General features: G+C 43.4%; 3 protein-coding genes and 1 pseudogene across 24 annotated transcripts; 2 read left to right on the forward strand and 2 right to left on the reverse strand.

The window, feature by feature from the left end:
- Window positions 1-2455: 2455 nt before the first annotated feature.
- On the reverse strand, window positions 2456-70800 carry PPCDC (phosphopantothenoylcysteine decarboxylase). 20 transcript variants are annotated; one of them, XM_084906480.1, is made up of 6 exons: window positions 70528-70790; window positions 49670-49890; window positions 42021-42236; window positions 40743-40871; window positions 37288-37456; window positions 36265-36864 (listed from the first exon to the last, which is right to left on the reverse strand). In XM_084906480.1, the coding sequence occupies exons 2-6, from the start codon at window positions 49688-49690 to the stop codon at window positions 36779-36781; spliced, it is 621 nt and encodes a 206-aa protein (XP_084762606.1). In that variant the 5' UTR covers window positions 49691-49890; window positions 70528-70790; the 3' UTR covers window positions 36265-36778. The 20 variants fall into 20 exon arrangements, with proteins under 20 accessions (XP_084762600.1, XP_084762601.1, XP_084762609.1 ...); XM_084906477.1 differs by lacking the exon at window positions 49670-49890 and adding an exon at window positions 65783-65989 and having other exon boundaries at window positions 70528-70787; XM_084906466.1 differs by lacking the exon at window positions 49670-49890 and adding an exon at window positions 65783-65989 and having other exon boundaries at window positions 70563-70786.
- On the forward strand, window positions 47182-49436 carry LOC311633354 (60 kDa heat shock protein, mitochondrial-like; annotated as a pseudogene). Its single transcript has one exon. The product of its transcript is annotated as a 60 kDa heat shock protein, mitochondrial-like (transcript).
- A 792-nt stretch (window positions 70801-71592) lies between the features above and the next one.
- Window positions 71593-97516, reverse strand: SCAMP5 (secretory carrier membrane protein 5). 2 transcript variants are annotated; one of them, XM_084906657.1, is made up of 8 exons: window positions 97378-97516; window positions 88196-88280; window positions 80017-80058; window positions 79089-79217; window positions 76083-76239; window positions 74852-74953; window positions 74273-74390; window positions 71593-74097 (listed from the first exon to the last, which is right to left on the reverse strand). In XM_084906657.1, exons 3-8 carry the CDS (start codon window positions 80021-80023, stop codon window positions 73903-73905), a joined length of 708 nt encoding a protein of 235 aa, XP_084762783.1. In that variant the 5' UTR covers window positions 80024-80058; window positions 88196-88280; window positions 97378-97516; the 3' UTR covers window positions 71593-73902. The 2 variants fall into 2 exon arrangements, with proteins under 2 accessions (XP_084762783.1, XP_084762782.1); XM_084906656.1 differs by lacking the exon at window positions 88196-88280 and having other exon boundaries at window positions 97378-97506.
- Window positions 91399-92809, forward strand: LOC311633420 (SERPINE1 mRNA-binding protein 1-like). Its single transcript, XM_084906090.1, is given in 2 exon segments — window positions 91399-91717; window positions 91720-92809. Coding segments are annotated over 2 exon segments (1272 nt in total). The 5' UTR covers window positions 91399-91413; the 3' UTR covers window positions 92688-92809.
- Window positions 97517-144179: the final 46663 nt, after the last annotated feature.

Here is a 144179-nt window from a genome sequence, read left to right on the forward strand (position 1 = left end):
CAAGCAAGCCACCCTCACTTTCCGACCCAATGGCAGTCTAGCTTCTCCCCAGAAACTGGACCTCAGAGAGATTGGGAGCTTGTCGCTCTTCAGGTTAAAGAAAGCAACACCCACCTCCAGCCGGGATCTGCAGCCAGCCTGTATCACGCCCCCGTACCTCGGTTTTTCAGTGCTTGTGTCCTGAATGCTCTTCTCTCTCTCAGTCTAGTTTTGAGCTTCCTCTCAGCCAGCTTTCCTTGGTTCTGAGTGATAGACATTTTGTCTTTTAGTTGTAGTTTTGTAATTGTTGTGCCTGGCAGCAGTTTAGATGCCCACCTACACCACCATCTTGGATCTCTCTAAATAATTCTTTATTGTTTAAAGTATTTCATATGTCCCCCATATTCCCCCATTAACCACCTACAGCCCACCTCTGCCCCATCCCTCAGACCCTCACTGCCCCATTGTGTCTATGGGCCATTCATATATGCATACAAGGTCCTTGGTTGATTACCTCCCACCCAACTACCCTCCCCCACCTTCCCTACAAGATTCCGCACTCTGTTCCATGCTTCCAGTTCTCTGTATCCACTCAGTTTATTAGTTTATTTTGTTACTTAGATTCCACATATGAGTGAGATCATGTGATACTTGTCTTTCTCTGACTTACTTATTTCACTTAGCATGATATTCTCCAGGTCACTTCATGCTACCTCAAAGGGTAAGAGATCCTTCTTTTTTATAGCTTCATAGTATTCCGTGGTATACGTAAATGTTCTACAAGTTTTTATACACTCATCTACTGATGGACACTTGGGTTTTTTCTGATCTTAGCTATTGTAAATTGTGATTCTATGAACATAGGGGTGCATATATTCTTTCTGATTGGTGTTTCAAGTTTCTTAGGAGATATTCCTAGAAGTGTGAACACTGGGTCAAATGGAAATTCCCTATTTGATTTTTGGAGGAAACTCCATACGTTTTGCATAATGGCTGCACTAGTCTGTATTCCCACCAGCAGTGTACTAGGGTTCCTTTTTCTCCACTTCCTCACCAGCACTTGTAATTTGTGGATTTAATGGTAGCCATTCTGATAGGTGTGAGGTGATACCTCATTGTTATTTTAATTTGCATCTCTGATAAACTGTGACTTTGAGAATTTTTTCATATGTCTCTTGGCCATCTGTATGTCCTCTTTGGAGAAGTGTCTATTTAGGTCCTTTGCCCATTTTTTAATTGGATTATTTGTATTCCTTTTGTTAAGTTGTATGAGTTCCTTATATGTTTTGGATATTAACTCTTTATTAGATGTATCATTGCCAATATGTTCTCCCATACAGTGGGCTCCCTTTTCGTTTTGTTGCTGGTTCCTTTTGCTGTGCAGAAGCTTTTTATTTTGATGTAGTCCCACTTGTTTATTTTCTCCTTAGTTTTCTGTGCCATAGGACAGTGGTCAGCAAACTCATTAGTCAATAGAGTCAAATATCAACGGTACACCAATTGAAATTTCTTTTGAGAGCCAAATTTTTTAAACTTAAACTTCTTCTAATGCCACTTCTTCAAAATAGAATCGCCCAGGCCATGGCATTTTGTGGAAGAGCCACACTCAAGGGGCCAAAGAGCTGCATGTGGCTCACGAGCCGTAGTTTGCTGGCCACGGCCCTAGGAGCTGTATCTGTACACATATTGCTAATGAGAGATTTTGCTGCCTATGGTTTCTTCTAGGATTTTTATGGCTTGCATTTAAGTCTTTTATCCATTTTTAGTTTATTCTCATTTTTGGCATAAGTTAGTGGTCTAGTTTCATTTTTTTGCATGTATCTGTCCAATTTCCCAACATCATTTATTAAAGAGACTCTCTTGACTCCATTGTATGCTCTTGCTTCCATGTCAAATATTAATTGGGTGTAATGGCTTGGGTTGACTTCCGGGGTCTCGGTTCTGTTCCATTGATCTATATGCCTGTTCTTGTGCCAGTATCATGCTGTTTTGATTATGGTGGCTTTGTAGTATAACTTGAAATCTGGTATTATGGTTCCTCCAAATTTGTTCTTCTTTCTCAAGATTGCTGCACCTATTCAGGCTCTATTTTTAGAGTATTTCTTCTAGATCTGTGAAATATGCTGTTGGTATTTTAATAGGGATTGCATTGAATCTGTAGATTGCCTTGGGTAGTATTGACATTTTAATGATGCTGATTCTACCAATCCATGAACATTGTATATTCTTCCACTTTGTTTATATCTTCCTCTATCTCTTTTTTTCAACATCCTGCAGTTTTTTCTTTATTGATTAAGGGATAACACATGTGTCCTTATCCAACCATTGCCCCCTACTCCACCCCCTACTCATGCCTCTCCCCCTCCCCCCCCCCCCCCGTATCTGTGTCCATTGGTTAGGCTTATATGCATGCATACAAGTCTTTTGGTTGATCTCTCCCCCTTAACCCCACCCTCTCTTACCTTCCCTCTGAGGTTTGATGATCTGATCAATGCTTCTCTGTCCCTGGATCTGTTTTTGTTATCAGTTTATGTTGTTCATTATATTCCACAAATGAGTGAGATCATGTGATATTTATTTTTCTCTGGCCTATTTTGCTTAGCATAATACTCTCCAGTTCCATCCATGCTGTTGCAAATGGTAAAAATTCCTTATTTTTTTAAAATTTCTTTATTGATTAAGGAATCACATATTTGTCCTCAACACCCCATTTCAACCCCCACCCCTCCCAACTCATGTCCCCACTCCCCTATTGTCCATGACCACTGGTTGGGCTCATATGTGTGCACATAAGTCCTTTGGTTGCTCTCTCCCTTTTATCCCCACCCTCCCTTTGAGGTCCAACAGTCTGACCCATTGCTCCTTATCTCTAGGTCTGTTCTTGTTCATCAGTCTATGATGTTCACCATTTCCCCTAGATGAGTGAGATCATGACCTACTGGAAATATAAGAATCAAAAATGAGACAAGCAATAATGATTATGCTGAAAGGCAAATGAACCAGTCTGCAGTGAGTTTCTTTCTGGGCCAACAGTTCTTTTGAGACCCAATTTCAATGTCAAACAGTTCCTTATGTGTATATGTCAGCAATGATATTTCAGTTCTGGATGGTGGACAACTGGTGGTAATGCAGGTCCGACCCTCTCTGGTTTGGTCCCGGGCAACCTGCAGTGAACACAGCTGCTGACTGCTATTATTGCTAGGCGACATCAGCGTCTTCCATCTCTGGACTGATTCTCTTCTGTCTTCATGGTTGGAGTAGTCCTGTCAATTCCTCTCTGTTGCGGAATCCACATGGTCTCGGATTTGTTTTCTGAAAATATACAAACATATACTTGACCAAAAGTTAATAAAGAAATATTTCCTATAAATTTGACTTGGGATCCTTTTTCAATTTTTGCCCAAATGATTTTCTTCTGGCTGTTTGCTTTTTAAAAATAAATCTTTATTGTTCATATTATTACAAATGTTCTTCATTCCCCGCCCCCTCCATTGCTCCCCTCCACCAGGTTCCCACCCCACCATCTGCCCTTTCCCCACCCCCATTTTCCTCATCCATAAGTGCACAGTTTATGTTCAGTCTCTTCCCGCACCCCCCCCCACTCCCCTTTTCCCTGAGAATCGTCAGTTCACTCCCCTTCCATACCTCCGATTCTATTATATTCACTAGTTAATATTGTTCATCAGTTTTTTAATTCCCTTATTGATAGTTAAGGTATAATATTTGTTGTTCATAATTTTTATCTTTTTTTTTCTTCCTCTTTATAAAGAACCCCTTCAACAATTCATATAATTCTGGTGTGGCAGTGATGAACTCCTTTAACTTTATTTATTTATTTATTTATTTTTTTATTAGTGAAGCTCTTAATCTGGCCTTCGATTCTGAGTGATAGCTTTGCTGGGTAGATTATTTTTGGCTGTAGGTTCTTGCTATTCATCACCTTGAATATTTCTTGCCATTCCCGTCTGGCCTGCATGGTTTCTGTTGAGAAATCAGCTGACAATCTTATGGGTGCTCCTTTATAGGTGTTTCCCTATACCTGTTTCTCTCTTGCTGCTTTTAATATTCTCTCTTTGTCTTTTGCTCTTGGAATTTTAATTATGATGTGTCTTGGTGTGGTCCTCTTTGGATTACTTTTGTTTGGGGTTCTGTGTGCCTCCTGGACTTGTAAGTCTAATTCTTTCACCAGGTGGGGGAAGTTTTCTGTCACTATTTCTTCCAGTATGTTTTCGGTATCTTGCTCTCTCTCTTCTTCTGATGTTGGTTCGCTTGAAGTTGTCCCATAGGTTCCTTACATTATCTTCAACTTTCTGGATTCTCTTGTCTTCTTGCTTCTGCGGAGGAGTGTCTTCTGGCTCTTTATTTTCCAAATCTTTGACTTGATTCTTGCGATCTTCCGTTCTGTTTTTAGGACTCTGTATAATATTTTTTTTTTAATTTCAGACAATGTATTCTTTATTTCTAGTTGATCCCTTTTTATTTCTAGTTGATCCATTTTCATATCCTCATAGGTCTTATTTATTTTATTGGCCTTTTCTAGGAAATTCTTGAAAAACCTTATAACTGTGGTTTTGAACTCTATATCCAGTCGCTTGTTGTGCTCCATTTCTTTTGTTTGTAATCTGTTTCCTTGTCTTGGCATTTTTGCTGCTTCCCTGAGTTAGTAGGGTGGCTTTGTGTGTTAAGGTGTCTTATGGTTCAGTGGGTCAGTCTCCTAGTTACCTGAGGTGGACACTCTTGGTGCCCCCTTTTGTGGACTGTGTGTACAGCCTTGTTGTAGTTAAGGCTTGATTGTTGTTGGTATCACTGGGAGGAACTGACCTCCTGGCCAACTGGCTGTGAGGACCAGTCGTGTCTATGCTAGGAGACAGCCTTATTTAACCAGACTTGGAAAATTGCAAAAGCCTCTGTGCTCAGCTTGGATGGGGTGGAGTTTCAGGGTGGAGCCTACAGCCTTTGCTTCCGTCAGTCCCACCCCATGAGGTTCCTGAGTCTCAGTGTTCCTCAGTGTCCTTTGGTACTCACTGCAAACACCTCTGAGAGAAAGGTGCCCTTGAGTTTTGCCTTCTACCAAACAGTCAAGGCTCTCCCCCAATGAGTCCGGAACTGGGGTTCAGAGCAGTTGGAAGTGGGGTTCAGAGCAGTCTGGAGCTTTTGTCTCCTTCCCACTAGGGCAATCCAGTGGCACAGTCAACAGTCCGTCCTTTGCATGCAACATGTGCGCCTCTGGGACTGTCTTTTGCCGCTCCCCTGAGCTTCCGCCTTACAGCCCAGACTCTCTCTGTATGAGCCTGGGTCCCCAGGGTCTCGCCCAGAACTGGGGTTCAGTGCAGTCAGAACTGGGTTCAGCACATTCTGGAGCTTTTATCTCCTTCGAGCTAGGGAATGCCAGCCAGGCACTCAGCCTCCCCCTCCTCTCCGACTCCATCCTCTCCCCATGCATGCACTATGTCTTTGTACCTTAGGCTTTTACAGCTCCTCTGATTTTCCTTCTGGTTTTCTCTTTCCTTCTAGTTTTAGAATTTCCAGTCAGTCAACTTTCCTGTAGTTCTGGATAATGTCCATTTTGTATTTTAGTTGTATTTTTTTGGAATTGTTTTATGAGGATGGAGTTAGGCGTTTACCTATGCCATCATCTTAGTTTCTCCTGTCCTCTGGCTTGTTTTGACACCATGTGTGTTTTTCATGGATGTCTTGCTGTTAGTATTACAATTAATTTTCTAAAGTACAAATTTTCTAGATGTAATTTACTTACAGGATATTTTTCCTTACATGATATTCTTCTACTTTCCCCCCTTCCTTGATTTAAATTTTAGGAGGCTTTTGAAAATTTTATAATGTAGTCTTGATAGCTTTTAAATTTAATTTTTTGCAGTATAATATGACTGCTTTAGGTTCATTTCCTGTTGTGTAATTTTATCATGAGATGAACTACTAATAAAAATTTTAGTTAACACCTTAGGAACAGCTTTTTGTCCAGTACAATTAATTTTTCTAGAATATTTGCTTATTTCAATTAGCCAATTTAAATTAGCCTGGAAACTTGTCTACTATTTTACTTTCAAATCTATTACTCTAAAACAATATATTTTACCCTGGAAATATTAGTGGAAAGGATTATTTGCCTTCTTGAATAGGTCCTGAGCATTCCTGGTGGTAGGCTGGATTTAGATATCAAAAACCCACTTCCCCACACCCTGGGTACAAGACAACTCAAACAAGTCTTGTAGTGAGAGGGCAGCTGCTGTCAGCCAAGTCTCTGTCTGTTACCCAGGTCCCAATTTGAGCTGGGCATGGGAAGTTAAGCAGCCATGGGGGCAGGAGGGTTCAGGAAGTTAAGTAGCAGGGGTGAGGGTTCAAGCCCCTGCAAAGTTGGGGGGTGAGGGTCTGTGCCCCACCTCAGTTGACCCCCAAGTTCTCTCCTGATAGCCCCTTTTTGATTGTGCCTATCTTAGGTTATTCCTTCCCTGAGGAATCTTACCTGTCTCTGGCTAACCAGCCATCCTCTGGGGCCAAGCAGAGTGATGTGAGATTCAGTTCTGTCTCCTTGGTACCCTATGCCCCTGTGGCCTCCACACAAGAATCCTTCTTTTTTACTGCAGTGTAGTATTTCATTATGTAGATATATCATCCTACAGTTTTTCTGAATATAGGTCTTTTAGCTCCTTGGTTAAGTTTATTCCTAAGTATTTTAACTTTTTTTTTTATTGCAATGGTAAATGAATTGCTTGTTTAGTTTTTCTTTATGAGAATTCATTATTGGTGTATAAAAAAGCCATTGACTTTTGGGTGCTGATTTGTATCCTGCTACATTGCCAAATTCATTTATTACATCTAGTAGTTTTTTGGTGGAAAATTTGGGGTTTTCTATGTACAATATCATGTCATCTCAAATAATGAGAGTTTTACTTTCTCCTTTCCAATTTGGGTGCCTTTTATGTTTTCTTCTTACCTGATCACTGTAGCTACAACTTTTAGTACTATGTTGAATCCAAGTGGTGAAAGTGGACATCCTTGTATTGTTTCTGTTCTTAAGGGAAATTGTTTTAGTTTTGCCCATTGAGTGTGATGCTGGCTGTAGGTTTGTCATATATGGCCTTATTTTTTTTGCATATATTTGATATGCCACATCTATTTCCACTTTGCTGAGAGTTTTTATAAAAAATGGGTGTTGAATTTGTTTAATGCTTTTTCTGCATCAATTGATATGGTCATGTGCTTTTTGTCTTTTATTTATGTGATATATCATGTTTATTGATTTGCCTATATTGTACCAGCCCTGCATCCCTAGAATAAATGCCACTTGGTTATGATGGATGATCTTTTTAATATATTGCTGGATCATATTTGCTAATATTTTGTTCATAATTTTAGCATCTATGTGATGATATTAGCATCTATGTTCATCAGGGATATTGGCCTGTAATTCTCTTTCTTTATAGTGTTGGAGTTAGCATAATGCTGGCTTCATAAGAAGTGCTTGGAAGGATTCTTTCCTCTTGGATTTTTGGAATAGTTTGAGGAGTATAGGTGTTAGTTCTTTTTTGAGTATTTGGTAAAACTTCCTGTGAAGCTGTTTGGACCCAGGCTTTTGTTTTCTTGCAGGTTTTTATTTTATTTTTATTTTTTTTATTTTTATTTTTATTACTGCTTCTATTTTATCAGTTGTTATTGGCCTATTCAGGTTTTCTGATTCTTCCTGATTCAGTTTTGGGAGATTATATTTTTGTTAGAATATGTCCATTTCCTCCACATTGTCCAGCTTGTTGGCATATAGTTGTTCATAGTATTTTCTTTTTTTTTTTGAAGGGAATTCTGGCCTTCACATTTATATATATATATATATATATATATATATATATATATTGATTTTGTACAGAGAGGGAGAGAGTTAGAAACATCGATGAGAGAGAGTCATCGATCAGCTGCCTCTTGCACACCTCCTACTGGGGATATGCCCGCAACCAAGGTACATGCCCTTGACCGGAATCGAACCCGGGACCTTTCAATCCCCAAGCCGACGCTCTATCCATTGAGCCAAACCGGTTTTGGCCATAGTATTTTCTTATAATCCTTTGTATTTCTGTGGTGTCAGTGATTATTTCTCTGCTTTTCTTTTTGATTTTGTTTATTTGGGTCCTCTCTTTTTGTTTCTTGATGAGTCTGACTAACAGTTCATCAATCTTGTTTATCTTTTTGAAGAATCAGCTCTTGTTTTCATTGATTTTTTTTGGCATTGATTTTTTAGCCTCTATGTCATTTATTTCTGCTCTAATCTTCATATTTCCTTCCTTCTGTGTACTCTGGGCTTTTCCTTTCTAGTTCTTTAAGTTGGAGGGTTAAATAATTTATTATTGATTTTTCTTGTTTTTGTTTTTTGTTTTGTTTTTAGGTAGGCCTCTAGTGCTATGAACTTCCCTCTCAGGACTGCTTTTGTTATGGCCCATTGATTTGGGATAGTTTTGTGTTCATTTTCATTTGTCTCCAGGAATTTTTAAAAATTTATTTCTTGACTTCATTGGTAACCCGTTCATTGTTTAATAACATGCTATTTAGCCTCCATGTGTTTGAATGTTTTTGAGTGTTTTTACTGTAGTTGACTTCCAATTTCATTCCATTGTGATCTGAGAAGATTCTCAATATGATTTCAATTTTCTTGAACTTGTAGAGACTTGTTTTGTGTCCTAGCATGTGGCCTCTCTGAGGATGACCCATGTGTAATTGAGAAGAATATATATTCTGTAACCTTGGGGTGAAATGTTTTATAAATGTCAATTAAATTCATCAGATTCAGTGTGTCATTTAGAGTCTCTATTTCCTTGTTAATTTTTGTGTGTGGAAGATCTATCCAGTGAAGTCAGCGGGGTATTAAAGTCCCCTACTATGATTGTATTGCTCTCAATCTCTTCAGGTTAGGCATGCTTCTGCCATTATTTCTTTAAACAAGTTCTCTATACCTTGTTCATACTTTCTTCTCCTTCTGACATACCAATTATGTGAATATTGTTATGTTTCATATTGTCCCACAGCTCCCTTACGCTGTCCTCCTGGGTTTTATTTTTCTTTTTGGTTCTCTGATTAAGTTATTTTTTTTCTACCATGTCTTCTAATTCACTGATATGATCCTAATCTGCTATGTATTCCTTCCATTTTCTTTATTAGTGTTATGTCATTTTTAATTTCTGGCTAGTCTTTTTTTACAGTTTCTTATATATTTTTTCTGATTCTGTTGAGCATCCTTTTAATCATTATTCTGAACTCTATATTTGAAAATGTTCTTATCTCTACTTTACTAGGTCTTCTGGAGAATTCTCTTGTTCATTTCGGGCTTGAGGTTTTGTCTCCCCATTTCAGCTGCCTGTTTGGGTTTGTGTCTGTGTATTAGGTAGATATGCTACAACTCCCAGTCTCTAGTACAGGGCAAAGTCAAATGCTGATTCTAACTAGCCCTGAATACCTATGAACTAGCCCTGGTACTCTTTTGGTGCTATCAGCAATCCACAGCTGTGGCTCCCTCTGCTGGCTCAAGATATGCACCAAGATATGCACCAAGGCCTGCTTTTCCTAGCATAGGGCAAAGGAGATCAGGCAAAGATCTTGCAGTACTGGTTTGGTGGTGAAAAGCTCCATTAGCCTTTTTTTCTTTTTTTTTTTTTTTTCTTCTTCAATCTGGGAAGCTCTTTATTCAGTACCTATTCCAGTTTGCCTCTGCCTGCAGTCTGATATTTATTCAGTTTTGATTAGTCTTAGGATAGCTACCACAGGGAGGCATAGACTCCATAGGGTGGTGTTAGAGGTTTTCCAACTGGGTGAGGCAATTCCTCCTCCTGCCTCTCCCAAGGCAAACCAGGCAAACAAGGCAAACGCTGCCCAGATGGTAATGATCTGCTGGAGAAAGAAGTCCTCTGCAGTATGAGGGAATGACCCAGCACTGGAGACTGGAGTGGCTGCTCTTCAGGCTCCAACCACAGAGCTCCCAATCCTGGACTCTTCTTCCACTGCTCTAATCCACTATCTCTTCCCTCTGCTGGAGCCCAAGGTGAGTAGCTGCATACAAAATTTTGTGTGTTGGCACTTTAAGAGTGTGCCTGCATTTCCAGCCATCTCTCCTTGGCAGACAGTAACCCTGCTGCTGTTCACAGTCATATGTTATGTGGACACCTTTTTCAGTTCTGGTTCTTGGCTAGGGAGTCCCGATTGGAGTTTAGACTCAGAATTCTCCCTGGCAACCCCGCACATATGAGATATCTCTCCAGTACTTCAGCTGCTATCTATGGGAACCCGGCCAACCCTCTTGTACCTCTACACTTCCTACCAGTCTCTATGCCATCTCCACTTTATATCCTTGGTTATCAGGGCTCTCTATAGCTAGTTAGTCTTCAATTGATAATTCAGGATTTATTTTTTATTTTTTATTTATTTATTTATTTATTTATTTTTGCATTTTAGTTGTAATTCCAGTTTGGTCCTGGGAGGAGTGTAGCTTCCACTTACACCACTGCCATTTTGGAACTCCTGGATGGGGAGTTTCTTAAATGTCTGTTCTATCCATTATCTAAAGTGGGATGTTAAAGTTCCTGATTATTAATTGTCTACTTATCCTGAGAAGGCTAAAAAGGGCTAATTCCAATATAACCCTGATATTTGGGGGCTAATGATCTGAACCCATGCCAGAAAGCTCAGTGTACATTCTTGATAATCTATAATTAAGCCACTACCTCCTTCCCAGATACTGGTCTTGCAGAACCTGTTACAGAGGCCATAAAACTGTGGCAGTGCACTGCCCAAAGGGAAGGTTATTAACGTTGAAGCCAGGCCAGACCATCAGATATGGCCTGGAGACCCCCAACACCTGGGGCCTTCTGGTAAGGTCTGTGAAAAGGACAGGAAGCATAATCCATATTTGCGGGACAAAGACCACAGAAAGATATAAAGAGAAGCCCCCTGCATGTTTCTTCACTCAGATTTGGAAAGTTATTCCCTGAGTCTGCCAGCATATTACACAGTGTCCCTCCTTTTCTTTAAAGCATCACTTGGTTTTCTTGGTCTTCTGCAACAATCCCTTCAATTCTATTAATTTTTGGCTTAATGTATGCTGGTGCTGCTCTGTTTTTAGGCATATATCTTACCTAATAATAGACAAACACATAAATTGACCTTAACTCTGCTATGCCTCGAGCCAATCAGGACTGATATGTAAATTAACCCAACAAGGATGGTGGTTAATTTGCATACTCAGGTGCCGAGTGACAGGGCGGGCGGGATGCTTGTGTCGTCATGGTGACAGAGGTATTCTTCCCCATCCCCATTCTCTCAGGGCCTCTAGGCAGTGTGGGAAGGTGGGGCTGAGCAAAAAGGGGCTGGGATGGAGTGGAAAGGCAATGTGGGCAGCCAGGGAATCTTCGTGCATTGGGCTTCTAGTGTGTTTATAATTGTTAAATATTCCTGATGAATTGGACCTTTAATCATTATATAATGGTCTTCTTTATCTCTAGTTACATGTTTTTTCTAAATTCTAGTTTGTCTGATATTAGTATACCCACTGAGCTTTCTTTGTTTTTTGTTTTTTTTCATAAAAGATCTTCATTCATATCTTTATTTTCAGTCTACTATTGTAGTATCTTTTTTTTCTTTAATTTATTCTAGAGAGAGAGAGGGAGGAAGAGAGAGAGGAGAGAGAAACATCGATGTGAGAGATAAATATCAATCAGCTGCCTTCTACATGCTCCCCAAACAAGTATTGAACTTGTAACCTATGTAAATGCACTGACTGTGAATTGAAGTCCCACCTTGTGGTATACAGGACATCATTCAAACCACTGAGCCACACCAGCAAGGGCCATCTTTTAGTATCTTTGAATACAAAGTATGTCTGGTAGTCAGCAGAGTTGGATCTTGTATGGCCATCTCTGTCTTTTGGTCAGATTGTGTAATCCACTCGCTTTAGTAATCCTATCTAATAAAAGTAATATACAAATTAACCACCACTCTGCTACACCCACAAGCCACACCCACAAGCCATGCCCACCAGCCAATCAGGAGTGATTAGGCAAATTAACCCAACCAATATGGCTACAGCTATGGAGACAGCAGGAGGGAGGCTTGAGTTTTTCTGGCGATGGAGAAATCCAAACTTTTTGCACACCCTGGCCGGCGGCCCAGGCCTCCATTCAAGGCTACTAAGTTTCAATTATAGAAGATAAATAAATCCCAACATAAATGGCTGCCACTACAGAGTGAACAGAAGGCGTGGCTCTGCTCCAGACTACAAAGTTTCAATTGTAGAAGATAAATAAATCCCAGATACCAGGGCCTCCACCTGGGTTTCCAGGGGGTGTGTAGCCAGCCTGAAAACCAACACAGGCCGCTCGCTCAGGCCACCCCACACCCCAAGGGAACCCGCACCCTAATCTGGGACACTCTTCAGAGCAAACCAGCTGGCTCCCACTCATGTATCAGGCCTCTATCCTATCTAATAAAAGAGTAATATGCAGATTGATCGTCACTCCCATACACAAGATGGCTGCCCCCATGTGGACACAAGATGGCCATTATAAGAAGGCCAACAGGGGAGAGCAGTTGTGAAGGACAGGCTTGCAAGGGAGGGCATTTGGGGGCGATCAAGCCTGCAGGGGAGGGCAGTTAGCGGTGACCAGGTTGGCAGAGGAGGGAAGTTGGGAGAAAACAGGCTGGCAGGGGAGCATTTAGGATCAATCAGGCTGGCATGGGAGTGGTTAGGGGGTGATCAGGCTGGCAGATAGAAATGGTTAGGGGCCATCAGGAAGGCAGGCAGGCAAGTCCTGGATTGTGAGAGGGATGTCCAATTGGGATCAGGCCTAAACAGGCAGTTGGACATCCCTCGAGGGGTCCCAGATTGGAGAGGGTGCAGGCTGGGCTGAGGGACAACATCCCTCCCATGCATGGATTTCGTGTACCAGGCCTCTAGTATAGTTGTATTCATGCATATTTTATTTTTTTGTTTTCTATCTTTTACTGCTTTACTGCTTTATTTTTCACTGAGTGAATACTTTCTAGTATAACATTTTAATTTCTTTAATAATCTTTTCAGCCCAGAGCAGCCAGGCCCGGAGCAGCCAGGCCCGGAGCAGCAGCAGCCAGGCCCAGAGCAGCCAGGCCCGGAGCAGCAGCAGCCAGGCCTGGAGCAGCAGCAGTCAGGCCCGGAGCAGCAAGGCCCAGAGCAGCATCCAGGCCCGGAGCAGCCAGGCTCAGAGTGTTGTGGGGTCGAACCCTGGGTTCAAAATGAAAGGAAAGAAGGAGCAGTGCAGCCAATTCGAGTATCAGAGTGTTATGTCCGTCATCACAATGGACTCAGAGAAGCTCCTGTGTCCCTTCACCCAAAAGGACTGAGAGTTGCCCAGACAACAGCTAAGTGGGAGAAGGAAACTGAAGGCTACGTAAGGGACTGAGGTCATGGAGTCATCTGAAGAAATTAAAGACTGAAATGGAAGCTACTTCTTTCTTTAATCATGTGCCTGCTCATGATTAAAGAGCAGGCACATGATTAAGCTGGTCTGTTAGCTTCCAGTCTTCTGCAAAGTCTCGTGAAGCAAATCCAAGGACTCTGAGTAAATCTACACCAGCAACAAAAGAGACTCATTTAGTAGCTAAAAATATTAATATGTCCATAATTCTGATTTCTCATTTTATTGTTTTGCATTGGCATGGTTGTTATTATTTAATAGCCAGAGTTTTGCTCTTGACATTCAAGTTTTGAAAATAACATGTATGTGGTTTAGTTTTTGCATTGGCATTGTTTGCAATTGTTTTTAATTTTAGAGCCCTATTATTGATGTTTAAATTTTATTTTAATTAGTAAAAAAGGGTGAGATGTAGAGAGCCTCCAGAAAAGGCACATGGACATTCTTTTAATTCTTATCAGCTGAGCCCAAGGGCACTGGCAGAATCCTCTTATCAGTACTGATTTATTAACCCATGTGCTTCAAATGAGGTACAAATAGGACCTTGACTCACCCAGGTCTCAATATGCTAAATCAGTGTTTCCCAAACTTCTCTCATGATGAGAATCACCTGGTGGAGTTGTTAAAACACAGATTCCTGAATCCCAACTAAGAAGTGCTAAACTAGAATTTTTGGGAACATATAGGTAAAATTGTATACTTAACTAGTGCTCTAAGACAGATGTTATATACAGAGCACTAAGTTAGGTATGCAATTTTACCTATATGTTCTCAAAAATTCTAGTTTAGCACTTCTTAGTTGGGATTCAGGAATCTGTGTTTTAACAACTCCACCAGGTGATTCTCATCATGAGAGAAGTTTGGGAAACACTGTGCTAAATCTTGTACCAAAAAATAAGGAGCTTACCCAGATTTTGATGAATAGGATCTGGGCACACCCAAAACTCCTTTTGACCTTAAACTCCCCTTTGGAAGCAAAAACAAAAACAAAAAACAAAACAACAACAACAAAAAAACACCCATGGAACTCCCATTTGACCCAGTAATCCCACTCCTAGGAATATATCCCAAGAAACTAGAAACACCAATCAGAAAGGATATATGCACCCCTATGTTCATAGCAGCACAATCTACAATAGCTAGAATCTGGAAACAGCCTAGGCGCCCATCAGCAGATGATTGGATCCAAAAACTATGGTACATATACACCAGTGTTTCCCAAACTTCTCTCATGATGAGAATCACCTGGTGGAGTTGTTAAAACACAGATTCCTGAATCCCAACTAAGAAGTGCTAAACTAGAATTTTTGAGAACATATAGGTAAAATTGCATACCTAACTTAGTGCTCTGTATATAACATCTGTCTTAGAGCACTACTTAAGTATACAATTTTACCTATATGTTCCCAAAAATTCTAGTTTAGCACTTCTTAGTTGGGATTCAGGAATCTGTGTTTTAACAACTCCACCAGGTGATTCTCATCATGAGAGAAGTTTTGGAAACACTGATCTACACAATGGAATACTATGCTGCCATAAAAAAGAAGGAATTCTCATCATTTGCAGCAACCTGGATAGAACTAGAGAACATCATGCTGAGTGAAATAAGCCAGTCAATGAAAGAGAAATACCACATGACCTTACTCATTTATGGATATTAAAGAACATTATAAACTGATGAACCAAAGACAGATATAAAGACAGTAAAGCAACAAGCAGACTGTCAAATTATAGCCAGGAGGGTAGGGAGATCTGGGGAGATAAGAGATCAACCGAAGGACTTATATACATGCATATAAGGACAACCAATGGAGAGGGAGGGTATGTGTGGAAGGGGGGGGGGGATGTTAAAATATGTACACAGATAATAATTTTTTAAAAAAAACACCCAAAAAACAAGGGAATTAAAAAAAACTGATGAACAATATTAACTGTTGAATATAATAGAATCAGAGGTATTAAAGGGGAGTGGACTGATGATTCTCAGAAAAAAGAGGAGTGGGGGGTATGGGAAGAGACTGAACATAAACTGTGCACCTATGGATGAGGACAATGGGGGGTGGGGAAAGGGCAGAGGGTGGGGTGGGAACCTGGTGGAGGGGGAAAAATGAGGAACTTTTGTAATAATATGAACAATAAAGGTTTATTTTAAAAAAAGAAGAAAAGAAACATAGGCAAAAAAAAAATTAATCTTTTCACTCTGTTCTTAGTTACTTTTTTAGGGGTTGCTCTAGGATGTACCATATGCATCTCAATATATCAATATATAGTCAAATTTATTCTAACCTAATTCCCAATATAAAAGTTACTCCTATACAGTTTTATTCACTATTGTGCTATTATTGTTATCTAATAAAGAGGGAATATGCTAATTGACCTTCGCTCCTTCACAAACATGGCGGCACCCACAGCCAATAGAGATGGAATATGCTAATTGACTGCCCCACCCTCAAAGATGGTGGCACCCAGGGCCAATAAGGAGGGAATACGCTAAATTATAGCCCTGCCCTCAAAGATGGGAGTGCCCACAGCCAATATGGAGGGAATATGCTAATTGACTGTGACACTCTCCAAGGTGGTGGCACACACAGCCACAAGATGGCGGCGCCCAATCCCTTCAGCCCCACAGGGCCGGCCGATGCACGTGGCTGAGTCCTCCCAGGGCCGGCCCGAAGTGCAGGCAAGCCTTAGGTGTCAGCTGCCCAGCTGCCCAGGGCTACCAGAGACTCAAGTAACCAGGGATGGATGAGACTTGCACTACTGGCAGTGGCAGCAGCAGAACTGTGATGGGGCATCGTCTTCCCCTGATCACCAGGTCACTTTCTGCTCCTGAGGGCTCCCGGACTGTGAGAGGAGGCAGGTTGGGCTGAAGGACCCCCCTCCAGTGCATGAATTTTCATGCACTGGGCCTCTAGTATTTTAATATATACCTAATAAAAGAGTGACATGCTGATGGAGAATCCAAGATGGTGGCATAGGTAACACCTAACTGCAGCCTCACACAACAATTTCAATAAAATAAACTAAAATACAAAATGGACATTACCCAAAACTACAGGAAAGTCAACTGACCAGAAATTCTACAATGAGAAGGAAAGAGAAAACCAGAAGGAAAATCAGAGGAGCTGTAAAAGCCTAAGGTATGGAGACACATTGAGTGCACAGAGAGGATGGAGCCGGAGAGGAGGGGGAGGCTGAGTGCCTAGCTGGCGTTCCCTAGCGGGAAGGAGATAAAAGCTCCAAATTGTGCTAAACCCCAGATTTGACAGCACTGAACCCCAGTTCTAGGCCAGACCCTGGGGACCCAGGCTCATACAGAGGGAACCTAGGCAGTAAGGCGGAAACCCAGGGGAGCGACAAAAGGAAGTCCCAGAGGTGCACACATTAAGCGCAGAGAATGGGCGGTTGACTGTGCCGCTGGATTGTGCTAGCGGGAAGGAGACAAAAGCTCCAGACTGCTCTGAACCCCACTTCCAACCCCACTTCCAACTGAACTGAACCCCAGTTCTGGGTTCATTGGAGGAGAGCCTCGACTGTTTGGTAGCAGGCAAAACTCTAGGGCACCTTTCTCTCAGAGGTGCTTGCAACAAGTACTGAAGGACCCTGAGGAACACTGAGGCTCAGGAGCCTCATAGGGAGTGGCTGACAGAAGCCAAGACTATAGTCTCCACCCTGAAACTCTGCCCCATCCAAGCTGAACACAGAGACTTTTAAGGCTACCAACTCAGGGAAGCTGCGAAAATGCCAAGACAAGGAAACAGATCACAAATGAAAGAAATGGAGGACAAAAAGCGACTGGATATAGAATTCAAAACCACACTTATAAGGTTTTCCAAGAATTTCCTAGAAAAGGCCGATAAAATAAATAAGACCTATGAGGATATGAAAATGGATCAACTAGAAATAAAAAGGGATCAACTAGAAATAAAGAATACATTGTCTGAAATTAAAAAAAAAATATTATACAGAGTCCTAAAAACAGAACGGAAGATCGCAAGAATCAAGTCAAAGATTTGGAAAATAAAGAGCCAGAAGACACTCCTCCGCAGAAGCAAGAAGACAAGAGAATCCAGAAAGTTGAAGATAATGTAAGGAACCTATGGGACAACTTCAAGCGAACCAACATCAGAAGAAGAGAGAGAGCAAGATACCGAAAACATACTGGAAGAAATAGTGACAGAAAACTTCCCCCATCTGGTGAAAGAATTAGACTTACAAGTCCAGGAGGCACACAGAACCCCAAACAAAAGTAATCCAAAGAGGACCACACCAAGACACATCATAATTAAAATTCCAAGAGCAAAAGACAAAGAGAGAATATTAAAAGCAGCAAGAGAGAAACAGGTAGTTACCTATAAAGGTAGTTACCTATAAACAGGTAGCACCCATAAGATTGTCAGCTGATTTCTCAACAGAAACCATGCAGGCCAGACGGGAATAGCAAGAACCTACAGCCAAAAATAATCTACCCAGCAAAGCTATCACTCAGAATCGAAGGCCAGATAAAGAGCTTCACTAATAGTAATTAAAAAAAAAAGCTAAAGGAGTTCATCACTGCCAAATCAGAATTATATGAATTGCTGAAGGGGGTTCTTTTGGAAGAGAAAGAAAATAAAGATAATAATTATGAACAACAAATACATAACTATCAACAAGTGAATCTAAAAACCAAGGGAATTAAAAAATCTGATGAACAATATTAACTGTTGAATATAATAGAATCAGAGGTATGGAAGGGGGTGGACTGATGATTCTTAGAGAAAAGAGGAGTGGGGGGTGTGGGAAGAGACTGAACATAAACTGTGTACCTATGGATGAGGACAATGGGGGGTGAGGAAAGGGTAGAGAGTGGGGTAGAAACCTGGTGGAACTTTTGTAATAATATGAACAATAAAGGTTTATTAAAAAAAAAAAAAAAGAGTGACATGCTAACTGACCATACCTTTGCAAAACCCACCAGCCAATCAGAAGTGAGTGTGCAAATTAACCCAACAAACATAGCAGGTTAATTTGCACACATGGGTGATGAGAGGCTGGGGGCAGGGTGGGACTTTTGCATTGTCACCATGGGGATGATGCAGGCATTGCACACCATCCCTGGCAGCTCCGGGCCTCTGAGCAGCATTGGAAGGCAGAAAGCCAGCTTTGGGCCAGAGCAGAAAGGCAGCTCGGGCTGGAGCGAAGGCAGTGCTGGCAGCTAGGAAAAGAAAGGTCCATTTTGGCACGAATCTTTGTGCATTGGGCTTCTAGTATTGCACATTGAAAGGAAATTAATTAGAAAGTGGCTGGCAGGGTGGGACTGAGCAAGACGGGCTGGCGACTCCCTGGAGCCAACCTCCCGTGGTCCCTCCCTGGCCAGCTGCACCTGGGGTGGTGTCATGGCTCAAAGGGCATCTGTGGAGTGAGCAGGGTTCCTCCAATAGGTGGGGTCCCTTGGCCTGGCCAAAACTGGCTCTCGAACATCCCCCAAGGGGTTCTGGATTGCCAAAGGGCAGTTCTTGGGTGATGCACTCCAGAATTGGGCTCCCTCCTCTTTGTTTCCAGGGTGCATCACCCAAGAATAGCTATTGCCACGTCACCACAGCTCAGCAGCTCCTGCATTGAGCATTTGCCCCCTGATGGTCAGTGCTCATCTTACCTACCAGCCAGTCAGACAGTTGCTTACTTTATATATATATATACATACACATACACACACACATATATATATGTATGTATATGTTTGTTTATATAGTCATATGTTTATATATTATATATAATGTTTATATGTGTCTATATAAGTCACAAATACATTGTTATAATTATTATTTATATATTTGTATTTTTTAAGAATCAAAGAGAAGAAAAATGGAAGTATATATTTATAGAGTTTGTTATTTACCAACTAGAGCCCAGTCCACAAATTCGTGCACCTTGAACTGTGGGCTACGAGGCTACAGTGGGCACAGGGGCAGGTCTCGGCCCATCCTCTGTGCTCCTGCTGGGGCCCCTGGTCCCTAGTAGGCCCACTCCTGCCACTGTTGCTCCCATTCACTGATGGCGCTGGCCCCAGTCGCACCTGCTGACCTTGTGGAGCGACAGGGGATGGCGCCATCAGGAGTGTGAGTGAGGTCAGTGCTGTCAGTTGGTTTGAGCAGTGGCTGCTGCTCCAATTGCCCCTCAGAAGTAGGGGGAGGTGGAGAAGCCCTTAGGGGTGATCAGGGCCAGCAGCTGCCACTCACACCTGCCAACAGTGCTGAGTGATCAGGGCCGGCACCAGGCACCAGCAGGGGGTGCGAGTGGCAGCTCTGGCACTGGCAGCAGGTGTGAGCAGAGCCAGCAGCAGCAGGTGTGAGTGCTGGGTGGGACCATGGTGCGCTGGAGCAAAGAATTTTCAGTAACCACCAGAGGCTCGCCCTGATGACAGTGACCAGAGCCCCTCCTTTGTCTGCTGTCCTTGCTTACTTGCTCCACCATCCTTGCTCCACCACGGACAATGCCCGCTATGTTCTGTGCTCTGCTTCCTGTTGCCAATGCCTGCCATGTTCCACACATGTCCCATGGTGGTCAGCGCACATCATAGCAACTGGTTGTTCAGTTGTTCTGCAGTTCAGTCTATTTGCATGTTAGGGTTTTATATGTATACTAGAGGCCAGGTGCACAAAATTCATGCACGGGGGGTGTGGAGGGGGGGGAGAGGGGGCGTCACTCAGCTCAGTCTGCACCCTCTCCAATCTGGGATCCCTTTCACAATCCAGGACTGCTGGCTCCTAACCGTTCACCTGCCTGCCTGCCTGGTTGCCCCTAACTGCTTCCACCTGCTAGTCTGATCACCACCTAATGGCTCCTCTACTGGCCTGATTAACACCTAACTGCTCCCCTGCCGGCCCAATCACCCCCAATTGCCCTCCCCTTCCAGCCTTATTGCCCCCAACAGCCCTCCTCTGCCAGCCTGATCTCACCCCCAACTGCCTTCCCCTTCCATCGCAATCTTGCCCCCAACTGCCCTCCCCTACTGGCCTGATGGCCTCCAACTGCCCTTGCCTGCCAGTATGATCGCCTTTAACTGCCTCTGCCTGCCTGATAATCCTTAACTACCCTCTCCTGCTGGCCTGATCTTGCCCCTAACTGCCCTCCTCTGCAGGTACTATCTCCCAGGGAGGGCCATGAACCAAGGGGAGGGAAGGGACAGGCTCTCCCATGCAGGAGCAGCTAGTGGGGATGTCCTAGCCTTCAATGAGAATGTGCATTCTAGCCTCCTTCAGAGCATTCTGCACCTGGCATCTGACTTCGAAGGCTCCCCTGAGCTGGGCCTGGCCCTGTTCCTTCAGCTCTCTAAACCTGTCATGATGGGTGCTCAATCCAGGAGTCTCAGGCCCAGCATGGTAACTTGGCCAATGCCATGCTGCAGCCAGTGCCTTCTGGGCAGGTTATTCAATACAAGGAATTCCACAAACCTGAGCCCTTTGCTGAGAATGTGTGCACCCATGCCCCATCTGTCACCTCCTGCATTTCTGAGAGGGCTTTGGGCACATATTCAAAGACCCCCTTGGCAATCTCTACACCCCTAATGGGCTTCAAGGGGCCTCCTGTGGGCATTGCACTCTCTTAGGTCAGGTGGAACAAGGCAAAAACAGCAAAAAGGCTGTGTCCCTGTCCTCCAGCTAGTTGGAATGAAAAACAACACTGGCCAAGGGTCCAGTAATAAAGCTGTGAGAGCCTCAGGATGGACCTGGAAACGTCTTTGAGCTTGGTCTTGGTGGTGATCACACAGGTGTGAACATGCACATGCAAACTCATCAAGCCGTCCACTTAACATATGTGTACTTTAATATGCATATATGTTACACTTTAAAAATTTTAATTAAAAATTTTTAAATATATATGTTAATGTAGCCTTGGCCTGGAATGTTCTGGCTCATCTTCCTCTGGCCTCCTGGTCATTCATCTTCCTTATACTCACTTCCTAATAGTCCCCTTTCCCCATCACTAAGTTAGGCCCCATGTTTACCCCCCTCAGAGTACTGATACTTCTTCTTCATGGCACTTATCAGTGTCTTCTTCCTTATCTGATAAAAGCCTCTCTTTCCCACTATATGGTGGGCCCCTGAGGGCAGGGAGCACATCTTCTGTTCCCCACTGTATCCCCAAACACTGAGCACAGTGCCTGGCACAGGCATGTGTCCAGTGAAGATGGATCGAATGAATAAATAAATAAAGCATCACATTATTTTACTTGATTAGGCAAAGCCCTTAAGTTGCCACACACTCTGTCCTATTCAGGTGGAGCAAGAGGATGCGGTGCAGAGTGGGCTGTAGAGATGGGTAAACCAGGGCCTGCCCTCCAGCACTGCTGTTTACCAGCTTGGGCCTCTATGAGTAACTTCACTGCTCTGAGCCTCAGTTCACACAGTAGTAAAATTGGAACAGTCCCCACCTCAGGATGACAGGGGAATTACAGTCATATACAAAGGGCTGGCACACAATGCTCAGTCTTCTTTCTAGGACGCTCACAAGAGGGGCGTGTCCACATCCCAGGGCCTCTCATCGCCTGGGCAGGGTCCTCTGCTGCAGCCCCAGAGCAATGGTGGAGACTGTTCTGGTAGGACTGCTCTGAATAAATAAAAGCATCACATTATTTAACTTGATTAGGCAAAGCCCTTAAGTTGCCACACACTCTGTCCTATTCAGGTGGAGCAAGAGGATGCAGTGCAGAGTGGGCTGTAGAAATGGGTAAACCAGGGCCTGACCTCCAGCACTGCTGTTTTTATTGCATTGCTTTTTTACAGAGAGGAAGGGAGAGAGATAGAGAGCTAGAAACGTCGATGAAAGAGAAACATCGACCAGCTGCCTCCTGCACACCCCCTACCAGGGATGTGCCTGCAACCAATGTACATGCCCTTGACCGGAATCGAACCTGGGACCCTTCAGTCCGCAGACTGACACTCTACCACTGAGCCAAACCGGCTTCGGCCTCCCTGCCCTTTTTACTAACACCCACAACACCTTTAGAATTCAGCCCAGGTAGAACCTCCCCAGTAACCCTTTCTCATTCCTCTGACCTCCTCTGCAGGCTGGTGGGTTGTCCTGCAGGGCTCTCTTGGCACTTTCAGCTACTAGGCCTCCCTAGGTTGGTCTATCTGCTTCACTGAACTGGAAGTGCTCTGGACAGTGCCTGGAACACAAAGTTTAGAAAGTGAATGAGTACAGAAAGGTTAAGCATATATGGCAATGGGAATACATGGGAACTGTTTTTACTTTCTGCTCAATTTTGCTGTGAACCTAAAACTGCTTTAAAAAAATAAAATAAATAAAGCTTATTTTTTCAATTAAAGTTTACATTTAATATTATTTTATACTAGTATCCTGGTGCACGGATTCATACACATTGAAAGGAAATTAATTAGAAGAGATATTTTAATATTGCTATTCGCATCTTGCAAATGAAAAAATAGGATTCTACCAAGTCTCCTATCTACCTACTCCAGGACTTCTGTGAAGATCGAATGAAATGAGGCATGGGAAAATGCTTCACAGACAGTTGGTTAAACTGTAAAATGTTTCCACTTGGCTATAAAGCAAGTCGGGTTCCTGGGCTGAAAAACCTCCAAGGAGGCTAGACACTAGGGAGAGGAAACTGGGCAATGCTATGTGACATCATTACCCAGTGCCCACAGTAACTGTTTCCGGGATGGGCTGGGCTGTGGGGTCTTGGCAGCATTGGCTGCGATTTGGTGGGCTGTTGCTCGGGGCAGTGGCAGACCTGTGCCCTTGGGGAAGCTGAATGTTGGTCTGTTGGTACCAGGTCTGAGGTGCCGTTTATTTTTAAACTAGAGACCCGGTGCATGAGATTTGTGCATTTGGGGTGTGGAGGTCCCTCAGCCTGGCCTGCGCCTTCCCCAGTACAGGGCTTTCACAGCCTGGACCCCTCGCCCCTTACCGCCCACCTGCAGCAGAGGTGGGATAGGCTCTTGCCACAGCTACTGCGGTCACCAGCCATGAGCAGGGCTTCTGGCTGAGGAGTGCTCCCCTGTGGGAACACACAGACCACCACGAGGAAGCTCCTGCATTAAGCGTGTGCCCCCTGGTGGTCAGTGGACGTCATAGCTACCTGTATGATGGATGGACACGTAGCCTTTTATATATAGACTAGAGGCCGGTGCACAAAATTCTTGCACAGGGGAAAGGAGAAGGTGTGGGGGGGGAGATGTGTCCCTCAGCCCAGCCTGCACCCTCTCCAATATGGGACCCCTTGAGGGATGTCCAACTATCCAATTAAGCCCAATCCTATTGGGATTGGGCCTAAATGGGAAGTTGGACATCCCTCTCACAATCCAGGACTGCTGGCTCCCAACTGCTTACTTGCCTGCCTTCCCAATTGCCCCAACCGCTTCTGACTGCCAGCCTGATCACCCCCTAACCACTACCCTGCCAGCCTGATTGATGCATAACTGCTCCCCTGCCAGCCTGTTTGTCCCTAACTGCCCTCCCCTGCTGGCCTGGTCACCCTTAACTGCCCTCCCCTGCAGGCCTGGGTCTTCCCCCTGCCCCCCCAAATGCCCTTCCCTGCAGGCCCAGTTGCCCCCAAGTTCCCTCCTCTGCCAGCCTGGTCACCGCTAACTACCCTCCCCTGCAGGCTTGATCACCCCCAACTGCCCTCCCTTGCAGGCCTGGTCCCTTTCAACTGCCCTCTCCTGCTGGCCATCTTGTGGTGGCCATCTTGTGTCTACATGGGGGCAGCCATCTTGTGTGTTGGAGTGATGGTCAACCTGCATATTACTCTTTTATTAGATAGGATAGAGGCCTGCTGCATGGGTGGGAGCAAGCTGGTTTGCCCTGAAGGGTGTCCTGGATCAAGGTGGGGGTTCCTTGGGGTGTAGGGCTGCCTGAGCGAGGGACTTGTGTTGGTTTGCAGGCTGGCCACGCCCCGGTGACCCAGGCAGAGGCCCTGGTATCTGGGATTTATTTATCTTCTAAAATTGAAACTTTTAGCCTTGAGTGGAGGCCTGGGCTGGCCAGGGTGTGCAGAAAGCTTGGCTTCCTCCATTGCTAGGGAAACCCAAGCCTCCTGCTTGCTCCAGAACTGTAGCCATCTTGGTTGGGTTAATTTGCATACTTGCTCCTTATTGGATGGTGGGTGTGGCTTGTGGGTATAGCAGAGTGATGGTTAATTTGCATATCACTCTTTTATTAGATAGTATTAGTTTCAGGTGTACCACATGGTAGTTAAAAAATCATGTACTTTACAAAGTGTTTCCCCTGATATTTCAAGTATCCACTTGGCACCATACATAGTTATAACATTATTATTGACTATATCCTTATGCTGTACTTCGTTGTTGTTTTTTAAAATATACTGTTATTGATTTCAGAGGGGAAGGGAGAGTGAGAGAGAGATAGAAACATCAATGATGAGAGGGAATCATTGTTTGGCTGCCTCCTACACAGCATGTGCCCTTGGCTGGAATCAAAGCTGGAACCCTTCAGTCTGCAGGCTGACACTCTATCCACTGAGCCAAACCAGCTAAGGCCCTATACTGTTCTTTACATCCCTGTGACTACCAATTTGTACTTCTAAATACCTTCACCTTTTTCACCAAGCCTCCCTCTCATCTAGCAACCATCAGTCTGTTTTCTATATCTATGAGTCTGTTTCTATTTTGTTCATCCATTTATTTTGCTCTTAAGATTCTACATATAGTGAATTCACATGGTATTTGTCTTCTCTGTCTTTAAAGTCTATTAATTTTTAATTTTAAAAAAATGAATGGAGGTCCAGGAATAAAGAAACATAGTCAGCCTTTGATGATGCAACATTGGCCTGCAGAGGCCTCAGCTGGGTGCCAATTCCCTGCTCATCCACCTGTGATGCAATAAGTCAGTGTTTCCCAACCTTCTCTCATGATGAGAATCACCTGGTGGAGTTGTTAAAACACAGATTCCTGAATCCCAACTAAGAAGTGCTAAACTAGAATTTTTGAGAACATATAGGTAAAATTGCATACCTAACTTAGTGCTCTGTATATAAAATCTGTCTTAGACCACTAGTTAAGAATACAATTTTACCTATATGTTCTCAAAAATTCTAGTTTAGCACTTCTTAGTTGGGATTCAGGAATCTGTGTTTTAACAACTCCACCAGGTGATTCTCATCATGAGAGAAGGTTGGGAAACACTGCAATAAGTCAAGGGCCCTACAAAGGCCATCTGAGCTTTGGACCAGGCCCTCCACTATCTGTGCAATGGCAGTTGACCCACCCCTGAATGCCAGATTAGCCTGAGACTCACACCCTTCATATGTATATGATCCTGCAGACTGTCTGCCCCGAACCCAGAGTATTCCAACTTCCAGACCACCACAGTCTCTCCAGAAGCTTCACAGAGACTGAGCTGGAGTCATGGCAAAATCTGTAGACCAGGGGGGACGCTCCTGGCACCAGGATATCTGCCATTCAATTTCTTGGCCTTCCTGTTCTTCAGTCATAGAAAGGGGACAACTCAATGGATGACCTGTTTTTACTAGAAATCCCCTGCTGTGGCCACTGCTCCCCTTGAGGTCCAGGAAGTTCAGGGAAGATTGCAAAAGAAGACTGGGGCATCCACCATGTCCCAGCTGCCCAACTTCCCTAGCCACTGCTCACTTGCCAGTCCTGAGAGAGGCCATACAGAGACTGCAGGGACAGCCTGGCAAATGGTCAGCCACATTCCAAGACCAAAGCCATCTATCTGTTTCTCCACTTGGTCTCTTATTTTGATCTTCCTCCAAAGCCCTGAGCCTGGGAGGCAGTGTGACCCACAGAAAGAACAAGAAGACAGCAGAGCTTCCCCATTTAAAAGCTGTGAGACCTCCAGGAAGTTAAGAAATCCCTTTGCCAAGGCCAGTTTGGCTCACTGGATAGAGCCTCAGCCTGTGAACTGAAGGGTCCCAGGTTCAATTCTGGTCAAGGGCACATGCCCTCTCTGGCTGCAAGCTCAATCCCCAGTAAGGGGCATGCAGGAGGCAGCCGATCAATGATTTTTTTCTCATCATTAATGTTTCTATTTCTCTCCTCCTTCCTCTCTGAAATCAATAAAAATCTTATATAATAAAAGGTTGATATGCAAAGTGTCCCCTGGACTGGGAATTCGACCAGGAGTTCAACCAGGGGGCGGGGCTGGTTGGCCAACCTCCCTCGTCCCCTCCCCTTGGCTGGCCCAGCCCGTTCGGAGTGGGCCAGCTGGACCCCACCCATGCACTGGGCCTCTAATATATTTCTACTCTCCCCTACAATATATATTTAAAGAATTCCCTTGGAGCCTCAGTATTCTCATCTGTCAAATGGGGCCAATAATGTCCTCCTTAGAAACTGCTATGAGGATTACATTATAAATGACTAGGAGCCCAGTGTATGAAAATTCGTGCCTTGGGGGGTGGGTCCCTCAGCCCGATCTGCACCCTTTTATCTGGGAGCCCCCAGGGGAGCCCTCACGAATCCGGGAGTTTCTGTCTGTCTCTGCAATCATATGAGCGAATTGTCTGAGACCCCAACCCACTTTGGTTTGGTGCTCATAGAATAATATAGATTTTTTTTTCTTTGCTACATTGGTGGAGATTTCCTAGAAGTTGCAAGATATATTCCCTTTAATTTTTCTTAGACACTATGACTTTAGTTATGTCTCTCACCTTTGCTTTTCCTCCAGCCCCACCCGCAACAGTAACTTGCTCCAGGCTCACTTTGCTCTATTGTCTAGGACACACATGTCAAACACAAGGCCCGCGGGCCAAATCCGGCCCGCCAGGCCTTGCAATGTGGCCCGCACCACGCTGTCATCACTGCACTCCGCTGCGTCCCATCACAATGACGCGCGGTGACATAGGAGGCTTGTGATCTCGCCGGCCGCCTCACCTGCGCCGTACTTGCTATCTATTACGCATGCGCATAGATAACAAGTCACGCGAGATTCAGGAGACGTGACCTATAGTCCAGCATCCGATGTGGTTGTGCGGGTGGCAGAGCAGAGGAGAGAGTGAGTGTGCGGGCATAAAAAATACACAGCAGAAGCTGCCAGTTCCTGGCATAAAGTGCAGGCATAAAAATCGCAACAGAATCTGCTATCTGTACCCAGCCAGGCATTTATTGACTGACTTTTTTTTTCTCCACTCCATCTGCCAAATCAAGCTATCCCTGTGCAGTTTTCAACTTTTTCCTTCTAACACAGATTTCCAATAAACTACATCTTTTACTGCCAATATTGATCCCAAAATGTCCAGGAAAAGAAAAGTTGACGGTGAAGGCAGACAATTTAATGACAAATGGGAAAATGAATACATGTTTGTGCTTAGAGAGGGCAAACCAGTGTGTATATTGTGTTATGAGACAGTGTCGGTGATGAAAGAGTACAATATACGTCGTCATTTTGACACCAAACATAATGTTAAGTATGGCAAATATACTTTGGAAGAAAAGCATAAAATTGTTAAAGAACTAAAAGGCAAACTACAATCACAGCAGCAAATGTTTACAAAGGCTACAGCGAAAAATGATGCTGCAGTGAAAGCAAGCTTTATAGTGGCTGAAGAAATTGCCCGTACTTCAAGGTGTTTTTCAGAGGGTGCCTTTTTGAAGCAATGCATGCTAAAAGTGTGTGAGCAAGTATGCCCAGACCAGATACAGAGTTTTCAAAATGTCAGTTTGTCAAGAAACACCATTGCAGATAGAGTTCAAGAACTCTCAGGAAATCTATCATCACAGCTGGCCGAACAGGCATGCAGTTATCTCGCTTTTTCACTTGCTATCGATGAAAGCACAGACAACACTGATACAGCGCAGCTGTCCATCTTTATATGTGCTACGAAGACCGACCTCTCTGTCACTGAGGAACTTTTGGATGTAGCTGCCATGCATGGGACGACGACTGGTAGAGATATATTTGAGGCTGTGGAGAAATCTATAAATGATTTTAAATTACCCTGGGAAAAGTTGGTGGGGCTAACTACCGATGGCGCACCTTCAATGTGCGGAGAACAGAAAGGCTTGGTTGGACTAATGAAGGAAAGAATGCAAAAAAGTCACTGCCACACACCCTTGATTACTTATCATTGCATTATCCACCAAGAGGCTATGTGTGGAAAAGTTCTGGACATGAATGACATAATGACCACAGTTATTAAAACTATTAACTTTATATGGGCACATGGCCTGAATCATCGCCAGTTCCAGCAGTTTTTACAGGAGGTGGGTGCAGAGCATGGAGACGTGCCATACCACACAGAAGTAAGATGGCTGAGCAAGAGCGCAGTCCTCAAAAGATTTTTTGAGCTCAGAGAACAAATTGCTCTTTTCATGGAAAGTAAAGGAAAGCCCTTGCCTGAACTGTCGGATCCCGCCTGGCTATGTGATTTTGCTATGATGTGTGACATATGCGAGCATCTCGCCCAACTGAATCTGAAGCTGCAGGGACGCAAACAAGTCATCACGAAGATGTCTGACATGATCACAGCATTCCAGCGTAAACTTCAACTATGGAAGTCCCAACTGGAACAGGAAAATCTTGCCCACTTTCCCGTTTGTTTGAGTATCTCAACCACTATTTCTGGTACTTTTCCTTGCAGTCGGCTAGCTACCAAAGTTAGCCGTTTACTAAGTGAATTTGAGCGGCGCTTCTCTGACTTTAGAACACAGCACTCAGGCTTTGACATCTTTGCCAATCCTTTTACAGTTGATGTCAACAATGTGCCCCATCACCTTCAGATGGAGATAATCGAGCTTCAGTCTGACAGTGGCCTGAAATCAAGGTTTCAGGATGTTGAAATTGAGGACTTCTACCCTCTACTGCCCCCTGACTCAATGCCAGAGCTCCGACTTCATGCTGCCCGTATTCTATCCATGTTCGGGAGCACCTATCTTTGTGAACAGATGTTTTCACTAATGAATCTGAACAAAAACAAGCACAGATCACGCATTACCGATTACAACCTCCATGCTGTTTTGCAGGTTGCTACAGCCCAAGAAATAAAACCGAACATTGACTCATTGATCCGGGGAAAACGGTGTCAGACATCTAGCCAGAAAACAAAACAATGAGCATTTTAGGTACATTCCAATATTACTGTTTTGCTTGATACCAATATTACTGTTTTGCTTGATAGCATGTGAGTTGGTTAACAGCACTGTTAAGGAAAAGATTGTTCCACTCATTTTAAATTCACATTTCTGGTTAACATTGTCAGTTTATGACTGTTCAGTAAACCATTCGGCCCGCGATTTAGGCTGGATTTTAGATTTTGGCCCCTTCTCTGATTGAGTTCGACACCCCTAGTCTAGGAGATTCCACAATGTGTCTGCCACCAGAACTACAATTCCCAGCATTCCTGGTGCTCCCAGCGCTCTGGGCTTCTGGTCAAGGAGCTGCATAAACCTAGAGGACTGTGAACTCCAGTTGCCCCAGGCTGGGCTGACAGGACTGGACACTCCAGTGGTGTTCCCGGGACCCCGGCTGCTTGGTGCCAGTGCACGTGTGCACTGGCCACAGGCTTAAAGCAGGTGGGAGTCCCTGCAGTGCGGAGGGTGAGTGGGCATCCAGTCCCACCTCCGACCGCTCTGCACCTGTTGCTTGTGCGCTGCCCACAGGCCCACCAACTTTGTTGGGTTAGTTTACATACTCACACCTTATTGGCTGTGGGTGTTGTGGAGGTACAGTCAACTTACATATTTGTCTATTATTAGTATAGATGGTTGTTACCTCATAGGGCATGGTTGTTGAACTGTACTTCCCTCTGGTGTTTTGTATGTAAGATGACCGCACATCAGATTTACCCAGGACAGACAGACCCAGTTGATGCCTATCATCCTGGCACAATTATTGTCCCCTTTGCTCTCAGCAGTGTCCACTTTGGACAATAAAATATATGGTCAGCCTACCCAGACCTTTTTTTAATTTCCAACTCAAGTCTGGCTTCTGTGAGCAGCACCCCCCATTTCTTTTCTTTCTTTTCTTTTTTCTTTTCTTTTCTTTTCTTTTCTTTTCTTTTCTTTTCTTTTCTTTTTTTTTTTTTTTAATATATTTTATTGATTTTTTTACAGAGAGGAAGGGAGAGAGATAGAGAGCTAGAAACGTCGATGAGAGAAACATCGACCAGCTGCCTCTTGCACACCCCCTACTGGGGATGTGCCCACAACCAATGTACATGCCCTTGACCGGAATCGAACCTGGGACCTTTCAGTCCGCAGACCAATGCTCTACCACTGAGCCAAACCGGCTTCGGCAGCACCACCCATTTCTACTCTCCCCTATGACAGGCCATGTCTTGGTTCACAGTTAGAAGAATTTTTATATTCTCTCTGAGCCTCGGGTTATTTTTTAAATGGGGATAGCAATGCCTACTTTGGAGGATTTTTAGGAGAATTAAATGAAATAAGGTATACAAAACTCATATCTGGCACAGGCCAGGTGCCAGATAAATATGAGTTCCCTAATATGGCCTTCTCTCCCAGGTTCCTATCATGCCAATTTCTCCCCTCGAGTGGAACTCCAGAACTCAACTTCCACCCTACCAAGAGTACAATTTTTAGAAGTTACAGGTGACATATCAAGCTCTTAAGCTATGATCTTTCCCAAGAACAAGTAATGATTTTCACTCATCCCCACATTCCATTACAGGCTTCACCTTCCTGCATGCATCTATTTGTTTTTGATCATGCTGGCTGCTTCCAAGCCCATCTCTCTACTCTGAACCCTGCAGCCTTCACCTATTTTTTCAGGCAAGAAAAGGTACCTTTGGACTCTCCCTACTCTTATAGGAATCCAGAGGCCTGAAAGAGGGTCTGCAGGGCCTCCAATATCCAGCAACTTGCTATGTGGGCCAGGAGGCAAAGGTAGCCATATACTCTCAGAATGGAAAGCCACCATCATTTAGGCCATTGCAGCAGGTGATGACATGCTCCCAGATTACACCTGGATTATCAGCACATCCTCCAAAGGCCCTGAAACTCAAATCTCCCATCTGCCTCTTGCCCTCATACCCACCAACTCTTAGCATTCCTTTGCTATCAAACAACAGGCAGTTCTGGCCAGATTCTGCCCATTGCCTTGCCACAGGAGGTACCCCAACTGCCTTGAACATTGTAGAATATTTGATTCCACTAGGAAGGTCTCAGTGTAAACATCCTGTCAGTCACTAGGATCTGACTCCAGGGTTCTTTATTCAAAGGCAGTTGTGTGACATTTTCGTACTGTCCTAGAAAATATGTATGAAGGAAGCTTTGAGAAGAAAAAAGTAATGAAGCTAATAAATTGGGGCTAAAAAATCAGGTATCTGGTGATGGTGGTATGTGTGGTGGTGGTGGTGGTGGTGGTGTGTGTGTGTGCTATATGTGTGTGATGGTAGTGTGTATGTGTGGCAATGTGTGTGTGGTGGTGTGAGTGTGGTGATGTGTGTGTGTGGTGGCTGTCTTTGTGGTGTGTGTGTGATAGTGTGGGTATTTCGTGGTGGTGGTGATGTGTGTGGAGATGGTGGTGATTGTGTGTGTGTTTGTGGTGGTGTGTGGAGATGGTGGTGATTGTGTGTTTGTGGTGGTGTGTGTGGTGCATGTGGTGTGTGAGTGGTGGTGGTGATAGAGTGTGTATGTGTTTGGTGGTGGTAGTGCTATATGTGTCTGGGGATGGAGGTGTGTGGTGGTAGTGGGATGTGTGTGGTGGTGGTGTGTATGGGATGTGGTGAAGGTGGTGTGTATGGGATGTGGTGGTAATGTATAGTGGTGGTGTGTGGTAGTGTGTGTAATAGTGGTGTGTGGTGGAGGGGTGTTTCAACACATCCCAAAGGGTAAATGCTAATGAGATGGGAGCTTGGTTCTAAGGCAGCAGCCACCTGTTTTGTAGTTGTAGGGCAGAAAGAGAAAGAGTGACCCTGACATTCCCGTGTATAAAATGGAATTAAATATCCTAGTTAAGTCTATCGTGGTTCTGTTGTGTTAGGAAAGTGAAATAAAATCAAGGAAACTTTTTGTAGTACAGGAAATACACAACATATACAGGGTTTACCCCCAAAATTATTCAAAGTTTGTGTATACATTTTTGGGACACCCTATATATAAAACCCAATATAATCTGGGGCTCCCTATGGCTCAGTACTGCACAGATCACACTCAAAGAAGCACACACTGGCAAAGGAACCTAAAGGACCCCAATCTTTACTTGGGTCTCTTGAAGAACATCAAAGTGTCTCCAACTCACAATCCTCAGCAACATTCATCAAAATGTCCCTTCATACCCCAGACCCATCTTCTTGTCTCTCTTAGCAGCTCTGACACTCTTCAAGCTCATCCCAACTGTGACCCACTCCTGGCTGCCGACATGGCTCTGCTGCCACTCCCTGAATGTAGGCTCCTCTCAGCATTTTGAGTTAATAGAGTCTCTTCTTGCTTTAATTTCTTACCCCCCTTTCCCATTATCTCAATCTGCCAAGAAAAGATGACTCTAGGACCACCCCCGTAGGGCTCCTTTCTTCTTTCTTCCCATCTTCTCAGTTCTGTACCCCAATTGGTTTTTTCTTATTTTATACTACAAAACTAGAGTCCCAGTGCACAAAATTCGTGCATGGGGCAATGGGTGGAGGGGGTGTCCCTCAGCCTAGCCTGCACTCTCTCCAATCTGGGACCCCTCGAGGGATGATCGACTGCCCGTTTAGGTGGGATCGTGCCTAAACGGGCAGTTGGACATCATCCCTCTCACAATCCAGGACTGCTGGCTTACAACTGCTCACCTTCCTGCCTTCCTGATTGCCCCTAACTGCTTCTGCCTGGCAGCCTGATAACCCCCTAACCAATCCAATGCCAGCCTGATTGATGTCTAACTGCTCCCCTGCCAGCCTGTTTGCCCCCAATTTCCCTCCTCTGCCAACCTGGTTACCCCTAACTGCCCTCCCTTGCAGGGTTGATCGCCTTTAACTGCCCTCTCCTGCTGGCCTGATCACCCACAGTTTTCCTCCCCTGCCAGCCATTTTGTGGTGGCCATCTTGTGTCTACATAGGGGTGGCCATCTTTGACTACATGGGATTGGCCATCTTGTATGTTGGAGTGATGGTCAATTTGCATATCACCTCTTTATTATATAGGATATAGGATGAGAAAGTGGCACAATGGGTACCAGCCTGAGTTGGCCAAGGAAGGCTTTCCAAAGTAGGTGGTACCCAGACACACAGAGGCATGAGTAAGAGTCAGCCAGGTGAAGCATGGCCTTCCAATTAAAGCATCAGCATGTGCAAAGGCAAGAAGCAACAGGACTCCATCAAGGTTGTCCTGTCTGGCAGGTTGTCCAGTCTGGGCTAAAGGACAGGGGACCCTGCAGGGCTGGTGTGTGATAAAGGGTAGGCAGGGACCAAGTATGCCTTACCCAGGAGTCAGGGCCTTACTCTAAGGCAGTGAGGAAGCGGCAGAGGGACACATGAGCTGTATGGAGGAAGAACTGACAGCCCAGTGTGGAGGCTGGGTCCTGGCTCAGAGGCTTCTGCTCCTTGACCAGCAGCAGCCCTGGCAGCCTACAGAGCCTCCATCCAGGCTGTCAAACAAGAGTGCAAACTTCAGCTGAAACCGGTTTGGCTCAGTCGGTCTGTGGACTGAGAAGTCCCGGGTTCGATTCCGGTCAAGGGCATGTACATTGGTTGCGGGCACATCCCCGGTAGGGAGTGTGCAAGAGGCAGCTGGTCGATGTTTCTCTCATCGACGTTTCTAGCTCTCTCTCTCCTTTCCTCTCTGTAAAATATCAATAAAATATATTAACAAAACAAAACAAAAAAAGAGTGCAAACTCCAGACCCAAATGTTCAATCCCGTCAAACTCCCAGAATTGTATAAAAATCATTAGGGAAGCTAGCATCTTCTCTAAGAAACATTTTTGCCCAATGATGACAACTTTAAGAGCTTTAACTCTTACTGGGGAAGCCGTGCTTATCACTCCCACCTCAGCACCCCTCTGGCAGATGGGGCCCAGGTAGTACAGCTCAGGCACTGCATCGCTGTGGGAACAACGAGGCTCTTCAACCCCAGCCCGTTCATTCAGACTTCCATGCTAAATGGGCCACAGGGGGCAGGGCTGCCACAACGAAGTGGCAGGCTCCAAGAGACTGTGTCTCCAGCTGGCCCACATCCAAAGGAACATTTCTTTCCTCCCAGCTAACAAGGCTCAGTCTGCTCTAAGTAGCCACAGCTGTTTTGAGAGCTATCAGACAAAGGCCTAAAACGTCTCTGCTCCTGTGACCTTTTATTAAAAATAAGTATTTTGTAGCAGGACTCCTAGGCAACAGCCTTCCCAAAGGGTCCAGCACAGAGCCTCTCAGGAAATGGTAGCAGTTCCTATTAAAATTGGAAAGCCTCACCATTCGTTAGCAGGGTACTGAAGGAAAGGAAGGGGCATGTGGATAGGAAGAGAGATGTTGGAAACCACGTAAGTGGAATTTTGGGACTGTCTCTGAATTTCAGTCACTCAGGCTCTCTCCACACCCACGACCTCCAAACCAGCCAAACAGGCTGGTTCTTGATGCTGCCATTTTAATTATATTTTCTTCAAGGTCCTAAGGCAGTTTATCCCACAGGGTCACTTGATTAAGTCAAGTGCTATAGAAATAGAGGCTCTTGGAGGCTTTGGGAGACCTTGGTTCCAGCCAGGTTCCTGGTGCCCCTTGAAGGCATGCATGGTCTGAGGGCATGCATGGGGTCCCATTCACCCCTGGCCTGGAAGACAAAAGAACAGGAAGCCAGCCCTAATCTCAGCTCCAAATAGGAAAACAAGCACCTCCCCAGTGCAGCCATCAAACAGCAATTAGGTCAAAGGCAGGAGAAGAGTTTCTAGGGCTGAGCATTGTGTCCAGAGCCTGCTTCCTCATCCCTGTGTGTTGTTGGGCAGTGGGCGGTCCTCTATCAGGCCACCATCTGAGGTGTAGCAATATTGAGGACACAGGCCTTGGCTGGTGTGGCTCAATTGGTTGGACTGTCATCCCATATATCAAAAGGTCATAGGTTCAATTCTCAGTCAGGTCTTATGCCTGGGTTGTGGGTTTAGTTCCCAGCTGGGTGAGTACGAGAGACAACCAATCGATGTTTCTCACACATTGATTCTCCTCTCTCTCTCCCTCTCTCTCTCTCCTCTCTCTCTCTCTCTCTCTCTCTCTCTCTGTCTCTGTCTCTCCCTCTTCTTCCTCCCTCCCTCTCTCTAAAATCAATAAACATGTCCTCAGTGAGGATTAAGGGGAAAAAAACCACACAAGAACAATTGAAGACACCAGGAAGCAAGGGGACTGAGTTCCAGGACAGACTCCAACCCTGCTGGCGTGTGCCTGTCACTTGCATAAAGGACTACATCTGCTAAGGGTTAGGATTTTATTTTCCCCAAAATGAGACAGTCTATTTCAGTAAATGCTAGGACCATTCCCTGACACACACACACACACACACACACACACACACACACACACACATATGCTAGGACCATTTGCTGATACACACACAGCTTTAACTTCCATTTATTTTACATTTATTATGTAGGAGGCACTCAGGGGGGTGGTTATTCTACACAAATTATCTCATTTGATTCTCTTAATAACTCTGGAAGGGTAGAGTAATACAGATGAGGAAAGTGAAGGTCAGAAAAGCTGAGTCCTGAGCCAAAGTCCCACTGCTAGCAGGTGGTAGAACTGGGATTTAAAGTAGGGGCTGTCAAAAAAAAAAAAAAAAAAAAAAAAAAAAAAAAAAAGGAGGGGCCGTCTTGCTTCAGAGCCCTTTGCCCTTAACCACCGTATGGCACGGGCCTAACAAGCACCAGAGCCTTCCTCACCCCACCAAGCAATACCCCTGATTTCTGAGACCACGTATGGGCCGTGAAAGAAGGACAGAGTCTCTCAAAAGGTCACTTTATTTCCCAGTATCCCCAATCTTACAGCACGGTCAGGGTCTTTCAAACTTACAGGCTTTCCTGACTCTGCAGGGCAGCTGACGTTCCAAAGGCGAGGCCAGGGGCTCACCACCCCGGGAATCTCCAGCTGAGACCATTTCTAAAAGTGGTTCCTGGGCACAGTGTAGATTCAGGTTGGCCAGTCACTCCTCAGTCTCCTCCCAGAGGCACAGGGACATACAGCAGCTTGCCCCTCTGGCTTGCTGGAACCATTCCAGGAAAAGGAGGGGGAGGAACTCCAGATAGCAGGGAGTCTCCTGGCTGAAAGAAGTTGAGAACTGGGCCTTTGGTCCAATTTACCTTGGGGCAGGTCGGGCCTCCGGAGACTGTGGAGCAGGCCCAGGCTAGACGCTTACTCCGCAAAGGTGAATTCTCACCATATTTTGCCAGTGTCCACCTTCACTGACATGGCCTGAAAACGCACTGGGTGCAGAAGGACACACATGAGATATCCTGGGTTCAACTCTGCTGAAAGCCAGCGTGCTGGGAAAGAACTTCCTTCACTTTGTCCACAATGGTGTCCACCTCAGCCATGGCCCCCAAACCTAGAGAATAATGTTCTGCTGTGACCCTGCAGACTGAGGCAGGGTACCACCCCCACTCCCATCCCACCCTGTACTCCCCTGAGGGCTCCACCCAGACTGCAGTGCCTGAGAAGGCCAGGACCTTCTGCCTGAGCCAGTCCCATCACATCCTTCTGAAACCCAACAGGACAGGACCCGGAAACAGTTATAGTATCTGTCATGAACTATGCATGGACTGCATGCTGGGATATCAGGCACCTTACTTGAACTATCACATTTAATCCTAACAACCCGAGGGGGAAGGAATTATGATATCCAGCTTCCAGATGAGAAAGCTGGGCTCAGAGGAGAATGATTTTGCCTGAGGTCACAACAGGCTGGGATCTTAATCCAGATCTGATCATGGGCCGTGAGGACAGGCTATAGGCCTGGCCAGATGCCCACCTTGGTCTCCACACACCAGCTTCTTGGCCACACAGGGGATCTCGATATAGCCAAAGGCCTGGAGCTGGCCCACCTGCTGCGAGGTAAGGGGATGCTCCCACATGGCAGTGTTCATTGCTGGGCAGAAGAGCAGGGGCTTTCTGCGATCCCAGGCCCGGATGACACAGGTCTGTGAAAAAGGGTGGGGGAGGGGTGCATGATGTTCCACCTCCCATCCCTCCCCACCCTTCCAAATCCTACAAACCATCCTCCGGTCACAAGCAGCCATGAGGTTAGGATGACTGAGGGTTGCTATCTGCAGTGAGCGGTCTCATGTCCCTCTAGGACAGTGGATCTCAACCTTCCTAATGCCGCGACCCTTTAATACAGTTCCTCATGTTGTGGTGACCCCCAACCAAAAATTATTCTCATTGCTGCTTCATAACTATAATTTTGCTACTGTTATGGATCGTAATGTAAATATCTGATATGCAGGATGTCTTAGGGCCTAAGACTTAGGCGATCCCTGTGAAAGGGCCGTTCGACTCCCAAAGGGGTCGTGACCTACAGGTTGAGAACGGCTGCTCTAGGAAAAGAGAGGGGAGTCCAGAGAACAATGAAATGAAGAGGCCAGGACCAAGGCCACCCTTCTCAGTGACCCTGCCCTCTCCTGGGGACAGGAAGGAAGTAGGACAACACACAGCCTCTAGATCTGGCTGTTTGCATCGTCCCAGACACTAGCATTTGTTTCCCACCAATGTCTCTCAGAGTTCATCAACCGGGCTATGAGTGGACAGTTTGGGTCGCACTTCCACTTGGCCCTATGACATCTGCTGCTTCTGCAGAAGCCATGAGTATACCTAGAAGAGCACCCTGACTGCATGTGGGGTGGGGTGGGGCTGGGCTGGGGTTTCTGTAGTCTCAAAATAAAACACACTGACCAGAGCAGAAACCAAACCCTTCCATGTCCCACACTCTCTTGTTCTTCTCTAAGCTCAGGGTTTCCTGGACTTTTTTCAGAGCTCCTCCAAACCTTCTGGCAGCAAGGGGCATGGAAGAAGGCATTAGTTCCCATCATCACTTCTGTTTGGCCAAAACTGTATTCAGCCAAAACCGGTTTGGCTCAGTGGTAGAGTGTTGGTCTGCGGACTGAAAGGTCCCAGGTTCGATTCCAGTCAGGGGCATGTACGTTGGTTACGGGCACATCCCTGGTAGGGGGTGTGCAAGAGGCAGCTGGTCGATGTTTCTCTCTCATCGACGTTTCTAGCTCTCTATCTCTCTCCCTTCCTCTCTGTAAAAAATCAATAAAATATATTTTTTTAAAAACCCAAAAAACTGTATTCAGCAACTCTGGTTCTGCCCCTGGGAATCTGCTTGGGCAAAGAGAAGGCCTGGATCCCGATCAGAAGACCAGCTCCCAGCTAGACTGGTGACCCAAGGAAATCTTTCTGGATCTGCTTGGCTGTTTAGCACAAAGAAGGGGCCAAGAACTGAGTAGGCCAGAGGGCAGGTCATATGACAAAAGGCCCAGAGGCCAATACACAGATTCACACTCAGCACACTGCTCTAATAGCACCACAAGTTCTGGGCACTAAAAAGGAAGGAAGGAGAAGTGAAGGAGAGAAGTAGCAGGGTGAGCTTCTTTTCCAGGATAAAGGATAAAGGATAAAGGATATAAGGATAAAACATCTTTTGAGAGAGGACAGAGCCACAGAGCAAAGATGGTGACAGTTTATACATTGTAAGATTTGCAATTTCTTAAAATATCTGCCTTTGCCCAGCCAGTGTGACTCAATGGTTGAGCACTGACCTATGAACCAGAAGTCAAGGTTTAATTCCAGTCAGGACACATGCCTGCATTTCGGGCTCGATCCCCAGTGTGGGGTATGAAGGAGGCAGCCGCTTGATGATTCTCTCTCATTGGTGTTTCTCTCTCTCCCTCTCCCTTCTCTGAAATCAACAAAAATATATATTTTGTTTAAATTTGCCTTCAAGTGAAACCTTTTGAGGAAAATTATCTGGGGGCTGGTTTTAGAAACTTATTCTACTGCTCAGCCAACTCAGGAGGAGGGCATCTTCAAGGAAAAAAGGAAAGCAGAACTTTCAGGAGGAAGGAGGAAGCCCTCGGAGAGCAGCCTAGGCCGGGGCTTAACTCCTAGAGCTTGGTGTGCTGACTAGCAGTGGGAACCCTAGAGGTTTGGTAACACAGTGCTGGGCACATACAACTCTGACCCACTTAAATGAAAGTGGCAGGAGGCTCACAGGCTCTAGCTGCCCTGTCAGCCTTGGCACCAGCCCCACTGGGAAGCCTTCTGCACTCCCTTACCATAGGCTCACCCATCTCTGCACCCCCTTACCCTGATCCTGGCCACACAATCTGTGTGCTGCCCTTCTTCTGGTCACCTTGTGTTCTTATTCAAGTGATGCTGAAATCACTAGTAGATTCTTCCAAAAGTGCCTTAAGTGCTCTCAACAAGATAGGAGGAGACTAACCTATCTGACCCCCAAAAATATTGACCCAGCTTCATTATTCACTTCTTTACCATATTAGACTCTGAAAAACTCCTGGCTGTTTGTCACAATAAAATTAGTAATTATCTCATACATATAGCAAGTATATGCCTAGCACTTTGCAAGGTGGTGACTCTATTGTCAAAGGACTGACTGGGAACATTTAAGACTAGACCACACACCAGAGCATGCTCCCTTCTCGCCTGAATGGGGGAAGAAAAATCCTCTCCTTCCAGACTGTGAGTTCCCTGTGTCCTGCGTGTTTCTCAGCATGGGTCCAGTTCATGGTAGGTCAAAGCTCAATAAATGAGGAAAGGGATGGTAATAAGGCAGAGGGAGGAGAGAGATCATGCCTAACTCTTCCCAGGATGATCAAGTACACAAAGGTTCTTTAAGGACAATAGCTCCCTGGAGGTCTATCAATCCCCACCTTGCACAGCTGAACTTGTGCTCTTTTCCTCCATCATCCATAAGCTCACACTCTTGCCCTGTCTATTTTCCTCTCTCAGCTTTCCATGACACATAGGAAAACTGCACCTCTACCTGTGACTAAAATACAGAAGAGATAAATGTGTGTGAAACATCCATGAAGAATTAACACTCTTATCAGTTGCCCATGTGGATATCCAGATCCCAGTGAGAAGGCAGGAAATGGGACTAGGCCAGGAAATCGACAGGATGGCAGCCCATGAATGAAGGACAAAGGGAGAAGAGCTGAACGTCAAAGAGCAGGTGAGAAATGGACAGCCTCAGAAAGCACCCACAGGTTGAGTCTATCCATCAGGACCACACCTTCTGCCCACTTGCCAGAGCACAGGTGAGATGGGTAGGGGCAGAGGGACAGTGTTCTGAGCAAACTGGACCACGATCAAAGGATTCCAAGGTGAGAACCTTGTACACGGGTAGTCTGTAACTCAGCAAACTGGGAGAGAGGTTCAGGGAGGGAGGAGACAGGATTCACTCACAAGCAGGTTGTCACAGATGCCACTGGCCACCTTCCCCAGAGTGTTGGCATCAAGAGGAGCCACCAACATAAGGTCTGCCCACCTCCGAAGGTCAATGTGGAGAACAGGGTCAGACCGGCACTTCCACATCTGGCAGAGAGAAAGAAATGGGGTCACTGGGCAGACAACTCTGTTCGTAGAGGGAAGGAGGTGTGTTGGGGGGGGGGGGGTGAGGGGGGCAACAGGGGCCAAGGACACTAAGTCAGGAACTGGAGGAGACTATCTGATGAGCAACCCTGCCCAAATCCACTGCTACCCCCTCCACAGCTAAGCTGGTGAGAGCACTGGCTGCAGTCAACAGCCTGAGAGAAACCAGGCCTGAGAAAACAAACGCCCCTTGTCTTTCAAGCTATTCACTTTATGGTTTGGTTTTCAAGAGAACTGACATCTGGCAGGGAATTCCTGCCCTGTCTGCTTGAGGCAGATGCTTGGGTTGTCTAAGCCAGTGGATAGTGAGAAATGTCTGGGGCAGTGAGAAATGGGGGAGGGAGAGAATTGGGGAAGATGAACCAATCAGAAATGTTCTAGGCTGAGAATGTTTATTTTTTTATTTTATTTTTTTTTTTTTATTTATTTATTTTTTTTCTTCGCGTGCGGCGCGACGGCGGGCCGGCCCCCTCCCCGCCGCGAGGAGGGGCTGCCCGCGAGACGCAAGCCGGGAAAGCCAGCGCGGAGAGTGTCCGCTGCGTCACAAAGACCAACGGGGGCGCGAACACCACCGAGGTCGGGCCGGGTTCCGCACCCCTTCCCCTTCCACACACAGCCATCGGGCAGGAGGGTAAGAGGCGAGGGGCCCGCGGGCAGAGCGAGAAGAGCGGTCCCATTCGCCAAGGAATGTCCGTCCCTCGTCTGGCGCGGCTTAGGCCCGGCCCGGGAGAGCGCGACGTCACCACATCGATCTAGGCTGAGAATGTTTAAAAATGCCTTTCAGGGCATTCCTGTGAGGCCCACACTCAATGTCTGCTGAATCAGCTGATGCCCACCTTTCTGAGGGAGAGCAGATGCAGGCTGTGGGAAGTGAGGCACTCTGGACAGTCCTGACATTGGGACCCATGGAGACAGGGTGAGGGGAACAGAGCTCTTCTGTGGTTATATCAGCCCAGATAAGCCCAAGGGCATTCAACTTCAGGTTCAGGGCCAAAGCTGAGCGCTGCCTGGGGTGGGAGGAGACTACAGGCCTCCCACAGGCCAGAAGCTAGACAATTGTTTTCTTCATCAACTCTGCCTTGAGGGCCCTACCTGCTGACTTGAGCCTGGTCTGTCTGCTCCAGCCACCAGGACTATGGACTGCAGGAGTACAGTCCTGTGCTGTTGGTAGACACATGATGGAACACAGCCCTGGGGACCGCCAGCACTGACCTCCCATTCATCCGCATCGCTGTAGAGGGTGACAGGAATGTCCTGGGGGCTGTAGAAATGTTTGGCTCGTTCAGTTGTGACCACTGCTACTTCCAGCTGTCACCAAGAAAAAATGGGGGTTGGGAGATGAGGGTGGTGAGACATGTTATAAGAGTCACTCCTGGAGGCCACGTGGGACCAGGCCAGGCAAGAGCTTTCTTCATAACCTGGCTACAGAGAGCACTTCTCCCTCCTTGGCAGTTTGCATAACTACTTCTACTGTCACCAAAAGTTCAGGCCCACCAGCTGTGGCTGTTTCACTTCCATATCAAGGAGCTACTGTGGAATCAGTCATCAACTGTGCAATGTATATAAAGCTGCAGGCTGCCATAGGCTCCTGCCGCTCCAGCAGAATGAGGCAAGAGGCAGAGCCAGATGGGAGAGAAACTCAGGGTAAGAGCATCCCAGGGGCCATGGCTGGCAGGAAGGGCCATCCTAAGGAGGCTAACAGGTAGCGAGCTCTCGACCACATTGGAGCCCTGCCCTCTGCAGGCCAAGGCACTGGGATCTGGGGCCCGGCACAGGGTGTTTGTATCCATGCCCCAGCGAGAGAGCAGGCAGTCTCTTCTCGTACTTCTAAGAACAAGGACTCATGGGCTCTGGCTGCAGACAGGCTCCAAGAAAATCAAACCTATGAAACATGTCGACACTCATGGGGCAAGAACAAAGTTTACCTTGATACTACTCATTTACTAGATAATGCAAACAAGGGGGATGGTCACGGTGCTTAACAGAATGATGGCCTTGAGAAAGAGTACATGGTAATGAGAATGGAACTCAAGGTAAAGGGGCCCAGAAGAGGTGGCTAAGAGAAAGATGTAGGAAATCACACCTTTGGGGGATATTTATCCAGAAGGGAGAAATGTCAAGAGTTACAAGGACAGAATCATTGACTAATCAGAGGAGGGGTCATAGTGGCAGTGTCTGGGCCAGATCTAGTCTGCAGATATGTTGTCTGGCCTGCATGGGGTTATAAACATTTTTCAGCCAGTATATACAAATCAAAATATTTCACATAGAAAACTTGTTTTCCTGGCTTCTCTTGAAAATCAGAAGCTCTGGCAATCCTGGATCCACATTCCTATTGATAACGACTTAGTGAGATTGAGTGATGGCTGCCTCTTTGAATGAAGTGTGCCTATGCCCATTCAACCTAGTCCACAGCTCTCCCTATCGTCTCCCGAAGGCCTTCTCTCACTTCTTTCCTGCCTGGCATGGGGCAGTATTCTACATGGCACTTAAGAGCAAAGTAGAGAACAGAAGTCTCAGAGAGGCAGCCTACAACAGAACTTCAGAAGCTCTGGTGTCCCCAGTTCTACTTGAGAGCTCTTGGACTTGTCCATTCTCTCTCACTCCCCTATAAGAATCTACCATACTCAGAACTTGCTCAAAACCTCAGGGACCTTTTAAAAAGTTATTTAAATCAAACCCCCACTGAGCACTGGAATCCTCTCTAGGATAGCCTTGAACAAGCCTTGTCCAGTTCTAAACAAAATGGCAATTGGATGGGGCTGCCATTTGATTACATCAAAACCTTACCTAAAATCCAAAAAAACTTTGTCTAATATTTAAAAAATAAACTAAAATGGGTATGCCTTATCCCCTGTGAGCCCAATCAAGCCCAGCGACAAACCATTTCCTAAGTGCTTTTTTAAGTGCTTACAAGCCTTGTCTATAGTAATTTGTGGAGCCCACCTCCTTTGTCTTTTTGCTAAATGGATATTAGTCATCTTTAGGCCTCAGGTCCTCTGCTGTCTCTAATGCATCCTGTAGGTCACCAACTATAACCTCAGCAATGCAGGAGAACTTGCCATGGTCAGAAGATGAATCACCCAACTTGGGGTTCATGTCCCTCCTATCACCACCTGTCCTACTTTTTTCAAGTTCAAAAGAAAAAATGGAAACAAAACAGGACTCAAGTCCCTCCTTTCTGTCCATCCCAATGATATGCCATTGGCCTCCAGCACAAGGCATTGTTTTGTTCTTTATCCAAATACACGGAACACAAAGAATCCAAGATGGCTGCACAGGTAAACACCTAACCGCAGCCACACACCACAATTTCAATAAAATACAACTAAAATATTAAATGGACATTACCCAGAACTACAGGAAAGTTGACTGACTAGAAATTCTACAACAAGAAGGAAAGAGAAAACCAGAAGGAAAATCAGAGGAGCTGTAAAAGCGTAAGGTACGGAGACACAGGGCGCGCGGAGAGGACGGAGCCGGAGAGGAGGGGCGGCTGAGTGCCTGGCTGGCTTTCCCTAGCGGGAAGGAGATATAAGCTCCGGACTGTGCTGAACCCCAGACCCAACTGCTCTGAACCCCAATTCTAGGCCAGACCCTGGGGACCCCGGCTCAAACAGAGGGAGCTGGGCTGTAAGCGGAAACCCGGGGGAGCGACGAAAGGCAGAGCCACCGGAGGCATGCACATTGCGTGCAGAGAAGGGACGGTTGGCTGTGCCGCGGGATTGCCCTGGTGGGAATGAGACAAAAGCTCCAGACTGCTCTGAACGCCACCTCCAACTCCACTTCCAAATGAACTGAACCCCAGTTCCGGGCTCATTGGGGGAGAGACTAGACTGTTTGGTAACAGGCGAAAATCGAGGGCACCTTTCTCTCAGAGGTGGTTACAATGAGTACTGAAGGACCTAAGGAATACTGAGACTCAGGAGCCGCATAGGGCGGGGCTGACGGAAGCCAAGGCTGTAGGCTCCACCCTGAAACTACATCCAAGCAGAACACAGAGACTTTTAAGGCTACCAACTCAGGAAAGCTGTGAAAATGCAGAGACAAGGAAAAAGATCACAAACGAAAGAAATGGAGGACAAAAAGCCATTGGATATAGAGTTCAAATCTACACTTATAAGGTTTTTCAAGAATTTCCTAGAAAAGGTTGATAAGACCTATTAGGATATGAAAAGGGATCAACTAGAATTAATAAGGAATCAACAAGAAATAATAAGGGATCAACAAGAAATAAAGAATACATTGTCTGAAATAAAAAAATATTATACAGAGTCCTAAAAACAGAATGGAAGATCCTAAGAATCAAGTCAAAGATTTGGAACATAAAGAGCCAGAAGACACTCCTCCGCAGAAGCAAGAAGGCAAGAGAATCCAGAAAGTTGAAGATAATGTAAGAAACCTCTGGGACAACTTCAAGCGAACCAACATCAGAATTATGGGGGTCCCAGAAGATGAGAGAGTAAGATATCGAAAACATACTGAAAGAAATAGTGACAGAAAACTTCCCCCACCTGGTGAAAGAATTAGACTTACAAGTCCAGGAAGCACGCAGAACCCCAAACAAAAGGAATCCAAAGAGGACCACACCAAGACACATCATAATTAAAATTCCAAGAGCAAAAGACAAAGAGAGAATATTAAAAGCAGCAAGAGCAAAGCAGGTAGTTACCTATAAAGGAGCACCTATACGATTGTCGGCTGATTTCTCAACAGAAACCATGCAGGCTAGACGGGAATGGCAAGAAATATTCAAGGTGATGAATAGTAAGAACCTACAGCCAAAGATAATCTATCCAGCAAAGCTATCACTCAGAATCGAAGAGCTTCTGAGTCAGATAAAGAGCTTCACCAATAAAAAAAAAAGCTAAAGGAGTTCTTCACTGCCAAACCAGAATTATATGAATTGCTGAAGGGGGTTCTTTCAGAAGAGAAAGTAAATAAAGATAAAAATTATGAACAACAAATTTGTAACTATCAATAAGTGAATCTAAAAACCAAGGAAATTAAAAAAAAAAATCTGATGAACAATATTAACTGTTGAATATAATAGAATCAGAGGTATGGAAGGGGAGTGAACTGATGATTCTTGGGGAGAAGGGAGGTGGGGGGTGTGGGAAGAGACTGAGCATAAACTGTGCACCTATGGATGAGGACAATGGGGGGTGGGGGGTGGGGGGGAGAGAAACATTTGTAATAATATGAACAATAAAGATTTATTAAAAAAAAATACATGGTGTTTCACTGCAAGCTTCAGCTCCCTCTGGACCATATACAACCTTCATGTTTACTTACATGTCCTCCTTTCCAACTGTTTTCTCCCCCCACCCCCCAACTGATTTATTTATTTATTTAATATTTATTGTTGAAAAGATGTCACCCTTTTCCCCCTCCATTGATCCCTTCTATCCCACTTCCACCCCTTCTCCAGGCTTTCACTGCACTGTTGTCTATATCCATGGGCTATGCATATACGCCTGTCAGTTCTTTGGTTAATCTCTTCCCCTCCATACTTCCCTCTAAAATATGTCAGTCTGTTGCATGCTTCATTGTCTCTGGTTTTATTTTGTTTGTCAGTTTATTTTATTCATTAGATTCCATATATGAGTGAGATAAAGTGATATTTGTCTTTCTCTGACTGGCTTATTTCACTTAGCATGATACTCTCCTGGTCCCTCCATGCTGTCTCAAAAGGTAAGAGATCCTTCTTTATTACAGCTGCATAGTATTCCACTGTGTATATGAACCACAGTTTGTTTTTATCCATTCACCTACTGATAGGTACCTGGGCTATTTTCAGATCTTAGCTATTATAAATAATGCTATGAACATTAAAAAATATGGAATGCCTCACGGATTTGCATGTCATCCTTGCGCAGGGCCATGGTAATCAATCTATTGTTCCAATTTTAGTATACCGTATTTTTCCATGTATTAGATGCCATCTAGACCAGTTTCCCAACCTTCTCTCATGATGAGAATCACCTGGTGGAGTTGTTAAAACACAGATTCCTGAATCCCAACTAAGAAGTGCTAAACTAGAATTTTTGAGAACATATAGGAAAATTGTATACTTAACTAGTGCTCTAAGACAGATTTTATATACAGAGCACTAAGTTAGGTATGAAATTTTACCTATATGTTCTCAAAAATTCTAGTTTAGCACTTCTTAGTTGGGATTCAGGAATCTGTGTTTTAACAACTCCACCAGGTGATTCTCATCATGAGAGAAGGTTGGGAAACACTGATCTAGACTCACTCGCCGCCGAAGGCCCGCCTCACCTCCCGCACGCCCTGCCACTGCCCTGCAGAAAATGCTTTGATTACACACAGTCCTTCGCCAGATGAGGCCCGTGTCCAGGGCACTGGCTCCTCACCTCACTCGGGCTTATGCTGAAGATGTAAAATTTGGTGCAGAGGCTCGAGCCTTAATGCTGCAAGGTGTAGACCTTTTAGCCGACGCCGTCGCCGTTACTATGGGGCCAAAGGGAAGAACAGTGATTATTGAACAGAGCTGGCTGGGGAAGTCCCAAAGTAACAAAAGATGGTGTAACCGTTGCAAAGTCCATTGACTTAAAAGAAAAATATAAAAACATTGGCGCCAGACTTGTTCAAGGTGTTGCCAATAATACAAACGAAGAGGCTGGGGATGGCACCACCACTGCTACTGTGCTGGCACACTCCATCGGCAAGGAAGACTTTGAGAAGATTAGTAAAGATGCTAACCCGGTGGAAATCAGGAGAGGTGTGATGTTAGCAGTTGATGCTGTAATTTCTGAACTTAAGAAGCAGTCTAAACCTGTGACAACCCCTGAAGAAATAACTCAGGTTGCTACAATTTCTGCAAATGGAGACCAAGAAATTGGCAACATAATTTCTGACGCAATGAAAAAGGTTGGAAGGAAAGGAGTCATCACTGTAAAGGATGGAAAAACACTGAATGATGAATTATAAATTATTGAAGGCATGAAGTTTGATCGAGGTTATATTTCTCCATACTTTATTAATACAGCAAAAGGTCAGAAATGTGAATTCCAAGATGCATACGTTCTCTTGAGTGAAAAGAAAATTTCTAGTGTTCAGTCCATGGTACCTGCTCTTGAAATTGCCAATGCTCACCGCAAGTCCCTGGTCATAATTGCTGAAGATGTTGATGGAGAAGCTCTCAGTACACTCGTTTTGAATAGGCTAAAAGTTGGTCTTCAGGTTGTAGCAGTCAAAGCTCCAGGTTTTGAGGACAATAGGAAGAACCAGCTTAAAGACATGGCTATTGCTACTGGTGGTGCCGTGTTTGGAGAAGAAGGATTGACACTCAACCTAGAAGATGTTCAGCCTCATGACCTAGGAAAAGTTGGAGAGGTCACTGTGACCAAAGATGATGCCATGCTCTTGAAAGGAAAAGGTGACAAGGCTCAGATTGAAAAACGTATTCAAGCAATCATCGAGCAGTTAGATAGCACAACTAGTGAATATGAAAAGGAAAAACTGAATGAACGCCTGGCCAAACTCTCAGATGGGGTAGCTGTGTTGAAGGTTGGTGGGACAAGTGATGTTGAATTGAATGAGAAGAAAGACAGAGTCACAGATGCCCTCAAATCACCCGGGCTGCTGTGGAGGAAGGCATTGTCCTGGGAGGGGGCTGTGCCCTGCTTTGGTGCATTCCAGCCTTGGACTCAATAACTCCAACTAATGAAGATAAAAAAATTGGTATAGAAACTATTAAGCACTAAAAATTCCTGCAATGACCATTGCTAAGAATGCAGGTGTTGAGGGATTGTTGATAGTTGAGAAAATTTTGCAAAGTTCCTCAGAACTTGGTTATGATGCCAGGCTTGGAGAATTTGTGAATATAGTGGAAAAAGGAATCATTGATCCAAATAAGGTTGTAAGAACTGCTTTACTGGATGCTGCTGGCATGGCCTCTCTGTTAACAACAGCAGAAGTTGTGGTCACAGAAATTCCCAAAGAGGAGAAGGACCCTGGGATGGGTGGGATGGGTGGAATGGGAGGAGGGATGGGAGGCGGCATGTTCTAGCCCTGGAATAGTGCCTTACCGTCTTACTGAGAACTGAGAGGAAGCTCAGGGCATCTCCTCACCTATAACTTCAGAGAAGTCAGTTGAAGGAAATGACTGAAGAAAAGGCTGGCTGATGTTCAAGAAAATCACTAACCATCAGTTACTGGTTTCAGTTGACAACACACAATGGTTTACTGCTGTCATTGTCCATGCCTACAGATAATTTATTTTGTATTTTTGAATAAAAATACATTTGTACATTCCTGATAAGTGCAAGAGCCATGTACAAATGTACTGCTTTCAGTGTAAATCACTGAGGCATGTTTACTACTATTCTGTTACAATCAGGATTTCAGTGCTTGCCATTACCTGATGAGAAGTGAAGAAGCAGCCTTTCTGTGGAGAGTAAGAATAATTGTGTACAAAGTAGAGAAATATCCAATTATGTGACCTTTGTGTAATAAAAATTTGTTTAAAGTTAAAAAAAAAAAGATGCCATCTATAAGATGCCCCTCACTTTTCCAATCCAAAATTTAAAATCAATATTTTAAACATATTTTTATTTAGTAATTTCTGCAGGTAATGTTTACATACCAGTACTATGATATTATGCAGAACACATTTTTATTTAGTAATTACTGCAGGTAATATTTACATACCAGTACTATGATATTATGCAGAACATATTTTTATTTAGTAATTACTGCAGGTAATGTTTACATACCAGTACTATATTATGCAGCATATTGCTTTATTCAGCCTCTGTTGCAACACTGCTCTCTTCTTCATTATTAGTTCCAGATATATCAAGTTCTTCAACTTCTATTGTATCACTGCTGTCTTCTGAGTCATTACTCATAAACTGGTGGCATTTTCTGAGCTTTGTTCGTGTTCTCAAGGCCAACCTTTCTCTCCTCATGAAATTGAAGCAACATTTTATCTTTCCTGTAAAATCAACAATGTTCATTTCACTTGCAAACACTCTTGCCTGACATTGAATAAGCTTGGTTGACACATATACTCAGTAAGCTACTTTGGCACTGCTCCATAATCCAAGTTTTAAGCCTCTGCTCTAAGTTTGCCCATTTTGCTGGTTTTCCTCTTAAGGCCTTCTTCCTTTTTTGCATCTTAAGGAGTTGTTCTTCCTGTTTCTCCAATGTCTGATCATACACTCAGTGGGAGGAGGTCCAAATTGCCTCTCTGCAACTCTATTTCCATGCTCTTTTGCATAGCTGATTACATTCAGTTTGAATTTTGCAGAGTAAGACAATCGCTTATCAGTATTTATCTTTTTATTTTTTGACATCTTTATCGGCTCAGAATGCTCAGATCCCTGTTGCATCTGTACACTCCAGCTCCAATTATGGAATCAGCTGATGTCAATAACAATAAGGCTCATGCTCGGAGGAAGCCTGTTTGACAAGCTATGGGCAGCCACGAACCCCTGTGGCAACCTCTTTGGCTGACTTCCATGTATAAGATGCCCCTCGATTTTCAGTAATGACTTTAGGAAAAGCACCTTATACACACACACACACAAATATGGTATGTGCTGCTGAAGTGAGCACCCATCTGTTTTCCAATCTCTGTCAATATGGGCTTTCCAGATACTTATGTCAGTTTCTAGTCACTGCCTTCTTTTCCTCATTGGTACCACTTTCTCATTTCTAAGAGCTTTCCAACCATCTTGAATAATTTGCCACTTAAGAATGTCCCAGTTTATCCTCTTTTATCCTAAAATTTTGAAAGCTTCATCCTGAACATCTAGTTTCCCTACTCTCCCCAACTCCCCAACTGCCTGCCAGGTCTTCAAGTGAAGACTGTGCGTGGGCCCAGCCCTCAGTAGCGTTCTGTTTGGTAATGGCTATGTTTAGGGGCTCCCTCCTCTCTCAGCTCTACACTTTCTTTCCTTCTACATCACCTTCAGGGCCTCAGGGCCTTCATTCAGCCTGTCCTTGGCCCCTGGAGGGTTCTAACCAGGGATCCAGATAGGGCTCCCACCCTACTTAACCCTTCTTGAGATCTTCCCTCTAAGCTCCTCCCCCAGTCTCTCAGTTGATCCCTCTCTGATTACCTTCCCAGGGCACACAGTTGTTAGGGAGTTTCCTGGGGTCACTATCTTTACTTAAAGAGTAATGTGGAAAGTATGTGATGGGTCCTACCTTGACCCTTCTGAAGTAGCCACCTCTCCTTGGAAGTGACCCTGACCCCAGTGCTATCCAGCAGGCCCAGGCCAGTTTTTCTGGTTTCAGAGAGATGTCACTTGATCTGATTCATCAGCCCTTGGACTTTGTTCTTTCATTTTCATTCTCTCTGTCAAAAGATCTGGGAGCCAAAGGCTGGGCCCCAAGTTTGCACACATTTGAAGAAAATAAAGAGCAAGTTGTGTTACCTTCTAGATATTAAATTACTCAGACTATTGACTCATTCAACCTGACTCCTAGCAAATGCCAAGGAGTCCTGGCAGGGCAAAAACAACTCCTGAGGGCAGGAACCCTCCTTGGCTTTCTCTAACATACTTCTAGGTCCTGGTAGAAGCAGGGCTAGATTAAAACAATCTCCACACACTACAGAACTCTTAAAAGGCAATTCTGTGCAGTCTCCTGGCAAGATCACTGCGAACAGTTTTTATACCTAATGTTTTTAACCTGAACTTTGTGTGATGCGACCAATGCCTGGCCACACCCTTATATGAGCTTCCTGTGTGTATTTTGCCCAGTATTCATAGTGATTTCCTTCTAAAACCAGTTGGCAAGTCTGGTTTCCTTTTCTCTGCTGAAGAGACATCAGCAATCAGAAATGAAAACAGATTTGGGGTGATACCTTCTTTTCTACTTTAGGCCCATTGTCTGACCCACATTACTTCTGGAGCAGATTGAGAGACCTGTGGAGAAGTACTTCCAAAGCCACAGGACGGGACAAACTCCATGGCTTGAATTTCTACTTCCAGTATTATCTCTGGCCTCTACCCACTATAACCATGAGCTAGTAGCATGCCCTCTCCAAGTTGTGACAACCAGAAATGTCTCCAGACATTGTCCACTGTCCCCTGGAAGGCAAAACCGCCTCCTCCATGCAATGATGGAAATGTGTCACATCAGTGTTGCCCAGGGCAGCCACAGCCACATTTGGCTATTGAACATCTGAGGTATGGCTGGTGTTACTACAAAACTGAATTTGTGGTTCATTTAATTTTAATAATTTAAATTTAAATTTGAATATGGCCAATAGCTGCCATATTAGATAGCACTGCTCTGGTATACACAAGCGAAGAAGAGCCACCCAGCTGAGTGGCTGGAAAAGACTAAGTGTTTCTTGTATGGTATGTGATAATAGCTCCAAAGACTGATGAGGATTCTAAAGTGGAAGCACCAGCCATGGCATAACCTGCCACAAGGCAAGGAGCCCTGAACTTTGGTGCATCAGACCTCTGGGTTGGCACACATAGCAAAGGCTGACCAGTATTGATAGTGCCCAGGGCCTTGGGGCCAGCCAAGAAGCTGACATAAACCTAAGCATGAGGGTGGAGTTATACTCCAGGAAAAAGGAGTTTTGGTGTCCAGGATAGACAATACACAGTGTGGGAAGCTGTGGAGGAGGTAGCATTGTTAACAAATTCTCAAAATGTTTCTAGTTGACTCATTGGGTGTTCCAATCACTCCATGTCTCAACTGGCAAACATTTACCAAGCCTACTATGTACACAGGAGTCAGAGCTAGTAAGATACAAGCTCTGTCCTCAGTAAGGGCTCAATTTAATAGGTAGGTGGGTATATATAATCCCTGACTATAAAGCAAGGCAGACCAGGCAGGAGTCCACAGTTCCTGGAGATTCTCATCCTCACAAATGGGGTTAGCTTGAGCAAAGGATGTCCCAGCTCCAGATCTGAGCTGCTCATGTTCACTCCTGCTGAAGGAGCAGATCTGAGCTGCTCCTTCCCTCCAGTACCTTCTCTCAAGCTGCCTTTGGACCACCAGTTCTGCTAACCTACTAGCTGGAGGATCTCAAGCAAATCCCCCTTCTCCTCTAAACCCAGTTTTCCTTTCTGAGCCAAGAGCCATTTGGACCACATGGCCTCCAGTAGCCAAACCAGCCCACTGTGCCATCCCAGCCCTCTTGTTACCCTTGCCATTTCCTACCAGGCTCTGCCTCCAAAGGGGCCTCCTGGGAGAGCTGGTGTTCTGGTTGCACCAGCCCTTTTAGTCACTCAAGCAGGACCAGCTGCCAATCCCTCTGTGCCCTTCCCCAGCAAGAGAAAACTCTCAAATATGAAACCAGAGAGACAGACTGCACAGGCTCTCCATGGGGATATTGTTCTGAGTATCAAGGAAGGCTGCTGCGGTCAGGACTCCGCAGACAGGGCTGACTGCTTTTTACCAGCAGTCTGCAGAGTTCACTTCCTAGGGGAGCAGGCCAGCGAGGAAGGGGCCAGCCTAGCCAGCAGAGGTCCAAACAACTTGGAGCACTAAAGATGAAGGGACTAGGACAGGACAGGCAGGTACCCTTGCCTGGAAAGATATACCTCAAACCAGGCCTTGTTTTTCCTGCTTGGGAACATAAAAAAAAAAAAAGGCATAAAGTTACAAAAAATGTTCCATAATATCCAAACTGTAATCCCCAACTGACTTTAAAAATAAAATAAATATGCACAGAGGATAGATGCTCAACCACTGAGCAACACTGGCCAGGCTAGGCCAGATACTACTTTAAACTTTGTCACAACTACTCAACTCTGTAGCAGCAAGATTGCAGCCATTGGCAAAACACAAATGAGTACATGCGGCTGTTTCTAAAAAACATGATGGACCCGTGAATATGAATTTCCTATACTTTTGTGTAACACAAAATAGTCTCCTTTTGATTTTTCTAACCATTTAAATATGTGAAAACCATTATTAGCTCACAGGCCATACAAAAATGACCCATGAACCAGGAGATCACGGTTCAATTCCCACTCAGGGCACATGCCTGGGGTGTGGGCTCAATCCCTAGTAGGTACAAGAGATAGCGATCAATGATTCTCTTTCATTATTGATGTTTCTGTCTTTCCCTCTCCCTTCCTCTCTGAAATCAATTTTTTTTTTTAATGTAAAGGAAAAAAACAAACAAACAAAAAAAAAACAGGTCACAAAACAGGATTTGTCCTGGGACCACTGTTTGCTAAGTCCTGTACCTTGCTCATTCATGTGTATCTTAAGGATTGTCCCACGTCAGCACACAGAGATTCATTCATTCATTCTTCTAAACCAGAGGTTCCCAAACTTGTTTGTGCCGTAGACCCCTTGCCATGTTTTTCGGTTTTGGGTAGACCCCCTACTTACCTGATATTGATTTTTTTGTAAATTTCTAACTGTAGTGAAGTTTAGTGTTAAAATTTAATAAAAAATAATGTACCTACTTTTCTCCGGCATTCTCAAACAAAATAACATTCACTATAATTTGTATGATAAACTACCAGTTTATATTTTTTTAAATATTTTCTCAGCACTTTCCTATTCAAGATTCAGGAAATGAATGAACGTATTTTTTTCACATTCATATTTATAGAGTGACGAATTGAACAAGTCGGTGCAAGTTCGCGAAGCTTTGAGACAAAAATTGGCAAGAATGTTTACTGCGCGTATGCTTGTAACAAGATGATACTGGTATATCATTATGTGCAGGTTTTTATCCTACAACTTACACAATTTTATAAACATATATAATAAATTTTTTACTTCATAGGTACTTTTATAAATAATTTATATGTTTTTATATTATAAGATAATATGATGTAAGTAAATAGGTACTATCAGTGTATGTTGAGATCCACTATCGTGGACCCCCATTTTCATTTCATGGACCCCCAAATTTTTTTTTCGCTGACGTAGACCCCTTGCAGGTTGTCATAGACCCCTGGGGGTCGATATAGACCACTTTAGGAATCACTGGTTTCCAATGGTTTAGAATGTTTAGAATCTAAACCATCACCACAGAGCCCATTGAGAGGCTGGACCATAATTGCACCACACCTCTCTATTGTTGGACAATTTGTTTCCAGTTTTATTGTTATTTTGAAATTGTAAAAAATACTATAATCAATTTCCTTATACATATGGATGTTTATAAATATACCCCACAGGGTTCAGTCCTATAGGTGAATCAAGGGCTGTCAACATTTGTGATTTCTCTACATATTGCCAAATAGTCCTCCAGAAAAGCAGAATTTATTTCATACTACATGAGCAGAGCCCTCTTTCCTTCCCCTTGATGACTCTGAATGTCCTGATGGGCATTCTAGAAATATTCTCTAAGCTCAAAGCCTGACAGCTCCCTGAGTGGGAGATTTTCTCTACCTTTAGAAATCTCCTTCCAGCCTGGCCGGCATGGCGCAGTGGCTGAGCATGGACCAATGAACCAGGAGGTCACATGCTCTGGTTTCAGAGTCTATCCCTAGTAGAGGGCATGCAAGAGGCAGCCGATCAATATTCTCTCATCATTGATAGTTCTATCTCTCTTTTTCTTCTCCCCTCCTCTCTGAAATCAATAAAAAATGTATTTTAATAATAATATTAAAATATTTTAATAATATTTAATAATATTAAATATTAAAATATTTCTTTAAAAAGAAATCCCCTCTGGCTCTCAATCCTGCTGATGCCTGCCCTAGCAAAGCTAGAGGTATCTGTTTTCTCCTCCCAAGTGAGAAAAAAGCCAACCAAAGGGCAGAAACTGACTGATAGCTCACACTAACTGCCACCCCAATACATGATAATTATGAACTGCAAAAAATCCTGAAGCTCCTTCCCTCCAGTACCTTCTCTCAAGCTGCCTTTGGGCCATAGTCCTTTGTGCTCTCACATCTAGAATCTTCTATCATTACTGCCAGAGAGTTCTTGAAGATAGGTCATTTGAGTAGCTTCTCTTCAGTGCACCAATAAGAAATCTGAGGCTAGCCAAAACCTGTTTGGCTCAGTGGATAGAGCGTTGACCTGCGGACTGAAGGGTCCCAGGTTCAATTCCAGTCAAGGGCATGTACCTTGGCTGCGGGCACATCCCCAGTGAGGGGTGTACAGGAGGCAGCTGATTTCTCTCTCATCAATGTTTCTAACTCTCTATCCCTCTCCCTTCTTCTCTGTAAAAAAATCAATAAAATATATTTAAAAAAAAAAAATCTGAGGCTAGCCCTAGCTAGTGTTGCTGAGTGGTTAAAGCATCGGCCTGTACACCAAAAGGTCGGGAGTTCAATTCCTGGCCAAGGGCTTGTATCTGGGTTGCAAGTTCACTCCACAACCCAGTCAGAGTGCATGTGGGAGATAATCAATCAATGTGTGTCTCTCACCTCTCCCCCCCCCCCCCCCCCCCCCCCGTCCCCGCTCCCACCCCTCCCTGTCTCCCTTCCATTCTCTCTCTGGAAAGAATATCCTCAGGTGAGAATTAACAAAAGGAAGGAAGGAAGGAAGGAAGGAAGGAAGGAAGGAAGGAAGGAAGGAAGGAAGGAAGGAAGGAAGGAAGGAAGGAAGGAAGGAAGGAAGGAAGGAAGGAAGGAAGGGGAATTATGCCCTCTAGTATGCGAGGAAGGGAGAGGGAGGGAGGGAGGGAGGGAAGAAAGGGAGAAAGGGAAGAAACAGAAAGACACGAAAAGACACGAAAAGGCATGAAAAGAAAAGAAAAGAAAAGAAAAGAAAAGAAAAGAAAAGAAAAGAAAAGAAAAGAAAAGAAAAGAAAAGAAAAGAAAAAGAAAAGGAAAGTTGAGGCAACAGAGAACTAACTTGCCCATGGTCCCAGAATGAGAAATCCTCTATGCTCAGTTGCCTCTATTTATGTTTTTTTAACATATATTTTTATTGATTTCAGAGAGGAAGGGAGAGGGAGAGAGATACAGAAACATCAATGATGTGAGAGAATCATCGATCAGCTGCTTCCTGAGAGATCAAGCCTGAAACCCGAGAATATGGCCTGACCAGGAATTGAACCCTCATAGGTCGACACTCAATCACTGAGCCATGCCGGCCGGGTTCAGCTACCTCTCTTGAGGTAAGGCTGGCCCCTGCTATCCAACCCCCCACCTCACATAAAGACTCTAAGGCTACTTTGTTGGTGGTCACTCTTCCCTGATAGTTGGTATGTGAGTCTTGAGGCCAAATCCACTCCTCTCCCTTATACCCTTACAATTTCCCTGTCTGGCTCTAGATCAGTGGCTCTGCTGGGATGACTGGACACAGGTGAATCAGGAGTAGTTATGAGCACATGTGCGGAATCACTCAACTCTCTGCAGCCACACCAGCTTCCTGTTTGCTAGTCAGAATCTAGGTATACCTAACGGCACCTTGGCAGGTAAACCCATGACTTAGATAAAGAGCAGAGAAGGACTGCTTCAAGGGACAAAGATTGCTCTGGGGTGTGTGTGTGTGTGTGTGTGTGTGTGCAGAAATGAGGAGATCAGTGCCATCAGAGAATGTGGAGAAGTGCTACCTCAGGGCCAACACAGGCAAGCCAGGAATCTCCCTTAGTTACCAACACCTCACAAGGGCCCCACCAAGCAAACCCAGGCTCTTTAAGGACCTGTCTACCTGCAGGATGAGAGAGCCAAAGGTGACATGAATGTGGACCCTCTGCTTGAACAGATGGATTGTGGTTCCCATGACTCTTCCCACTGGCTGACCCAAAGAGCATAACAGTTTAAGGGGAAAGAGAGTGAAGGACAGGAAACAAACACTGTTAAATGCTTTCATGTGCCAAGAGCTGTGTCTAGCTTTTGGCACAGATGACAAGCTGTTTCATCTGTGCCCCGCTTTCTCAGCCTTGACAAGAGCACAAAGGGATGGGTGAGAGTGGTCATCCTAATTTTAAACCAAAAAAAAAAGCAGGCTCCAAGAGGCTGAGCCAGGTCATCCTTCTTCCCAGGTCAATGCCTTTCTGGCTACCTGTCTTTTGGCTTCAACTCCAGCCAGAGAAGAAAAACTGAGTCCTGTTCCAGATATAGCCTGTCCCTCAGCAGACTAAGCTAAAAAGCCTGGAGTGGGCTGGAGAACCTTCGGGCTCCAGGCAACCCTTTCTTCATACCCCTATAAATGCTGGCTGTGTGGAATGGCAGGATGTGTGGAGTTCCCATTTCCCTTAGCTCTGAAACTGCCCATCTGTTTCCTGGGATAGGACTTCCTGCCACCAGCCAGTCTGGAAATGTACTTGCTCTGGGGCTATGAGAAAGGGGAACCACATGTCTTCCTCCCTAGGGGGGCAGTGGCAGAGGCTGCTCCTACTGTAACCCCTTCTAGCCTCCCACCCTCAGGGCTCTGCTGGCCAGCTTCTACCAACAGTTTAGGGCACATAAGGGGTACCAGTATCCAGCAGTACCAGTGTCCAGACTCAGAATAGCCCTGAGACTCTTCTCTCTTTCCCCATCTGGCCTAGCTGGCATCTATGGCTGCCTGCTTTACTGCTTCTCCTGGCCTGAAAGGGGTGAGGTGAGGGGCTAATTTTCTGGGTAAAGAAGTTCATGGAAAGTTAAAGTGAAAGATTTCTCAGCCCTGGAATCTCAACATAGTCATCTGCTGATGAGCACTGCTCCCTGCTGGACACACCGGTACACCCACCTGTTCCATCCTGCATCAGGAGCTATGCAGATAACAATCGAGGAAAAGCACTACCTGAGCCCCAGAGTCTTAACACCACTCCACAAAACTAGTCTCCAACAACACAAGCAGTGTCAGAGGCAGTTGATGGTTCCATATCTTAATCAAGATTCTCTCCTTGAAGACCCACCTCAGAACAAGGGACTCACACAGACTGAAAGTGAAAGGATGCAAAAATATCTATCAGGCAAATGGAAATGAAAAAAAAAAAAAAAAAAAAAAAGCTGGGGTACCAATACTTATATCTGACAAAATAGACCTCAAAGTAAAAACCATAACAAGAGATAAGAAAGGCCACTTCATAATTCTAAAGGGATCGATACAACAAGAGGATATAACTCTGGTAAACATATGTGCACCCAATATAGGAGCACCCAAATACATAAAACACCTTCTGGAAGATATCAGGGAAGAGATTGACAGCAACACAATCATAGTAGGAGACTTTAATACCCATTAACATCACTGGATAAGTCCTCTAGACAAAAAATTAGCAAAGAAACAGCAATCTTAAACGATCTTTGGATCAGATGGACTTGACATCTTTAGAACATTCCACCCCAAAACTACAGAATATACATTCTTCTCAAGCACACAAAATGAGACATTTTAAAAGATAGACCACATATTGGGACAAAGGCAAAGTCTCCAAATTCAAGAGGATTGAAATCATATCAAGCATCTTCTCAAATCACAATGGCATAAAATTAGAAATCAACTACAGTAAAAACAATCACAAAAATTCAAACAGTTAGAGGCTGAATAGCATACAATTAAACAATGAGTAGGTTACCAAAGAGATCAAAGAAAAAGAAAAAAAATCCTGGAAACAAATGACAACGAAAACACAACAATCCAAAATCTTTGGGACACAATGAAAGCAATCCTGAGAGGGAAGTTCATAGCCTTACAAGCCTACCACAAAACAAACAAACAAACAAACAAACAAACAAATAAAACAAGAAAAACTGGTAATAAACCATCTAACTCTGCAACTTGAAGAATTAGAAAGAGAGCAACAAGAAAAGCTCAGTATGAGCAAAAGGGAGGAAATAAAGATCAGAGCAGACAGAAATAAATGACATAGAGACAAAAAAAAAATACAAAAGATCAATGAAACCAGAATTGGCTCTTTGAAAGGATAAACAAGATTGATGAACCTCTAGCCAGGCTCACCAAGAAGCAAAGAGAGAGGACCCAAATAAACAAAATCAGAAACAAAAGAGATGAAATAACAACAGACCCCACAAAAATACAAAGACTTGTAAAAAAAAAAATACTCCAACAAACTTGTCAACCTAGAAGAAATGGACATAATCCTAGAAAAATATGCCTTCCACTCAACCAGGAGTATTAAAAAAATCTGAATAGGCCAATAACTATGGAGGAAGTTGAAGCAGTCATAAAAAAAACTTCCAACAACAACAACAACAAAAAGCCCTGGACCAGATGGCTTCACAGGGGTGTTTTACCAAACATTCAAAGAAGAAATAAAACCTACCTTCCTTAAACTATTCCAAAAAATTCAAGAGGAAGAAGCACTTCCAAGCTCTTTCTACGAAGCCAGCATTACCCTAATCCCAAAACCAGATGAAGATAATACAAAAAAAGAGAATTACAGGCCAATATCCCTCATGAACATAGAGGCCAAAATCCTCAACAAAATTCTAGCAAATCAAATTTAGCATTACATTAGAAAGATCATACACCATGACCAAATAGGATTTATTCTGGGGATGCAAGGATAGTACAATATCCACAAATCAATAAATGTGATGCACCATATAAACAAACTTAGAGACACAAACCATATAATCATATCCATTAATGCAGAAAAAGCATTTGACAAAATTCAACACCCTTTCTTGATAAAAACTCTCAGCAAGGTAGGAATAGAACATACCTCAACATAATAAAAGCCACATATGACAAACCTACAGCCAACATCATACTCAATGGACAAAAACTAAAACCATTTTACCTAAGAACAGGAACAAGACAGGATGTCCATTCTCACCATTCCTGTTTGACATAGTACTGGAGTACTAGCCATTGTGATCAGACAAGAAGGAATAAAAGGCATCCAAATTGGAAAAGAAGAAGTAATTAAAACTGTCCTTATTCGCGATGACATGATATACATAGAAAACCTCAAAGACTCCATAAAAAATTATTAGACTTAATAAATGAATTTGGCGCCGAAACCGGTTTGGCTCAGTGGTAGAGCGTCGGTCTGCGGACTGAAAGGTCCCGGGTTCGATTCCGGTCAAGGGCATGTACCTTGGTTGTGGGCACATCCCCGGTAGGGGGTGTGCAAGAGGCAACTGGTCGATGTTTCTCTCTCATCGACGTTTCTAGCTCTCTATCTCTCTCCCTTCCTCTCTGTAAGAAATCAATAAAATATATTTTAAAAATAAATAAGTAAATAAAATAAATGAATTTGGCAATGTAGCAGGTACAAAATTAATACCCAGAAGTCTATGGCTTTTCTATACACCAATAATGAACTCACAGAAATATAAATTTAAAAAGCAACCCCAGCCCTAACTGGTTTGGCTAAGTGGATAGAGTGTCGGCCTGCAGAATGAAGGGTCCCGGGTTCAATTCCAGTCAAGGGCATGTACCTTGGTTGTGGGCACATCCTCAGTAGGCAGTGTGCAGGAGGCAGTTGATCGATGTTTCTCTCTCATCTATGTTTCTAGCTCTCTATCCCTTTCCCTTCCTCATTTTTAAAAAAGGAATCCCATTTACCGTTACAATAAAAAAATTAAGATACCTAGGAATAAACTTAACCAAAAAGACAAAGGATCTGTACTCAGAAAATTTCAGGATACTAAAAAAAAGAGATAGAGGAAGACATGAACGAATGGAATAATATGCCATGTTCATGGATTGGTAGACTCAACATCATTAAAATGTCCATAATACCAAAAGCAATCTATAAATTTAATACAATCCCCATAAAAATACCAATGGCATACTTCAAAGACCTAGAATAAATTCTCCAAAAATTCATCTGGAATAAAAAAGACCTCGAGTAGCTGCAGCAATCTTGAGAAAGAAGAACAATGTTGGAGAGATCACAATACCAGATATCAAGGTATACTACAAAGCCACTGTTCTCAAAACTGCCTGATACTAGCACAAGAACAGACATATAGACCAATGGAACAGAACAGAGAACCCAGAAATCAACCCAAGCCAGTATGCTCAATTAATATTTGACAAAGGAGGCAAGAGCATACAATGGAGACAAGACAGTCTCTTCAATAAATGGTGTTGGGAAAACTGGACAGATACTTGCAAAAAGGAAAGGAAAGGAAGGAAGGAAAGAAGGAAGGAAGGAAAGAAGGAAGGAAGGAAGGAAGGAAGGAAGGAAGGAAGGAAGGAAGGAAGGAAGGAAGGAAGGAAAGAAAGGAAAGAAATTAGACCACCAACTTACACCATACTAAAAAATAAACTCAAAATGGATAAATGACTTAAACCTAAGATGGGAAACCATAAAAATATTAGAAGAATCCATAGGCAGCAAAATAGCAGACATTTGTTGTAGCAATGTCTTTACCGATACAGCTCCTAAGGCATTGGAAACTAAGGAGAAAATAAACAAATGGGACTATACCAAAATAAAAAGTTTTTTTCACAGCAAAAGAAAGCATCATCATCATCAACAACAACAAAAACACAAGAAAGCCCACTGCATGGGAGAATATATTTGCCAATGTTTTCTTCGATAAGGGTTTAATCTCCAACATTTACAAGGAACTCATACAACTTAATCAAAGGAAGGTAAACAATCCAATCAAAAAATGGTCAAAGGATCTAAATAGACACTTTTCAAAAGAGGACATTCATAAAACCAAGAGACATATAAAAACATGGTCAAAGTCACTAATCATCTGAGGGATGCAAATCAAAACAACAATGAGGTACTACCTCACACTTGTCAGAATGGCTACCATCAATAAATAACAAATGACAAGTGCTGGCGAGGATGTGGAGAAAAAGGAACCCTCCTTCACTGCTGGTTGGAATGCAGACTGGTGCAGTCACTATGGAAAACAGTATGGAATTTCCTTAAAAAATTAAAGATGGAACTGCCATTTGACCCAGTAATACCACTTCTAGGAATATATTAAAAAAAAAAAAAAACACAAAAAAAAACCAAAAAAAAAAACCCACAAAAAAACAGAAACACCAATCAGAAAGAATATATGCACCCCTATGTTCATAGCAGCACAATTTACAATAGCTAAGATTTGGAAACAACCTAAATGTCCATCAGCAGATGAGGGGATTAGAAAACTATGGTACATCTATACAATGGAATACTATACTGCTGTAAAAAAGAAGTAATTCTTACCATTTGCAACAACAGCATGAATGGAACTGGAGAGCATTATGCTAAGTGAAATAAGCCAGGCAGTGAAAGATAAATACCACATGGTCTCACTCATTTATGGAATATAAAAAACACGATAAACTGTAAAATAGAGGCAAAGAAGCATGGAACAGACTATCAAACTATAGGGGGAAGGTAGGGGAAGCTTGGGGGAGGTAAGAGATCAACCGAAGGACTTGTATACATGCATATAACACAACCAATACTGGGGTGCGGGGTGTGAGGGCAAATACCAGGGTGTAAGAAAGGCCAGGGGGAGGTCAATGGGAGAAAAAAAAGGAGACATATATACAATAGGTCCTTCGGTTACATGGGAGATCTATTCCTATGGTGTAACACAATTTTCACAGTAAGTCAGAACCCACCTACATAAGCACCCACCGGGTAGTCGGATATCCCTCTCACAATCCAGGACTGCTGGCTTCCAAATGCTCACCTGCCTGCCTTCCTGATTATCCCTAACTATTTCTGCTTGCCAGCCTGATCAACCTCTAACCACTCCCATGCCAGCTTGATTGATGTCTAACTGCTTCCCTGCCAGCCTGTTTGCCTCCAACTTCCCTCCTCTGATGGCCTGGTCATCCCCAACTGCCCTCCCTTGCAGGCCTGGTGCCTCCTATCTGCCCTCCCCTGCTGGCCATCTTGTGGTGGCCATCTTGTGTCCATATGGGGGCAGGATCTTTGACCACATGGGGGCAGCTATCTTGTGTGTTGGGGTGATGGTCAATCTGCATATTACTCTTTTATTAGATAGGATGGGAGATGGCGACCTAACTACAAAACAACGTATTGTACATCAAGTCCAACGTAACCCGAAGACTGCCTGTACTACTATTTGTAATACCTTAAACAGTAAAATAAATAAAAATATTCTCTCCTTGAGGAAACTGTAGTGAGCTACTTTTTTGACTTGGCCTGCCTTTGAGCCTTGTCCTCAAGAGCAACAATCCTGTTAGTAAGCTGTTCTCCAGAAGCTCCCACCCTCAGTATCTGACCATCCTGAATCTCATCAGGCTTCTCATCCCAGATGATGTCTGATCACCTTGCCTACCTTTAGCAAGAATCCTGTTGGGACAGTTTAGCCAGAATGTTTCCTCTGAGCAATTTTTCCATTCACTGACCCCCACACTGATACTTGGCTATAAATTCCTACTTTTCCTTGTTGTATTCAGAATTAAGCCCAGTTCTATACTGAGGCCTCTCTTTCCTTATTGCAATAACTTTTCTGAATAAAATGTTCTTACCATTTTAATACATTAAGTGAGTTTTAACAGGGAGAAAAATCACATGGGTTGAGACTGGCCATAAACTATAAAATAGATAGAGGCATTTTTTTGTGCAGAAATTGGGAAGACAGAGAGGGCAGTGCAGCCCAGCCGAGAATGGCCAAAGCAAAGGCCTTCAGAATGGAATGTGGGGCAGTGGGAGATCAATGAAGACACTTGGATACTGGATGAGGAAATGGGTTATTACCTGCTGGATTTCACACTGTTTAAAGCCTAGAATTTTTCCCACAGAAGAATCTACCCCAGAGCCCCAATATATTAAATTGACTAAAGTTGAGATGGTCTGGCCCTGTGGTCGGCAAACTGCTGAGCCACATGTGGCTCTTTGGTCCCCTGAGTGTGGCTCTTCCGCAAAATACCACAGCCTGGGCTAGTCTATTTTGAGTAGGTGGCATTAGAAGTTTAAGTTTAAAAAATTTGGCTCTCAAAAGAAATTTCAATCATTGTACTGTTGATATTTGGCTCTGTTGACTAATGAGCTTGCCGACCACTGGTCCGGCCAATGGCTGGGATTAAACCCCTCACACCAAACACAATGCGGTTGCCCTTGGGCATTGCTGAACACTTGAAGGAGCAACATTTAAACCAGAGCTGTGAACAATGCTCTTGGACCGATAGGACAACCATGGTATCTAAGGAGGGAGAACAGAACCACAGTGTACAAGACAGAGTGAAAGCAGAGACAGGGAGCCAAAGCAGAAGGGGACACAGGGAATTTGCTGCATTTCTCTAGCTACCCTCCTCCCACACCAAGACCTTAGTAGGGGTGTCGAACTCAATCAGAGAAGGGGCCAAAATCTAAAATCCAGCCTAAATCGCGGGCCGAATGGTTTACTGAACAGTCATAAACTGACAATGTCATAAACTGACAGCGGAGTGCAGTGATGACAGCGCGGTGCGGGCCACATTGCAAGGCCTGGCGGGCTGGATTTGGCCAGCAGGCCTTGGGTTTGACACATGTGCCTTAGGGCAGTGTTTTTCAACCTTTTTTGGGCAAAGGCACACTTGTTTCATGAAAAAAATCACGAGGCACACCACCATTAGAAAATGTTAAAAAATTTAACTCTGTGCCTATATTGACTATATATAAAGTAATTCTCTTGAATAGGAATCAAATAAACACAAAGAAAGTATTTTATAATTACTTTATTATGAAATATTAAGTAAACAAAATAGTGAAAAATTATAAAATTCTTGTCTTGTCTGCACCTACGGCACACCAGGCAACAGCGGTTGAAAAACGCTGCCTTAGGGAATCTGAGTCAACATGTGGAAACTCAATGCCTCTACTTATCAGTGTTCCTTTCCCAGTCTTCCCTTAAATTCTGTCCAAACTACCTAATCCAGATCCTGGTTATACTGGCAAATACGGTCTCTGTGTCCTGCGTTCCCCTCATACCAATGTACACAGACTGCCACAAACACCGTAATTAAGAAAAAGAAAACCTTGTGCACTGCACAAAAGTGGGCTGGCCACAGAACCAGCAATTCTCTAATGTCAGAGGTCACCATGCTTGTCTAGTAAGGATACTCACGCCAGGAATGTCCAAAAGCTTTGACACCAGAAGAGGTAACTTCAGGGCTGCAACACTCCCAGTAACACCCACAAGAACATGGAACTGTCTCTCTATCAAGGGTTCAGCAGCTGGACATGAGGCCCGTGGTTCCATGTGGGATCTGGTGGCTTCAAGTCCTGGGAGCCTGCCAGAACTGGGCTCCATAAAGCTGTCAGGATTTGGGATCTAAAAGCAGAACAAGGGGTGCCCACTTCATTTATACATTCAAGCAAAATGTATTGAGCACCCTGTTAGACCCCCCAGCTGCTGGGGTTCCTGAGGGATCACCAGTCCCAGCTTCTGGGAGCATACAGTTTGATAAGAAGGCCAGACACCCTCACCACACATAGGTCAATTACAATGTAATGTGGCCAGCACTGTGAGGAAGGTTGACATCAGGAACTATGGCTGCCAGTAGTAACTATCTGAGGAAAAATTAACATTCAAGTTGAGTCCTAAAAGACAAGTAAGTTTTCCAGAGAGAGAAGGAAATAACCTTGCAAGTTATTGGCAATGGAGCAATCTTACATAGATGAAAAGGCCTAAAGAAAGGTGGTAGGCTTGGTAAACAGGGAGTAGCTTAGTAGTAAAGCTAAAGTGTAATGAGGGGAGGTAAGGCTGTATAGTCAGGTCAAAGGCAGTATCAAGGGTGGTGAGGTCAAGGGTGAGTTTCCATCTTAGAAAGATGGTGTTGATGACAGTATGAAGGGGGTCCTGGTGGTGGTGAGATTGGAGGGGCAGGGTAAGGAGCTACTGTAGTGGGCCAGGCTGACTGACTGAAGGGAGTGACAGAATGCCTGTGAGGTGGAACCTTTAGCAACAAGAGGGCTAGAGGGCTTCAGGGAGCTAAGACATTTGCCTCTGTCCCTGTCGCTGTAGATCAGACTGGGCACCACTCTACAAATCCAAGCCCAGGAAGAGACAAGCATAAAGAGATGTAGGTCACCCTGTGAGACCAGCTGACTGGTTTATTCCTTATCCCTCAGATGTTGCTGGATGTGAATGCCCATGATAACATGGACATACTAAATCCTGTATTCTGAAGACTGCGACAGAAAGACATATTCCATCAGCAACAATCTCTAAGGACCAAATTACATCTAACACTGGGCAAAGGACTATAGAAGACAGATGCTGTCTTCAGGGGATCTGTAGATGAGTTTAGAAGAGAGGAATTACATCTGATATCATTTAAGATGGGTCCTTCTCTGGGATGCACTTATTTGATAATCATTGATTCAATTTGTTCATCAGTTTCCTTGCTTCTCCCTCCCCACTCCCCCACCACTACCACTGCCACCAGCAAGTACCCTCAATGTGTGCCTCGGTATAATCACTAACCACCAGCCTTCTGGTAGGTCCTAAACATCTGCCGAACAAATAATAAACTGCACCCTCTGAAACAGGGTGAGGCAAAGAACAGAAACCTGGCCAGTGAATCAGGAGCCCTGGGCCTTGTCCATGATTGTGTGTGCAATCTTGGCCAGGGTACTTCCTTCCCTGGACCTGTCTCTTCATCTGAAGATGCAGAAATAGGACCAGGTGATCTTTGAAACTTCTTCCAGCAGAAACATTTGAATCAATGCAGGAAAGACAGTGGTAATGGCTCTCTGTACTAGAGGGTCCTCAAATTGGGCAGAATCAGCAGGGGAAGAGACACTAAAGTAGACTCTGAAGAGGAAGTGCCTGTAAGTTGCCTGATGGCTACCTCTGTGACTGTGCGCCCATAGGGGCCTCCTCTTCACACCACAGGCCCCTTGGCTCCGTAGGGCCTCTTGCTCAGTATTTGCTTTCAAGAGTCTGGCACACAACCTCATGAGCTAAGGATCACATTTAGGTTCATTATCCCACTCCTACCTGTAAGGGTCTCCCAGTGGCCCAGACCCTCCTCAGCAGGGGTTAAACACAGGCCAGTTCCCTTCAGTAAGACTCCCCTTAAGTGCCATTTACCAATGATCTCAATCTTTGCTCTACACTAGGACCTCAGTAAAAGCCCTTCTTGCTCAGAGCAAAACGGAGTCTACTCCAGTGCCTGGAGAACCCTGTTAGCAACTGGCAAGTCTAGAGGGCCTACTATCCAGCTTTTTCCCAGAACTAATCAACAAGCTGATCAGCACCCATAGTAGGTGGGTGCTAACTCTCCAGGGAAATCTACCTACCAGATCTCAAATCTTAATCCTCTCCCACTCTAGCCAACTGATGCTAGGACAGAAAGATTCCTGCAAAACCAGGTGAATTTTACCTCTGCAGCCCCTGAACCTCCACCACATCAAATTGATATCATCCCTAAGGAACAGGTTTCTGAAAGCAATCCATGAAACTTAGGGCAATCACCATGTTGGTGATTCCTACTATTCCCTGGCAGTAGATGGGACAGCCCAAGATTTACTACTAGGCCTCCTGAGCTATCTTTGCTAAGGACTCAAACTTATCTACCTTTCTAGAAAAGGTGGGGGTCAGGGAAAATTATATTCGAGGACTAGAAAGTGGATAAATTAACCAACATTTATTTGAAAGCAAGGTCAAATCAATTCAATCTGATAATTCCATGGAGGATGACAACTTGCAGGAGTTTTTTGTTTATACTCACAAAAGATCAAATCACAAACTAGTAAGCCTGCTACTCTCTATCCAGTTCCTGTTAGAACCACCTATTTGCATAGCCAAGGTAGCTTGGCTGTCTACACCTCATTTCCATGGGCTCTGAGTACTCATAAGGAACTCTTGAGCAGCAGAAAGAGTTGGCAGGCAGAGGTTACAGGGCTGAAGGCTGTGATTACTGAACCTCAAGCTCCCAGGGCACAAGCCATGCAGGTAACCCACAGAAAGAAAAACGGCAACTCCTCTGTCCTTTAGAGTAAAGAGCCTCAGTTTGCTGCAGGGTCCTGGTGTATAAACCTCCTAAGATGAGTTTCACTATGGCAGAGTTAAGTAAAGGTTTCAGGGAGCTGCCAATCACAATAAGGGCAGGTGTAGAGCTAGAGAAAAACCAGGGCTAAGAAGGGGATGGGCAGGGTATGAGCCCAGCCCACGATAGGAATGATGAAGTGCTGGGGCCTAGGACCAAAGCAGAATGTAATTCAGGTGTATTATAGATGGGCAGAGAACTTGAATCCTTTAGCCTAATGTCCAAGCCCCTCACTATTGGCTCCAGACTTTTGCTCTAGCCCCATCTCCCACCAGTCAACATACTCTACTCTCCTCAGTAATAATGAACCACTTGTCGCTTCCTAAAGTGTCACCTTGTCCCCAAACCCAAATTCATTAAAAGGAGTCTCATGGCCTGGCTGGCATGGCTCAGTAATGGAGTATCCACCTATGAACCAGGAGGTCCATTTGATTCCCAGTCAGGGCACAAGTCTGGGTTTTGGGCTAGATCCCAAGTGTGAGGTGTGCAGGAGGCAGCCAATCAATGATTCGCTTTATCACTGATGTTTCTCTCTCTCTCTCTCCCTTTCCCTTTCTCTCTAAAATTAATAAAAATATATTTAAAAAAAAGGAAATCTCATGGCCACAGAGGTACTTTAAACCCATTCCCCCAAGGAAAGGCAAGGAACTCTTCAGGGAGCACTCAAGACCTTGGCATTCAAAGACTAGTCTCACAAACCAGAGGCCAGCATACTTGACTTTGCTGCATCTGCAATCTCATTAGGAGAAGCTCCTCAACATTGTATGTTGAGGAGATAGACAATATTCACATGCACAGGCTTCTAGCAAGAGACAGTACTGCCAACTCTCAGCCACAAGGAGAAATGTGGAAAACCCTTGTTTCCAAGACACCACCACTTCCCCAACATGGGAATCTCTCCTGCCCATTACCTGGCATGGGCCTCCAATTCTTCAAAAACAGCATGAAGTTTTTCTCTGACAAAATATGGCCTCACTCTAATTTTTAAATGCCAGACAGTACTTTTAGGTGGACCTCTGGGATAACTGAAATATCTTAGGGCTCTCTCCTTTTTCTATTTCACCAAAAGATGGCCTGGAGACTCAGTGGGTGAGCATGGATTATGAACCAAGAGGTCATGGTTGGATTCCCCGTTAGGCCATATACCCGGTATGGTTGGGGGCTGGATCCCCAGTGTGGGGCCTAGAGAAAATAGTGGAAAAGGAAATCTCATGGCCACAGAGGTACTTTAAACCCATGAGTCTCTTTCATTATTGATGTCTCTATCTCTCTCTACCTCCCCCTTCCTCTCTGAAATCAATAAAAATATATTTTAAAAAAAGACAGTAGTGTGTTCTTTCGGCAGTCCCTATTCCTTTTTGGAAGCAGGATCATGATTCCTTTTTTTTTTTTTTTTTTTTTTAAGGCAAATGGTAAGTGTGGGGAACTGACAGGGTCCCCATTTAAACTAGATTAAACAGCACTGGACTATCATCTAGCAGTGCAGAGGGGATGAGAACGCAAGATACAAATCCCCCACTTCAGGCTCTAGCCAGAAAGAGGTCCTTAATGCTCCGGCCCACGAGCACATATAGGAAAATTAAGTCCTCATAGGCTCCACAGTCCGTACATGCTGATCCACAGTGCAAGCTGAGCTTCACAGACAGATAGGAAAACGAGCTGGATGCGCGCGCACACACACACACACACACACACACACACACACACACACACACGAAAATGAGGACATAGGCCCAGCCACAGAACCACTGTCGCAAGCGAAGCTTTTCCGGCCTGACCTCCCTCTTGTTCGAAAATCCAGTCTCCGACCCCTTACCCGGTCCCGTTTCCCAGTTCCTTTTGACTCCTCACCCTCGCCAGGGGCGTCTAGGGTAAACCCCAAATATCGCACTATCTCCGTAGGTTTAGAGCTGATTCTAATTGGCACACAACTTCACGTAAGCATCATCTGACAGCCTACGTGATCGCACAGCCTTCTGGGAGTTGTAGTCCATTTTTCTGCTTTGTGGTAGTTGTAGTCCACTTAAGGGAATGCAGCGGCCAAACGTTGGCTAATGGTTCTTGATTTTTCTGGTGTTCTCACCTGGGCTTCGTCTAATTGCCCGGCCTCCTCCCTCTATACCACATGTGTCAAACACAAGGCCCGCGGGCCAAATCCAGCCCGCCAGGCCTTGCAATGTGGCCCGCACCTCGCTGTCATCACTGCACTCCGCTGTCAGTTTATGACATTGTCAGTTTATGACTGTTCAGTAAACCATTCGGCCCGCAATTTAGGCTGGATTTTAGATTTTGGCCCCTTCTCTGATTGAGTTCGACACCCCTACTCTATACTTCCATTCCACACATAGACACTGCTCATCGTGGGGCATTTAATTTTGAATACTTAGCGAGCCTCTTCTGTTTTAAGTACAAGGGTTACAGAGATAAATCAGACGCATCCCTGCTCTTGAGACAAGCAGGAACACAGGACATTATAGAATAAGGTCCCCCATGAAGAAACAGAGGGGCATAAACACAAAGGCAGGTAAGCCCTCTCAGAGGAGTCACTCGGGGTGAATCCTGAAGGATGAGCAGGTACATAGACTGCCAAAACAGTAGTCCATATGGTATGCATGACAACAGGAAGGCATCTGGAGCAAACAGGTGAAGGCAACTTTGCCCAGGAGGCTGCTCAGTCAGCTACCAGTCTCCATCCTGAGAGCTGTGTGGGGCCCTCTGTGCTCTTCCCCTGCCCTTACCTGCAGGAACTATCTGGACCAAACCACCTCTCCGCCGCTAATCCAGCCTTCTACTTCCTCCTGCGACCACCCTACCTCCACACCCCACAGCCCACAGGTGAGGCTCCACACAAGCCCAGATGAAAACACATGACACAGCAGGATACACAGGGCCAAATGTTCCCATTTATTATGGTTCATTCAGTTACCACAGACACTGGCTCAAGCAGGTCAACTGCCAGATGGAGAATGGTCTATGTCTCCCAGAAATAAGACTACAAAAACAGGTCACTGGCTGCAAACCTGAGGATTCAAAAAACTGATCTGGGCTTTCCTCCCCCCTGCTCCCCGCCCCCCCCCCCCCCCCCCCCCCGACAATCCTGCAGAGATGAATCTGTGCCCAGCCCCCACTTTGCATACTAGAACCTTCACCAGAAAGTGCATAGCTGCCTGGAGATGCAGCATCCGAGGGCCTGGACAAGCTCAGCCACACACAAGTAGCAGGCCTTCCCAAGGGCAGTCAGGCATGGTCACATAGGTCTTGGGCCAGGACATAGGAAAGGCAGGAAGAGAAGGACATTGACTAGAGGTGGTAACCAGCAGGTCCTGGATCCTTGGCTTGTAGCTGAACCACAGGCCTTCTGGAGCTACCACAGAGACTTAGAGAAAGGGAGCCAGAGGTCTGGGCTTGAACCTAGATGTAGTGTACTATGGGCTGTAACAAATGCTTTTTGGAGAGAAAGTGGTAGAGGAGAGAGCCAATCACACTCTGGCCCAAGCCTAAGGGACCATGAGAAAGAGAACTTCCCAGAGGCCCTGGCTCAGTTTTAGGAAAACGAAGTACCTGGAGCTCAAAGCTCAGGATTGTAACTGGAAGCCCAGGTGTTGGGTTCCAAGCTGGAGCCAGTCTGCAGTGGCCAAGCAGGGTTTGGTTCTTCAGGCCAAATACCCAGGTAGGAGAAGGGAGTGTGGGAAATGAGCAGCTACTCCTTGAGTGAGAATCCACTCCCCTCCAGGCCTCAGAGAGCTAGGGTCTTTACCAGCAACATTCCCATAATGCTTGGAGTAGAATAGCCCTATAACCCTGAAATCATTGTCCTGGAAGAGAAAGGAGTCTGAAGGGTGAAGAAGGGCCAAGAACCAAGGCCAGTAGGCAGAAGGTAGCAAGTTATCTTGATGTGAAAAAACAAACAAAAGCCAGAGAGGCTCCCTTCCCACCAATACTAACCTGAAAAGATTGGCCCTTTGCTTCTTCCTGGGCCCTAAGTTCAAGTGCCCAGAACTGCCATGACCAAGCTGGCAAAGGAGAGTCATGCAGCCCTCTCAATGGGCCATGCCTGCCCTCTCCTCTGAGCCTATCCCTTCTACCAGAACCTCACAGAATAGCTACTACTGCCAGGAATCCAATGGTCGGTCACTCAGAGACACCTAATACCTCCTGGCTTGAACCAGCCAGACCTCACCCAGGAAACAATAATTATTTACATGTCCTCTACTTCAGCTGTACCTTTGCCTGGATATCACCCAGTTCTTCAGAGAAGGCAGGATAGGATGGCGGCATCAGGCCACAGCAGCTTGGGATTTAGAGCCTTAGGCAGAGGAGCTGGAGGTGTCTCTTGGAAGAGAAGCAGGGGAAGCAGGATAGGAAAAAGAGGACCCTGCAATGCCATTCCCTGGGAGTCAGGTGTCCAAAGGGCTCTGCATCAGTGTGCCCTCCCACATCAGGCCTAAGGCTCAGCATTCCTATCTGCTTCTTTGATCTGGGAAGGGGTTCAGTCTCAGGATCAGATACTATTGCGACACTCAGCACTGGGGAAGCCAAAGAAAAGCCACATGGAGAAGAGAAAAATCCTGGGCAAGAGAATAGACCACAGGGAATGTGATAGCAGAAAGAGAGGAGCGGAAGGGAACTCAAATTAGGAGCAAGGAAAGATCCGCAACCTGCCCCACTCTCCCACTCACTACCACCACTACCGTGAATGCTAAATAGTATCACTTCCCAATAAAACCAAAAGTGGAAACATTTTCAACTCATAACCCTGGGGTGGTGTGGAGGGTTTGGGGGTGGACAGACTCTAGCTGCTATGCCTCCTGTCCCATGAGGGGTCCTTGGGCCAAAGTCAGAGGGAGTAGCCAGATGGAAGGTGGGGGGCTGATTTAGTTCTAAACATACATCTAACACCACAACAGAAACTTCCACTGCACACTACTTTACATGGGACATGGACACAACTACTACCGCAACATGGGCAGCTCCATGTGCAGCCTATAGCTCTCAGAATGCTCAGAGCAAAATCCAAAGGGACAGGGGATATATATATAATCTTTTTTTTTCTTTTCTTTGTACAAAGGAAAGGAGAAAAGGGGAAGGAGAAAAGGAAATGAAGAACCCTGCTTGGTCACCACAACAGATTATGTGACTTGAGTCCCATCCCATCATCCTCCAGCCCTGCCTCCCAGTAGGTTTGGCTGGCTCACATCTCATTAGAATATGTGTAGTTGGGGGTGGCAGAATATTGAGTCTGCGGTTGATTCATGGCACCCTGGGCCGCCCCCATGGCTGCATTCTGGGCTGCTTGTTGCACGTGTGGGTTCTTCCATGCCCCCGTGGTCCACTCCTCCTGAGCTTTGCTGAAACTTCCGCCACTGCCCCGGTAGAATTTATGAACCTGGAGGAGGAGGAGCACAAGGAAGAGTTAATCAAAGCTAGTCCCCCCTCCCACCTGTGCTCTGTGCATCAGAAGCAAAGTCCACCAATCCATTCCAGTTAGTCCCTGAGGAGACTTCTGGGTCATAGCCCCTTTCCAAAGCCACCCCCCTCTCACCCTTGAGGTAACCACGTACCATGCTGAGGGCAATGAAGGAAAAGACAGCCACAACTGTGAACATGATGGTGGGAATGAGCATCACGACCGCTGAGCCAATGTTTGTTCCAAAGAAGGAGATGGTGGCAATCCAGCCGCTGTAGGAAGAGGCCAGCTGTGAGGCTACCCAGCACGGTGAGGGGTACCCAAAGCCATCCCACTATGCACTAGAGCAAGGGACGGTCTCACTGTTACATGGAGGGACCATATTATTGGGTGCAAAGGAACCATCTTATTTATACCCAAAGGGCCTATGTCAGTGGTTCAGAAAGAGTCCTCCCCATGGCTCAGGAAATGAACTCCTCAGACATGATGCTTCCTTTCCTTGGGTTCCCCCATGATTTTAGACACTCCTCAGCCCCCAGAAACCACTGTAAGGTCTTCTTCTCCTCAAATACTATGGCACTGTCTACTCCACTAGCTTGAATCCTGTCATACTTTCTATAATTCATAGTGTCCTCCCAGGCCAGGCAGCTTAGCATATGGAGGTAAGCAAAAGACATAACAAGGTGCCACCTACACTAGCCATGGGTCAGTCCCAGATACCTCAATCTCTTACCAGATGCCCCAGCCTGGGATGCCCACAGCCTGGATGATGCTGAGGACCAGCTGGGCCATGAAGGTGAAGAAGAATGCCATGAAGCTAAAGGAGCTGTCAGTCCTGCAACAAAGGAGATAGCTCCCATCAGCTGGGCAGAGGGTCAGGGATTCCCTGCCTTCAAGGCCCCCAAGCCCTTCCAAGTTTAAGTGAGTACACGATTGTCAGAGGATAGTCAAAAGCCTTAAATGAGAGGCCAAAATGGGACAGTGTTTAACTATGGATCTTTGCAGGATTCCATGTTAGGTCTGTGTGTGCAGCATTAGATAGGGAGACATCTCTTCATGAATGGACTACCCACCGGTACATTGGTTTTTGGCCCAACTTGCACAAAAATAGATGGGCCCATTGTGGCTGGAAAAAATAACACATTGTCAAGAGGATGGACAATTCCATTGGCACCAATACTGCTAGCTCCACTGGCACATGGATGAATGATCCCATATGCTTAGAGATAGAAAGTCCCACTGCTACTAAAATCAATACCCTATTGGCACCAAGACAGTAATTTAATTGGCACATAGTTAGATAGTCTGGTTGGCAAAGACATTTGAGGCACCGGGGATACTACAATGGCACCAAGACAGATAGCCTTGTTGGTACAATAGTCCAATTGGCACAAAGATTGAAAATTCTATTTGACACAAAGTAGACATCCATGGGCACCAAGACAGCTAGCTCAACTGATACCTGGATGTGTTGTCTCTTAGGTACAGAGTTGGATGACCTCATTAACACATAAACAGTATCACTAGAATATGGATGGCTAGTTCTACTGGTACATGGATAGATGGTTCACTTGGCACTAAATCAGCTCGCCCTATGTGAACAGGATGAGCATCTTCACCAAGACAGGTAGCCCCATTGGCAACATTTAACATGCAGCTGCCTGGGGAAGGAAAAACTAAAATAGGCCTGGTCTCTACTCTATGTTGCCCACACCTAAGGGCAGAGTGATGAAGAAAGGAACTAAAAGGAAGGCTCTGACTCCCGGCCCTCTCATCCCAGCCTAGAGCTCCCAGGAAGCCCAAATCTTACCTGCCAGTCTGAGTTGAGGGTGAATAGGGAAAGTAAGTTTGGGAAGTGGCAAAACAAACAAACAAACAAAAAAGTGAGAAAATATGTAGAGAAGAGATGGGGAAGGTAAGCAAAGAGGCAGGGTTAGGAGCCGGGGTCAGCACCAACCACTTACTTGAAGGCCTTGTAAATGGGCCGAAACCAGCAGACGTAGGAGCAGGGTGTGAAGAGGATGAGCCAGAGAAAGGCGAGGCCAAAGTTGGTGGCTCCCCCACCTCCAATCAGCCATGCGAGACAGCCCACCAGGTTCACCGCCAGCGTGACGCTGTTCACTGCAGACCCAGGAGCACATGCACACACAGAGACATACACCAGACATGAACACAAACACCAGGCCCATGCAGAGATACATGAGCACCCAGACAGATACACACATCCATAACTCAAGACATAACAATCAAACCCATGCAAACAGAGAGATACAGACACACAAATACACATGCATACCACATTTATACATATTCACACCCATCACATACACACACACACACACACACACACACACACACACACACAGGTACAGACTGTAAGAAAGAAGTCTGAGAGCTCAGACCACCCCTCCCCATATCCAGTTCTAGGGAATCTGAGAAACCCAGAGAACAAAGAGTCTCCAGAGCAGGAATCCAGAGCTTCAGCCCAGCAAGCCTCACTGAAGGGCTCCAAAGCCTCAGGGTAGTAGAAATGCACTTTTCCTTTTATAAACGACCTCAGCCCTGACCCGGCCAGATCCAAGGCATAGGAAACCCACCTTACATCTTCTCTTGCAAGGTAGGGGCACAAAAAGGGGAAAGTAAAAGGCCTTGTGGAAACATCTATTCAAGCCACTGCATAATCTGCCCTGTACTTAATGGGGCAGGCAATAGTGACTGGAATCTCAGTCTTTAATCCATTTTTTAGACAACTATCATGCTACCCACTCAAAGAAGCCTTCCTTCACTACTGTAGCCTCATCTCCCATCCCTCTGATCTCTCACAGACCTGGGTTGCTCTATGGTTCCTCAAGTACAAATCCCAGCCCATCAACCAACCTAGAAGATCCCTAAGAGCAATACCCAGGCTCCCCCTCCTCAGTGCCCACATAATTTAGCTGAACCACAGAATCACAGTATCAATGAGTCACAGCCAGTCAGGATCTCAAAGACTCCTTCCTCATCTGATGCTGGCATTAACACACACCCAAGTCTCCTGACACAAGGTAATCCCTTCCTGGAACATTAGGCTGGATCCTTACGGCTCTACAAAGACCTGCTGAATAAACAATGGAAGAGGGGCTCACACGGAGCTTCAAATACCCATGCATCTACCATACTGGCTTCTGAATAGAGCCCTTAAGCATCTCAAGGGTTATATACATTCTTTGGGAGCAAAGCATCTGGCAAACGCCTAGAGAAGACTTAGGAAGATATTTATAGCCCTTAAATCCAGCTCCTAATTGAGATCTTCTCAGGGACAGAATTCTCAGAGCTCAGGGTCGAGTGAAATGCTCCCCAAGTCTGCTCTGACAACACCAACACTCTGCAGGTACACCCATCTTGGGTCCCTCATAATAAGAATGAATATTTCTTCCTATACATTCAGCTGCATTTTCTCCTTTCCTGTTTACTGCCCCCAAATTTCCTGGAACCTTGGTGTGTTTTTTTGCTCTTTACATAAACTAGACCTTAACCTGTTTTAATGGTGGTTTACACCTCTTTTCCCAGTCCCATCTCTCTCTAGCTCAGTTGGTCTAGTTGCATCTCCTGTTATTATTCTACCAGTTCTTTGGAATTCATATCCATTGACTTGGCTACTTTCTCTCTAGCCATCAACTTTTTTCTATCTCCACTCCTCTCTTTATCTGGCTTAGAGGCCATACTTCTCATTTTCTTATTCCCTCCCTGCCTTGTCATCTGATCACACTCACCCTGGATGAACACAACTCCCATCTGGACCTGAACTGACTGGTACTAGGAAAAAAAGGAGACCCCACCCCAAAGGCCTGATAGGACTATAAATTCATGGCAATCAATCTCAAATGGACCCATGCATGGCCAATAAATTTTGAATAGTGTCCCTATCCTGTGTCCACAAACATGCTGTCATTCTAATCCCAGTCTCCTCAAATTTCCTAATCCCACTTCTACATTCTATTTTAATGGGAAAATTCTCTTCAAAACATCTACAGACCTACCCACACCTGCCCCATCCCTTCTTTCTCTCATGTTACATGGGGGGAAATGACCCCAGAGCCACCCAAAGGTTAAGCCAGGACTTGAAACTGAGTTTGTCTGTCCTCATATTCTTTCTACCATTCCATGAAGGACCTGTTGCAAAGACAGTATTCTTTATCACTTCCCTGGCACAATTAATCATCTCCCCACAGTAAGTGGCTAAGTACAGGCCTGACTCAAGGCAACATCACTTGTTGCAGACCCAGGTTAAGGTCACCCTGCGATGTCTGGCATTCCCTGAGACTGGTACCCAGCATAGGACAGCCAGACTCCTCTCCTTGCACATGCCGAAAGGTACCTGTGACCCAGCCTGAGCACATCCAAGTCTCATCTCCCTAAGATGATACCTTTCCCACCAACCTGCCATAGATCAGAAACTAGGACCTTTAAATACTTGACCTCAAAGTCTTAGAACATTAGAAGTTCTAAGAGTCCATACAGAGCTCTATCTACGTGGAACTACAGCAATCACTAAGACAACACCCTCTTCTACAAATGAGAAACCTGTTGCCTGGAAAGTAGAGCAACCAGCCCAGCTTGATCTCCAAGGAAGCAAGAAAAATGAGGCTTAAGGGAGAACCCTTTCTAATCCAGAATCCTGAGGTTCCCTAGAAAACTACTCCAGTGGGAAAGGAAAGGGAGAGCAACAGACAAAGACCCTTGTCCAAATGGTCTGTGAATGGGAGATGGGGATTGGTGGGAGGAAAGGCCTAGATCTTGGGGTTGAGGAAAAATGAGGCCCATCTGGGGAGTGGGCCCTTGAAAGGAGCCTTTTGGGAGAGGGGGTGGGATGGGACGGGGGTGGAGAAATATTGGCCCATGCAGATGCTGCAAGTGGAGCTAAAAAGATAGCCAGCCTGCAGGTACCCCACCCTAGTGCCCCACCTGGATCCCCCATCCATAGCACTCACACATCCAGAGGTAGTAGAGGCGCTTGGTCATGCTGAGGTGCTGGGGAGGGATGTCTGCCTCAAAGTCTTGGTAGAAACATGGCTTCAGTGGGATGAATTTGGGCAGTGGTGGGAAGTTGTTCACTCTTTCTGTGGGTAAAGCACATCACATGACATCACCTTGAATGTTCTCCTCCCCGACAATTCAATATCATCACGCTTTCCTTGGCCTAGGCTGCCCTGAAGGCCTCTGTGACCCCAGGCCACTTTGCTAACCTTACCCAACAATCCATGCCTTCTCCAGGATGTGTGAGATTCCCAAAGTAACCAAAAGCCTCAATGTAGTATCACTGCCTCTCAGAAGAAAAACAGTAAATGCTGTCAATCAGGGGTTCAGCATTCTCAGCAGGGAGCCATTTCAGGCAGAAGTAGGAAGGGTTAGTCTGGAAATGGGGGTTCTAGCCTCAACTCTAATATTCTGCTCTTGGGCCAGTCAGCACCCCTCTTCAGATCTCAGTTTATCCAGTGGGTTGAGCTAAATAGTCCCTAAAATTCCCTGCAGCTCTTGCATTCTGTACCTGAATCTTGGAAAACCAAACAACTCAGAAACTAGAAGGACAAGGTCTCAGAGTAATGGAGAACAATGGCTACAGAGGGGACAAGGACAGTACCCCTCCATGCCACTCATCAGTCCAATGGCCAATAGGACCAGGGGATCTGATGCTTGATCCCTGTCCCCCAGGGTCTGAGATCTGATAGAGGGCTATACAGTGTCATGTTCAGGGTCACCGATAGACAGACCCAAGTGGGGAACCAGGGGAAACCTGTGGACAAAAGAACAGAAAGAATCTGACCTCCAAATACTAGGGAAGATAAGGGGACTAAGAAGAGGTCCAACCACCCTCTGCTTACTTGAATGTTTTATCCACATGGCCTGCCCTCTCCTTACCTGCCATGATGGCACCAGCTGGCCCAGGCTCTTTGTTCTGAACTAGAAGGAAAGAAAAGCCAGAGAAGAATGAGGATCATGGCCCATCCTAATGAGGTCCTTCTCTCAGCCCCAGCTAAGCTGGCCGCTCCCTGGGGCAAGGCCCTGTTCCCACTCTCACAGTGGGATGAACCCAATGGAGGCATCTCTCACCTCACAGAGCAATCATTCCACCAGCTACCTCCTTCCAGGTATTTCTGCCCTTTGCCACATGGCACGAAGTCTAACCACAGAAAACCCTATCTAAGGGTAGGAAAGAAACCTAGAAAGGGGCCTTGAAGGGAAAGGCAAGTGACAGAAAGGGCCTAAGGGTAAGAGACTTCTGAAAAAGGAAATTCTACTCCTTGACACTGAACACAGCAGAGCCCTTGGCCTCAGTCATAGGCTGAGCTCCTCTCCCTCCTGCTTTTGCCTTTGGTCATTTGTTCACTTATTGGGGATTATAATCTGTCAGGCTCTGGGGGGAAAGCATGAATAAGAAAGATGTAGTCCCTGCCCTTGAATGAAACAGTCAATAACCTCTGCAATAAATAATATAAAAGGGAAGGATGGCTGCTATGAAAACATACACTGCATATATCAAAGTGATCTAACCTGGTCTGGAGAGTCAGAGATTAAATATAATCAGTAAGAGGTGACCTGAAGACCACAGAGGAGTTGCTCAGGGCAGGGCAGCCTTCTGGACAGAGAGGAAAGCTCACAGAGATCCTGATGCAGGATCTCTCACTTTTAAACAAAGGAAAGAAGGCCAAGGTAGAGTGCAAATGAGGAACAGCAGGAGTGTGAGGCTGGAGAGATGAGCTGGGCAGGGGGTGATACTTGAGGCCCATAGGAGCAAGTGTGAAGGGGCCCTGAGATGGATTTGCGAATTGAGGGGAGAGAGGCCATCAAGATTTCCTGCCAGCCCTCGCCACTTAGGCTCAGCGGATAGAGTGTTGGCCTGAGGACTGAAGGGTCCTGGGTCTGATTTTGGTCAAGGATACATACCTTGGTTGCAGGCTCGAACCCTGGCCCTGGTCTGGGCATGTGTGGGAGGCAACCAATCGATGTGTATCTCTCACATCAATGTTTCTCTCTGTCTATCCCCCTTCCTTCCATTCTCTCTAAATACCAATGGGAAAATATCCTCGAGTGAGGATTAACAAAAAATAAAAAGAAGAAGATTTTCTACCAGCTTCAACACTGGGGGAAGGAGGCCTGTTAACAGAGAGCTGCATCATAGGAGGCAATCCTGGGGAAGATGCAGGATCCTGGGGAAGACAAATAGCTGCCACTGACTTGCCAAGTCCAAGGTGTTGTGAGACCCCAGACAGACTGCTTTGTAGGCAATGGGGATATTCCAGTTGGAAGTTTCAGCAGGAGGCCTGTACTGAGACATACATAAGGCTAAGGAAGTGAATGAGCACTAAAACAGTAATTGGTAGAGCTACATGCACCGTCAAAATCAGAAAATGGTCTATGACCAAGCGCTAAGGCAATGCAACATTTAAAAGTTGGATAGAACCTGACCAGTATGGCTCAGTGATTGAGCACTGACCTATGAACCAGGAGGTCACAGTTCAATTCCCACATGCCCAAATTGCAAGCTTAATCCCTGGTGTGGGGAGTGCTAAAGGCAATCTATCAATGATTCTCTCTTATCACTGATGTTTCTCTGTCTCTTCCTCTCCCTCCCTCTTTGAAATAAAATATATGTATGTGTGTGTGTGTGTATGTATGTGTATATATATATATATATATATTTTAAAAGTTGGATAGAGATTTCTATAACCTTTAAAAACAAACAAAACAAATCTATGGTTTTGGTGCTGCTTACAAAGAGGTGTTGGTTTTGTGAAAATTCATCAAATATACAATTACAATTTGTATACTTTCCTATTTGTTATATTTCAATTAAAAGTTTGCTTTAATTTTTTATTTGTGTGTGTTGTTGTTAATTCTCACCAAAGGATATTTTTTCCATTGATTTAGGAAGAGTGGAAGGAGAGGGAAAGACAGAGAAACATCAATGTGAAAGCAGCACATCGATTGGTTGCCTCCTGCAGGAGCCCTAACCCTGACCAGGGCCAGGCTGGGGAAGAGCCCGAAACCAAGGTATGTGCCCTTGACCAGAATCGAACCTGGGACTCTTTGGTCCACAGGCCGACGCTCTATCCACTGAGCCAAACCAGCTAGGGCTAAAAGTTTGTTTTAAAAAAAGAAAAACCCTCCTAGAGCTCCAGTCATATTTCTCTGGATCCAATGAAAAGTTTGGGCAATTATAATCTTTTGTGGCCCCTTTGTGATAAAATCAAATCCTATATAATAAAAGCCTGCCCTAGCCGGCTTGGCTCAGTGGATAAAGTGTCATCCTACAGACTGAAGGGTCCCAAGTTCAATTCTGCCAAGGGCACATGCCTGGGCTGTGGACTCAATCCCCAGTACAGGGTGTGCAGGAGGCAGCTGACCAATGATTCTCTCTCATCAATGATTCTCTCTCATCATTGATGTTTCTCTCTCTACTCCTTTCCTCTCTGAATTCAATAAAGAAATATAAATATATTTTTAATATATAGTTTATTGATTTTTTACAGAGAAGAAGGGAGAGGGATAGAGCTACAATAGAAACATAGATGAGAGAGAAATATTGACCAGCTGCCTCCTGCACACACACCCCCACCGGGAATGTGCCCACAACCAATGTACATGCCCTTGACCAGAATCGAACCTGGGACCTTTTAGTCCACAGACCGACGTTCTATCCACTGAGCCAAACTGGTTTCGGCAAGAAATATATTTTAAAAAAATAAAAAATAAAAGTCTAAGGTGGGGGCTTGCCTGGGTGGGAATGGATGTGGGGGGTGTTTAACTAGGGGAAAAGGAGACATATGTAAAACTTTAGAAAATAAAATAAAATAAATAAAATAAAACAAAATAAAAGCCTAATATGCTAAGTGTCCAATCATCCAGTTGGCTGTAATATGTTAATGATATGCTAAGGCTGCTCAACTGCTCACTGTGATATGCACTGACCACCAGTGGGCAGTCGACTGGTTGACCAGTTGCTATAACCTGCACCAGGGGGCAGATGCTCTGACCCATAGGTTAGCTTGTTGCTGGGGTCTAGCCGATTGGGACTGAGAGAGATGGGCTGAACATGCCCTGGGGCCCTCATACAGTCCCTCCCAGCTGGCCAACCTCCCACGTCCCTCCCCAGCCCTGATAGTGCACTGGTGGGGTCCCTCAGCCTGGTCTGCGCCCTCAAAATCTGGGACCCCTTGGGAGAGCTGGTTTCGGCCAGATGGCGGAATGACCAAGCACTATGACATGCACTGACAGTCAAGGGGCAGACACTTAACGCAGGAGCTGCCCCCTGGTGATCAGTGTGCTCCCACAGGAGAGCTCCACTCAGCCAGAAACCGGGCTCACGACTGGCAAGCACAATGGCAGTGGCGGGAGAGGGTGCAGCAGCACTAAGGATGCCCAACTGAAAGCTCTCAGACTGCAAGAGGGTGCAGGCTGAGCTGAGGAACATCCCCCAAGTGCACAAATTTTGTGCACTGGGCCTCTAATACAGATATAAAAACCCAAAACATCTACCACAAAAGGAAAAAAAGACAAGCATGACAGTGAAATGATGCCCTAACACAGCTGCATTAATTGTAGCATTGTTTGTAAAACCAAAAGATTAGAAACAATGTGCGTTCTTACAGGGGACTGATTAAATAATGGTACAGCCATACCATAGACTGCTCTGCAACTATTTAAAAAATACTGATATGGCCCTAGCCAGTTTGGTTCAGTGGATAAAGCATCAGCCTACAGACTGAAGGATCCCAGGTTTGATTCTGGTCAAGGGCATATGCCAGGGTTATGGGCTCGATGCCCAGTAAGGGACATGTAGGGGCAGCCAGTCAATGATTCCCTTTCATCATTGATGTTTCTATATCTCTCTCCCTCCCTCTCCCTTCCTTTCTAAAATCAATAAAAATATATTTTTTAAAAATTATTTTAAAATACTGATATGGAAAGATCTCCACAATTACACTCATTTAAAAAATGTAAGACGTTGAACAGTCTAAATAATATGCTACCATTCATTAAAAAAGGGGGGGGTGCTTGGTCAGGTGGCTCAGTTGGTTAGTGTCATCCTATACATTGAAAGGATGAGGGTTCAATTTTCAGTCAAGTCAAGGCACATATCTAGGTTGAGGGTTCGATCCCTGGGGTAAGTATGGGAGACAACCAATCAATGTTTCGTTTTCACATCAATGTTTTTCTCTCTCTCTAACCAATAAAAACATGTCCTCATGGGAGGGTAAATAAATAATTTTTTAAGAAATTAAAAAAACAGCCAAAACCGGTTTGGCTCAGTGGATAGAGTGTTGGCCTGCGGACTGAAAGGTCCCAGGTTCATTCCGGTCAAGGGCATGTACCTTGGTTGCAGGCACATTCCAGTGGGGGGTGTGGAGGAGGCAGCTAGTCGATGATTCTCTCTCATTGATGTTTCTAACTTTCTATCCCTCCCTCTTCCTCTCTGTAAAAAATCAATAAAATATATTAAATAAATAAATAAATAAATAAACAAAATATAGACAAGTATAAATAGTATGCCACCTTTTATGTAAGAAATAAAGAGAAAGAAGAAAATGCATATTAATTAGCTTATTTTTGCAAAAGAAATATGGGAAGAATAAATAAGAAACAAATGACACGGTAACCTATATGATGGAAGGGCTGGGAGGAGTCATGAAACTTCTCTAGGTAAAGATTTTTACATACTTCTGTACATATGTCTTACATATTCAAAATCTTACACCAGAGCCGAAACCGGTTTGGCTCAGTGGTAGAGCGTCAGTCTGCGGACTGAAAGGTCCCAGGTTTGATTCCGGTCAAGGGCATGTACCTTGGTAGCAGGCACATCCCTGGTAGGGGGTGTGCAAGAGGCAGCTGGTCAATGTTTTCTCTCTCATCGACGTTTCTAGCTCTCTATCCCTCTCTCCTCCTCTCTGTAAAAAATCAATAAAAAATATATTTAAAAAAAAAATCTTACACCAGAAATAAACCCTAAAGTTGAAATAAACAAAAACAAATGAAGTTGACACAACCATGGGAAAAAAAAAATTAGCCAAGTAACTTGTCACAGTACTCTGTGTTCTCTCAGAGAGATATATCTCAACGGCAAAAATCACTGGAAAAATATCTTATATATTAACAGTTTTCTGTTATTGTTGGTACTGATGTGGTGATTCTGAAACTCTGTCATGTGTACCATAGCAGAAAGCTGTGGTAAGTGTGTGTTAATGGGAAACTGGGTTTTCACTGTTAGAGTATGAAGACAGAATATAGAATGTGGGAAGATAAAGAAGATCCCTGTAATGTTGGATTTGAATTGGAGGTATCAGTATGACTTTAAAAATATCTATGGCTGGTCCCAAACCAAAACAAATACAAGGTTAGCCTAGAACATCTTGTAGTGCCAGAAATGAGTTATTCAATGAATGGAGGCATGTAAAAAGGACACCAGTCTGAAGGGGCTATCACCAGCTAAATTTGGGACCATTAAGAGTATCAAAAGTAATACTAACAATAATATAATGTACTGAATTTTAAAAAATAATTTATGAGTCCAAAGTGACACTCTTATTTTTAAAGGAGAGGGGAAAAGGGAAAAAGAAAGCTCTTCTTTGCAGAAGAATGCTAGCTATGAATGTAAAAGACTCTCCCAATTTTGTAATCACTAAGGAAACAGCTGATCAGGCAAGGATCATCAATAGATGCTAAACCTTTCACGGGGTTTAGGAAAGAGTCAGAGTCTCAAAGTACTAGGCCAGAGATCTTTGAATTACAAAAGGAAACAGGCACTTACCTGTGAAGAAAACTAGAGAAGCAGATGATCAAACCAAACCTCACCAATAATGAGACAAATGGACACTATGGCTCAATGTGATGCAGGGAGACTGCACAGCATCACCTGTGTAGTATTCAGGCCCCAAAATGTTTAATCTGAATCTAATCATGAGGAACAATCAGAAAAACCCAAATTGTGAAGCATTCTAAAACCTACACTGACCCGAACTATTAAAAAATTGCCAATATCTGAAAAGAAAAAAATAAATTTTAAGAGATAAGGGACTAATGGACACTAAAAGTATATGGCAATGGAAACCAATGTATAAACCTTGATTAAGGGAAATACTATAAAGAACATCACTGAGGGGGGAAAAAAATCACTGGAGTAACAAAGGAAACTTGAATATAGGCTCTAAACTAGATAATATTGTGCCTATGTTACATTTCTAGGGTGGATAATAGTATCAAGGTTGTAGGACATGCCCTGTTCTTAGGAAAGATGTGTTCAAGTGTTTAGGGGGAAAGTATCATGATGTTACTTCAAATAGTTCATAAAAGAAGAAATGATAAAGAGATAGATATAGACAGAATCAAAGCAAATGTAACATATGTTCACAACTGGTGAATCTGGGTGAAACTATATAAAATAAAGAGTGCCCCTTCTGCAGCCTTTCACTTGGGTATATGGTAACTGCACAATAAAGCAATTCACATTTAATATTATTATTTCAGTAGGACCAAAAGTTGGTCAATTAAACAAAAAGTCAGAAGTCTCATTTAAAATATGTATTTGGCCCTAGCTGGGTTGGTTCAGTGGATAGAGCATCGGCCTTTGGACCAAAGGATCCCAGGTTTGACTCTGGGCACACACCTTGGTTATAGAGTCCTACCCAGCCCGGGTCCTGGCTGGGCGCATGCAGGAGGCAACCAACCAATGTGTTTCTCTCATGTCAATGTTCCTCTCTGTCTTTCCCTTTCTCTTCAATTCTCTCTAAAAGATCAATGGAAAAATACCCCAGCATGAGGATTAACAAAAATAAGTAAGTAAGTAAATAAATAAATAAATAAATACCTACTCATTATTTAAGAAAAATAAATAAATAAATGGTATGTATTTGGTCTGACCAGTGTGGGTCAGTGGTTAAGCGTCGATTTATGAACCAGGAATTGACAGTTTAATTCCTGATCAGGGCACATGCCCGTGTTTTGGGCTCAATCTCCAGTAGGGGGTGCACAGGAGGCAGCCAATCAATGATTCTCTCTCATCACTGATGATTCTATCTCTCTCTACCACTCCCTTCCTCTCTCTGTAATCAATAAAAACATTTTTTAAAGTGTTCCTTTTTAATATTTCTTCATGAAAGTTGAAAAATATGAATAATGTTCAGTCATGGGTGAGTTATAACACATTGAATGAAAATAATGTACAAGTCTGGGGTGACATACAAAAGAAGGGAGAGAAGAAAGGGAAAGTTCTAATAATAGAAAGAATCAGAATTTTTTAAAAATCACCATTTGCAGCCCTTGTATAAGAACTGATACAAACAAGGATGATCAATAGCTTTTAATAAGAGAATCAGCCAAAACCAGTTTGGCTCAGTGGATAGAGCGTTGGCCTGCGGACTGAAGGGTCCCAGGTTTGACTCCGGTCAAAGGCATGTATGTATCTTGGTTTTGAGCACATCTCTGGTAGGGGGTGTGCAGGAGGCAGCTGGTCAATGTTTTTCTCTCATCGATGTTTCTAGCTCTCTATCCCTCTCCCTTCCTCTCTGTAAAAAATCAATAAAATGTATTTAAAAAAAAAAAAAAAAAAAAGAGAGAGAGAGAGAATCACACAGTTTGAGTACCACCCCATAGATTAGTTATAAATCACAACAGAGAAAAAGTAGTTTACTAATGAGAAGATCTGGTAGATCAAGTAACTAAATTTAGCATTTCTGGTAATAAGACCAAAGGGCATCATGCATTTACTGACACACAGAAAGACACAAGAATATCTATGTAGTGTTGTTGCCAAAATGTTTACTTGTAAAATAGTATGAAAAAATACCCTGAAAAATCCAGATTATGGAAAATTCTCTAAGACATATGTTAATGTCATGAAAGACAAAAAATTGGTAGGGGCCTCATCTAAATTAAAAAAAGACTTGAGACACATAGCCAAATGCAATGAATGATCTTTTAGTGAACCCTAGAATTTTAAACCACAGCTCTAAAGGACATGTTTAGGACAAGTAGAGAAATCTGAAAATAGATTGCATAGTAGATATCATTATTCAATGTTAAATTTCTTAGGTGTTGTGGTTACCTAGGAGAATATCTTTGTTCTTAGGAGACACATGCTGAAGTATTTACAGGTACAGTGTTTTGTCTGCAATTTACTTTCAAATGGTCTGCAAAAAAAAAAAAAAAAAAAAAGAATAAAAAAGATAAATAGATAAAGCAAATGTGACAAAATATTAATTGATGAATCTAGGTGACATACCTTAGTACAGGTGTTCACTGCACTGTTTTTTAAACATTTCTGTAGCTTTAAAATTTTTCAAAATAAAATATTGAGGGGGGAAAATACACACACACACATACACATACACATACATGGTGGGACAAAAGTAGGTTTAGAGTTGTGTGTATAAGAAACACTAAGTTTATTCTTACACTATTATTTATTAACTACTGGCCCTGCACACAAATCTGTGCTCGAGTAGCTCACTGTCGCTTGCCTCAGCTGGCTGCTCTGCCCACCGCAGCTCGCAGCTCTCCCCTGCATGTAGCTGCTGCCCCACCCTCCTACTGATCAGTCATCATAGCGCACTGCCATTGGCATATTACGTATATAGGACTAGAGGCCCAGCACACCAGGAGGCACCCCATGGGCTGCCAGCGCGGGCTGCTGGGATCCACGCCTGACTGGCATCGCGGGCGGTGGCTCCGCCAACCCCAGGTCCCCCGGCCCTCCTGCCTGTGTCCACTCCTGCTGGCTTGGGCAGGCCCGTCTGTCTCCGTCTCCGTCTCCACTCTGGGCCTCACCTGCGGATGCAACCTCCTCTGTCCAGACATCACATTACAGCGTCCCAATCTAATTTGCATATTTCCTCTTTATATATTAAGATCATTGTTATTTTCCATATGAATAACTGTAAACCTACTTTTGCCCCACCCTATATGTATTCGGTAATATATAACCAAAGAATTTCTAGTAGGATATCAAGGGGGGGAGAAATGTGGCTCCCGGTAGGACAGAGAAACTGAATAGATGTGGAGCAAGTGGGGAAAAGAATTGTTACTATGTATCTATAGACTATCTACCCCAAGACACCATGGATTTAAGAGTGTTAATTTTATTTATGCACAAAAAGAAATACTGCCAAATTATAATTTTAAAATGTCAAAATTTTTAAGACACAGACATTAAAATGTTTTCTGAAATATCAAAATGTTCATTTTAGTACTGATCAAATTTGAGACATCTTTTCAAATTATGAATCATGTGAATGTAATTATTACCTGTTTGAAAAAATAAATGAAAAAAAAAAAGTCAGACAAAAGAGAATGAGCTGGCAAAGAATGAAAGGAAGCAACTGATGAGGCAGAAGAGAGTGGAATCTCCAAAGTCAGTAGACAGTGAACAAATACAACAGTAGGAAAAGGGCTGGGCTGAAAATGTTCATTATACTCAGTAACATCAAATCATCTGTGATCCCAGAAAGAATTGTTTTGGAAGGATGGGAATGGGTGTGGCAGCCAAATTAGATCTATAGTCGAACAGGTAAGCAGGTGTAGACAGCTCTTTGAAAAAGGCCGCCTATGCCCAGGAAGGGAATAGAGAGAGATAAGGCACTAGCAAGGCGGGATATAGGGCCCAGGAAGAGATGTGGCTGATGGCTGTTTAAGATGGAAATAAATAAGCTAGAGATGTGAAGGATCCAGGGGGAAATTTGCAATTACAACAGACAGACGTTAACCCTTCAAAGAGGAGAAGCATGGGACCCAGTGCAAGGAGGTAAGACAAGCCTCAGTCCTAAAAGGAAGGAAGGAGAGCATGATGCAAGCTGATGCAGGCAGGCTTAAGGCCTCGGAAAGGAGAGTGAGAGTCCCAGGTATCTGCTTCACCTCTTCTGTAATATTGGAGACATATTGGAGTTGAGAGGAGGAAGTCAGAGTAGAGGTCCAGCTAAGTTCATGAGCAATTACAACATAGCCTGAGAAGTGCTCTGGGAGAGCAAGTACAAAAAGCTGTAGGAACACAGCCGAGCACCTCCCTGACTTATTCTGGAGGAGCCATGGAAGGCTTCATACAGGTGAATCCTAGAGCTGAGTAAGAGATGGCTAGGGAAAAAAAGAATCAGAAAAACAGGTGTGAAGATCTGGAGACCAAGAGCCTGGTATATTCAAGGAACAGAAAGAAGTAGAGCCAAGAAGTGGGAAGGACAGAAAGGCAAAAATAGGGTTGATAAGGGGGAGGGGGAGGGGTCATCAAGGCCTTAAAGGCCATGGGCAGGATTTGAGCTTTATTCTCAGAGTCCTTTCAGCCACTGAAGAATTCTATTCTTCTTTTAAAAAATATAGCCTTAGTCTGGCCTGTGTTGCTCAGTGGGTGAGCACTGACTCATGCACCAAGAGGTCGCTGGTTTGATTCTGGGTCAAGGCACATGCCACAGGCTTGAGCTCCAATAGGGGGCATGCAGGAGGCAGTCAATTGATGATTCTCTCTTATAATTGATGTTTCTATCTCTCTTCCTCTCCCTTCCTCTCTGAAATCACTTAAAAAGTACATTTTTAAAAAGATTATGTTTTCTTTATTTTTTATCTTTCTTTTCTAATATTTCTACAATGGTCATATATCATTTTTGTAATAAGACAAAGCCTCTGGTTTAAAACAGCAGCAACTAGTGGAGAACATGGGGTTAGAAAGGTTTTCCAGATAGGAGATGAGCTTATTTATAAGCTGGTACAGTTAGAAGGAAAAACAGCTGATGAACATTAGTTTCTCAGGAGACAGAGGGCCAGCTTCCATAGCACAGAATAGCCATATTAAGAGTAGGATCCTTCCTTCTGGTGAGATTTAAGAAGTGGAGAAACATGGGTATGGTTCCACTTCTCCCAAAACCCCCAGCCAGCCTTCCCATAAATAAAGGGTTTGGGAACAGTAGCCCAGTTTGGAATACTCCTCCCATGAAATGGAACTTAGGAGTTGTTGGGAAGAGGGAAAGGATTTCTTTCTTTTTTAAAATAATCAAAATTTTTATTTACTTTTTTGCAATAGTCATAAAATCATGCTGACTTAACATTTCGAGATCAGACAAGATCGGGCGCATTCAGGATGGTATGGCCGTAGACAGGGGAGCCTGACTTAACATTTCATCATTTATTTATTTATTTCTCATCTGATGTATTCTTATTAATCTGTTACATTTTGGTGTTCATCTTTTATTAATTAACTCCACTATGTCCTCCTCAGCCAAAGGTGCTATGTCTTTCATTTAGTTAATATGATATAGTTTCATAGGCCAAACAGTATGTGTAATGCGTGTGGTAAGAATAGAATTACTGTATCTTGTGGGAAGAGCTGAAGCAGGCGCTCTTGGCTCGGCGCGGCCCGCTGCAATCCGTGGAGGAACGCGCCGCCGAGCCACCATCATGCCTGGGCATTTACAGGAAGGCTTCGGTTGCGTGGTCACCAACCGATTCGACCAGTTATTTGACGACGAATCGGACCCTTTCGAGGTGTTGAAGGCAGCAGAGAACAAGAAAAAAGAAGCCGGCGGGGGCGGTGTTGGGGACGCCGGGGCTAAGAGCGCAGCTCAGGCGGCGGCCCAGATCAACTCCAATGCGGCAAACAGCTGCGCAAAGAGTCCCAGAAAGAACGCAAGAACCCGCTGCTGTCCAACGTCGGCCTGGCTGACAAGAAAGAGGAGACGCAGCCGCCCGTGGCGCTTAAGAAAGAAGGAATAAGACGTGTTGGAAAAAGACCTGATCAACAACTTCAGGGTGAAGGGAAAATAATTGATAGGAGACCAGAACCGCGCCCACCTCGTGAAAGACGATTTGAAAAGCCACTTGAAGAAAAGGGTGAAGGAGGAGAATTTTCAGTTGACAGACCGATTATTGACAGGCCTATCCGAGGCCGGGGTGGTCTTGGAAGAGGTCGAGGCAGACGTGGACGAGGAATGGGCCGAGGGGATGGATTTGACTCTCGTGGCAAACATGAATTTGATAGGCATAGTGGAAGTGATAGAACTGGCCTGAAGCACGAGGACAAACATAGAGGTAGCGGATTTCACAACTGGGGAACTGTCAAAGATGAATTAACTAACTTGGAGCAACCAAATGTGACTGAGGAAACACCTGAAGGTGAAGAACATCCAGTTGCAGACACTGAAAATAAGGAAAACGAAGTTGAAGTAAAGGAAGAGGGTCCAAAAGAAATGACTTTGGATGAGTGGAAAGCTATTCAAAATAAGGACCGGGCAAAAGTAGAATTTAATATACGGAAACCAAATGAAGGTGCTGATGGTCAGTGGAAGAAGGGATTTGTTCTTCATAAGTCAAAGAGTGAAGAGGCTCACACTGAAGATTCGGTTATGGATCATCATTTCCGGAAGCCAGCAAATGATATAACGTCTCAGCTGGAGATCAATTTTGGAGACCTTGGCCGCCCAGGACGTGGTGGCAGGGGAGGGCGAGGTGGCTGTGGGCGTGGTGGACGTCCAAACCGAGGCAGCAGGACTGACAAGTCAAGTGCGTCTGCTCCTGATGTAGATGACCCAGTTAAGCTCTGGCTTAACTGGATGCCATAAGATAACCCTGGTTCCTTTGTGGACCCTACTTCTCTGAGGTTTTGCATGCTTAAGGATCCCAACCGTCTAAGAAATTAAAAAAAAGAAAAAAAGAAAAAAAAAAAGACTGTCATTCATACCATTCACACCTACAGACTGAATTTTATCTGTTTTGAAAATGAACTTCTCTCGCTACACAGAAGTAACAAATATGGTAGTCAGTTTTGTATTTAGAAATGTATTGGTAGCAGGGATGTTTTCATAATTTTCAGAGATTATGCATTACTTCATGGATATTTTGTATTGCTGCTTGCAAATATGCATTTCCAAACTTGAAATATAGGTGTGAACATGTGTACTAAAAAAAAAAAAAAAAAAAAAAAAGAATAGAATTACTGTTCACTATTGTTAGGGAGCATGATCTTTGAGGATGTCTGGAAATCAGATCTTCCTTCAAAATTTGACAAATCATAAGTTAACTAATTGACAAATGATTTGAACCTAAAGTGAACTACTACCTAAATTTAAATAACATGGAAATCCTGTGTATTTGGCAAAGTTTCTCTACGCTATGACTTACATATATGTAGCTATTTAATTTGTTACTGTTTGGCCATACCATTGGTCAACATTTGGACTTAAATTTCAGGCCCCTGACACTCTAAACCAGTGGTTCTCAACCTTCCTAATGCCGCCACCCTTTAATACAGTTCCTCATGTTGTGGTGACCCCCAACCATAAAATTATTTTCATTGCTACTTCATAACTGTAATTTTGCTACTGTTAATGAATCATAATGTAAATATCTGTGTTTTCCGATGGTCTTAGGCTCAACAGATTGAGAACCACTAGCTGGGCTGCCTAAGACCATCGTAAAACACAGATATTTACATTACGATTCATTAATAGTAGCAAAATTACAGTTATGAAGTAGCAACGAAAATAATTTTATGGTTGGGGATCACCACAACATAAGGAACTGTGTTAAAGGGTTGAGGCATTAGAAAGGTTGAGAATCACTGCAAACACTCAGTAAGTGAGTATTCTCCATTTTGCCTCCCGACTCCTACTTAAATCACTAAAAAAATAGCTTTATCTTTCATCTAGTATTCTCTCTACCTTCCTCCTTTCTCTCAAGAGTCCCCAGTGATGAGGGAAATGATTTCTAAAAAATGGTGGAGAGACAGCTGAGGCTGGAGGTCCTCCACGGAAGTAGAACAAACTGCTCTGGTCTGTGAATTGGGACTTCTGCTGCCGGGTTGGGACACACAGGCAAAGTGGCAGGTTAGTTGAGGGCAGGGGCCACAGAATGGTTAAAATCCTGGACTCTGGAATCCAGATAAGACACAGAAGGTGCGATGCTCATCATATAGGAAAAATGGAGGTATCAGAGAGTGAGAGGTCTCTTTAGGGTCCCTTTAGGTAAAATAAAAGTTGGAATTTGGTCAGAGCATACTGGAATTTAAATTTCAGAGGCAGTCACATGACAATAATGAGCACACTCAGGAGTGCCTGGCAGAAAGGGTGGCAGGAAGAGGCATCACCTCCCATGGGACAATGGGATGTGGAGTGGGAGACTTGTCCAGCACTGAAGTCCTCAAAAAAATACAAAACACACACACACACAAAAAAAAAACCAACCACACACACACACACACACACACACACACACAAAACACACAACAAGGCAGAGAGACAAGGAGATAACTGGGTAATAACTGGATTCTAGAAGACTTAGAGGAGGAGAATCTAATCCTGGCTCCAACCATACCTCTGTCCCTTGTCCCAGGCTGTCTTCCAAAGGTGTGCCCATGGTTACAGAGAAGTCAGTGTAGCAAAGTATGGATCACACAGAGTGGGAAAAGCCAGAGCTCAGGGCAAATTTGCTTCATTTGTATATGAAGGTTAGCCCAGAAAGAACTTGGGCTTGGGAGAGCTACAGGAGGCTATGGTCACAAGAATGGAAGGCTCCAGGTTCCTCTGCTGTTATTTCAGAGTGTGAGTGTGTACGTGAGTGTGTGTGTGGGGGTGGGGGGAGGGGTAGGGAGGGAGAGAGAATGACAGAGAGACAGAAAGACAGGAACAGAGAGAGAAATGAGTGGCCTCAGCAAACCAAATTTCTTGACTACAAAATGAGAAAAGTAGCAATTCTGTTTCTAAAAATGTTTTGGGTGATGGTTGAGGGTGATATATATATATATATTTGTGTGTGTGTGTATATATATATATATATATATATATATCTCCCCAAAGTACAGACCTAAGGATAAACTACCTTAGTTATCAACAAGATAGCAAAAAAAAGAAAAAGAAAAAAACCTGAGAAAAAAAATAAGATCGCAAATACTACCTGGATTTTGTTTTAAAACCCAGATTATAATTATTCCATTTCTTACTGTGAAACTGGGAGGATAGATCTCACAGTGGAGATAGTGAGGACCATGGCCAAGAGAAGAGACTCAAGCCTGGACTCAGATTAGGCCAGACACCTGGGGCTGGTTCCAGGCTGCCTGCTGCCCAGCCCTCTCTCCTCCCCGCAAGAGCCCCTCATCCTTGGCAAAGAAATGGTAATTTTCTTCCTGCCTGCCTAGAGTCTAACATGGAAGTTTTCCCTTCTTACTCAATCTCTGGTCCCCTTATCCCACCACCAACTCTGAAGTTCAGAACTATGAATCATGCTGAGAAAGTAACACGCTCCTGGCATTGCTATCACTATCCTGTGATGACTCTTTAGTAGCCCCTACTGACCCTGTGCCTAGCATTCAAGGCCTGTGTCAATCAGCTACCAACCTGTCCCACTACCCTTTGCTTCTCTACCACAGGCTGACCTGCTTCCCACACAACCCAGCTTCATTCATGAGATCATGTCTATCTCTGCTTTCAGTGCCCCTAAATAAGAGTTCTGTTAGCTCCTCTACGTCCCATTATTTTCTCATCCTACCTCTCCTGGGAAACCTTTCAGATATCCCTGCTATACTTCCTACTGCTTTAATTCTGAACCAAGTGGTCACTCATTCTCATCCAATCTCTTCCTCAGTCTCTCATGGGTGGGGTTTCCAGGAGGGACCCAATACAGGGCAAGACACAGCACTGTCAATCTGTGTTCCTGCTTAAGACTTGGATACCCTCCCAAAGGGTGGGAGAGGAGCAACTGATGCCCTGCCGCAACCACGCTAAGCCCACAGCTTCTGTCAACCCTGCTGTCCCACACCTCCAGGAAACCTTCAGGCTCCAGGCCGTCAGCAGGGAAGAAGTTCAGCCCCTAAATGAAATGTTGTGAGGAGGAGCAGGGAGAGGGAGGTAGAGAGAGGAGAAAAAGGAAAGGGAGAAGAACTGGGAAGGAGGCTCTAACTTAGAGCAAGCAGCTTCCTCAAGAGAGGTCAGAAATAATAATCCTATTATTTCATCCCTAAAGAAAGGTGCTGGCAAAAAAAAAGATGCCCAGAGAGAGGAATGAACTTGTTCAGACATGGCTAGTCAGCCAGGGAAAGGACTCCATAGGCTTGTAGACCTAAGAAGACCCTCTTTCTGTGGCCCATTCACCTGTGAGACTCCTCTCTCAGCTTTGAAGACTTTGACTTCAGGTTCACCAAACCTAGATCAAATTTCAACTAGTAAGACTGGAGAGCCCCAGAAAATCATTTCTGCCAGTACAGCCCCTGAAAGAACCATCTCCCTCTTTAAAAGCTCTGACCATCAGAGGCAGAGCCAGTAACTGCAAAATTCTTTAGACTCCCCCACCCCAAGGGCTCACAGGCAGGCTCCCCAACAACTGTGCTTAATTGCCATCTCTATGCCTTTGCTCATACCATTCCCCAGGAATGCCTTCTCTTCCCATCCAAATCTCACCCCCTCCAGGAAGTCTCTTATTCGCTGGCTCTTTCTCCTTGTGTCCACAGTAAGGTCTGTCTGGCCCTTCCTAAACGCCCCATCTGGAAGCTGGGGCAATTCTCAGTCTCTACTTGGTTCCTCTAACCCCCAGACCAAGAGCTCTCGAAGGCAGGGGAAGGGATAGGTTGCCAAATACTTCACCCTTATCCTCGTGACAGACTCCAGCCAGCGTTGGAATTAGCTACATGCGGCACACCCAACACACCACCTCAGGGGACCCCAGGCTCAAGCCACTGCATTCACCACCCCCTTCCCTGCTTTCTCCCCGCCCCCGCCCACCCCCTTCCCGGCCGAAACCCTGAGGCGGCTAAGACCTGCAGTCCAAAGGTCGGTTGCACTGGGAGGCGGGGGTGGGGTGGAGGTGGGGGAGTAGCAACCTGGGTCCATCAGCAGGCGCGCCTCTAGTGAGGAAGGACGCAAAGGATGCCACAGTTACCCGCCTCCAGTCGCCCCCATCCCCTATGGCGTGCACCATCCCCAGGAAAGAGAACACCGATTTCTAGAAAACTGAGGGGTAGAATGGAGGGCCCAAGGCCCAGTCAGGCTCCAGAATCCAGAGGTCTGACGTCACCCAAGAATGCGGGTTTCCTCTAAGGGAGCTAGGGATAGAGATGGTGGGAGCTGGAAGGCCTGGGAGAATGCGGAGCTCCAAACAGGAAAGGTGACCTCGACTCTCCACCTCTCCAGCATCTCGGCCAGCCTCCTGCATCCAAAGGTGAAGCGTAGTGGGTACAAAGTGGAGAAGGGATGACCCCACCCCTCGCCCTGCGCCCAGCTTCCCAGCAAAAGCCCTTCTCCGAGCCGTCAGGCCCGGACTCACCCGCTGCTGTCTCTCGGAGGCCGAAAGGCCACGGCGCTGCCCAGGGCTTTCGCTGCTCCCGGCGATGCGGCGCCAAGCCCGCCTCCAGGCGCTCGGGTCTGGGAGCAGGGAGCGCGCACCGCCCCTGGTCTCAGCAGCTCTCGCGAGACTCCCGCTCTATTTCTAAGGCCTTTCTCCCTGCTCTCGCGAGAAAGAAGTCCAAGACACCTCCGCACTTTCCCGGAGCTATCCGAGGTCCTAAGTCCTGCCCGACCAGGAGCACGGCGGGGACGTGGAGGAAGAAACCCAGGGATGGGAGCCTGGTACCAACAGCCAGAGCTTCAGCTTCTAAGTCTGTGAACTGGAGAATAACCCCTCAGCCGGACCCAGAGGCCTCTGGGATTTACCAGGAAAGAGGAGTAAGAAAGTTATCTGAAAAGGAGAACACGGTGACTGATGAAGGTCCTTCAGATCCACATCCCAGGGGATGGAGGACAGAAGATCAGAGATGAGACATGAAGAGAGAGAGAAAAGCACACGAGACACCGAAAGGCAAGAGAGGAGAACCGTGAAGATAGAGATACAAAAACTTAGAGAGAAAAAAGACATGGAAAAAAGGGAAGAGAACATGATGAAATGAAAAAAGATAATAGAAACAGAGCTGTCCTGTGTCGCTCAGTGATTAGACTGTCAGCCCGCTCACCGAAGGGTCATAGGTTCGATTCCTGATGGAGGCAACCAGTGGATGTGTCTCTCTCACATCAATGTTTCTCTCTTTCCTTCTCTTCCTCTCTCCCTCCCTCCCTAGCATCCTCCTTTCCTCTTTCCTTTTTTTTTAAACTCTCAACATAGTGTTAATACCTTTTATTTTATTTATTTATTTATTTATTTATTTATTTATTTTTAAATATATTTTTTATTGATTTTTGTACAGAGAGGAAGGGAGAGAGATAGAGAGTTAGAAACATCGATGAGAGAGAGTCATGGATCAGCTGCCTCTTGCACACTCCCTACTGGGGATATGCCCGCAATCAAGGTACATGCCCTGGACTGGAATCGAACACGGGACCCTTCAGTTCCCAAGCCAACGCTCTATCCATTGAGCCAAACTGGTCTCGGCCTTTCCTCTCTTTCACTCTCTGAAAAGCAATGGGAAAAAATATCCTCAAGTGAGGATTAAGTTAACAAAACAAAACAATTTTTTTTTTTTTTTTAAGAAATAGGGACAGCCCTAACCGGTTTGGCTCAGTGGATAGAGCGTCGGCCTGCAGACGGAAGGGTCCCAGGTTCAATTCCTGTCAAGGGTCCCAGGTTCGATTCCTGCACATCTCCAATAGCGGGTGTGCAGGAGGCAGCTGGTTGATGTTTCTCTGTCATCAGTGTTTCTAACTCTCTATCCTCTCCTTTCCTCTCTGTAAAAAAATCAATAATATATATATTAATATATATATATATATATATATATATATATATATTATATATATATATATATATTTAAAGCATCTCTGTTTTTAAAAAGAAAGAAATAGGGACAGGAAAGCTACACAAAGGAATAAAAAAAGAGAAACTTAGAAAGAGAAAGAAAAAAGAATGAAAGAGACTATCATATGCAAAGATGAACACCTAAAAAGAATAAAGACCAGCCTTGGGAGTATGACCAGTGCACCAGAAGGTCATGGGTTTGATTCCCAGTCTGGGCACATACCCAGGTTGTGGGTTCAATACCTGGTTAGGGCATGTGCAAGAGGCAACTGATTGATGTTTCTCTCTCTCTTTCCCTTCCTTCTCCCATCTCTCTAAAATAAGCTTTTAAAAAAGAATATAGACCAAGAGGGTAAATCTTTAAAAACTCAGAAGTTACCCTGTCAGTGTGGTTCAGCTGTTGAGCATCAACCCAGGAACCAAGAAGTTACTGATTTGATTCCCAATCAGGGCACATGCTTGAGTTGCAGGCACCATCCCAATAGGGGTGTGCAGGAGGCAGCCAACTGATAATTCTTTCTCATCATTGATGTTTCTCTCTCTCTCTTTCCCTCCCCCTTTCTCTCTCTAAAAATTAATAAAAACATATTTTTAAAAGATAATTAAAGAAAAATAAAAACCCAAAACTAATGATGGCTGAGAGATACCCACTTGGAGCAATTGAACTGGGAATAAAAGACAGGCTTTTGTTGTGAGTGGTGCTTACAATGTAAACCTCCTGTGGGATTTCTTCAGTCAGCACCATCCTCTGTCCTGCCAGCCAATGGCTTTTGCCTCCACAGTGCTGTTTGCCCACATCACCCCAGGCCTGGAAGGGAGCCTCAGTGGGTGGGAGACACTGCAGGGATTCTTTGCCCAGAATAAGGGCCCATTGTCTGGCTCCAGCCTCTTGGGAGTGGGGCGGGACCTCACTCACACAGCTGGAGTAAAAAGGGGGCAGGAGTTAAAAAAGAAAAAAAAAGGCAGGCAAGAATTATCGAGGGAGAGGGAAGAGAAGGAAGGGAGCTACCTCAGAGGATGTAGCAGGTTGAGAGGCTAGCCAACAAGCCAATCATGGGGGAAGAGTCACGGGCTATGGGCAAGACCATGGGGTTCTGGTATTGATCCTGTTCCTGGTTCACCTCCATGGTCCCTGCTCTCTATCCTTGTTATAATACAAGCTTTAGCCTGTTTATAGAGCTAGAGGGATGACCCAATGAGATGATGATTGGGAACCTGAAGAGGTTATCAAAGCATGGTTTTTATAGGAGAGATGTTTGGAGTCCAAGTGGACCTCAAGAAAGAAAGTTCACATGAGCCTTCAGAAGAGGAGCCTGAGGACTATAGTGAAGCCTTTTCAACTGTGGTAAGTGTCACATAGACTCACATGCCATTTACCAAAGCATGTCTTATGACTAATGGATGGGTAATAGAAATGTTTGGGATCCACATAAAATTTACAGGAGATATCCTGTGGCTCACGCAGGTTCTACAGTAAATGTTTGTGTTCCCATCTGATGACCACAGATGACTTTTCTTCAAACAGGAGAATCATAAGGGCCACCTACTTGGTTAACAACAGAGGCAGGAAAAGTGTCCAAGTCTAAAGTCAGAAGTCCATCTTTGCCCCAGGGTACTGCACCTTCAGAATTTGGGTAAATGGAAGGGAACAATACTTTAATAATAACAATTATTTAAACAAATTTTTATTCAACAGGCATTTTCTGATCACCTACTATGAGAAACAAGATAGTGCAGTTGTTAAGAACATGGATCTATACATCTACACAATGGAATACTATGCAGCCATAAAAAAGAAGGAATTCTTATCATTTGCGGTGACCTGGATGGAATTGGAGAACATTATGCTGAGTGAAATAAATCAGTCAATGAAAGAAAAACACCACATAATCTCACTCATTTATGGATAATAAGGAACATTATAAACTGATGAACAAAAAGATAGATACAGAGACAGTAAAGAAACAAACAGACTGTCAAATTACAGCAGGGAGAGTAGGGAGATATGGAGGAGATAAGAGATCAACCAAAGGACTTGTATGCATGCATATAAGCATAACCAATGGACGAAAAACTCTGGGGAGGGAGGGCATGTATGGGAGTGGGGGGGTGAAGATTGGTAAGGTATGTACACATATAATACCTTAATAAAAAAAAATGAGGGGGGAAAAGAACATGGACCTAGAAGGCAGATTTTCCACATATGTTAGATAAGGATGATGACAGTAGTACCTCTGTCTTAGAGATCCTGTGAGAATGAAATGAATTAACACATGTAGAGATGTGCAACCCATAGGACAATGCCTGGGCCACAATAAATACTAGTTTAGGGATTCCAAGATGGCAGCAGATTAAGTGAAAGCTACATTGACTTTTTTCTAGGACCAAATTGGAATTACAACTAAATATAGAAAAAACACATCCTGAATAACCAACTGGAAAGAACCCTTATAATCCTTATAACCAAAGACATAAAGTGGAGACTTCATAGAGACTGATAGGAAGTGCAGTGGCATGAGAAGGCTGGCTGGGCTCACATAGGCAGCAGCAGAAGTTCTAGAGAGATATCTCAGCTGTGGGGGGAGGGGTCTCCCCAGAAGTCTTGGATCTAAACCCCAAGCTGGATTCCCTGGCCCAGAGCACCAGAACTGAGAATTGCCCACATAACATCTGCCTGTGAAAAGCAGCAGAGGCGAAACCAGTTTGGCTCAGTGGATAGAGCATCAGCCTGGACTGAAGGGTCCTAGGTTCAATTCAAGTCAGGGACATGTACCTTGGTTGCGGACACATCCCCAGTGGGGGGTGTGCAGGAGGCAGCTGATAGATGTTTCTCTCTCATTGATGTTTCTGACTCTATCCTTCTCCCTTCCTCTATGTAAAAAATCAACAAAATATATTTTTTTAAAAATAAAGATTTGGAAATAATTATAAAGGAAAAAAAAAAAAAAGAAGAAGCCCTAGCCGGTTTGGCTCAGTGGATAGAGCATTGGCCTGTGGACTCAGGGGTCCCAGGTTCGATTCCGGTCAAGGGCATGTGCCTTGGTTTCGGGCACATCCCTGGTGGGGAGTGTGCAGGAGGCAGCTGATCAATGTTTCTAACTCTCTATCTCTGTCCTTTACTCTCTGTAAAAAAAATCAATAAAATATATTTAAAAAAAAAAAAAGAAAGAAAGAAAAGAAAAGCAGCACGGTTGCTGTCTGCCAAGGAGAAACAGCTGGAAATGCAGGCATCCTCTTAAAGGGCCAATGCACAAAATATCATGTGCAGCCACTCAACTTGTCTCCAACAGAGGGAGGGCAGAGTGGACTAGAGCTATTTAAGGAGAATCTGGGGTTAGTGGCTCTAGGAGTAGAGTTCAAAGTACAGTTGCATGGACCCTGTGCTGAATTATTCTCCCATATTGCAGAGGACATCTTTCTCAGGCAGATCTTTACCATCTAGACAGCTTTGCCTGGCAGTAGGGGAAGCAATTGCCCCACCCACTGATAAACCTCTGGCCCCATCCTGTGGAGTTTATACCTTGCTGTGGTCTACAGTCTGAGGCTCCTTGAGTGACTGAAAATAACAATCAGCCTGCAGGAAGACATGAGTCCCCCACAAGGAGAGCCCAAATAAGGTCCACGCCCAGACACATTTTAATTAAAATGCCAAAAATTAAAGACAAAGAGAGAATCTTAAAGGCAGCAAGAGAAAAGCAATCTGTTATTAACAAAGGAGCTCCCACAAGGCTGTCAGCTGATTTCTCATCAGAAACTCTACAGGCCAGAAAGAAATGGCATGAAGTATTCAAGATAATTAAAGGCAAGGGTCTAAAACCAAGATTACTATATCCAGCAAGGCTATCACTTTGAACGGATGGTGAAATAAATACTTTGGCAGACAAAATAAAAGGCTCAAGGAGTTGATCACCACCAAAAGGAATGCTAAAAGAACTGCTATAATGAGAAGGAGAAGGAGGAGGAGGAGGAGGAGGAGGAGGAGGAGGAGGAGGAGGAGAAGAAGAAGAAGAAGAAGAAGAAGAAGAAGAAGAAGAAGAAGAAGAAGGAGAGAGAGAAACATAGGCATAAAGAATAAAAATACCAATAAATAAGAGCCTATCAATAATATCCTTAAATGTAAATGGATTAAAATGCTCCAATCAAAAGACATAAGGTACATGATCTCACTCATATGTGGAGTCTAATGAACAAAATAAACTGAGGGAAAAAAGATCCAGACACATATAAGCATATAATAGACTGTCAAATCTCCCAGGGAAGGTGGTGGTGGTGGTGGGGAATCAACCAAAAAACTTGTATACTTATATGCATAATCTATGAACACAGACAATAGGGTGTTGAAGGACTGAGTTGGGGAGTGGAGATGGGCTGGAATTGATCAATGGGGGGGGGGGAGAAGGGGAACATATATAATACTTTCAACAATAAGGATTTTTTAAAAAGACATAGGGGAGCTGAATGGATAAGAAAACATGACCCATAAATACAAGAGATCCACCTCAGAATAAAAGACTCACACAGGATGAAAGTGAAGGGATGAAAAATATTCTTCTATGCAAATATCAATAGAAACGGAAAAAAAGCTGGGATATCAGTACTCATATCTGAAAAAATAGATCTCAAAATGAGAGCCATACAAGTGATAATGGAGGTCATTACATAATACTAAAGAGATCCAAACAACAAGAGGATATAACCTTGGAGAACATATCACCTAATATAGGAGCACCCAAATATATAAACAAAACTTCTGAAGGACTTTAAGGAAGATATTGACAGTGACACAGTCATATTAGGGGAATTAACACCCTACTGACATCACTGGATAGATCTTCAAGACAAAAAAATCAACAGAAAATAGCAATCCTAAATGACACACTAGATCAGATGAAATTAATTTACGTTTGCAAAACATTTTGCCTCAAAGCTATAGAACATATTCTTCTCAAGGGCACACAGTTCATTCTCAAGATAGATCACACGTCAGAATACAAACTAAGTCTTTACAAGTTCAAAAAGATTGAAATCATATCAGGTATCTTGTCACAATGGTATGAAACTAGATATCAACTACAATAAAAACACTCAAAAACGTTCAAACATATGGAAGCTAAATAGCATGCTATTAAACAATAAATAGGTTACCAATGGGATCAAGGAAGAAATAAAAAAAAGTTCTGGAAACAAATGAAAATAAACACCTACCCCAAATCTATGGGACACAGCAAAAGAAGTCCTGAGAAGTAAGTTCAAAGTACTACAGACTTACCTCAGAAAGCAAGAACATTTTCTGATACCCTATCTAACCCTACAACTTAAAGAATTAGAAAGAGAACAACAAGAAAAGCCCAGAGCAAGTAGAAGGAAGGAAATAATAAAGATCAGAGCAGAAATAAATGACATAAAAATAAAAAAATACAAAAGAACAATGAAACCAAGAGCTATTTCTTTAAAAAGATAAATAAGATCAATGAACCTTTAGACAGACTTATCAAAAAACAAAGTGAGAGGACCAAATAAATAAAATTGTAAGTGAAAGAGGTGAATTAACTGACAACACATTGTAAGAAAATACTATGAACAACTCTATTACAACAAGCTAAACAACCTGGAAGAAATGGACAAATTCCTAGAAAAATAGAATCTTCAAAAACTGAATCATGAAGAAGCTGAAAACCTCAATAGGCTGATAGCAACTGGTAAAATTGAAACAGAAGGGAAAAAATAAAATAAAATAAAATAAAATAAATAAAATAAAATAAAATAAAATAAAATCTCAGAGAATCCAAGATGGCTGCTCGGGTAGGCAACTAGCCGCAGCCGCACACAACAATTTCAATAAAATACAACTAAAATATAAAATGGACATTACCCAGAACTACAGGAAAGTCGACTGACCGGAAATTCTACAACAAGAAGCAAGGAGAAAACCAGAAGGAAGAGCGGAGGAGCTGTAAAAGCCCAAGATACGGAGACACGCGGCGCGCGCGCGGTGAGGACGGAGCCGGAGAGGAGGGCGGCTGAGTGCCTGGCTGACGTTCCCTAACGGGAAGGAGATAAAACTCTGACTGTGCTGGGCCCCAGTTCTGACTGCTCTGAACGCCAGTTCTAGGCCAGACCCCGGGGACCCAGGCTCATCCATAGGGAGCTGGGCTGTAAGGCGGAACCCGGGGGAGCTGCAAAAGGAGGTCCCGGAGGCGCGCACATTGCACGCAGAGAAGGGCCGGCCGGCTGTACCACAGGATTGCCCCGGTGGGAAGGAGACAGGGGCTCCAGACTGCTCTGAACGCCACCTCCAATCCCACTACCAACTGAACTGAACCCCAATACCGGACTCATTGGGGGAGAGCATAGACAGTTTGGCAGCAGGCGAAAATCGAGGGCACCTTTCTCTCAGAGGCGCTTGCAACAAGTACTGAAGGACCCTGAGTCTCAGGAGTCGCATAGGGCGGGGCTGACGGAAGCCAAGGCTGTAGGCTCCACCCTAAAACCCCGCCCCATCAGGAAAGCTCCCTGTGAAAATGCCTAAACCAAATAGATCACAAACTAAAGAAATGGAGGAAAAAAGCGACTGGATATAGAGTTCAAAACCACACTTATAAGGTTTTTCAAGAGTCTTCTAGAAAAGGCCGATAAAATAAATGAGACCTATGAGGATATGAAAAGGGATCAACAAGAAATAAAAAATACATTGTCTGAAATAAAAAATATTATACAGAGTCCAAAAAACAGAATAGAAGATCACAAGAATCAAGTCAAAGATTTGGAACATAAACAGCAAGAAGACACTCCTCTGCAGAAGCTAGAAGGCAAGAGAATCCAGAAAATTGAAGATGATGTAAGAAACCTCTGGGACAACTACAAGCGATCCAACATCAGAATTATGGGGGTCCCAGAAGATGAAAGAATTGGACTTACAAGTCACCTGGTGAAAGAATTGGACTTACAAGTCCAGGAAGCACACAGTACTCCAAATAAAAGGAATCCAAAGAGGACCACACCAAGACAAATCATAATTAAGATTCCAAGAGCAAAAGACAAAGAGAGAATATTAAAAGCAGCAAGAGCAAAGCAGGTAGTTATCTATAAAGAAGCACCTATACGATTGTCAGCTGATTTCTCAACAGAAACCATGCAGGCCAGACGGGAATGGCAAGAAATATTCAAGATAATGAAGAGTAAGAACATACAACCAAAGATAATCTATCCAGCAAAGCTGTCACTCAGATTCGAAGGTCAGATAAAGAGCTTCACTAATAAAAAAAAAGCTAAAAGAGTTCATCACCACCAAACCAGAATTATATGAATTGCTGAAGGGGGTTCTTTCAGAAGAGAAAGTAAATAAAGATAAAAATTATGAACAACAAATACGAAACTATCAACAAGTGAATCTAAAAACCAAGGAAATTAAAAAAAAATCTGAGGAACAATATTAACTGTTGAATATAATAGAATCAGAGGTATGGAAGGGGAGTGAACTGATGATTCTTGGGGAAAAGGGGAGAGGGGGATGTGGGAAGAGACTGAACATAAACTGTGCACCTATGGATGAGGACAATGGGGTGTGGGGAAAGGGTAGAGGGTGGGGTGAGAAGGGGGGGGGGGAAGGAACATTTGTAATAATATGAACAATAAAAATTTATTTAAGGAAAAAAAATAAAATAAAATAAAATAAAATAAAATAAAATCTCCCAGCAAACAAAAGCCCTGGTCAGGATGGCTTCACAGGGAGTTGTACCAAACCTTCAAAGAGCAATTAAAACCTACATTTCTCAAACTATTCTAAAACATCCAAGAAGAAAGAACACTTCCAAGCTCTTTTTATGAGGCCAACATTATCCTAATTCCAAAACCAGATCAAGACACTACAAAGAAAGAGAATTACAGGCCAATATTGCTAATGAACATAGGCGCTAAAATCCTCAAAAAATATTAGCAAATCAGATCCAGCAATATATTAAGAAGATTCTACACCATGACCAAGTAGGATTTATTCCAGAGATGTGGGCTGGTACAATATTCACAAATCAATAAATGTGATACATCACATAAAAATATTGAAAGACAAAAATATCGCATGATCATATCAATAGACCCAGAAAAAGCATTTGATAAAATCCAACACCCATTTTTTATTAAAACAGCAAAGTAGGAATATAAGGAGCATATCTCAACATAATAAAGGCCATATATGACAAACCTACAGTCAATATCATACTCAATGGACAAAAACTAAAAGTATTTCCTCTAAGAATAGGAACAAGACAAGGTTGTCAGCTTTCACCACTCTTCTGTCTAACGCTCTCCCAACTGAGCTATTTCGGCCAGCTTAGCTTTCACCACTCTTATTCAGCATAGTAGTAGAAGTCCTAGCCACAATGATCAGACAAGAAGAAAACAATAAAAGGCATCCAAATAGGAAGTAAAACTCTCATTGTTTGCAGATGACATGATATTGTGCATGGAAAACCCTAAAGACTACACCAAAAAACTATTAGATTTAATAAATGAATTCAGCAATGTAGCAGGATACAAAATCAACACCCAGAAATGGATGGTATTTTTATATACCAGTGATGAACTCTCAAAAAGAAAAACTAAGAAAATAATTCCATTTACCATTGCAATAACAATAACAAAATAAGATATTTTAGGGATAAACTTAACCAAGGATGTAAAAGACCTGTACTGGAAAAACACAGGACATTGGGGGGAAAAAGAGATAGGAAGATATAAACTAGTAGAAAAAGATAGTGTTCACAATTTTACATTATTAAAATGTCCATACTACCCAAAGCAATCTATAGGTTCAATGTAATCCCTATCAAAATACCAATAGCATATTTTACAGATCTAGAATAAATACTCAAAAAATTTATAAGGAACCAATAAAGATCCCAAATAGCTACAGCAATTTTGAGAAAGAAGAACAAAGTTGGAGGGATCACAATTCCTGACATCAAGTTAAACTATAACGCCATTGTAACCAAAACAGTCTGCTACTTGCACAGGAACAGGTATACAGATAAATAGAACAGAACAGAGAACGAGAAACTAACTCAAGCCATTATGCTCAATTATATTTTACAAAGGATGCAAGAGCATACAATGGAGTAAATGGTATTGGGAAAATTGTATAGGTTCATGCAAACAAAAAGAAACTAGACTACCAACTTACACCATACATAAGAACACACTCAAAATGGATAAAAGACTTAAATGTAAGTCATAAAACCATAAAAATCCTAGGAGAAAACATAGGTAACAAAATATCAGACATCTCACATAGCAGAATTTTCATCAGCACATCACCTAGGGCAAGAGAAACAAAGGAAAAAATAAACAAATAGAACTACATCAAAATAAAAAGCATCTGCAAAGCAAAAGCAACCACCATCAAAATGAAAATGGAGCCCTAACTGGTTTTGCTCAGTGGATAGAGCATCGGCCTGCAGATTGAAGGGTCCCAAGTTCGATTCAGGTCAAGGGCATGTACCTTGGTTGTGGGCACATCCCCAGTGGAGGTGTGTGTGCAAGAGGCATCTGATCAATGTCTCTCTCATGATGTTTCTAACTCTCTATCCCTCCCCTTCCTCTCTGTAAAAAAAAATCAATAATATATATATATATATATATATATATATATATATATATATATATATGTATGTATGTGTGTTTTTTTTTATGAAAATGGCTGAAACCGGTTTGACACAGTGGATAGAGCGTCGGCCTGCGGACTGAAAGGTCCCGGGTTCAATTCCTGTCGAGGGCATGTACGTTGGTTGCGGGCACATCCCCAGCAGGTGTGCAAGAGGCAGCTGATCGATGATTCTCTCCCATCGATGTTTCTAACTCTCTATCCCTCTCTCTTCCCCTCTGTAAAAAAATTAATAAAATATATTTTTTTTTAAAAAAAGAAAGAAAAAGGAACCCACTATATGGGAGAACATATTTTTCAGTGACCTGATCAGGGATTAATTTCCAAAATATATAAAGTACTCACACATCTCAATAAGAAACAAGCAATTCAATTAAAAAATGGGCAGATTGCCGAAACCGGTTTGGCTCAGTGGATAGAGCGTTGGCCTGCAGACTAAAGGATCCCAGGTTCGATCCCGGTCAAGGGCATGTACATCGGTTCCGGGCACATCCCTGGTAGGGGGTGTGCAAGAGGCAGCTGGTCGACGTTTCTCTCTTATCGATGTTTCTAGCTTTCTATCCCTCTCCCTTCCTCTCTGTAAAAAAAAAAAAAAAAAAAAAAAAAAAAAAAAAAAATCAATAAAACATATTAAAAAAAAAAAAAAAGGCAGATGACCTAAATAGACACTCCTCCAAAGAGGACATACAAATGGCCAAGAGGCATATGAAAAAAAATGCTCATTGTCTCTAATCATCAGAGAGATTCAAATTAAAATGACAATGACCACCTTACACCTACCAGAATGCAGGGAAGAATGTGGAGAAAATAAATCGACAATCAGCAAGTCCAGGGGAAGATGTGGATAAAAGGACCCCTAGTACACTGCTGGTGGGAATGGAGACTCATGCAGCCACTATGGAAATCAGTATGGAGTTTCCTCCAAAAATTAAAATGGAACTGCCATTTGACTCAGTGGTCCACTTTTAGGAATATATTCTAAAAATCCAGATACACCAATCAGAAAGAATATATGCACCCCTTTGTTCATAGCAGCATTATTTATAACGTGAGGCTCAGTGCATGAAATTCATGCACTGGTGCGGGCGGGGGGGGGGGGGGTGGTGTCCTCAACCCAGCACCCTCTCCAATTTAGGACCCTTTGGGGGATATCCAACTGCTGGTTTAGGCCTGATCCCTGCAGCCATCTCACAATCCAGGACTGCTAGCTCCTATCCAGCTTCTGCTTGCCTGCCTGATTGCTCCTAACTGCTTCTGCCTGCCACCCCTTAACTGCTCCCTGCCAGCATGATTGACACATAACTGCTCCCCTGCTAACCCAGTCTCCCCCAACTGTCCTCCCCTGCAGGCCATCTTGTGACAATGTGGGGGTGGCCATCTTGTGATGACATGGGGGCAGCTTTCTTGTGATGCGAGGGCATGAAGGTCAATTTGCATACCACATATTTATTATATAGGATAGTTACGATCTGGAAACAGCCATAGTGCCCATCTTATCTAATAAAAGAGTAGTATGCAAATTGACCATACCTCAGCTACACCCACAAGCCATGCCCACAAGCCACCCCCACCAGCCAATCTGAGCGAGTGTGCAAATTAATCCCAACCAAGATGGCTGTGGCCACAGAGTGCAGGAGGGAGGGTTGGGTTTCCCAGGCAATGGAAGAAGCCAAGCTTTCCATCTGCCTTGGCCAGCCTAAGCCTCCACTCAAGGCTACAAAGTTTCAATTATAGAAGGTAAACAAATCCAAACAGAAATGGCTGCTGGCTATGGAGCAAGCAGGAGGCTTGGCTTCGCTCCAGGCTAGAAAGTTTCAATTGTAGAAGTTAAATAAATTCCAGATACCAAGGCCTCCACTTGGGTCGCCAGGGGTGTAGCTGGCCCGCAAACCACCACAGGCCCCTCACCCAGGCCACCTCACACCCCAAGGGAATCCCCACCCTAATCCGGGACACCCTTCAGGGCAAACCAGCTGGCCCCCACCCGTGCATCAAGCCTCTATCCTATGTAATAAAAGAATAATATGCGGAATGACCATCACTCTAATGCACAATATGGCTGCTCCCATGTTGTCAAAGATCCTGCCCCCTATGTGGACACAAAATGGCCACCACAAGATGGCTAGCAGGGGAAGGCAGTTGGGAGGGACCAAGCCTGCAAGGGAGGGCAGTTGTGGGTTATCAAGCAAACAAGGAAGGGCAGTTGGGAGGCAGCAGGCCTTCAAGGGAGGGCAAATGGGGGTAATCAACCCTGTAGGGGAGGGCAGTTAGGGGTGACCAGGCCAGCAGAGGAGGGAAGTTGGGGGCAAACAGGCTGGCAGGGGACTGGTTAGGGGGCAATCAGGAAGGCAGGCAGGTGAGCAGTTGGGAACGAGCAGTCCTAGATTGTGAGAGGGATGTCGGACTGTCTGGTGGGATCAGGCCTAAATGGGCAGTCAGACATTCCTCTAGGGGTCCCAGATTGGAGAGGATGAGGCTGTGTTGAGGGACACCACCACTCGCTCCCCCCTCCCTCCTCGAATTTTATGCACTGGGCCTCTAGTAGTAGATAATAGATGAAAAAAAAAACACAATGGTATCCAAGCCAGTGTTGCTCAGTGATTGAGCGTTGACCTATGAACCAGGAGGTCACAGTTTGATTTCCAGACAGGGCACATGTCTAGGTTGCGGGCTCAATCCCCAGTAGCAACCAATCAATGATTCTCTCTTCCTGATGTTTCTTTATCTCTCTCTCTCTTCCCCTCTGAAAGCTATTTATTTATTTATTTATCTTTTTTTAAAAAAATCTTTTATTGTTAAAAATATTACATATGCTGATTTTTCAAAAAAAAAATGATTTTAAGTATAATAATGTTACATGCAATGAACATTAACATTTCAATAAAATATTTTAAATATAATAATATTACCAAAATTGTACTAACATAATATAAAATCACAAAAGTTATAGGAAATATTAAAAATCTGCAAATAATAGAATTACTGCTATTACAGTGGTGCCTCACACAACGAACTTAATTCGTTCCAGGAGCAAGTTTGTTATGCAAAAAGTTCGTTATGTGAAACGCGTTTTCGCATAACAATACATGTTAAAAAAAATAATTCGTTCTGTAGCATAAAATATGCTAAGATGACATAAAAAAAGATAAATTTTTTGTTATTATTTTTATTTAGATACATCTAAAAACATAATTTTTTAAAAAAAAAAACACACATTTTTTTAATTTTAAGACAGACTAAGTAGAGTCTACCGAATCTTGCACATCTTCATCCATTTTCTGCTTTTTGGCCGATGGTTTCATGAAAAACCTGTCCAAAGTCGTTTGTTTTTCTCTTTTCTCCAACATCTGCCGGAAATAACGGACAAGAGTATCGGAGTAAAGATCGTTGATCCTGTTTGCTTCAGCTGAATCCGGATAGTGGGCATTGGTAAACTCCTGAACTGCTTTCCATTTGACCAGGATGTTCTTGATGTCAGCAGTTGGGATTGGTTGATTGTTTGATTGTTGCTCCTCGTTATCAGATGACGCTTCCCTTTGAGCATTGTCCTGTTGCTGGACCAGAAGTGCTTGGAGCTCTTCAGTTGTCAGCTCTTCTTCGTGTTCCTCAATAAGCTCCTCTACATCCTCTTCCTCTACCTCTAATTCCAACCTTTGGGCCGCTGTGATGATGTCCTTCACCACTTCTGTGTCATCAACTACTGCTTCTTCCTGGGTCCACGAAGGCACAAGCATCTTCCAAGCAGAAATGAGGGTCCTTTGTGACACTTCTTCCCAGGCCTTCTGCCTGCAGTGCCTGCGCGGAAGGATGCAATACATCGGCAGCGATCGTGGAAGCTCGGGCGAAGCAGTCGTGGAAGCTCGGGCAAAGCGGTCGTGGAAGCTCGGGCGACTTCGTTGTGTGAAACGAAGTTCGTTGTATGAATCATGAAATGAAGTTCGTTGTGTGCAGCGTTCGCTGTGCGAGGCGTTCTTTATGCGAGGCACCACTGTATATTCTAAAATATTTTCCCCCCTCTGGCTCTATTTTGGTTCATCAGTTTATGTTGCTTATTATATTCCATAAATGAGTGAGATTGTGTGATATTTATCTTTCTCTGACTGGCTTATTTCACTTAGCATAATGCTCTCCAGGTCCATCCATACTGTTGCAAATGATAAGAGTTCCTTCTTTTTTACCGTAGCATAGTATTTCATTGTATAGAAGTACCACAGTTTTTTAATCCACTCATCTGCTGATGGCTACTTAGGTTGTTTCCAAGTCTTAGCTATGGTAAATTGTGCTGCTATGAACATAGGGGTACATATATTCTTTCTGATTGGTGTTTCTAGGTTCTTGGGATATATTCCTAGAAGTAGGATTACTAGGTCATATGGGAGATCCATTTTTGATTTTTTGAGGAAAGTCTATACTGTTTTCCCAGTTGTTTCATTTCCTCCAGCAATGTAAGAGGGTTCCTTTTTCTCCGCATCCTCACCAGCAATTGTCATTTGTTGATTTGTTGATGATAGCCATTCTGACAGGTGTAAGGTGGTACCTCATTGTCATTTTGATTTCCATCTCTCTGATGATTAGTGACTTTGAACATATTTTCTTATGTCTCTTGGCCTTCTATATGTCCTTTTTCAAAAGGTGTCTATTTAGGTCCTTTACTCATTTTTTGATTGGATTGTTTATCTTCCTTTTATTAAGTTGTATGAGTTCTCTGTAAATGTTGGAGATTAGAAGAGAAACCAAGATGGCGGCATAGGGTAGACACCCGAATGCAGCCTACCACAACAAATTTGAATTTAGAACTGGAAAACAGGGGAGGCATTGCCCTGACGCACCGGATGGCTAGCTGAGAGGAGGCTCTGCCATCTGGGAAGGAGAGGGAAGGCACGCAGACCCTCGGAAACTGTGAAGGTACGGAGAACTGTGCTTGCGAAAAGGTGCTAGCTTACTCTCCGTGCGGAGAGGGAGGGCCAGGCCGAGATCGTTGCTGGCCGACTCCTGGTGCGCGAAGAGGGCAGGCCGGGCTGAGTTCGATTCTGGCTTACTCCCGGCGCGGAGAGGGCTGATAGCTAACGCGCGACTGGCTTTCTTGTTCTGGAGGAAAACAGAATCACCCTATTGCTCTTATAAACGGCCCCAGTCAGGGAGAGGCCAGACTGTCAGGCAGCAGGCAGAGATCTCTTGGAGGTGTGTGAAGCCAGCAGCCATTACTGTGGGACTTGGGGAGGAGCCAACGGGAAAACAAAGTTTGTCTGCACCACCCCGAGACTCTGCCCCATCCAAGCTGAGCACAGAAGCTCTCCCAGAGGCTGGCTTTCTCTAAGGAGGGACTGGCCAAAATCTAAAGCTTGTCAGCGCCTTTACCACAGAGGTGCATGTGCTTGCGAGACTCACTGCAAACAGGATTTTCTAAGGCGAGACCTACAGGGAAACAAAGATTGTCTGTGCCACCCTGAGACTCCTCCCCTACCAAGTGGAATACAGAAGCCCTCCTAGCTAAGACACTGCTGATCCTCACAGCCAGTTGGCTTGGAGATCAATGCTTCCCAGTGATACCAACAACAAGCAAGGCTTAACAACAAGACTGCACACACAGCCCACAAAGGGCTACACCAAGACTGTCCACCGCAGGTAACTGGGAAGGCTGTGCTATTGAGCTCTATCAGAACACCTAGCACACAAAACTATTCCACCAAATCAGGGAAACAACTAAAATACAGACAAGAGGCAGGACACAAAGAAAGGAGATGGAGGAAAAGAAAAGAATGGACATTGAGTTCAAAACTAAAGTTATAAGGCTTTTCAAGAATATCCTAAAAAAGGCTGATAAAATAAATGAGACATATGAGGATATGAAAAAGGGAACAACTAGAAATAATAAGGGATCAACTAGAAATAAAGGAAACATTGTCTAAAATAAAAAATATTACACAAAGTCCTAAAAACAGAATGGAAGATCGTAAGAATCAAAACAAAGATTTAGAACACAAAGAGCCAGAAGACATTCCTTTGTAGAAGCAAGAAGACAAGAGAATCCAGAAAGTTGAAGATAATGTAAGAAACCTCTGGGACAACTTCAAGCGAACCAACATCAGAATTATGGGGGTCCCAGAAGATGAGAGAGCGCAAGATCCCAAAAACATACTGAAAGAAATAGTGACAGAAAACTTCCCCCACCTGGTGAAAGAAATAGACTTACAAGTCCAGGAAGTGCACAGAACCCCAAACAAAAGGAATCCAAAGAGGACCACACCAAGACACATCATAATTAAAATTCCAAGAGCAAAAGACAAAGAGAGAATATTAAAAGCAGCAAGAGAAACACAGGTAGTTACCTATAAAGGAGCACCTATACGATTGTCAGCTGATTTCTCAACAGAAACCATGCAGGCCAAATGGGAATGGCAAAAAATATTCAAGGTGATGAACAGCAAGAACCTACAGCCAAAAATACTCTACCCAGTAAAGCTATCACTCAGAATCAAAGATCAGATAAAGAGCTTCACAAATTAAAAAAAAAGCTAAAGGAATTCAACATCGCCAAACCAGAATTATATGAATTGCTGAAGGGGGTTCTTTAGGAAGAGGAAGAAAATAAAGATAAAAATTATGAACAACAAATACATAACTATCAACAAGTGAATCTAAAAACCAAGGGAATTAAAAAATCTGATGAACAATAATAACTGTTGAATATAATAGAATCAGAGGTATGGAAGGGGAGTGAACTGACAATTCTCAGGAAAAGGCAGAGTGGGGGTGTGGGAAGAGACTGAACATAAACTGTGCACCTATGGATGAGGACAATGGGGGGTAGGGAAAGGGCAGAGGTTGGGGTGGGAACCTGGCGGAGAAGAGCAATGGAGGGGGGGAAAATGACGAACATTTGTAATAATATGAACAATTAAGATTTATTTAAAATATTAAAAATAAAATAAAAAATAAAAAAGTGTTGGAGATTAAACCCTTATTAAAGATAACATTGGCAAATATATTCTCCTATGAAGTGGGCTATCTTTTTTTGTTGTTGATGCTTTCTTTTGCAATGTAGAAGCTTTTTTTTTTTTTTCATGTCTTATTTTTATTTATTTATTTATTTTTAATTTTTTAAATTAAATTATTATCTGTGTACATATTTTACCATTGCCCCTCTCCCATACATAACCACCTTCCCCACAGTTTTGTGTCCATTGGTTGTACTTAAATGCATGTCTACAAGTCCTTCTGTTGATCAATTATCTCCCCCAGATTTCCCTTCCCTCCCCACTGTAATTTGACAGTCTGCTTGTTGCTTTACTGTCTCTATATCTATCTTTTGGTTCATCAATTTATAATGTTTTTTATTATCCATAAATGAGTGAGGTCATGTGGTGTTTCTCTTTCATTGACTGGCTTATTTCACTCAGCATAATGTTCTCCAATTCCATCCAGGTTGCTGCAAATGATGAGAATTCCTTCTTTTCTATGGCAGCATAGTATTCCATTGTGTAGAAATACCATTGTTTTTTGATCCAATCATCTGCTGATGGGCACCTAGGCTGTTTCCAAATCCTAGCTATTGTAGATTGTGCTGCTATGAACATAGGGGTGCATAGATCCTTTCTGATTGTTGTTTCTAGTTTCTTGGGATATAATCCTAGGAGTGGGATTACTGGGTCAAATGGGAGTTCCATTTTCAGTTTTTTGAGGAAACTCCACACTGTTCTCCACAGTGGTTGCACCAGTCTGCATTCCCACCAGCAGTGCACGAGGGTTCCTTTTTCTCCGCAACCTCGCCAACATTTGTCGTTTGTTGATTTGTTGATGTTGGCTATTCTGACAGGTGTGAGATGGTACCATATTGTTGTTTTGATTTGCATCTCTCGGATAAAACTTTGAGCATGTTTTAATCTGCCTCTTGGCCTTCCTTCTGTCTTCTTTTGAAAATATTCTATTTAGGTCCATTGCCCATTTTTTAATTGGATCATTCATTTTCCTTTTATTTAGTTGTATAAGCTGTCTATAGATGTTGGAGATTAAAGCTTTATCAGTGATAACATTTGCAAATATGTTCTCCCATACAGTGGGCTTTCTTGTTGTTTTGTTAATGGTTTCTTTTGCTGTAAAAAAGCTTTTTATTTTGATTTAGTCCCATTTGTTTATTTTCTCTTTAGCTTCCATTGCCCTAGGGGCAGTATCATTGAAGAAGTTCTTTTGGCATATGTCTGAGATTTTGCTTCCTGTGGATGCCTCTAGTATTTTTATGGTTTCCCATCTTATGTTTAAGTTCTGTATCCATTTTGAGTTTATTTTTGTGTATGGTGTAAGTTGGTGATCTAGTTTCATTCTTTTGCATGTATCTGTCCAATTTTCCCAACACCATTTATTGAAGAGGCTGTCTTGACTCCATTGTATGTTCATGCCTCCTTTGTCAAATATTAACTGAGCATAGTGATTTGGGTTGATATCTGGGTTCTCAATTCTATTCCATTGATCTATATGTCTGTTCTTGTGCCAATACCAGGCTGTTTTGAGAACAGTGGCCTTGTAATACAGTTTGAAATCTGGTATTGAGATCCCTCCTACTTTACTCTTCTTTCTCAGGATTGCTGTGGCTAGTCAGGGTCTTTTCTTGTTCCAAATGAACTTTTGGAGAATTCTTTCTAGGTCAGTGAAATATGCCGTTGGTATTTTAATGGGGAGTGCGTTGAACGTAAACATTGCTTTGGAAAGTATGGACATTTTGATGATGTTGATGCTACCAATCCATGAACATGGTATGTTCTTCCATTTGTTTACATCTTTCTCTATCTCTTTTTTCAGTGTCGTGTACAATAGTTTTCCGCATATATGTCCTTTACTTCATTAGTTAAGTTTATTCCTAGGTATCTTAATTTTTTTGGTACGATGGTAAATGGAATTGCTTTTTTAGGCTCTGTTTCTTTAAGTTCACTGTTGGTATATAGAAATGCCATAGATTTCTTGGCGTTAATTTTGTATCTTGCTACATTGCCAAATTCATTTATTAAGTCAATTAGTTGGTTTTTTTTTTGTTGTTTTTTTTGTTTGTTTTTTTAAATATATTTTATTGATTTTGTACAGAGAGGAAGAGAGAGAGATAGAGAGCTAGAAACATCGATGAGAGAGAGTCATCGATCAGCTGCCTCTTGCACACCCCCCACTGGGGATGTGCCCACAACCAAGGTACATGCCCTTGACCAGAATCGAACCTGGGACCCCTTAGTCCCCAAGTCGACGCTCTATCCACTGAGCCAAACCGGTTTCGGCAAAGTCAATTAGTTTTTTAATGGAGTCTTTTGGATTTTTTATGTACAATATCATGTCATCTGCAAATAAGGATAACTTTACTTCTTCTTTTCCAATTTGGATGCCTTTTATTTCCTCCTCTTGTCTAATTGCAATGGATAGTACTTCCAGTACTATGTCAAACAGGAGTGGCAAGAGTGGGCATCCCTGTCTTTTTCCTGTTCTTAGAGGGAATGGTTTTAGTTTTTGCCCATTGAGTATGATGTTGGCTGTGGGTTTATCATATATAGCTTTTATTACGTTGAGGTATGATCCTTGTACTCCCACCTTGTTAAGAGTTTTTATCAGGAAAGGGTGTTGGATTTTATCAAATGCTTTTTCTGCATCAATTGATATGACTATATGATTTTTATCTTTCAATTTGTTTATGTGATGTATCACGTTTATTGATTTGCGGATATTGTACCATCCTTGCATTCCTGGAATAAATCCTACTTGGTCATGGTGTGTGATCTTTGTAATGTTCTTCTGGAGTCGATTTACTAGAATTTTGTTGAGGATTTTGGCATCTATGTTCATGAGGGATATTGGCGTGTAATTCTCTTTCATTGAGTTGTCTTTATCTGGTTTTGATATTAGGGTGATGCTGGCTTCATAGAAGGAGTTTGGAAATGTTCCTTCCTCTTGAATTTTTTGGAATAGTCTGAGGTGGATAGGTTTTAGTTCTTCCTTGAATGTTTGGTAAAACTCTCCTGTGAAGCCATCTGGCCCTGGGCTTTTGTTTGCTGGAAGCTTTTTTTTTTTATTTTTTTTTTTAATAAATTTTTATTGTTCATGTTATTACAAATGTTCCTTTCCCTCCCCCTTCCATTGCTCTCCTCCACCAGGTTCCCACCCCACCCTTTGCCCTTTCCCCACCCTACATTGTCCTCATCTATAGGTGCACAGTTTATGTTCAGTCTCTTCCCACATCCCCTCTCCCCTTTTCCCCAAGAATCGTCAGTTCACTCCCCTTCCATACCTCTGATTCTATTATATTCACCAGTTACTATTGTTCATCAGATTTTTTTTTTAATTCCTTGGTTTTTAGATTCACTTGTTGATAGTTTCGTATTTGTTGTTCATCATTTTTATCTTTGTTTACTTTCTCTTCTGGAAGAACTCCCTTCAGCAATTCATATAATTCTGGTTTGGTGGTGATGAACTCCTTTAGCTTTTTTTTATTAATGAAGCTCTTTATCTGGCCTTCGATTCTGAGTGATAGCTTTGCTGGGTAGAGTATTTTTGGCTATAGGTTCTTGCTATTCATCACCTTGAATATTTCTTGCCATTCCTGTCTGGCCTGCATGGTTTCTGTTGAGAAATCAGCTGACAATCATATAGGTGCTCCTTTATAGGTAACTACCTGCTTTGCTCTTGCTGCTTTTAATATTCTCTCTTTGTCTTTTGCTCTTGGAATTTTAATTATGATGTGTCTTGGTGTGGTCCTCTTTGGATTTCTTTTGTTTGGAGTTCTGTGCACTTCCTGGACTTGTAAGTCTAATTCTTTCACCAGGTAGGGGAAGTTTTCTGTCACTATTTCTTTCAGTATGTTTTTGGGATCTTGCGCTCTCTCATCTTCTGGGACCTCCATAATTCTGATGTTGGTTCGCTTGAAGTTGTCCCAGAGGTTTCTTACATTATCTTCAATTATCTGGATTCTCTTGCCTTCTGGCTTCTGCGGAGGAGTGTCTTCTTCCTGTTTATGTTCCAAATCTTTGACTTGATTCTTGCGATCTTCCATTCTGTTTAGGACTCTGTATAATACTTTTTACTTCAGACAATGTGTTCTTTATTTCTTGTTGAACCCTTATCATTTCTTGTTGATTCCTTATTAATTATAGTTGATCCCTTTTCATATCCTCATAGGACTTATCGATCTTTTCTAGGAAATTCTTGAAAAACCTTATAATCGTAGATTTGAACTCTATATCCATTCGCTTTTTGTCCTCCATTTCTTTCGTTTGTGATCTATTTCATCTTGGCATTTTCGCAGCTTCCCTGATGGGGCAGGGTTTCAAGGTGGAGCCTACAGCTTTGGCTTCCGTCAGCCCCGCCCTATGCGGCTCCTGAGTCTCAGGGTCCTTCAGTATTCGTTGCAAGCGCCTCTGAGATAAAGGTGCCCTTGATTTTCGCCTGCTACCAAACAGTCTAGGCTCTCCCCCAATGAGCCTGGTATTGGGGTTCAGTTCAGTTGGAAGTGGAGTTGGAGGTGGCGTTCAGAGCAGTCTGGGGCCCCTGTCTCCTTCCCACCAGGGCAATCCTGCGGCACAGCCAACCGTCCCTTCTCTGAGCGCAATGTGCGAACCTCCGGGACCTCTTTTCACCGCTCCCCCGGGCTTCTGCCTTTCAGCCTAGCTCCCTCTGTTTGAGCCTGGGTCCCTGGGTCTGGCCTAGAATTGGGGTTCAGAGCAGTCGGAACTGGGGCCCAGCACAGTCGGAGCTTTTATCTCCTTCCTGCTAGGGAACGCCAGCCAGGCACTCAGCCTCCCTCCTCTCCGGCTTTGTCCTCTCCACGTGCGCCGCGTGTCTCCGTACCTTAGGCTTTTACAGCTCCTCCGCTCTTCCTTCTGGTTTTCTCCTCACTTCTCATTGTAGAATTTCCAGTCAGTCGACTTTCCTGTAGTTCTGGGTTATGTCCATTTTATATTTTAGTTGTATTTTATTGAAATTGTTGTGTGCGGCTGCGGCTAGGTGTTTACCTGGGCAGCCATCTTGGATTCTTCTGTTTGCTGGAAGCTTTTTGATGACTGTTTCAATTTCTTCCAAAGTCACTGGTCTACTGAGATTTTTAGATTCTTCCTGATTGAGTTTTGGAAGGTTGTATTTTTCTAGCAATATGTCCATTTCCTCCAGGTTGTTCAGTTTGTTGGAATAGAGTTGTTCATAGTATTTTGTAACAATCCTTTGTGTTTCGGCGGGGTCTGTTGTTATTTCTCCTCTTTCATTTCTGATTTTATTTATTTGAGTCCTCTCTCTTTGTTTCTTGGTTAACCTGCCTAGAGGTTCATCAATCAATCAATTTTATTGATTTTGTACAGAGAGGAAGGGAGAGAGATAGAGAATTAGAAACATCGAAGAAAGAGAGTCATCGATCAGCTGCCTCTTGCACACCCCCTGTTGAGGATATGCCCACAACCAAGGTACATGCCCTTGACCAGAATTGAACCCGGGATTCTTCAGTCCTCAAGCCTACGCTCTATCCATTGAGCCAAATTGGTTTCAGCTGGGCTTTTCTTATTGCTCTTTTTCTAACTTTTTGAGTTGTAGAGTTAGATAATTTGTTACCATTTTTTCTTGTTTTTTGCAATAGGCTTGTAGGGATATGAACTTCCCTCTTAAAACTGCTTTTGCTGTGTCCCATAGATTTTGGATAGTTGTGTTTTCATTGTCATTTGTTTCCAGGATGTTTTTAATTTCTTCCTTGATTTCTCTGGTTACCCAGTCCTTGTTTAAAAGCATGCTGTTTAGTCTCCATGTGTTTGATTTCTTTGGATTATTTTTATTGTAGTTAATTTCCAGTTTCATGCCACTATGATCTGAGAAGATGCTTGATATGATTTCTATCTTCTTGAATTTGAAGATATTTTGCCTATGTCCCAACATGTGGTCTATCTTTGAATATGACCCATGATCACTTGAGAAGAATGTATATTCTTTGGCTTTGGGGTGGAATGTTCTGAAGATGTCGATTAATACCATCTGGTCTAGTGAGTCATTTAGGATTGATATTTCTTTGCTGATTTTTTTTTTAGGTGATTTGTCCAAAGGTGACAGTGGTGTATTAAAATCTCCTACTATGATTGTATTGCTATTAATCTCTCCCTTAATGTCCTCCAACAGTTTTTTTTTTTATGTATTTGATTGCTCCCTTTAGTATTATGAAGTGGCCTTCATTATCTCTTTGTTATGTCCTTCACTCTGAGTTCTAATTTGTCAGATATAAGTGTTGCTACCCCAGCTTTTTTTTCATTTCCATTCGCCTGGAAAACCTTTTTCCATCCCTTCACCCTCAGTCTGTGTGCATCTTTTTTTCTGAAGTGCGTTTCTTGTAGACAACAGATATATGGGTCTTGTTTTCTTATCCAATCTGTTACCCTATGTCTTAAAAGCATACAACTTCAATATAGTTAACATTCAACATACAACTACAAAGGGATAGAGAGAAAGACTGTTTTTTTGTGTGTTTTTTTTGTGTTTTTTTTTTGGACAGCGACGAGGGAGGTGTGAATGGGCTTGGAGCAAGGGGTTGGAAATTAGCTATACACAAGTAGGGTGAAATTTTAGGAGGGGATAAACAGAAAGAATGGGGAAAATCTAGAGCAGGAAAGGGTTAAGATAAACTTGGCACCAAAGGAAAAGGTTAGGAAGAGAGTGAAGGCATAAAGGTAGGGTTGAGATAGAATAAAGCATTGGAGAAGAAAAGATAAATATAGACTGTAGAACAGTAATTCCAAAATTTTTTTAAAAATTTTAAAATAATAATAATAAAACTAAACAAAAGAAAATAAGATAAAAAAGGTAAAATAGTAATAGTAATAATGTTGATTACATATACAATGTAATAATAAAAAAGGTAAAATCAAGTGAGGAAAAAGAAAAAAAATAATTTCTTGAGTAAACGTTGCAAATAATGGAAAAAAATTAAATTAAAAAATTAAAAAAAAATAAAATTTAAAAAATTTAAATAAAATTTGCAGTAATGAAGGTCATTTGCTTCCTCTATTGTTGTAATCCAGTCCTGATTTTTAAGCAGGTCTTGCTTTGATTTTATTACACTAGGGTCAATTTGTGATTTAGCCTCTGGGTGGCAGTGTTTCTAGGTTGACTTCCCAGGCTCTAAAGCCTCTCTAGCTTCCCCCCCCCCCTCTCTGTGGCACTGATCTATGGAGGGGGGGAGGGGGCAAGTCCGAGCGAAGTGTAATCTCCTGTAATTCTTTGATATCCCTCCGAGTCAGATACAAATGTGTTGCTCTTTAGATATCTCCCCTATTAGGAGCCCCATCCACTTTCATGGGTGACACCTGCCCAACAGCCAGGGGCTTCAACTTGTAATCATGGCCCCTGTCCTCCAGTTTCCGCGCGCCCTGTGCACACAGGCTTTTGTCTTCCCCGCAAGCACTCACTCACCCTCTCCCCGCGAAGTCTGACCTTTTCGCCATGTGGTGGGGCACACCTGTGAGTCCAAGTGTTAGCGCCTCCTGGGATCCGCGTTCTGGGGGTCACAGCTGCTTGGTGGTCACTGCGGCTGTGGATATTCAGGCCTCTGACGTGATCCAATTTCCCTTCAAGATGGCGAGATTTCCCCGTCCAAGCCGGTAGGTAGCTCCGGGAAGGGACCTCGCCCCGCCCTGGGTGCTTCCCTGTCAGGGGCACCCTGGTCAGCGGCCCCCAGTTTCTTCTCTTGTTCGGCTGTCTCTTGGCTTGCTAATAAACACTCACTGCACGAGACCCTCAGCTGTTCTCTCTTTCTGCTTCGGGACTGAAATATAGTGGCAACCATACTTTGGTAAAAACTGCTGCTTGAATTTTAACCCTGCTAAGTCTGGCTCTTGCATCTGAGTAAAACACTGGGTACATACCTCAGTTTCCAGGTGGAGACCTGGAGGCTAAGGCAATTTTCCCTTGCCTGGGACCAGGACCACAGGAGATTGATTCCCACTGACTCAGTAGCTTTGGGGATAGAAACTGTAGATAACCTTTAGAGACTAACCGATGAACTCTGCTTCTGTGTTATTGGCTATCGCAAGATAGGGCCACATTCCAATGTCCAGCAGGATGTGACTGGGAACCAACCCTGCGGGCTGTCCTCAGTCTTTAGGATTTAGTCTTTAGGATTTAGAATTTAGGACAAAGGAAAATTCCTGTGCTTTGAACCTTTAAAAGGGACTGCCTACCCCTGAAACGGTGCAGTCATTTGGAGTCCACCTGCGTGTGGTTCTCTTGTGGCTGTCCTGGCCAGTTCAATAAATCCTTGCTTGCTTTTTTTTTTTTTTTAATTAATTAATCAGCCTCCGGTGGTCTTATTTTGAACCCAGGGTTCGACCCCACAACAAACTGCAAGAAGTTGTGACTTGGGTGAAGAATTCATGGGAGAAAATCACTGACAGTTGCATTGCAAATGCACTGCGAGCAGGCTACCTTGACAAGAAGTACTCATTTAAAGACAGTGCTATTGCTAAACATGAGGGATTTGGTCCACTGATTCTGAAAGCAATGGAGTCGCAAGAAATTCACCAGGAAATTCAGGAATTGGATTGTTATGATGATGTTCCAGAAGATGATGACATGATTGTCATTGAATAAATGAGTAAATTCTTGATACTGTAGGATTCACAGTTTGTCTGGTTTGTGTTGACAACTACCATACTACCGTACCATATACAGGTAAAAATTTCCTTTATTTTCATTTAACAATAAATGTATACTGTATTCTTCTTCATGGAAAAATAAGACATCCCCTGAAAATAAGACCTAGTGCATCTTTGGGAGCAAAAATTAATATAAGACACTGTCTTATTTTCGGGGAAACAAGGTAGCATTGAAAAATACTGCCCATCGTTGCCGGAAACCAATCATTGTCTCCTTAATAAAAAGATGTAAAAGGCTGGTCAACCTTGAAGTTCTGAAAGGCCAGAGCCAACCATTCCCTATCTAATTGAGACAATGGTAACTGAGGCAACTTTCCCATCTTGTAATCATGTAAATCCTTACTGATATGATAATCTGCTTATTACCTATCTAAGGGCTTTGGGTGTCTCCCAAACCTGCTTAAGGGTAATGGGTGTATCCCATAGCCTCAATAGAAGGGATAACCAGGCCAGAGCCTAGTGGTAGTCTTCCCACTAGAGATGGACTCCTGCCTGGTCCCCCATTTTCCCAAATTAACTCTTTTCCAGTCTCTCTAGCAATAGCACTGTCTTTTAGTGTGCAACCTTCTCCAGAAACCGGACCCTGAGTGGGCCCTAATCACGTGGGTCATGTTTAGGGATCCCACACATGGTTACATGGGGAAAGACCCAAAGGCAGGGCCTACTGGGCATAGAGAAGACTGAGAAGGCTAAATCATGGCCAGATCTAACTTAACTGCTAAGGTTTGGAAGTAAATACATATTGCTCTTAAGAAAGGAGGCATAGTCTGTGGTGGGTGGGATGTAGAATGGAAAAAGCCTATAGAGTTCAAACCCTGGTGAGAGCCAAGCTGTTTCCAAGATATAGCTGGGGGCCTACAACAACCCTAGAAATGAGGCCTTCTGGCTTGACAGGAGCAGGATTCATGACAAGAACCAGAGGCTCCCTCTTTTCCCAAGCCTCTGGGGCCATGATAAGGAAAAGCGTAGCCAAAGAGAAACTGGCTTGTTGTAAAAATGTAGGAGACTATTTCCCATAGTGGAGGGTACTTGATAAATGATACAGAGTTGTGTGCAATTTTCAAATCCACATATATACACCAATATATACCTCACATATAACTCATGTTTACACATCAGTTAAATAGGACTGCCAATAACATATATATAAACAATACCGCTTTCTGTAAGATGTAAATGTGAGCCTCTTACGTGAAATGTAAGCATGATTCTATCTAAGCCTAATTTTTCAGGTATTGCTTAGCCTCACCACTGGAGAGTATTGGAATATGCTTATCCTAAACATAAAATCATGGCCTTTTTTCATTCAAGTCACCTAATCTCTAGTGTTGATATGAAGTAAACAACTTAAAAATTTCAAGTTAATGGTGGTGTTTCCATTGGATAAAGGGATCACTCTGGCCAGTGTGTGTGGTGGCCCTGCAGTCCTGTGAACACTAGCTGGGTGCAGGGGGTGCGCTGATGTCACGCACTGGTCATAGAACACCACGATAACTCGCATCATAACTGTCCTGGTGGTGTCCTAAGCCCTGGTCAGAACAGTGAGTTGGTGAGAGGAGAGCTCTCTCAAGTGTCTTGTTATTGATAGTGATTTGTTCATATTGATTGTATTTGTTAATTTGATTCTTTGTCATCACCATCTGACACACTGAGAGCAGAGTTGGGGGGGGGAAGGTATATGATTTTAGTGACTCTTTAAAGAGTTGAACCATGAAGCATGAAAAGAAGCAGAAACATCTGGAACACTCCCCATCAAAACTGCAAGAATGTCAAGAGGTATGTGTTACACACATTCTCGGGACATAGGGTAACCAGGTACTGTTTTCTAAAGAAAGAGAGAATTCCTAGTTTTGATGATGGAGGGAAAGAGTGAGCAAGTGAGGAAGGAAGAGGGAGGATGGGGAGAGAGAGGAAGGGGAGTGAGGGATAGGTGGGAGAGAGAAGAAAAGAGAATGAAAGAGAGAGAAGGGGAAGAGAGAGTGGGTGGTGGGAGGGAGAGAGGGAGGGAGACAATGAGAGACTGAGATGGATGTTTGCATGCTGAGGGCCCAGGGAGTCTGAGAGTAAACTCAGATGCCTGAGTCCTTGCCACTGTGGTTTAGGACGTGTGCTACCTAAACCTTGTCCCTCTGGGTTACTCTGTTAGAGACATAGTGGTTGATTAGTATAATATTTCTTAGAAAATGTATTTCCCAGTATTTGATTTCTGCCTAAAGGCATTGGTAAAGTAAGTGTTGTTACTAGTTTTCTAATAGTATATTCTCCTGTTAATTAATAAAGAAGAAAGTCTGGCTCTTAGAGGTGAGGAATAAATTGGGGGGTGGGGTGGACTTTGAACACTTAAACTCGTTGTGTAGGAATGAGAGTTTAATGTCAGAAATTATTTACACAAGTAAAAAAGAAATGTTTTAGATTATGAAGATGTAAATGTGGGCCTCTTATGTGAAATGTAAGAAAAAATGGTATACATACATGCAACACACACACATATACACACACACAAATAAAACAACCATTAACAATGATGGTTAAATTAAGAAGAAAGTTTGGCTCTTTCTAAAAAATGGAAAAATGGAATATTTTAGTTACTATGGAGATACAAGTAAACAAGTAACCAGTATATGGAAGAACCATTGGGCAGGGGTGGGAGGGGGACGGATGGGAGCCAGCCCCCAAGTTCCAATGGTAGCTCACATTACCTCAAGAGGACTGATATTTCCAACTTTGGGATTTCTGCATTCTCTAGGGAACTTTTGAAAAGGGCTGATTTCATTTCACTTTCAAAAAATAATTCAACATATTTAGAAATGTTATTGAGCATAAACTATGAGACAAGCAAATGTACATTCATACCTTTTCACACACACACACACACACACACACACACACACACACACACGTAATATAAATAAGCCAGGGAAAATATAAATAAGCACGGGGGCGGGACGGGGGGTATCCCTCAGCCCAGCCTTCACCCTCTCCAATCTGGGACCCCTCGAGGGATGTTAAACTGACTGTTTAGACCCTATCCCACCGGAATAGGGTCCAAATGGGCAGTTGGACATCCCTCTCACAATCCATTACTGCTGGCTCCCAACTACTTGCCTGCATGCCTTCCTAATTGCCCCTAACCGCTTCTGCCTGCCAACCTGATCACCCCCTAACCACTCCCCTGCCAGCCTGATTGCTGTCTAACTGCTCCCCTGCCAGCCTGTTTGCCCCCAACTTTCCTCCTCTGCCCTCCTGGCCACCCCTCCAGGGTGATTGCCCCCAACTGCCCTCCCTTGCAGACCTGGTCCCTCTCAACTGCCCTCCCCTGCTGGCCATCTTGTGGTAGCCTCTTGGGTTCACACAGGGGCAGGATCTTTGACCACATGGGGGAAGCCATCTTGTGTGTTGGAGTGATGGTAAATCTGCATATTACTCTTTTATTAGATAGGATAGAGGCCTGGTGAATGGGTGGGGGACAGCTGGTTTTTGCCCTGAAGGATGTCCCGGATCAGGATGGAGGTTCGAGTGTTGGGTGGCCTGGGTGAGTGACCTGTGGTGGTTTGCAAGCCAACCATGCACCCCTAGCAACTCAAGTGGAGGCCCTGGTATCTGGAATTTATTTATCTTCTACAATTAAAACTTTGTAGCCTGGACCAGAGCCAAGCCTCCTGCTTGCTCCATGGCTGCAGCCATTTCTTTTTGGATTTCTTAATTGAAACTTTGTATCCTTGGTGGAGGCCTAGGCCAGCCAGGGCAGTTGGAAAGCTTGGGTACCATTGCCAGAGGCAACCCTAGCCTCTCAACTGCTGTCTGTGGCTGCAGCCATCTTGTTTGGGGTTAATTTGCATACTCACTCTAATTAGCTGGTGGGCATGGCTGGTGGGTGTGGCTTTGGGCAGGGTTATGGTTAATTTGCATATTAATCTTTTATTGTGTAGAATTGTGTAAATGTACTACATAGTTTTTTTTAATTCATCTATTGATGTGAACTTGGGATGTTTCCAGATCTAGGCTATATTGTAAATAATGCTGCAGTGAACAATAGTGCATTAGGATGCCCTTTTCTCCACATCCTCACCAGCACTGGTTGTTTGTTGATTTATTAATGGTTGTCATTATGGCAGGTATGAGGTGATACCTCATTGAGGTTTTTTAAAATTTATTTTTAGACAAAGGAAGAGAGAGAGAGAGAGAGAGAGAGAGAGAGAAAGAGAGAAAAGAGAAAGAAACATTAATAAACTGCCTGCTACTTGAGCTCAAAACAGCATGAAACCCCCAACATGGGTATGTTTCTAACCAGGAATCAAATCCAACCAACTGAGCCACACCAGCCAGGACTCTGTGCATTTCTCTGATGATTAATGATGTTGAGCATTTTTTTATATGTTCCCAGTAACATGACATGCCCTTGTCTGGCTCATAGGGACATACTCTTCTATGTTTTTGTTTTGTTTTGTTTTTCTTTCTTAAATTGGGTGGTTCTTCTCCTAGTGCTGAGTTTTATAATTTCTTTATATATCTTGGAAACTAAATCTTTTATGATGTATCATTGGCAGATAAATTCTCCAAGAGAGTGAATATATCTCTTCATTTTGCTGATGTTTCTTTTGCTATGCAGAACCTTTGTGTTTGGTTAATGGGCAGATAAATAAACAAATAACAAACGTGGACCACACCTCTATTATGTTTTATTTTTCAGCAAAGCTGAATTTACTAGAAGATGCTTTGCAGCATAGAAATAAGGCAGTGGCTCTAACTGAGGGGCAGAAAGCGTGGGCGCCTTCTTCTTCCTCTGATGATTTATCATGCATCCCACCTAAGGACAAGCTAAATGGTGCTATAAGTGGGGGGGACTACTGAATAGGATACAAAGGGAGGGTGGGATCTAGACAAACTCCGAGTTGAGCTAAGTGGTTCTACCCCTTAGAGGACATAGGGCTGCACAGTACAAACCTCAAATGCTTCTGCATCTTCTTTAATGTAATCATCAGGGGGGCGGGGAATATATTCCAAGGGAAAAACACTGAACAGGAATGGAACAAGTCCAAGGAGATCACTGGAGAACAGTGTTCTGTTTGAGGGTATAATGGGAGAGGGGCTAAGTGAAGAGAGTTTTAATCAGAGAAACATAGAAGAAACGTCCCTATGAGCCAGACAAGGGCATGTCATGTTACCAGGAACATGTGAAAGCACCAACAACTTAAAACGCACTAAAAATGGTAGGATCCCCCGAAACTGAACTTTGGATGGAGTAGAGATATCCAGTTGAAGACCCCATCACGTCCATATATTTTCATAGCCCATGTGTTCACATTCAGACCCCTTTGCACTCACTGTCCTATCAGTTATTTCATTGAAGTCATCCATATGCATCTGAGTTCTCCACACTCTCTACCATACAAAGAGTTATAATTTATCTGACTCCTAACCCACTAGATTGGTATCCCTGTTTTTAAATTTTAGGTAAACAGAAGTGCACAATATATTCTTTGTGTCTGGTTCCTTTCCCTCTTCCTAATCTTTGTGATATTCATCCATGTAGCATCTGACTTTAGTTTTTTAATTCTTGGTATCTGTATAGCATTGCATGAATATGATTTTTTCATTAATTATACTTTCCTGAGCATTTTGAATTACATGAAAAGGCGATGTTCTGGGCATTTGATTGTATTTTTCAGTATGGACACATTTCTACTTGTTGAATGCTGAAGAGCTGGACCACTGGGCCTAAGGTGCCATATTCTATCTTAACCCCTTCAGAACTCAATCTTTCATACTTTTTTTTTTTTTTAAGATCCAGTATCATAAAACTTTATTTTTTTTTAGTTTTATTTATTTATTTATTTATACATATTTTATTGATTTTTTTATTGCCCCCCTCCCTCCCTCCCACACATCCCCTCCCTCCCCATAGTTTTATGTCCATTGGTTGTACTTATATGCATTTATACAAGTCCTTCGGTTGATCTATTATCTCCCCCTGATATCCCTACCCTCCCCACTGTAATTTGACAGTCTGCCTGTTGCTTTACTTTCTCTATATCTGTCTCTTGGTTCATCAGTTTATAAAGATCTTTATCATCCACCGATGTGTGAGGTCATGTGGTGTTTCTCTTTCATTGATTGGCTTATTTCACTCAGCATGATGCTCTCCAATTCCATCCAGGTTGCTGCAAATGATGAGAATTCCTTCTTCTTTATGGCAGCATAGTATTCCATTGTGTAGATGTACCATAGTTTTTGGATCCAATCATCTGCTGACGGGCACCTAGGCTGTTTCCAAATTCTGGCTATTGTAGATTGTGCTGCTATGAACATAGGGGTGCAAATATCCTTTCTGATTGGTGTTTCTAGTTTCTTGGGATATATTCCTAGAAGTGGGATTACTGGGTCAAATGGGAGTTCCATTTTCAGTTTTTTGAGGAAACTCCACACTGTTCTCCACAGTGGTTGCACCAGTCTGCATTCCCACCAGCAGTGCACGAGGGTTCCTTTTTCTCCGCAACCTCGCCAACACTTGTCGTTTGTTGATTTGTTGATGTTGGCCATTCTGACAGGTGTGAGATGGTACCGCATTGTTGTTTTGATTTGCACCTCTCGGACAATTAGTGACTTTGAGCATGTTTTCATGTGCCTTTTGGCCTTCCTTCTGTCTTCTTTTGAAAATATTCTGTTTAGGTCCATTGCCCATTTTTTAATTGGATCATTCATCTTCCTTTTATTTAGTTGTATAAGCTGTCTGTAAATGTTGGAGATTAAACCTTTATCAGTGGTAATATTTGCAAATATGATCTCCCACACCGTGGGCTTTCTTGTTGTTTTATTGATGGTTTCTTTTGCTGTAAAAAAGCTTTTTATTTTGAAGTAGTCCCATTTGTTTATTTTCTCTTTAGCTTCCATTGCCCTAGGGGCAGTATCAGTGAAGAAGTTATTTTGGCATACGTCTGAGATTTTGCTGCCTGTGGATGCTTCTAGTATTTTTATGGTTTCCCGTCTGATGTTTAAGTCCTGTATCCATTTTGAGTTTATCTTTGTGAATGGTGTAAGTTGGTGATCTAGTTTCATTCTTTTGCATGTGTCTGTCCAATTTTCCCAACACCATTTATTGAAGAGACTGTCTTGACTCCATTGTATATTCGTGCCTCCTTTGTCAAATATTAATTGAGCATAGTGATTTGGGTTGATATCTGGGTTCTCAATTCTATTCCATTGATCTATTTGTCTGTTCTTGTGCCAGTACCAGGCTGTTTTGAGAACAGTGGCTTTGTAATATAGTGTGAAGTCTGGTATTGAGATCCCTCCTACTTTACTCTTCTTTCTCAGAATTGCTGTGGCTATTCGGGGTCTTTTATTGTTCCAAATGAACTTTTGGAGAGTTCTTTCTAGGTCAGTGAAATATGTCGTTGGTATTTTAATGGGGAGTGCATTGAACCTATAGATTGCTTTAGGAAGTATGGACATTTTGATGATGTTGATTCTACCAATCCATGAACATGGTATGTTCTTCCATCTCCTTACATCTTCCTCTATCTCTTTTTTCAGTGTCGTGTAGTTTTCTGCAAATAGGTCCTTTACTTCTTTAGTTAAATTTATTCCTAGGTATCTTAATTTTTTTGGTGCGATGGTGAATGGAATTGCTTTTTTAGCCTCTGTTTCTGTAGTTTCGCTGTTGGTGTATAGAAATGCCATGGATTTCTTGGCATTAATTTTATATCCTGCTACGTTGCCAAATTCATTTATTAAGTCAATTAGTTTTTTAATGGAGTCTTTTGGGTTTTTTATATACAATATCATGTCGTCTGCAAATAAGGATAACTTTACTTCTTCTTTTCCAATTTGGATGCCTTTTATTTCCTCCTCTTGTCTAATTGCAATGGCTAGTACTTCCAGAACTATGTCAAACAGGAGTGGCGAGAGTGGACATCCCTGTCTTGTTCCTGTTCTTAGAGGAAATGGTTTTAGTTTTTGCCCATTGAGTATAATGTTGGCTGTGGGTTTATCATATATAGCTTTTATTATGTTGAGGTATGATCCTTGTACTCCCACCTTTTTAAGAGTTTTTAACAGGAAAGGGTGTTGGATTTTGTCAAATGCTTTTTCTGCGTCAATTGATATGACTATATGATTTTTATCTTTCAATTTGTTTATGTGATGTATCACGTTTATTGATTTGTGGATATTGTACCATCCTTGCATTCCTGGAATAAATCCTACTTGGTCATGGTGTATGATCTTTGTGATGTTCTTCTGGAGTCGATTTGCTAGAATTTTGTTGAGGATTTTGGCACCTATGTTCATGAGGGATATTGGCCTGTAATTCTCTTTCATTGAGTTGTCTTTATCTGGTTTTGGTATTAGGGTGATGCTGGCTTCATAGAAGGAGTTCGGAAGTGTTCCTTCCTCTTGGATTTTTTGGAATAGTCTGAGGAGGATAGGTTTTAGTTCTTCCTTGAATGTTTGGTAAAACTCTCCTGTGAAGCCATCTAGCCCTGGGCTTTTGTTTGCTGGAAGCTTTTTGATGACGGTTTCAATTTCTTCCCACGTCACTGGTCTATTGAGATTTTTAGATTCTTCCTGATTGAGTTTTGGAAGTTTGTATTTTTCTAGGAATATGTCCATTTCCTCCAGGTTGTTTAGTTTGTTGGAATAGAGTTGTTCGTAGTATTTTGTAACAATCTGTTATATTTCGGTGGGGTCTGTTGTTATTTCACCTCTTTCATTTCTGATTTTGTTTATTTGGGTCCTCTCTCTTTGTTTCTTGGTTAGCCTGGCTAGAGGCCCATCAATCTTGTTTATCCTTTCGAAGAACCAGCTCTTGGTTTTGTTGATCTTATGTATTGTTTCTTTGGTCTCTATGTCATTTATCTGTGCTCTGATTTTTGTTATTTCCTTCCTTCTGCTTACACTGGGCTTTTCTTGTTGCTCTTTTTCTAACTCTTTGAGTTGTAGAGTTAGATCATCTGTTACCATTTTTTCTAGTTTTTTGCAATAGGCTTGTAAGGATATGAACTTCCCTCTCAAAACTGCTTTTGCTGTGTCCCATAGATTTTGGATTGTTGTGTTTTCATTGTCATTTGTTGCCAGGATGTTTTTAATTTCTTCCTTGATTTCTCTGGTAACCCAGTCCTTGTTTAATAGCATGTTGTTTAGTCTCCATGTGTTTGATTTCTTTGAATTATTTTTATTGTAATTAATTTCCAGTTTTATGCCACTATGATCTGAGAAGATGCTTGATATGATTTCTATCTTCTTGAATTTGAAGAGACTTTGCCTATGTCCCAAAATGTGGTCTATCTTTGAGAATGTCCCATGTGCATTTGAGAAGAATGTATATTCTGTGGCTTTGGGGTGGAATGTTCTAAAGATGTCAATTAATTCCATCTGGTCTAGTGAGTCGTTTAGGATTGATATTTCTTTGCTGATTTTTTGTTTAGATGATTTATTGAAGGGTGACTGTGGGGTATTAAAATCTCCTACTATTCAATCTTTTATACTTTTAACTTCTAAGGCAATTACACGTTATTGGCCTCCTAATTTACACGCTCTATTTTTATACTCTTTGCCATCTTTTTAAAAGCACAGGTATTCTTTCTCTTATCCACCTTCATTTTCACATCTTCACATTCTTTAATTATGCCCTCACATTTTGCAATTCCACTAGTTTCAAAGAGAACATTCTCAGTAATATTTATATGTATATATTGCATTTTCTATGAAGGATTTGAGTGTTTTTCATATCATAAAACACATAATATGAAAAACAGACAAATCCTTTATTTTAGAAAATGCAATATAAACACATAAAAATGTGCTGAACTAGCACACAAAGTGCACATATACCCTTCTCAGTCACACAGAGCCCAACCCATATTCAGATTTGCAAATGCCAAATCAATCACACATTAAACCTTAACCCAGGGTTAACCAACACATTATAAACTTAAACACCACACACATTACCTTCACCATAGCATTTTGCTACAAATATGAGTAATACATATAGCATACACATTCATGAGACATGGTGAAAATAATGAGAATTAGGCTTGGCTGACGTTGAAACTGGAACAGTAACATAATAATATAAAATAATTTCTTCAAAAATAAAAATTCATCTTTTTGTATCTCTCTCTGTATAGCAACATCACTATCGGTAGCAATATACTATAAATACTGAATGTTTCATGAAACACACCACATACTTCCAAATTGTCCACTTTTTCATGAGGAAATTGGGTTGATACCCAATGTTTAGTTCCTGCACACTTTGAGACATGATATTAAGTTGTTGATAATCCATATAGATCTCCAGAAATATCACATGCAAAATACCAAATCCCATTGACATCCACCAAACATACCATATAACAACTATTCACTAATAGTTTGGAGTAAATGGAATTTTAAGTGTGATAGTCACTTTAATTTCTGTGAGAGCAAGTGTCATTTGAATTGATCATGTCTGACAAGTAATATCCACTCAACATGTAGTTGTTGAATTGACACAGACCCCAGAAAATGCCTCATGTCAATGTTCTCCTTTATTCCATTGCCCAGGACCATGCAACACCCAAGAGGACACACCTCAGTGTCAGTCACCTGTGGAGACCGCAGCCTGCAGTCAGGCAACAGAAGAAAGGCCTGACTTCTCTAAATGTCTCATCTGTGTATACTCCCCACTGAAGTGTCCCGGTCTTGATAAGGAAGGTGAGAAATACACAAAGATGAGAACTGAACTTGGTCATGAGATGTAACTCAATTCTTCAGGCTATTCTCTACTTAGTTCACTTTCCTCTCAAAAACAGTCCCTCAGGGCAGAAGGACTATTACTAATTCCTTCTGTAGAGGAACAAGTAGGGAGTGTGCCTTCCAGAACTGGGCAAAGTTCTTCAACATAAATCCCCAACAAACAGCACTGGGACAGCTGGGCTGAGGTAGAGGACCATGCCAAGAGGTATAAGAAAGTTCACTTAGAACCTAAGAATCAAATGAGTACAAACAAAGATTCTCACAAACTCACACTTCTCCATGCTCCTTTTCCTCCCTAGTTCTCTCGTATACACAGGCCTTCGCTGTTCATCTATCTTTCCCACTCTCTAGCAGCATTACCTAAATACACTCTTCATTCCTTCAAACAATCATTTTTAGACTCACCCATTTGCACATTAATTCCATAAACTATCCACACAGGTAACCTAACATGCCCTGAAGGAAATGAAATTTCATCTGCTGTGTCTCTAACCATATGGCTCTTTAGTGACCGGCCTTCAGGCCTTCATAGAGCTGAACATTCTGAGAGTGTGCACACATGTCCTCTCAAAATCTCAAGTAATAACAGGTACCACTCCTGCACATGTTCACATGTGCTGTCACACTACATACCAAAGATGCACACCCTCAGTCACCATCCCCTTTTACAGACAGGGAAAACACTCCCAGATAAGTCCCAGAATATGCATACCACTCGGCAAAAACTTTCACACAAACTACATTCTCATCCACACATTGTTATACCATGTAATCGCATCAAACAAAGTAACTCACACATAGGATTCTGAAATAAAATATATACATGAACTTTCACTCCACATGCTCACGTAGGTCATGGCCATCTTAATTTCTACCACCTTCACATGCATCTTTCGGTTTTCTTATGTTTGAAAATTTCTTTCTGAGCATTCCATCAATCACGTCGAAATATTGCCTGTCCTGGAACCTTTAACGTGCCTGCATTCCAGTCAGCTAGGAAGCAGAAGAGCCCGGAGGAGCACAAAGGAGGATTGTACGGTGATGCCTGGAAGGGGAACCTGTCATTTCCCACCATCTCCTCTTTTAGAAATGTAGTCTTATGGTCAGAACTACCTGCAAGGGAAGCTCATAAATACAACATAATAGTATGTCCAGGTTGAAAGGAGACAGCAGTTTCTGTCCATTTTCTTTCTTTTTTTAAAAATATATTTTTTATTGATTTTGTACAGAGAGGAAGGGAGAGAGATAGACAGCTAGAAACATCAATGAGAGAGAGTCATCGATCAGCTGCCTCTTGCACACCCCCTACTGGGGATATGCCCACAACCAAGGTACATTCCCTTGACCAGAATCGAACCCGGATCCCTTCGGTCCCCAAACCGACTCTCTATCCATTGAGCCAAACCGGTTTCGGTAGTTTCTGTCCATTTTCAAAGAACTCTTGGTGCAAACTCAGTGCCCCATGACATATATCAACACAATAAATATTTCTGTGCATTTAATAGTTTTATAGAAATCATATTACACTATCAATGAAGATGAAGGCCATGTGTCTCACTGAACATGGCACATAGTAGAGTCTCCTTGTTTGTTAAATGGACAGATAAATACACGAATAACAAACATCAACTACATCTCTATTATTTTTATTTAACTTCTCAACAAAGCTGAACATACCTATGAGAAGATGGTTCATAGCACAGAACAAGGCCGTGGCCCTGATTCAAGGCCAGAAAGCAGGCGAGGCCTCTCCTTCAGACAATTATACTGAAGCTCTTCTAAGACAAGCTCATTGGTGCTGCTAAGGAGGGATTGTCGAGTAGGATGCAAAGGGAGGTTGGGATCTAGACAGAATAGTTCTGAGTATTAGTCCACACAAGGATGCCAAGGGCAAAAACAGGAATGCTTCTGCATCGCCTTCCATAGGATCAACAGTGGGAGCAATACATTCCAAGGGAAAAGCAAGTAATAGGTCTGGAGCAAGCCCAAGCAGATCGGTGGAGAACAGTGTTCTATTTGAGGAAATAGTAGGAAAGAGCCTGTCAGAGAAACATGGAAGAATATTTTTATATGAGCTGGAAAAGGGCACATTGTGCTACCAGAAACATGTGAAGCACTCATAACTTAACACAGGTCCAAAGTGGTAGGATCCTCAGAACTGAACTTGAGGTGGAGTATAGAGATAAACAAGAAAAGACCCTATCACATCTATATATTTTCATAGACAATCTGTACCATTCCCATTCATTCCATATCAAACTCCTATGAAATCATTCCTTATAATATTCCACAAGATCAAAATTTCATACCATGAGAGGGGTCTTGATGGGGGTGGGGCCAGTCGAGTTTGGGTCTTGAGCGATTTCAAGGCACAAGAAGATAGGTGGGGCCGAAGCCGGTTTGGCTCAGTGGTAGAGCGTCCGTCTGCGGACTGTAAGGTCCCAGGTTTGATTCCGGTCAAGGGTATGTACATGGGTTGCGGGCACATCTCCAGTAGGGGGTGTGCAAGAAGCAGCTGGCTGATGTTTCTCTCTCATTGACGTTTCTAGCTCTCTATCTCTCTCTCTTCCTCTCTGTTAAAAATCAATAAAATATATTATAAAAAAAAAAAAAAAAAAAAAAAGAAGGTAGGTGGGGACTTAACTCTGAGTCCCGGAGCATGCCCCAGACTCTGACAGGAGGGAGATTTTCATACACATTTTACTAATTTTCTTTCATCTCTGACACTTCTATTGTAGAGAAAGGGCAAATAGCAATATTAAAATATTTCCTGCCGAAACCAGTTTGGCTCAGTGGATAGAGTGTCGGACTGAAAGGTCCCAGGTTAAATTCCAGTAAAGGGCATGTAGATTGGTTGTAGGCACATCCCCGATAGGGGTGTGCAGGAGGCAGCTGGTTGTTATTTCTCTCTCATCGATTTTTCTAAAACTCTATCCCTCTCTCTTCCTCTCAGTAAAAAATCAATAAAATATATCTTTTAAAAAAAGAAGTCCTTCGTAAAAGAAGGACTAGAACTAAGGCTCCTGCAGAGGGATAAGTAGGCAGTGTGTCTTCAAGGACAAGGCCAGGTCGGTCGCTCAGCACAAATTTCCAAAATAGCAGGCCAGGGACAGCTGGAACTGAGGCAATAAACAGTGCTGACCAGTGTGTATGATATTTTATTCAGATCTTACCCTCAGAGAAGCAAACTGAGATCCTCACACATCAGTCCTCCTTCATACCAGCTAGGGTTCTGTATGTCCTGCATTTCTATTGTTCTCTCATGTACACAGCTTTCACTCTTCATCTGTTTTTCCCATTCTCTAGCAGCATTACGGAGTATACCCTTACTTTCATTTCATCACATAATCATTATCAGATTCACCCATGCAGATGCATTAATTCCATGAATAATCCACATCCCCTCACACAGATAACCTTTTTAGGTCCAATTCTAATAAAGTTATATGCCCTGAAGAAAATTTGCTTTCATCTGTTGCCTTTCTAATCTATATGGCACTTCACATATCAGACATCAGATCTTCACTGAACTGAACATTCTGAGACTCATAAACACCTCCCCTAATATTCTCAGTCTCACGGTCTTACAGTAAGATCAAGGACCAGTCCTGCACCATTTACATGTGCTGTCATTCCACATGGCAAACATGCACACACTCTTCCTCATTCCCTATTCCCCTTATCAACATGAAAAACACTCACCAGAATTATTCTAATACATACAAACAACTCCAAAAATACTTGCATACAAAATTACATCTGCATTCATATATTGTTATACCATGTAAACACCTCAAAGTATCCCACACACTGAATTCTGAAATATAATATGTACATGAACTCCAAATTCTCATGTGGGTCATGGACATCTTAATCTCTATAGCCTTCACAGACCTCATCTACCTTTCTTATGTTAGAAATTTAATTTCCCAGTGTCCCAACAACCAGATGGAAAAGTTTCCAGTACTGGAGCCTTTGAGAAACCTGCAAGCCAGTCAGTTGGGAAACAGAAGAGCACCAAGGGACACTTAAAAAGTTTGTATGGCGAAGCCTGAAATGGCACATGTCATTTCCATTCATTTTCCAATGTAGAAATGTAATCTCATGGTCAGAATTGCCTGCAAGGGAAGTTCACAAAAATAAGAGAGTTGTATGTCCATGTTGAATGAAGACAGCAATCTCTGTCCCATTTTTAAAGAAGCCACTTTGAACAAACCCAGTTACCCAGGACATATACTGGCACAGTAACTACTTCAGTGCACTTAATAGTTTCATAGGAACCACATTACGCTATCCATCCAGGCTGCGTGTGCTCAATGAATTTGGTACATAGTAGACTCTTTGATTAAAGGATAGATGAATACACAAATTACAGTCATGGACTGCATATCTGTTATTTTAATTTCTCAGCAAAGCTGGATTCACCAGAAGATGCTTTGCAGCGCAGACACAAGGCAGTGGCCATAACTCAACCCGAGAAAGAATCAAAGGCGTCTTCTTCAGACAGTGTAATCTTCATCTCTTCCAAAGACAAGGGGAATGGTGCTGGTAAGGAGCGACTAGTGAGTAGGATGCAAAGGGAGGTGGGATCTAGACAGAAACCAGAGTTGAGCTGAACATTTCTGCCCATTAATGGACAACTGACTGCCCAGTACAAACAGATACTCCAATGATTCTGTATCTTCTTAGTGGGGTCAGCGTGGAAACAATACTTTCCAAGAGAAAACACTGAAAACAGCTGCAATGAGCCCAAGGAGATCAGTGGAGAACAGTGTCCTATTTGACGAAATATGGGAGGGCCTAAGGGGATGAGAGTTTTATAAAAGAAACATGGAAGGATATGTTCCTGTGAGCTGGCCAAGGGCATGTCATATTACCAGGAATGCGTAAAGCACTAACTTATCAAAGGCCCAATGTGGTAGGACCCTCAAGAACTGAATTTGAGGTAGAGTGCAGAGATAACCAGACAAAGACACCATCATATCCATATGTTTTCATAGCCAGTTTCCCATTCACATTCATCCCATATAAGACCCCTTTGCTGTCACTGTCCCATCATTCATTTCCCTATAATCTTCCACATGCATCTAAATTCTCCATGCTGGATTTTTGTCCATACCATGCAAACAGGTCTAATTTCTCTGACTCCTAAGACCCTCGATTAGTATCCTTGTTTTTACATTTCATGGAAATAGAAAGGCACAGTATATATTTTGTGTTTAGCTCCTATCACTAATCACTATATTTGTGGAATTTATCCATGTTGTGTATGCTGTTAATTTTGTTCCTTCTTGATGCAAGTATATCATTGCATGAATATTATATTTTCATTGACTATAATTATCTGATCATTAGGATTGCTTTCAGTCTGAACTGCTTGAAAAAGTGATGTTGTGGGTATTCTATTGCATGTATTTTTCATTATGGACACATTTCTACTTGCTGAAAGCTTAAGAGTTAGACTGCTAGGACATAGTTCCCGTATTCTATCTTAATCCCTTCAGAACTCAATCTTTCATACTTTTGATTTCTAAGATAATCACATGTTACCACACACGTAATGTTATACATCCTTCTCTGAACTCTATGCCATTTTTTCAAAGCACAGGTATTATTTCTTTTATATGCCTTCATTTTCAATCCCCTTTAATTATTCCCTCACATTTTGCAAATCACTAACTGCTCTTAATCTCAAAGAGTATATTCTCATTAATAACATTTCTTATCTAAAGCATATAAATGTATAATTATTGATAATGCAATCTACATACATAAATGTGTACTAAACTAACACACAGACAGAAAGCACACACAACCTTAACCTTTTCAGTCCATATTCACATTAGCAAATACCAAATCAACCTTACATCAAACCTTAACCCAGTTTTAACCAACACAGCAAGCACATTACATTCAAATAACACTTTGATACCCAATCCCACTGATATTCACAAAACACACCATTTAGCAAGTTTATTTATAGTTTGGAGTTAATGGTATTTGAAATGGAAAACTCGTATTAATTTCTATGAGAAGAGGTGTCATGTGTAGTAATGATGCCTCAAATGTCATGTGCACTCAACAAGTAATTTTTTAATTGACACAGGCCTTGGCAAATGCCTCATCTCAATGTTCTATTTTATTCCATTGCCCAGAACACCGCATCAGCCAAGACAACGTGCCTCAGCCTGAATCACCCGTGGAGGCCCCAGCCTGTAGTCACCCAGCTGGAGAAAAGTCTGGCTTCTCAGAACATTTTATCGGTGTCTCCACCACATCCAAGCCTCCCCATCTTGATGAGGATGGCAAGGAATACCCAGGTGGGATCTGAATTTGGTCAAGAGATGTAGGTCAGTTCCTCAGTCTACTCTCTGTTAGTTTCCTTTCCCCTCAAAGACAGGCAAGGGGCTTTAGGGCAGAAGGACCAGTACTAAGGCTTCTGCAGAGGGACAAGGAGGGAGTGTGCCTTCCAGAACTCAGCTAAGTCCTTCAGCACAAATCCCCAATACAGCAGCACCAGGACAGCGGTGGCTGAGGTAAAGAACAGTGCTGACGTGTATGGGAGTTTACTCAGAGCCTTCCCCTCAGATGAGCACAAACTCAGATCCTCACACTCTCTCACACATCTGTCCTCCTCCATACCAGGTAAGGCTCCATTTCTGCAGCTTTCCCCTAGTTCTCTCATATACAGAGGCCTTCCCTCCTCATCTATCTTTCCCATTCTCTAGCAGCATTACCTAGATACACTCTTACTTTTAATTCTTCACCCAATCATTTTCAGATTCACCCATTTATACATTCATTACATAAATAATCCCCATTCCCTCAGACAGATAACCTCTTTAGGTCAAACTCACATGCCCTAAAGGAAAGGAACTTTCATGTCTTGTGCCCCTAACTAACCATATGTCACTTCATGCACCAGGCCTGAGACCTTCATAGAGCTGAACACTCTGAGAGCACGTACACCCCCACCCCTAATGCTCTCAATTGCACTGTCTCACAGTAAGAACAGGCACCACTCCTGCACTGTTCACATGTGCTGTCACTCCACACAACAAGCATGTTCTCAGCCATTTGCCATCCTCTTTTAGCAACATGGAAACACTTCCCAACTATGTCCAAAACTCTACATGAACGTGCTAATCATCCTCATTCTTACATACTTCTACCATGTCAATACTTCAGATACAGCACACTACACAAAGAATTCTGAAATATCACATATATATCTATTTTTACTTCACATGGTCACATACTGTATGGGTACCTTAAATCCTACAGTCCTTACATATATTTTCTAATCATTTTATGTTTCAAATTTTCTTTCCTAGAAATCAAGGAGATGCCTGTGTCCCATGTCTCAGAGCAAACCTGAGCCGATGTTAGACAGCAGAGCCCAGAATAAAGGGAGGAGGCTGACAGTCCAGCACAGCCTCTAGCTCTGAGCAGGTATCCCAGGGCTAAGACGCCTGAGTGGCTGGTGGCCCAGGACAGTGGGTTCAGGTGCATGGCCTGCTGTCGGGTGTTCCCCAGCTTAGAAGTCCTCCAGGAGCATGTGGAGTGCGGGGTCAGGGAGGGCTTTAGCTGCCAGGTTTACCATAATGCCATGGCTCATCTAAAGTACAAAGAGCGTCAGAGGAAGAAGAAAGAGAAGAGAATAAGGCAATGTTTAGATGCCAGAAGGAAAAACATTTTGGCACGAAGACAAACTAGTACAACTAAGTAGGCTGTTTTTCAGTCCTTAAAAGAGAGGAAGTGAAGGTTAGACTTCATTCTCTTCAAGCAGACATAGTATCCAACGTGTTTACTAATATCTACCACCACCATCTCCATACCCCTACCACCTGTCTCAGCAGACAGCCCCTTGTAATACCACCTACCACTTTCCCGAGGGGCAAGAAGGCAGAACACACCATCCCAGATACTGCCTTTCCTCTATCCAAGTTTATTGTATACCATCCTTGAGGCATGCTTGATGCAAAAGACTATAAACACCATAAAATTTTGATAGTACAGATTGAAATTCCCCTCCCCTGTACCCACCCCCACTTTTTCATGAAATTGGCCTTTGTTAAAAAAATTTACATATTTTTCTATATCCCTTTCTTTAAATGAAGATATACATTTTTTTTTCCAGTATCTCCCTGAAATGTATTCACCTTCACAATTATTTGGCTGGAAGACAGACATTATGGAGGTACAAAAAGGTACTGCATGGCTGAAAGCAAAAGCAACTATAATCTACCTCTAACCTCCTATGAACTTGTGGAAACACAGGTGCATATACACTTCTTATACATACATATCCATGGGGAAGGATGCAGCACACAATGAACAATTACACTCGCAGGGGTCCTCAAACTTTTTAAAGTGGGGGCCAGATCACGGTCCCTCAGAGAGCTGGAGGGCCGGACTATATGAACTACTAATTCCTACTGTAACACCTCGGCTGCGCTCACTGCCCAAAAAAACCTGGCGGGCCGGATCAGACTCCTCTGCGGGCCGCATGTGGCCCGCGGGCCGTAGTTTGAAGACCCCTGAATTACAGGATACTCTAATATTTATATTAACGTATGTGCATAATATAAATATTTATACACATACTTTACAGGTTTCCAAAATGTCATAGTGCATATTTAAGGTTAATGTAATTTTAGAAGGGTGACAGCTACCAACTTGAAAAACACTATTTCCATTTTTATTTACATGCATGTCATTTATAATTGACTTTGTACATTTTTAACTGTCAGTGTTAATTTTTCTCTCTCTGCCATCTTCAGAGGGTAAGAAAAAAAATGAAAATTCAAAAAGTATTATTTCTAATTCCCAAAACTATAAGGGAGAATGGAAATTAAAATAGATCCACGTTTAAATGATCTTTATAATTTGTAGCTTTTACCCTTCTGAAATTATTAAACCTTAAACCTGTACTTGACAATTTGGATACCTTTATGTATTCATATTAGATTGTCTTGTAACTTTTCATTTTGTGCTGCATTCTTCCCCATAAAAACACATGTATGAGAACTGTATATACACCCATGTGTCCACAAGTGCATAGAAGCTAAGAGATGGATTACAGTTACTGCTGTTTTCATCTGAGTATTTTCTACTTTTTCCGTTGAAAAGAGGGTCTGTTTTCTGCCAAAAATGTGGGCAAGTCAGACCAGTCAAGTGAAGCCATTACTTCTCTGCCTTCCTGTCATCATCCGATCCCGTTACCCCCAGTGAACATCTATCCCTGACCAATCTGTACTGATAACTTGGAAGGTAAAACAGGAGAGACATTG

The sequence above is a fragment of the Pipistrellus hanaki genome (genome assembly GCF_964339955.1).
Source record: "Pipistrellus hanaki genome assembly, chromosome: 1".
Classification (NCBI taxonomy): domain Eukaryota; kingdom Metazoa; phylum Chordata; class Mammalia; order Chiroptera; family Vespertilionidae; genus Pipistrellus; species Pipistrellus hanaki.

Bases quoted from the DNA above. Each gene is read 5' to 3' on its own strand.
- PPCDC (XM_084906477.1), bottom strand. From the start codon at position 65,968: ATGGAGCCCAGTTCTGGCAGGCTCCCAGGACTTGAAGCCACCAGATCC. The intron at 40,872-42,020 runs GTAGGGCCCTCA...TCTCTCTGCCAG, and splicing joins GACCAGGCTCAAGTCAGCAG to ATGTGGAAGTGCCGGTCTGA. The intron at 36,865-37,287 runs GTGGGCATCTGG...ATTATTCTCTAG, and splicing joins GCTGGTGTGTGGAGACCAAG to GTTTGGGGGCCATGGCTGAG.
- SCAMP5 (XM_084906657.1), bottom strand. The intron at 74,391-74,851 runs GTAAGAGATTGA...CTCTTCCTACAG, and splicing joins ATCCCAGGCTGGGGCATCTG to CGGCTGGATTGCCACCATCT. The intron at 74,098-74,272 runs GTACGTGGTTAC...CTCCTCCTCCAG, and splicing joins CCTTCATTGCCCTCAGCATG to GTTCATAAATTCTACCGGGG.